The sequence below is a fragment of the Phalacrocorax carbo genome, chromosome 7 (genome assembly GCF_963921805.1).
Source record: "Phalacrocorax carbo chromosome 7, bPhaCar2.1, whole genome shotgun sequence".
NCBI lineage: Eukaryota > Metazoa > Chordata > Aves > Suliformes > Phalacrocoracidae > Phalacrocorax > Phalacrocorax carbo.
This window is the reverse complement of record NC_087519.1, coordinates 38589159-38703867: the sequence shown is the minus strand read 5'-3', so window position 1 is coordinate 38703867 and position 114709 is coordinate 38589159. Positions and strand designations below refer to the sequence as shown.

Genomic DNA, 114709 nt, shown 5'->3' with positions numbered 1-114709 from the left:
TGCTTCTCCCACGAATGCATTTACACAGCGGGCACCCAAACCCAGTGCATAAGGTGCCTTGGTGCCAGCAACAGCACCATCACCCCAGAATCAACGGTGTGCAGCCATGCACGAGGCCAGATCCTGCACTGTGCATGTCCCCCCAGGCACAGCCCTGCCTTCACTTTGGGCTGTCATGGATGAGTGCAATAGATGCCACTGGGAACAGCAGGGGCCGCCAGCATCCTCCCAGCGCGCAGCGTAGCGTGCATGGGACACTTGTTTGTCCCCAGAGCACATACTGCACCAGCAAACTGCTGTCTCCACAGGTCTAGTGGATGCCACAGCCAGCCCAGAATTACTTTTATCTTGTTTTAAACACATGGTGAAAGCTGGCACTGAGTTTGTTTCCTTCTCATTTAGCAAAACTTTGTTATGCAAAAAAAAAAAAAAAAAAAAAAGAAAATCATAAATGTCAACAAGACCCAACCCCTGGCCACCATCCAACTCTGCCAAAAATAAGTCAAGCACATTACAAAAGCTTCATAAAGCAAAAAAAGGCAACTCAGATAGCTCCCTGGCCACCCTCACCTTGTTTCTGGAGCAAGGCAGAGAGCTGGTGAGCCGCAGGGGAGCAGGGTTCAGCCTTGGTCTGGCTGGGCGGCAGCGGGCAGCGTGCGAGGCCATGGCAGGAGAGCACGGCTGCAGGCAACCACAGTGCATGCTGTGGCAGGAGCAGGCATTGCGAGGGCCCTGTGGGCAAACAGAGCCAGGCTGGCGAGTGGACATGCTTGGCAAAGGAGCAAGTCAGCTAATGATCGTTTCCAGGGGTGGTTTGGATAACAAGAATGGCAGTTCAACTAGGTATTTCCTGAGGTTGAGCAGGGCAGGGCAGGGGGAATTAATATGAGCTCAGTTTAGCTTCTACCCCTCCTTTATTTGTAATGAGATTAACAGCAGAGATGGTAGCGGCACCATCAGTCTGCTGCCACGATGGGGTGAGCTGATAAGCAGCTCCTGTGCTGCCTCGCATGCAAGCCCAACGGCTCTGGCACATGGGGAAAAACATCGGAAAAAACACCCCTTTTAACACACATGGTTTTTTGCAATTACCTTAGGGTGGCTTTGCTCCCTATTTTGGGGGAAACATGATGCATTGGACTGGCCTGGCTGCTTCTAGCAGTACCAGCAGTGTGGCTGACCTCCCAGCACAGCCTGGCATCACCATTCCCTCCTTGCAGTGCTTCTGCACCTGACGCTGGCTGAAAGTGCTAAGCTAAAGGCTGGTGCCTGCTTTGCCAGTGAGAAATGAGGCCACCACTTGCCACCAATGTGCTTTGGGCAGCTCCAGTGCAAGAAATGAAACTGGTTGGTTTGACTGCAATGAGACACAAGCTGTAAAGAAGTGTGAATGCCCTGCAAGGCACCCCCCAGCTGCTCACAGTGCTTTAACTGGACGATAGCAAAGGTAGAGAAGAAACTCTCTTATGTTCCCCCTCACAGAGAGCAGAATGTGGACCCCCTGGCAAATTCTGGAAGGATGTGCATTGTGCCTGTGAAAGGCCTTCATGGCAAATCAAGAGCTACCTCTGAGTGTATGTAGCTCTAGCATGGGAGTTTTAGCTGGAAAACCACTGAAAAAAAAAAAAGCCCTGTATTTTAAAAGCCTCATATTAGCCACGGTAACCAGACATGCACAGGCCAAGTGTGACTGTCCAGGGCAGGGGCCCCAGGTGCTGTGGGGCATCTTGGTACCAGGCTCATCTCTGCAGGGCTCTCTGCAGCAGCTGGGCACAGCCGAGGTGATGTCCAAGCTGGACATCCCCTTCATCACATTGTTAGTCACTGGCCACATTGCCCCACGCCAGGATGCCCATGAAAACCATCTGTGGCGACATGCATTTCTGCATGAAGCCCTTCTCATGGAGCCCCATCAACCTGTACCTATGGCCCAGGGATGGCCAAGCACCATGAGGGGAGTTGCCTGGTCCTGGGGCAATTGCAGGGGGCTGGTCTCAACATTGCACAGGAAAAAAACAACCCACCAGCATCTTAAAACCAGTTTGATGCCCCCAGGCACCTAGGGGTTGTTTGTTCATCTCCTTTCATTTCGAAAACCTTGTGTGAGAGGCTCGGAGCTGGCATTCACTGCTCCAGTGCTGCCAGCTCCAAGATTGTTTTATTTGATTTGCTGGCCAAATTGGGTGGATGGGTGGAGACTGATTTTTCTCTTTTATTTTTGTTTTCAAAAAACCCTTCTGGCTCTGGGTGAGGCAGAAGGAGCTGAGTAGATTAATGTCTATCTTCTCTGTGACGCTTACCTGCCTACAGCAGGCTCCTCCGAGCACAGGAGCAGGGTGTGGGGCAACGGGCTCACTGGTTGGGTGGGGAAAGCCCTCAGCCACCTCACACAGCATATTTTTAAATATTCCTCCAGCTCAAACACACTGGAAACAGCTCTAGTGCAAGCCCATCCTTCCTTGCTCTACGCAATGCATCAAAGGAAAATGAAGCCTTTAATATGGGCAGCCTGTGACACTGGGAGAGGATGAGGTGGGTTATGAGCTCCTTGCCAGTCCAGGAATAATCGCTGAAAATCCTGGCCTCGTTGCCCAGCCTCATTTCACACAGCTGCAGGGAAGGGGTTTGTCACTGCAGGTCCCCAGGGAAAGCCCTGAGCTTTGTGCGGTTGACACCCTGCGGCGCTCTGAGCAAACACTTTCAGAATAACTGTCTCCCCACATTGAAACATAACTCCATCAGCAGCTCTTAGAGATGGGATGAAGTACAGCCAGACTTTCTCCCAAGCCTGTCTGTGTCCTGTGCTTCCCCAGGTGAGTCCCCCAGCCCTCACAGCACCTCTGCAAGCAAAGAAGCCCAGGAGGGTTTTTTCCCATCTCACTCATGGCTATGAAGAGAAGGGTGTTCACATGCATCTTCCAAAAGCTGAGCCACCAGCAAATGATGTGCTGCGCTCTCCTGCACCCAGCCAACTGCCAGGTCCACCGTGCCAGACACAAGCCCACAGTACTGCCATCAGGCTCTCCTGGCAGCTTGGGCTTGTCCACCCCTCTGGAGCCACTCGAGACACTGAGAGGAAAGTAAATGTACTTGCACCAAACCCAGGCGCTGCAGGAAGTGGGAAAGCCTGGCTGATGAGCACACACCCTGCCCCGCTCAGCTGGCACCACGCATGTTCCTCCTTGTTTGCTTGAACATCAGCACCAGGAGCTGCAGCACTGACCTGGCAGCCATGACCTGCACCCTGCCAGTACCCTGAAAGCAGCCTGACGGCAGGGTCTGCGCGACTGAGAGCTGCTGGCACACCTGCCTGCCCCTTGGCTGCTGGGACCGATCGTGGTGGCTGAAGCTGCTAGCATTACTGCTTGGGAGGAATCAGGCCAAATCTGCAAATAGTGTTTGCTCTGGGGGTGTGAAGAATCTATGGGGGTTCCCTGTGAGGTGGAAGATGCTACATGCTTTCTCCCCTTTCAGACTAATTATACTGAAACAAACGGTGAGATACCAGGAACATTACCAAGCCTGCAAGTCCTCCACCCAGTGGGATTAAGTGGGAGCTCTGGATGGCATGAATACAGATGCCAACAGCCGGCCTCCAGCTCCTCTTGCTCAACTGCTGGCGCCACGAGACAAAAGATAACAAACATCTTTCCAGCTCTTGTGATGGACCTAGCAGCAAAAGAAAATTTCGAGGTCAGAAGCTCCTGCTGGGTAGCCCATGCTCCAGGCTATGCAGAAGACACGCCATCCCTCAGCACCTCTTTGCCCCAGCAGTGAACACCATATAGCACCGGCACACAGGGGAGACCCAAGGCCTGCACACCCCAGGCACTGCCTTGGGTTATCCCCTGCTGCCTTCAAACTGCATATTACTTCCAGCACTTCCACTCTTTCCAAGGGATGATACAGCTGCTGATAATTTCTCCAAAATACCTTCTAGTTTTCAGGAAAACCCAAGAAGACTCTGCTTTCCACTCCCTCAGCAGCTCTACAGGTCATTAGTCACCATACTGCCAGGCCATGGTAGTCTGAAGGCAGCTCTGCTTTGCAGACACACTCGGTATAAACAGGGATAAATGCACCGGAGGGATCCTCCTGTTCTGCTCTGGGGGCGGGAAAAGGGCAGGGTGCTGCCTGGGAGCATCACCCAGACCTCCTCTCTCCCTGTTATGCCAAGCCACCCTGGTCAGCATTGTTCTCCTCTCATTTGCAACAGGGATGCTCACAATCAGCTAAAGCAGCATGACTGGGAAGAAAATCAGGCTTAGGAAATTTTCCCATATTAGTCTGTCTTGGACACCCTTTTCTGCAGCCTCACTGGGTTTGATTTGGCTGTCTCAACTTGCTGAAAGCCTTCTCAAAGGCATTCCATATGCCCTGGCCTAACCAGGCATGCAAGGGTTAAGCAGTGTGCTCCTTGGGCCCAGCATCACATCACTTCACTTCAAATGGAGCAGAAGGAAGGTTCTACTCTGTTCCTCTTGCAGATGTGAAAAAGAGTCAAGTGCTGCAGTTTGTGCTCCATGTATTCCCAGCCAGACTCTCTGGCTGGGCTTCCTCTCCCGTAAAATGCCACAGTAACTCTGTACTGCTTCCTGGCCATAGTGGCACTACTACGAAAACAACAGAGAAAAAAATTAAAAATCAAATATCAGTCAGCGCGCTCTGCTTCTGAGACCTCTCCAGACAGCAGCTGGTCACGGCCTGGGTGGGACACAGAGTGACTTCGCCTTCACGTCCTCACCTGCCCATCTTCAGCTGGCTGCTGGCACCCCTGGCAGGGCTTTCAGTCATGTCCAATTTCCTCACCTCTGAGACAAGGCTGAAATAATCCGAGACAGCTGCTGCCCATGGCCTGACAGTAATGTACTTGCCTTAATGGTTACTTGCTAATATTTTACCCTTGGGTGAAATGATAAGGTTCAGGGCCAGATGGAACACGTTCAGCCATCTCTTCTTCAGGGCAAGCTGAGTCACTGCTGTTACTGTTGTGCAAATCGAGTTTGTGTGTGGTTTTGGTGCATGTTTTTTACTGTGAGCCCTTAACCTTCAATGCACAGCACAATCCCACCTGCTGATAGCTCCTAAGCGCTACCTTCCTTCTTTCTGTTCAAGTCACTAATTAAGCAGCAATAAAGGCCAGAACATAAACTATAATAGAAGTAACTGTCTTGCTACCCGTATCACTTAAAGCTGGAAGAAAACTTTCCTATCCGGACAGCAAACAGTGGGGTCTCTGCCCTCCAGGTGTCACCCTCAGCGGCAGGCAGGCACAGCCATAGGCTGCCTCTCTAGTAAAAGGGAGCCTTGCTCAGGACTTTCAAAGCTCGTTGTGGGTCTGGGGCTCAGGCCAGAGCCTAAATGCCAGAAAGGAGGGGATTGGCTCACACACTCCGGTGAGCTGGATATTTGCTCACCGCACAGGGCTCTGCATCAGCTGTAGGAGGGCCAAATACTACCCTGGGGGAAGGCTGCTGGACTCTGCTCTGGGGCCAGGCTTCTTACACATAGGCATTGCAGCACCTCCTAGGCACCTTGCCTTGTGCTGGAGGTGACCCGTTACCTCTTGTTTCTGCGAAAAACACCTCCATGAAAACATGCATGTTCACCTTCAGGTTAGCAACTTTCTCCAGGTTCAGCATGGTCCGCTTGACCATGTCCTTGGAATAAGAAAACGCATTTATGTCGCATTTTGCCACGGCACAAGAATAATTTGATGCAATTGTGTAGCTACCCACACCTTTAATTAATCAAAGAGTTCTTCACACAGCACTGTGCAATATTTTGTTACCTAAGATCCCTGCCATAGACTACTAGGATCTGTTGTAACATTTCTTACCTAATTTCAGCACTGAGGGCTACGCAGCCAAGAAGATGGATCACATGTGGAGAAATCTTCAGCATTGCCTCCAGAGGCTATTTCCAAGGAATCAGCAGCTGAATTATTCAGAGGCTCACAGAGGGATTTGGGAAAACAAAACAAAACAAAAAAAAAACCCCGTCAGCAAACAAAAACAACCTCAGGAAGAAAATAGGAAAAAGTCAGCCAATTCCCTGTGGTGTCGTATAGGAAACTCAGGAAAAACTGCAGGAAATCAGCAGCTCTCCTAGAAAAGTAGGAAACACCTTACCAGAGTTCACTGCTCCAGGACAGAGCTGAAAAATCCCTTCCAAGGGACCACGGGGCCACCCTAACATCTTCCCCTTCAGACCTGCTCCTGCCCAGCTTCATGCTGCAGCTACTGGGGGGGGGGGGGGGGGGGGGGGGGGGGGGGGGGAAGGAAAGTGCAGGTAAAGACTGGAGATGGCCAATTAGAAGAGTGCTTGGAAATGCTCAGGCTGACTGCTGAATAACTGAAAAGACACACCTGACAAATGCTTGTCCACATCTGAGAGCCGAGCACTCAGTTCATACCTTTGTGTGCAAATGAACAGTTCGGGCACTCTTCCCTCTGGTGTCCCTGCAGGCCATGGCCAACCCAGCCAGGAAAGCCAGGCTGGGACCTGGAGACCAGAGTAGGGGTGAGCAATGGGGGCACCTGGGTGCTGAGCAGAAAGCCTGTGTACGCAAAGCCCAGAACCCACACCAGTGCTGCCCATGGCTGCCAGCTTGCCATACATCTCACCACCTCCCAGCTAAGGTGAGTGCATCTTCTCCAGCTCCTCAGCCCCTCCTTGGGACCTGCAACCTGTCTCCATGGCACAGCCCTGAACTGCAGCAGGTGCCTGCCCAGTGCTGGGGGCTGCTCTCATGTTTAGCCTCCCCTGGGAGAGGGCTGCATGTGGGCCAAATAAGTGGGGTGAGATTTTACAGCATGCACCACCAAACTGAGCCAGAGCCAGCTCACGGCCTTCGAGCCAAGAGCTCGCGGGGAGCCCCAAGGGACAGCCCCGCTCTGCCTGCAGCACCCTGCAGAGCCATGCAGGTGCACAGCAGGGTTGTGGGTGCTGCAGGCAGGTCGGCCCTGGCTGCGTGCCGGGCTCCCCACCCAGACTGGCTGAGCTGGCTGCTGTGGCAGCGTGGGAGCCCAGAGCCGGCCGCTGGTGCTCCAGCCAGGTGCTGCTGTGGGAGTTCCTGGCTGTGGTGTGTGCACCCTGCAAAATACCTGGTGGTATTTTCTCAGCTGGAAGAGATGCGTATCGCTCTAGCAGGGAGGACTTTTGCAGCCAAGACACTGTGTGTGTGCGTGGAGGGAAGGTGGAGTACCTCTCATGCCCTCAGGCAGGGCATGCATGGCACTGGGGGCCTGAGGTGCTGCTGCATGCTGGCCATGGCTGTGGGGTGTTGCAACACGGCAACCATGCAAGGCTGCTCGCTTCCAAAGCACCTCCAATCAGCTTCCTGGCATGGGTAGGCTCTGGCTCTGGAGATATCTCTGGGCAGAGGTTCACCAACTGAGGGCACAGTTTGAGGCTTTCTGCACCCAAGAGCTGCCTGGGGTGAGGGCAGTTGTCTCTCCTGTTTTGGCAGGTGATGGTCTTTGGTCTTCATCTTCTGAATGTCTCATTTCTGCTGGTGTTTGTTGGCATGGGCACAATGATGGGGATCCCCTGGGTGTACAGCAAAGGGCAGGAGAGGAGCAGCTTTCCCAAGAGGCAGCTACGGTAAAAGTTGCTCGAAGCACCAACAGGTCGCTTGCTTATTCCACTCATGAAAAATAAACAAACAAGAATTGTTGCTGCAGCTCTTGCATGTGGCATACAAGGGACTGTTGAGAAAGGCAGTTTTATAAAACTCATGCCCACACCGTGAGCACAGGAGGCGTTTGGGGGACGGGGGGGGGCGGCACACAGGCTCAGCAATTTGGGTTGCACCTGCCTGTGACGGGAAACACGGGACCACGACGGCGGCAGGAGGAGGGCTGGCACCAGGAGCCTTCGCATGCCCCGGCCAGCCACAGACGCCTGGAGCTGCAGCAGGTCCCTGCACCCCCACCTCGTGCTGCCGGCGGCACCGCAGCCCCCGGCGCTCGGCGCAGGGCCGGGCCGGGAGCGGGTCCCGCTAGAGGGCAGTGGCTGCCCGGGCAGCGCGGCCGCCGCCCGCCCGGCTCCGCCCGGCTCCGCACCACCGCTCCCCTCCTTATGGTTATACTTTTTTTCTTTTTTATGAAGACAGCATTACAAAGCCCCTTGACAGAGGAACCAAGGCGGGTGGGAGATGATATACTCGGAAGCGCCTTGGCTTCAGTGCAGGCAGATCTCCCGTTGTCTCATTTTTTTTCTCAAATGACAGTTTGGATTTTCCCTTCCCCTTCCCCTTCCCTTCCCTTCCCTTTCCCTTTCCCTTTCCCTTCCCCTTCCCCTTTCCTCTGCTAGACACTCATTTCAAGAGTGCTGCCAGTTAAAACAGAAGAGGAAAAGCACCATCTCTTCTCCAGGGCTGCCAGTTTATTTTGTTTCAGTTTTCCCCTTTTTCTTTTCAGACCCTGCACCAGTTTCTTTGCCACACACAGAGCCCTGCAGGCAGGTACTTGCTGTGCCATGAGAGTGCCTCTCGCAGTACAGCCACAAAACTTAGGAACTCATCAAAGCTGATTGCATGGACAGAGCCATCCTTCTTAATATTAACAAACAAGCTTAGTCTTCCCTTGGCCTTGATGCAGGCAATAATGAGACCACATCTTCCTGGGCATGATTCAGAGTGGGAAGCTAATATGCTCTGAATGGCTCCCCAAGGACTTTCTTGCCACTGATGATGCAGGGAGCCAAATCTTCCACCCTAGGCCGTTGGGCGAGACAATGTAAGCACCTCCCTTGCATGCTGTAACGGTTGGTATCAGCCCAGCTACCCGTGAGTAATTGCTGAGCATGCCAGAAGGCACCCACCTCCTGCTGGATCATGTATCCCCATCGTCCAGGGAAGTGGCACAGCCAAAAAAAAGCCACTGGCTGCTGTGCTCACATTATCACAGCATGCAAAGGGCACTGCACTGCAACAGCAGTGAGAAAATCAGCAGAATGGTCTATGGAGACCCTCACCAAACAATCTCAGAGAAAGCCAGTTGCTCATGGGCCTGTGTCTGATACTGCTGTGGGAGCAGAGCGAGGTGTGGTACTGCTGTGACTGCAGCCACCAAAGCAGAAACATGGTGGGCACAAGGAACATCCTCAGGTGTGGTTAGGACCCTCAGCCTTTGGCTTCAGTGCTGAAGGCACACAATCACTACAGTCCCTGGAGATGCCCCTCAGTGCTTGCTTGTGCCCTGAGACTGCAGCTACAGCCCCCACATCTCACCCCAAATCCTGCATCTCCTGCCCACCCCCTCCATCACAGCCTTTCCTTTACTCACCAGTGGTCCCAGGCATCTGGCTCACTTCATGAAGGCAGAGCTGATGTTTCCTAAGAACAAAACATGTGACAGTGTAGGAGTGTTTACAAGTAAGTTTAAACATTTTAACAAAACCAGCTGATACCCTCCCTCCAGCCCAAAAAGGACTCAGACCATCTTGAGCCAAGGAAGCAAACAGCCACACTCACACAGCAGCAGGGCATGGCTGCAATGGGTGGCCCTGCAACATCCACAGACAGATGGAGAGGGCTGAGGTGGGGCTCCGACTCCTCACTGAATGAAAGGCACCTACTGATAGAAATACACACACAAAAAAAACCAAAACCACCTGTTTCCAGGTGAAACGGGTTGATGTTAAGGCCTTATGCTAAAGGATTGGCATATACAGTTGGGAGGGGATAGGCATATAAGGAAAAGGGACCAGTTCATGGGACCCAGATCAGGAGAGCACAGCTGTAGCAAAGGGCTACTGCCATCTACCTCTGAGTAAAATTTTGGCTCCTTAATCTTAGGCAAGCAAGCTAGGAGAAAGCTGCAGCCAGTCCTTGCCAACAGGGCATGAAGTTTAGCTTCCTTCCAGTTTATTCAGCCTTCATGGCCAGCGTATGAAATAAACAATAAGACTCCAGAACTCCAGCCTTTACCCTCTGCAATATGCTCAGGAAGATGACTCACTGCTGTTATGGGTCACAGAGAGCCAAAACATCTCAGGACCCAGAAACCATCAGCTTGAGCCTGGCAGCCAGGCAAGGCTGCTTGGCAAACCTGCCTGGTGAAGGCTCAGCATCAGCACAGCCCGTGCCCAGGTGGCTACACTCCACACCAGGGTAGCAGCTGTGCACTGCTGCCCCACAAGGAAGAGTATGTAGGGAACCTTTCAGGGCTAAAGCACTGGCCTCGTATAGCTCCTCTCACTAACCTTCACACAGCAGTTTGTATGGGCTACACGTTTCATAGCTCAGCAAATCAGAAGGCCAAACAGCCCAAGCTTCCACTTGGTGCTAGGGCTGGGCTGCCCACACAGTTTTCCCACTGAGTAACAACTTGCAAAGAGGCAGAGAGGGAGGTCAGGGCCAGCAGTCTTCCCACTAGAGTGCAGGCAGCCACTTTGCTGTCAGGGAGGCAGGGGCTTCTGCTAAGCCACACAGGACAGGAAGAACATGATGAGCGAGACACCCTTCACAGGCTCCACTCGGGCATTTGCCAAGTTTTGTTGTGTCCGGATAAGTTTCATTCCAGGGGACTGCTAGCTTCAGCACGCTTAGGAAACAGCATAGAAGGGTATGCACGTCTTCAGAGGTCCACCCAGCCTTGCAAAACACAGCTGGAAGCCTGTGATGGATTCCTGCCCTGAAAACTTCATGCCTGCATATGAAGCATCCCAATATTCAAAGACAAAATTCCAATGGGTACGGGTGGAGTGCAAAAGGGAGAGCACCAGCTTGGGATTCCTCAGCACAGAAACCCTTGCTGTAACACAAGCAATGCAGAAGTCCCTACTCCAGCAGTGGATCACAGCAGTCAGCAATTGCAACCATCAGCAAACATATTTCAAACCAACCTGCTTAACAGAAACTGAAATCTTATTTTACCTGATCCAATTTTTGCCTCTAGAGGCAAGGAATCCATCAGCTGAAACAGCAAGTTTGTAGTAGCACTTCTCTCTTTTGAGGGCAACATACTAATTTTTAACACCACATTCAAGCAATCCCTGTCAGAGTGCAACCAGGGGACTGGTGCCTCTGGATATTGATATCCAGAGAACTGCTTTTCTAATCCTTTTTGCAAAAGGGAAAAGAAACAGCGACCAGACCAAAGAAATCAGGTAGGCCTTCCCTACCCTAATGGTAAATATGAAACTAATTCCCAAGGGAAACAAGGGACTTTTCTTCTTTTGAGATCTTTGTGGGGTGGTTTTTTTTTGCCTCTTTCCATTCCCAAGCATCCTCCCTCAACCATAACCCAGGAAAACTGTAAGAGACAGACAGACAGACATGGGGCCCCACACAGAAACCAGTCATGAAGCTGGGCTCTTAATGCTGTAGTCTGTGGACAGACTGAAGCCACCAGCTGATGAAAGCCACTCCAATCACTTTTAGGACAGCCATCCCATTGGCTCTGAGCTGCTCTTCTTTCAAATCCTTGGAAGAGGAATTGGAATAAAAAGGAATAGGAAAAGGCTTTGGTAGGAGACAGGATGCATAGGGTGCTGCACAAAGACTTTGGTGTGAGCTGAATAAGGAGGACAAACCTCCCCAGGCTCCAGGGTGGGTGGTGATGGCAGCTGTGCAAGGCTATTTCACAAGTGTGGAGATAGGAAAGGGCAGCACTAACCCTGCCTGCTTAAAGTGCCACATTCCCTCCCCCCTGACAGGGCACACAGCAGTCACAGCCCCGTCATGTTCAAGTAGGACATTGAACGTAGGCAGGTCCTGGTGCCCTGCTCAGAAACAGGATAAGGACACCTGATGAAAGGGCAAAAGAGAGCCATGCAAACAATGCAAAAGCCAGAAGACTTCACAGTTCAACAAGAGAGTTATGGGGCTGACCCATTTGATCTGCCAGAAAGGCAGCACATGGGTGTGTGATGGCACCTTACAATATACTCTTGTACCATGGATTTTATGTGGATTAGAAAACTGCACACAGGCAAAGGCAACACTGAGCCCTGGCTGCTCAGAAGAGGAAGCAGCAGTCTGCTCATTTCCAAGGTGGCACACAGGCAAGAAAAGAAGCTCCTTGGGAATTCAGTGTCATTTTCAGTCTGGCTTTTATTTTCATTGACTTCAACAACAAGGTGTTCCAAAACACACAGAGGTCTTGGTCCAGGCAACACTGTCATTGCTACAAGCATTGGCAGATTCTCAGCTCAATTAACCCACACGCTTTGATGTATCAAAACAAAACAAAAAATAAATCACAGCTCTACAGGGGAGGGTAAAAGCTACAGCAGTTCAAACTCACTTGAAGATTCCAGTTATACAGAAGTGGGCTCCATAGTGGTATACAGTAGAAAGAAGGTTTTCACAGCATATATTTTAATCATTAGTGATGCAGCAGAAAAGCTCCATCTCACTGCTGAGTTGAAAAGCAGATACTGAAATTCTTGCACCCAGACTCTGGGCACAGCATTAGTTGCAGTAACCTTTATAGTCAGAAGCTTCCTAGTTCCTAAAATGACAGTATTTTTGCATCAATATTTGTACAATACTGAAGCAGCTCAGAAGGATTACACAATGGAGATGCAACATCTTGGAGGCGAGAAGGGCACAACCTAATTCACCTCCAAGAATTTGTAGAGTACCTGCACTAACACTTTCCCCGCACTAACACTGCCCCTCTGAATTAATCCTTGCATCAAGTCAAGAGCAGGATGACTTGCTTCTTTTGTAGCATATAGGGAGGAAAAAAAAAAACATAATAAGTTTTCACACTGAGCACGTTAAATACCTTGAAATCTAGGACGCTGCTCTTTGAAGTGTTACAAAATAAAATGATAAAACAGGCTTTCAGTACCTGCCCCCCAACTGCAAAGTAATATGAATCTCAGTATGAAAAATACAAATATATTTGTTCCGTGACGCATCATTTGTTACAAGGCATACTGTAAGCGCTCTGCATAAAAATAATAATTAAAAAACAGAAAAACAAACAATATTTCATTGTGGTTCTGTCAGACCCGGTAGCCCAAGAAGAAATAAAAATTGGCATGTTATGCTGTAGGAAACAAAAATTACACATATAAAAAAAATTCTATATACACACACTTTACAGGGTAACCATCTTGCATTACTATTTAGAGCTATCCAAAATAGGCTTCCACAGTTACCAAAAGGCAGTCTTTGAATATAACATAGACCTTGCACAACAGACAGATGGAGGAAGATGCTAACAATAATCAGACTTAAATGAAATATGTGGCACACAGCAGGGACCAGAAACAGCCACTGCATTGAAACGAGATTATCTGGTTGTAGCAAGGTAGGATGACAAGTCATTTAAGCGGCATTTTTCATCTTTCCCTAACAAAAGTCAGGCTTACTCTTAAAAAGAGCAAGCCAACTTGAAAGCAGCTGCGCTGAGCCAAGCTCCTCAATTTTTGTTCTGTATATGTTACAGTCTCACTACCTTGGCCAATATAAATGTGAAAACATGTACTCTGTTCAGTTACTTGTCCACAGGATCGCTGGCAGTCAGAGGAAATGCCTCAGAGCACAGCCACTGTAGAACCAATAAAGAAAAAACACCAGAAAAATCAGTTTCTCATGTAAACATGACATTTTGCAGTATTAACACTCATATCACTAGGAGCTGGACCTTGTTCCAAGGCAGTTGGAAATGTCTTTCTTTTTTCACTCTCCACTTCTAGTTGCTCATCACTTAGTCTACAGTCAGTATAGCAACAAACCACAACAGGCTCCAGCCTATTACAGATATGTCTAAAGACGGTTCTACTTTACTTGGCAGGAAACCAATCTAGCATGGTCTAAATAAAAGATTGTCTGTGTTTAGGATAGCTGAAGGCCTACAAATCAGTGTGCAGCTCTCAGCTGGTCCTCTGTTCAACTGGAGGGTAGGCAGGCAAGTCCTTATTCTAAACTAACAAGGCTGCATATGTGGCAAAGCCTAATTCTCTATCTTAAACGTCAGTAGTAGTACAGAATGGCTAAAGGTTGGGTGGGGGACAGAAGTCAGTGACCGATGGATGTATTTGCATTTATATCCTGAAACAAGGAAACCAGAACATACACATGAATGTAAATTCAAACAAGAAGAGACAGCAGGTTTGACTTTTCCCAGAGAAGGTGAGGGAAAAGGAAAAATTGGGTTTCAGGTGGCCATAAGCACTGGCCTGCCCAGCAAAGTGCATGTGCTGTCTCCACTGGAGAATATTACACATGAACAGAACACTCAGCTCCGTGGGAAGAGGCTGTTTAAGTGCGACGTTCAGCAGACTGATTCCCATTTATTTTTTGGATGAACTGCCAGTTCAGGGTTTAGTGGCTTTGGGTTTTTTGCATTTGGTTTTGGGGTTGAGGTTTGGGATTTTTTGGCTTTTTAAAAATTTATTTTAACCTTCCTGCTTTTCAAAGCAGGATCGCTGGATGGGAGAAGACAAGTTTGCAGGTCAGGATGCCCACAAGGTGTGTGAGGATTCAAAGGTCAAGAAAAGAAGCCCTCTCCCCAAAGGAAAACATGAAACAAGAACAACACCTTCTCAAGAAGGTCAACGGCTTTCAAGGAAATACCACCCGCCTTCCCCCTTTGCTCAGCTCTTCCCCTTGTAAGAGCTGGGGCAGAGGTCACAGTCCAGGAGTGCGACCTAGACAGCATCAAGAACATAACTAGCATGAGTGAGCAAGAAGACTCCCTCCGCCCTTCGTCCAGGGTGCAGTACCAAGCAGAAGGAAGACAAATGAACGGCTGAGCAGTTTGTGGCCGAGGCGGGGTGGAGCAGGGTCCGCAGAGCTCACTCCCCTTCCTCCTTGATGCGTTGCTGTTTGTTGCGCCGGGCATCCATGTCAAAGTTGAAGTCATTCCACTCATCTCGGGGTGGGAAGGAAATGGTCTGCCGGAGCGTGAAGCGGACTGCGTCAATGACCCGCTCCCCCCGGGTTTCGCTGGAGCCCACACTGACGGTGGAGGCGCCACTGGGGGTGCGCAGGAGGTGGGGAGGGGAGGAGAAGTCATGGAGCTGCCGGTGGTCCAGGATGCCCTTCCAGATGGCATGGCGGAACTGCTCTGGGATCTTGAGGCTCACCAGATCCTGCAAGGCAAGGTGGAGGGCTTAACAGGGCAATCCCTGGGCAAGCTGGCTCCGGGAGCAGAAGCAGCCTCTGGGCCACCCTGCAGATGCCTATTAACTAAAGCAGCTGCTAAAATCTAGGTATCCATGATGCACTGTAGAAGACAAACCATTAATCCTGAAGGTGGTGGTTCACTTCTGAACAAGCATGCATAGCCACGAGGCCACAAGGACTAATGACACAAGGTCTGTTTTGAAGTTACACAAAACACACATTCATGCATAAGATAAGGTGACCTAAAGCTACATGGACTGCAAAGTCTCCAAGACAACCTCAGGGAGACCTGCTGGTTGTCTATGGTGGGGGATGTTGGGCTGCAGAAGCTTAACTGCTTTGAAAGCTTCCATATTTATTTGAAAGCCTGCAAAGGATTTTAGAATCCAAGTCTGAGCTCCAGTATTTGAAGCTCTGGGCCTGACTCTATAGGAACTGCCTTAATTACTTGAACATAACCACAATTTAAGAACAGACATGTAACCTTAGAACACTTGGACTTTTGAGGCCCTACCATCTCTGTACCTGAGGGTAGCATTACCTAAACTCTGGGATATGTGATATCAGCTTCTGAAAAAATTAGCAACCAGCTTTGGTTAATTTGGGTCAGCTTTTCTAATTAGAGCAGCAGCAGAAGGAAGGCAGCCCACGCTAGGAAGCAAAAGCGCCACAGCCTTGCAAAGTCTTGGGACAAAAAAAAAAAGGGACAGCCAGCTCTGAGGAGAGCAATGGCACAGGAAAGGAAGCAGCAACCGCAAAGCAAAGCCATGCAAGAGAAAAAAAACACAGCTGAGCTGAGATGCCAGCAGCAAGGGAAGATCATTAAGGTAAGGCCAGAAAACAGAAGCAGGAAAGGAAAAATGCAGACCACTTCTGGACAGCCTACTTGTCTGCAGGCAAGTGAGGTGTTTCAGAGCAGTGTAAACTGAAACCAAGCCTTGCAGAATTAACAGGCATGTGGGCTGGGGCCACTTTGGGGGCTAAAGTGCACAGTAGTGGGGAGGGGGAGACACTCTTTCTCTGTGCCAGGCAAGGCAGTTACAATACTGGCCCTGAGTCCAGCCTCTCTTCACCTCACAACATCTATGTGTGCAACAGCCTTAAATCAAACTAATGATATAAAAATAAAAATATACTGAGTCTGGATTTCTGACCCATTCCTACAGCAGGGCCAAGAGTGCAAACAAAGGAAATGGTGAGGAGTTACTTACATCCATGGAGTAATGCTCAATCTGATAGATGGTGGTCAGCCCTTGGGTCGTGAAATAATCCACACAGGATGAGCAGCCCAACCTCGCTAAGAAGCTGCAGAGGAGGAAGGAAGGAAGGAGAGAGAAAAAAGGATCACCCTGGCTGCAACAGCCCAAACCACAGAAAAACCAAACACTCAGCCAACCTGCAGCAACAGGAAACAAAGCTTTCACCCTTGGCTTGACCTTCTCCAAGACATCCCAGGCCAGCAAGCCACATCACTGCCACATCCAACAAATGAGGGAGTCCTTCAGTTTGGCTCCTAGCAGACAGCCCTCGTGGCATCACCTTGCCTTAGTCAAGAACTGGTGCTACACAGCCTGGATCTTGGGGCAGGAAGGCTCACCTGGACTCTCCTGCTGGGTCACTTCACCCAGAAGGTGGCTGAGACCGTGGCAGCCTGCTGCATGGATACAGGGCTTCAGCAAGGCAGTGGGCCCAGGGCTCAGACACATCATGCACACAGGGTACCTCAAATCAGCACATTCTTCCCTAAGCATAAAGGATTCCTCCTTTATGGGTAGCATCTTTCAAGTTGTTCAACCTCACGGAGGGCTGAGGGGCATCTGACCCTAGCCATGGCTTGTCAAGTGGCCAAACGGAAAAAAAAGAAAAAAAAGAAAAAGGAAAAAAGAAATGTTTGCAAGACTGCTTGGTGCCCTCAGCTCCACCAGTCCAACAGATGCTGTATCCCTCAGCTTTCTTGCAGTCTTAACATCCCTGTTTCTCTCAGCTGCTCAGAGGTGAGGGTTTGAGGCTTTGTGCCCCGACGTTGCCAGCCCCAGGACTGCCAAGATCCACTGGGATCCACTGCTCCAGGAGAACGGGGTGAGGGACCCAGTAGGACCCTTCAGGCTCCCAACATGAGGCCTCTGCTCCCTGTGGGTGGGAAATGTGTGCCAGGCAGCCTGCTCCTGCTCACCTGACGATGCTGCAGTCTGTGGGGTACGGAGGAGGGGGGGTGCAGTGGGACGTTGAAGGCATGGAGAGGGGAGGAGGCAGCGCCTGAGTGGGGCTGAGGCCATTCATGTCGCCGGTCATGGCCATGTGGGTGCCCATCATGGGAACTGGAGGAGAGAAGAAGGAGGAGCACATTGTTACCCAGGCATCTCCAGACCCCTGCTTCACCCCCAGCACGGCACCAAGGGACAGCACCTTCAGCCGAAGCAGCCTTAAATCCCCTGCAAATTCCCATACAGAGCAAGCTCACAGGAAATTTCAGGCAGAACCACAACAACCGCACAAGGACCAGGTGACAGACAGTCCTTCAGGAGCTCTCCCCTTGCCAGAGCAACTGTCAGCAGTGCTGCCGCCGCGTTACCCTCCTTACAAACAGGCTCAGTAGAAACCTAAGCAAGCCACAGGCATCTCAGCTTTCCCTCCTGCAGGAGGGGCACGGGACAGAGCCAGTGGAGTAACCCAATACGGAAGCCAAACAGCTTTGTTTTCAGAGACACTGAGAGCACCCAAAGGGAATCAGGAACAGGTGTGGGCAAGAGCCCAGTGCTTTTGAAATAAAAAATAAAAAAAACAACAAAAACAAAACGAAAATAAACAACAAAACCCCCCAAAATAAAAAAAATAATAAACCCTCAGCCCTCAGAACCATGTCTGGCATCCTAGATTTACAGTGCTGCTGGGCACTCCTCAGAAGCCAGGAGGAAGCAGGTTACAGAGCTGTGAGATGCAGGTATTTCCTTTGAAACTAAGAAGTGTCTTAACTGAAGCGAGAGGGAAAAGTTTGCCAATGTTTGTATCGTCTCTTCTGGGAAAGGAAGAAACAAAAAGTCTCGAAAGACAGATGACAGTACAGCCAGCCAGATCTGCAGTAAGAAGTGGCTCCGTTCACCCCTGTGAGGCTCAGAGCAGGATGCTGAAGCTTGGAGAAAGCTGCTGGCACAGCAGCAAGCAATATTTGGCTCTGCAGGTTCCCAGTCCTGCTACCATGAATGACTCCAGGCTCCCCAGACAAACACTAGCCACTTGGAGATGCCAAGACACCTTCCCTAGATTAGTGGGAAGCACACACAGAGCAGGAGAAGAAGGAGCAAGGGTTTCTTACTGTTGGTTCCCATGCCGTCAGGGATGGTGGTTGGGGTCAGGGCATTGCGCTGCTGGGGGTTAATTAGCTGGCTGACTGAGGGCAGCTTGTTCATGCTGTTCATTTTGCTGAGCGGTGGAGAGTTGGAGCCATAGGATGACTGCGACTGCATGGAGGTCCTGCAAACCAAGGAGATGTTAGGACAGGGATCACAACAGTTGGTTGTTAAGAGCACACATCCAAGGTGCCATATTTTTTGTTTGTGGCAGCAGTGAGCTACTGCTGGTGAAATCACTGACTTCACATTGTAGATAAAGATCACTGGAGAGAGAGTCTACAGGAAATAAGAAGTTTCCCAGATATTCTGCGCATTTAAAAAACAAATGGTGAAATACTGACAAAGGGAAGCCTCACTTTCAGTTCAAATTTTTTATTTAAGGAAAAGTTTCTATGTAAGTGTTTCAGTTGAAAAGAACATATGCAAAACCAGCAAACAGCTGCCAAAACTTGAAAATAGTATTTTTTTAAGTTAAGCTCTTCTTGTGGTCAAAGGCTTTTTTTTTTTATTATTTTAAGAACAAGAGCTGAGGAAGCTAATCTCAAACCATCCTAACTACCCTTAAAGCCTCACTGCAGAAACAATTTTCAGACTGGGTCACACTTATTGCCTTGTTCCTCCAAAATTCTTTTTCATTTGTATAATCAGGTTGTTATCAGGTGTATATGTAACAGCCAGAGGCTCTTTGCTCAAGACAGACTCCAAACACCTTAGGGACCACTACTGAGATGGTCAGAGCCACGTGGGACACCAACATGCAGCTTCTGCTGGCGTTAAGGAGACCTCAGTATCCAAACCCTGCAGGCTGCTTGCAAAGAATATCAGCTTCTTATTACCACTCAACAACAGCACTAACCTCCCTCAAGTCCAGACAGCCCCAAACGCCATCCAGCATATCAACAAACCACACTAGAGAAGCTTGCTGGGAAAGCTCCCCTTCCCCAGCACCAAAGGTCCCAGCTACAACCTGCCTCATAAATAATCCAGAGCACGAAGACCAGACCACTTCTGAATGGCAGCCCAGTTCCCAAATCAAGTTACAGTTGCTGCATCTCATCTGGAGTGGGGTCTTACTTGTGATATGCAGAAAATGATCATTAAAGCAGGCTCAACAGTGCAATTGGCAGAGCATTGCCATACCACAAGAGCAGGTTTTTCTTTCTCCAACACCAGGGACATTTGCAAGACTGGGCAAACGTGCTGGGGAAGCAGCCACGTTTCCCAAACACAACATACCCTTGCAAGCCGTCGCCCAAGAGAGCAGAGGTCACCTGGCTCACTGCAGAGCTGGGCACTCGTTCAGCCATATCATGGTGACCCTGTGGTGAATATGCAAGGACACATTCCCATCTTATTTCCCATTGGGAAACTTGTTTGCCTGGGTATAGCTGGTTACACCAATTCCTGGGAACTGGCTTTCCTTCTATGCAAAAGGAATAGTTATTACTTCAAATAAGCGAAGTGTAAAGGAAAGAAAAGGCTTATTCCTAGATAATTTATTAAAACCTTCATTACTCAAGGTCAGGTTTCATACATTTACATTGTCTGCAGCTTCCTGCACTTTTAAGACTTGCAGTGTTGGGTGGAGAAAACATCTATGCTAACAGGCTAGAGTATCTAAGGCCCTGAAGAAACGTTACCTAATTACACAATTACAGCAGGTACAGAAGGGTGTGAACTGTCCTTTGGCAGTGAAGATGCAGGACAAGATCCAGCAAACTTCATAGACTCAAGGAAATGGAAAGCACAAGAAGCTTCACAAATTAATATTAATGATGGCAGCAACTCCCAAGGGGAAGTGAAACCGAGCCATGAAGTTCAGACCCAACTTTTTCAGAGTGAAAGGAATGATTCAGATCTGAGGTTTCAATTCACCAATTATAAAAGTTGAGGCCAGCCATGAAATTCAAGTCAGGTTGACACCACCCTAAACCTAAGAGGCTTCAGGATTTAGGACCAAAATGAATATTTCTACTTTATAGCTTCAGGCACCTATCCTAACTGAGTTTCAGCTGAAATGAATGCAGCCTTGAGTAGTCTCTTAAAGAAAAATCTGCATGATATGCAAAACTGAGGAGGTCACCACATACACTGTGAAATTCCAAATCAAATCAACAAAGATTTCCCAAAAAATATTTAGTTGCATTGTTTAAGCTTGGGACAGATTTTTTTGAGAGCTTATTACTAGGAACTTTTGTTTGTGGGTTTTGTGTTTTTGGGTTTTTTTTGTTGTTGTTTTTTTTTTAAGAATGACTGTTGCTATGAAACAAGATTCTCCAAGGGGATCAGTAGTGGGCCTAACTTTGCCCTTTCCACCACCAAGAGTGATCTCTCAAAAATCTAGTTAGGAGACTACAAAATACTTTAGGGATATAAGAAAAACAAAACCAAGGAAACACAAGTCACCCAAAGCACCCTACACTATATAAAACAAATTAATACTTTAACATATAGCTTAAAGACTCTATTCTTATCTCATCCATACTCATAAGAATCAAGATTAGGACAATCAAGCCCAAGTGAACAAAACAGGAAACAAAAGCATTCTTCTTTGTACCCATACTTGTTTCAGCTAAACTCTTCCATCATGTGAGCAGACATGTAAAAGGTCTAGAGAAATCCATCTAGCCAAAGAAAAGTCCCAAGATAAACCAAGATGCAAAATTTTATTGAAAATTCATGTCACACATCAGTATAGCAACAGCCTCAGAAATACAAGAAAATGTTTTTGGTTTTAAACACACGGACTACACGGTGTTTGAGGATTCATTTAAAATATATTGCCTTTTTCTCCATTGTTTTTAAACAGGTATTATAAGAATGTCATGCACAGTGATTTTCATTAAAATGATACGTACTATGTCTCAAGAAAGATTAGAAGTAGGAGCATTAACATTTCTTTGATATCAATGCCAGTGAAATGCATTTTAATATCAAGGTATAAGGACTTCAATTAAGAGACTATTATACTTCTTGGAACAGTCTGATACGAAAGGCACTGAGTCACATTCTGCAACTGATTTTTCTCTCTTCAAGAGGCTATGTAATTATTTAGCCAATAACACTTGTAGTTATGCAAGCTCATATGAAGGCAATTGCCTCTCATGCTTCAAGGCATATACTGATCGCCTCAAAAGGTCAGGAAGGAACTTCCTTCCCCCACATATGAAGCACAGTTGAGTTCACAGGTTACCTGTATAATTCTGTGCTTTCCCAGCTCACTGGATATCAGCCCTTCATCAGAGGTAGGAAACTGCTTCGATAGACTAGTTACCTGATTCAGTAGACAAGTCCTAGAGTCCTCATTCACATTAGATGAGCACACCACCATGTAAGCAGCCTTGATGCAAATGATATCAAAGGTTCATTAAGTGCAAGAATAGGGCAGCTCAGGCTCAGAGAATTTAAGATTTGACCTGAGCCCCTGTGCCTACAGTTTGCTATCCCTGAAGACCTAGAGCTAGTCATAATGCAGAGAGACCCAAGTGGAATCAAAGCTGTCCAGTTCTGGGACTGGCTTTCCTTACAGTAGTCACAGCAAGTGCAGCAAGGAATACCTCCCAAGTTCACACATGGTCAAAATGACCATTGGCAACACTTTTTCTAGTAAGGTTGCCCACTGCGATGCATAACACTGGGATGTCTCTGATGTAGTCTAGTAATGGCACACGAGTGACACAGATGATGCTCAGTTGCACTCTTCCACTTCGAAGGCCTGTGAAGCAGGACGTTAAAAAGCGGAGAGATGCCCATGCTCGCCATATCTCAAACAACTGCTATTCTAAACCAAGCAATAGTGCACCTTTTCAACCACACAAGTGGTTTGTAGGCTTGGTAGCTAAATGGGAGCGGGGAAAGGAGGAGGCCTCATGGTCACTAGACAGTCAGTGACTACAGCACAGGGACAAGGGTAGCAATAATGACTCCCCTTAGATTTCAAGTATGTAAATTTCCCAAGGAAGGCAGTGGATAGTCTGCTCTCCTTGGGAAGGGAGCTATAATACAGGGAGTGGATATACATCAACTAGTTGACATAGACTGATATGACCTGACTGACCGATAAGGCCCAATTAGTCCACTTGGTTATTCCATGAAAGGAAAAGCCTTACTTTTCTGAAGCCCCAGAGGTGACAAAGAAGAAATCAAAAGACAGCTGGGAAAAAGTTTCTTCTTTTATCTGCAGAGGACAGACTACAAAGCAATTTCAATTGCTTCCAGCTCCAGGTTACCTGATTTAAGAAAAAAAAAAATGCACCTTCTAAGATAACCATCTAGTAGCTGGAGAGCAAATCAAGTCACCATTAAGACCAGTTTCACAATCATCAACCTCTTAGAGGTAAGGAAGACAAATTGGAAAGCCTTTCCAGAGGACAGTAAGCTCCAAATAATTTACAATTTTGTTTGGTGGAAGTCCTGGGTGCTCTATTGCCCATCATGGTACAAGAGACTTCCTAGAGGTCAGACCAGATTATGAGCTGGAATCTCCAAGTGTGGGCTGTGGTTGCCTTGTACCTTCTGGTGGGCTGTCTCCTCAAACTTGCTGGTGGACAGGCCCTAGAGCAGAGGGCCTGCTACCTAGAGAGAGCCTCTAGATACAGTGTTCCTGTTGCAGTATTTCTGTATTGCCATCCACAAGACAACCAAGATCCAGGAATAAATTTTCATTGGAAAAACAGACTGACAGTGCCAAGCATAATCCTGCATCTGGACTGCACTTGCATTTCAGATTCCCACCTCTCACAGGGAAAGGAATAGTATTGCCTTTCTTCTCCCAAATAAAAAGGCACAGAGCAATAGTTATCTGCTTTGTGATCTTGAAGTACTTCCTTGAGCTTCCAGGCAAAGTAAAGAGGCACTTGATTTGGTTTGCTTTACACAAGGAGTGATGGTAGAGCTGTAACTGTATGAAAGTCACTGATAGTATTTAATTAGTTATTATTTATACTTAATCACAATTTCTGAGGCTGTTGTCCACCAGCCCTCTCCCACACTGCTATGGTACAACAGGTCTTGCTAAGACAATGAAGGAGATATCCAGAGATGGGATATGGCTCTCAAAGGAGAGTATGAATCATCACCTGCTCAGATCATAGCTCTGTTGCCTGGAAGAGATGATGTGATGTTCAGAGATAAGAGTCTTCTCCAACTGCATCAGGCTTTTTTCCTTGGTGGGTGGCCAGAAGGCTTGCTTTGCATTTGGGAGGCACCTTCTCTTCAAGCTGTGCCTAACCACAGGTGTGTCAGCTGGGTACACATCTGCCCCAAATAAATCCAGCATGGACTGCACTGCAGGCACACAGGTCCCCAATCAGTATTGATCCAGCCCTCTGTGTTTCTCAAATGCTGCTAATCACTCACATTTGCAACTGAACTCTGCTCCTCAACCACCACTGGTCTGGCAGACACCAGCCTACAGTGAGCACTGTTCCCGGAGTACCTTCAGTACCTTCTTCACACTTCTGTTTCCTGCAGCCACCAACATCAGAGGTTTTATCAGGTGAGATGCCATGGCCTGAGAGTGTGTGTTGAAAGGCACTTCTCTACCAGCATCAGGGGCTGTTCTTCATGTAAGGATGTTTGAACACATCTCTGTGGGGAAAGCCACAGCAGGCATCATGCCCACCCTCAGCCAGTTCCTCCCTCATCACCAGCATCCACACCTAGTGTCATGCTCAGCAATACCAGGTTATTTTCGCGGCGTGTTACTCGCCTGCTGATCATTCCTCCTTTGTGCTGGTCTGGGCTTGGCACTTCGAGATGAAGTTTCCAAAGGGTTCAAATCCACCTTGTCAAGCCCCATAAAAAACAGCCTTCAGAGGTAGTTTGATAGAAGCAGTGTGAGGATTTACAAGTCCTTGCTGAGAAACAGTCTCCTGCACAGGAATTGCTAAGCCAGGATGCACTTCATAGACACAATAAGGAAAAGGCACTGGTTGCAGAATTATGGACGAGGTGGGCATGGCCTGAGGCCACTTGGCTGGGTCAGCTGCAAAATATGCTGACGCTGCTTTCCCTTGGTCTGTGAGGTTTGTAACAATGGGGTAAAACATAGTAGGGTTGGTGATTACTCTAAAGCGACATCTAATAACAACTGAACCTCTGCAAAGAAAAGGGCAAGCTCTGACCCCCTTTCACAGGTAGGGCAATGAGCAGTTTTGGACACTGCCCTTTACACCCTCAGCTGCAAATGGACAGGGACACTGGGCACATGTGGATGTCATTACACAGAAACACTCCAACCTCACATTTACCTTGTGCAGCTCATCCCACCACTTGGATCAAGCCCACAGAGTCAGGAGGGACCTTTCTAAGTTCAGCAAAGTTGGATTAATGCCAACAGTGTTGGTGCAAAGTCAAAGTCACCCACGTTTCCCTACAATTTTGACATCTTTTAGATCAGACCCTTTATGATTAGAAATAAGGGGAAACAATTCATGACACCAAACTAGCAGGCATTTCTACAGGAAAAAAAATTGATTTCTTACCAGTGCCAATTCGTATAGTTACCCCACTCTGTCCAGCAGTACAAATACTACGTCTACTTGCACTATTACTGCATGACCAGCATTAAAACAGGCCAAATTGACTATCACAGACTGTTTAAACACATCTAACTCTTTTCCATCCCCCCAAGTCCATGAACACATTTTTAATTTAAACAAGAGGCATTTTAAAATTGAGACCTGCTCAGAGAAACCCTGCCGAGTTTCACAAATACAGAAGTAACAGGAAAGAATATCAACAGGTTACAAAACCAGGAAGAAAACATTACACCAAGACAGACAACACTGTGGTTCCTGACCTCCCAATGCTATAGGCTACAGCTAAGAGGTCTGTAGAAGTGTCTGCTGTTTTTGCAAAGTTTGAGTCCCTTCAGGAGATTACTCTCACTATTTACTCTGTTGCTATCAGGCTGTGTATTTGCCCCACTGTTCCTAGTCCCACCAGGTCAGTTTATGGATATACTGATGGGTTTGGGGGGCTGGAATGTTTTAGGATGGCATCAGTCTGTTTGGGAGGGTCTCTCCTTGAGTCCATGAGTTCACTCCTGAAGCAGGCCGAAAGGAGACTGTAGAGAAGGAATCAGAGAAAAGAAAAAGATGAATGTACAGGACCCTTCACCAGTCACCATGAAAGAAACAGTCACTTTCCACCTTCATGATCACAGTATGGGTTTTGAAGGAGGGGGAAAGCAGATGTCTTAGCAGCTACAGTGAGGATATGCATCAGGGAGATTTAGAAAGATGGAAAGCCCCAGGTATAAGCGAGTGCTTGGCAATAAAGAAAAACAACTAGTTGATAGGGAAAACCAGTCTGCGTCCCAGTCTCATGGGTGCAAACGTTGCTCTGATGCTGTTCCCAACAACAAATACAAAGGGAAAAGAACACTCAGCCAAGGGGCGGGGGGGGGTGGGTGGGGTGGCGGGGAGAGAAAAGCAGTTTCCATTGAGCCCACTTCAAACTCCAGTTACTTAAAAACCAGAAGCTGGTTCTAGGGAGAGAGGATGGTGCCTACTGTGAAAGGGCCATATTGATTACATCTCAAAGCTGGGTGACACTCTGTACTAAAGCTGAGGGGTCCTTGGGGCCACCAGCTGATGTGGAAGGCATTGCACTCTGGGAGACAGCAAAGCAAGCACAGCACATCCTCATACACCTAAACCCCCACTTTTTATTGCTTACTTTCATCTTGGAAATTCTCTAGTGGGAACACTATCCAAGTGCCTGGAGTTCACAACACGTGCAAGCACAGCACTACAAAACCAAACCAAACCATGCAAAATTCTACTATTAGCTTGCACACCAAAAATGAGAACAACAAAGTAGAGATATGAAGAATACCTTCCCCACCAGTCCCCTCCCCACAACAGTAAGCACCAGGATCCTTGCAGCTCCCATCTCAGCTGAAGCACTCCAGGCACTAGACAGCTTGACCCTGTCCTACCTCACTTGCAAGGTTAATTCCCTCTCATCTGGATAACAAGCTGTGCTGCTCAGATTGAAAGGCAGCCTGTGGGCTGGTAGCTGCAGCCCTGCTGATATGAGAGAAACATTTGCTGGGACATAAGAGCCCTCTTCTTGGTAGCCACTGGGAGACTTTGTGAAATCCCTTCAATCACTTATGGCCAATTCAAATAGAGACTTCTGAAAACAGTGCTCAGCAAGGTGGAACCCACCATGGGAAATTTTGTTGAATACGAATAAGTGTTTTCCAGTGAAACCCTTAGAGACTGCAGACACTCCCTAGGAATATTGATGGTAAATGTATTTCACAGTAGAGTACTGAAGGAACTTTCCTTCCCCAGCAGGGCACAGGCCACCTCTGGTGTCTCTGGCAGCAGGGATCTTCTGGCAAATCCATGTTTTAAACAGTGGCAGACCAAAAAAAAGGAAGTCTTCTAAATAAATGTGTGTGCTGCTGTTCAAATATGGGCCCCAGGATTTGGCAGTGAAAAAGGAAGAACAGAAACTGCAGCTGAAAACAAGCTTCCCACCTATGATCATGAAGGTAGTTGGCATAGCAGTAAATAAGAAAACCATGCACAAAGGAGCAGAGAGAGGAGTTGAGACAGAGAAAGATAGTGATCTGGCACAATGTGGACTATTGTAGTATTTCTGGTCATCTTGTGGGACTCAAAGCTTTCTGCTCATCACCAGATTGTCCTTTTCATTCCAGAACAGTAAGACAGTTGCATCTGCTGGCCTGGCAAATGCAATGCTGGTCTGTATGTGCATGAGAGCAATTAGACAGTTGTTTTCCAAAGTGACAGATTTACTTTTTTAAAGCTACCTTTCACCATGATAATGTCATCCTTGCTTTTCCTACTCTTCAAAAATGATGAAGTTTCTATGTTGTAGGAATTAAAGGGAAACTTCTTCCCAGGCACCTAGATAGCTTTTGTATGTTAACCATTACTCAGAAAAGTAAACTGAAAAAAAACCAAGCAATTCCTCCATCAAGGCTTGACTGTGGAGCACATGTGAATGGAGCTTTGTTTTGAAAATAAAGAGCCAAAGGCAACTCAAAATTCCCAGCTCCACAGAGCCCTGCTAGGACCTACAGCTTTCTACACATTTGAACATGGTTACAGCACATGCACTTTCCCAGCTCCCAGTTTTTACATACACTTAGAATGAAAGTAAGGTGAGACTGAGTTTTTGAAAGCACATCCCTACTTAGAAAGTGAAGGGCATTTTCTTCTAAGGCCAGAACAGACCCAAAAAGGAGCCACTGTGTTGCTGAGTCTGGCCAGCCTGGCAAGGATGCAGGACCTCTCCCAGCAGCATGCAGTTTGTTGAACCTGCTCGCACACAAGGTTGCTCTTATTCAAACCAGTTCCTACAAAGTGTCTTCGCTCCCCATTCTCACATTGAGACCTGAAGCTCTTTTAAGATTCTTTTTTAGGGTGCAATTGCGTCTGAGTCTTTTCAGCCTAAATGCCCCTTAGCCCTGAACACATTCCTTCAGAAATTGAGTCATACCCTGGATTATTGAGGAAAAAAAGCCCCAGAACCCAACTGCACCTTATAAGCTATTGCCTGAACATGCATTTCAGCACAGAGGACCCTGCTCAATGCAGGCTGTCGGCAAAGACAACTGCAGCAGCTCTGGACAAACACTGAAAGTTATTTTTCTCCCCACTCCTAGCATCCTTAAAAGCTCTTAATCTTTCTCCCCACTATTTGAGCACACTCAGCAGCTGAGAAAAATTATTATATAACTGGATAAGTGCCAGAAAACATGCCGAAAGAAGTTTTATTAAATTAAATGGCTGGATTAATACACCCTGGTCTTAAAGGTAATACAAATACCAATCTCAGTTGCCAGGAACCCATCCTATTGATATAGGAAGAATGAAAACAGTAATTACGACAAAACAACTGTCAGCACCAAGTGAAAGCTGTCATCTGCTGCCGTCCATTTCTGCTTGCAAAACCATTTCTCAGATGAAATGGCTGTAGTTCAGGTGGAGCTTTGAAGAAACACAGCTGAGTGCACAAAGGCCACAATGCCTAGCAGCTAGTAAATACAAGCTATAGTACATAGAAACAGTGCAGATGACTGATAAAATTATCATCATCATTAAGTGCTTCAAAAAGAGAGTCCAGAGCCCCTGGATGCTGCAGCCATTTTGGCACAAGGCTTTTTTCACACCTCACAAGACTCCAGCTGACACTAAAAACACACAGGTCAAAATGTGAACACATGCAGAGATCTGGCAGAAAGCCATGGTATTGCAGAAGTTCTGAGACAAGGCCAAGGCACCAAAATAAATCCCTACAGGCTCAAGTGGGACTTATGTGGTGTCTTGGCCTCATGCTAACCTCTGCAGAGGAATGAGTTACACTGCAGCCTCTTGACACGTGAGCTTACCAGCAGGAACGCATAAGATCCTAAGCACTACCGCTGGTGGCTACCTACAGCCTGGGCAGCTATTTTCTGTCACCTAATACAGCAGGTGAAGCAATACCCATGAATGACACCGCGTACGGTCTGTCTGGGAAGTAATTCTGTGACCCAGTCTCAGTAACTGCAAAGCTTTGGGAACAGAGGGGAAAATGGAAACTAGACACTTATTGGCCCTTCTTCTCCCGATCCTGCCACTTACACCACCCAAAGTAATCCTGGTGCAGCCCTGTCAGCCAAGGTCAGATAGGGACTACGTCTGCCCACATAGAAAGTTTCTCATGCACAATATGGAGGATCAGCAAAAAAGTACAGGTTTTAAAAAACACTTTAAAAGTGCACGCTGACAGCCTCTTCTTTGAAATGCCCACTGGTCACAAAGCAATTCTTACATGTTTCTTCCTTGCTCCTGGACTTTCAGCTTCCCTTTTGATACCTGAGGAACCTACAGTGTTTACACCCCACTGAGACACCAGACGTCCAACAGCACCAGAGATGTGTAGCAGTGGGGTCTGAGCACTTGACCAAGCTGGCACTCACAGTCCTGGCTTCATGTGCTCTTGGCAAGATGCTCAAGTGGACTCCCTGGAGGAGGTGTGGAGATGGCTTCACATTCACTGCTGTTCCCCATGGAGCAGATGAGGGAAGCACACCTAACCCTGTGCTCCCCAGCTCAGGCATGCACACAATTGGGTTTCTGTCTGCAGGCTGTGCAATGGCATTGCCTTGCTGTGCCTTGGGCTCCACCTGGAAGTCAGAAATGAGGTGCTAGGCCTGTCCTCATTCACCCTCCAAGGCCAAAAGGTGAATTGTTTGGGATGAGAGACTAGAGGGGGACCTTGCAAGCAATCAGGTTGTGTGCTTGGGGAAGGAGGACTGTTTTGTCCCATTTGCACAGGTCGTGAAATCTGAATCTCAAACTCACAATCTCTCAAGTCGGGTCCAGAAACCTCGTTTTGGCTAGGCTCTTGGCATCAACTTCTACCAGCTCTGAACAGGGGGTTAACAAGCAGCTATGTTGTTGGAAAGGATTTTGCCAACACAATACAAGTACCGGGCTCTCGGTTGAGCACCACATCCCTACCAACAACTGTGCAGAAGCCTTCTGTGTCTCTCTCCTCTCTCCCCTTTTACACTGTCCTCACTGCACAGGTCACTGCAACCACACTCATACTCACTGCTTCTGGAGCAAGTGCTGGTGCTGCTGTTGCTGCTGTTGCCGGTAAGTCTCAATCGTGTGCTGGGGAAGGTACTGCATTAGTTCCAGGGACTCTTTGATCTTTAGTAGCATTTCATATGTCTCCCGTCCCCTCACCTGGATCGTAGGAAAAAGAAAAGAGGAAAAAGAAAAGCCTTGAAGGGCTACATCTATAGTGACAGCTGCCTTAGCCAGTTTTAGATAAAGTCCTGTAAACAACCAGAGCAGTATGCAAATACTCTGTTTATACTCTAAGCATATGCAGTAAAACCACTAAGCCTTGTGCAAGAGGTTCAGCAGATAATGTTGAAGAGCGATAATCTGACACTGCAGGCTAACAAACAGCTTGGGGTTGTCTTCCGTCTCCATGTAAATCTATGCCAACAAAAAGCAATATTCCGATCCAATCTGTTCAACAGAAAGTGTCTTTACCTGCCTCAGATGTAAGCAGATCTGGTGCTGAATCTTATATGCCTTGAGGAAAAAAGAATACTTGAATTTGGGTGTTGGGTTTGGATCTCCCTTCTCCTCTAAGCGCACTGTGGTTTGTGATTTGTCCAACTAAACGTGGCTCATGAGGAAGCGGCTAAATGGCCAATTACAGATACTTCTTGCTCTTCCAGATCCTACACTTAATACAGTGTATTTCACTTCTCTAACACCACAATGATGGTAATACATATGAAAGCCATAGAAACATCCACCTTTGTCAGCAAGAAAACACCCATTAGCTCTAGAGAAGCTTCAATTGCCATGGACCCAGAAATGACAGAGAAGAAAACCCAGTTAGGTCTCCAAAACAATGTTTCCACCAAGACAGACAGATTCTGTGGGATATTCTCATACGCCTTGCACAAATCACTCTCAGTCAGCAGATAACTAGATAACTGGATTTTTTTCTTTTTCTCCACTCCCCCCAACCCACCCCCTGCCCCCGGAATATGTATTTAAAACAGATAGCTCTGGGTATTAAACAAACAAACAAAAAAAATCCACATCCCATCCTCAGTTCTCTCTGAGGTCTAGGTGAGCAGCTGACTTGGCGCAAAGCATTGAGGAAGATACTAAACACAGGATAAATGCAAAGATAGAGAGAACTCACCGGCAAGTATAAGAGCTCATCATCTGGCGAACGTCTTTTTTTGATAGAGGTCATTTGTATGCCGTGAGTTCCTTGTCGAAAAGCTGGAAGAGAAACCCCAAAAACATTCTTTTAAAAAAAAAAAAGAAAAGAAAGAGAAAAGGAGAAACATGAAGTACATGGCCAGTTCAAATCCACAGTGCTCTGAAAGGGTCTCTGCCTGCACCACTCCAGAACTGTGCTCACAGCTCCTGGCTCTATAAGGCAAACAACTTTGCAGATGTTGGGTGGCCATACCGCTTAGGGAAACACACGGTCAAGGAGTGCTGGGTGCAAAACCCCAGCAAGCCACACCGAGAACAAGTACTGACTCTTTGCAGGAAAGTCTGCGAGCTTTGGTATTACAGTGCTCATGAGCTGTCAGTGGATCAGTGATCCACAAAGGTGAGACAACAGGCAGGGAGCATGCCAAATTCAGTGCAAAAATGAAGCTTCCCTCCAATCTTCCTTCTATTAAAACCTGCTGCCTTGCTGTTCAGCCTAGTGCCATCACCGAGCATATGTGGAAAATCAAAGCTGAGTTTCCACATCTTGCATGTCTGATGAGTATATCACAATACTTGAAGCACAGAGAAGCCGCCACTTGCCAGAGCACCTCCGATGCACAGCAAGGTTTACATGCAGTCTTAATCTAGATCACTGTGACTGGAAGACACATGCCACAGCATGAGACACTGGCTAGGAGGAGCAAAGAATGACAGCACAGTCTCAAACAAGCAGTAAAGGTTCAAAAACTGGTTACAGAGTTCCAACCATGTACCTTGAGGCTAGCAAATAAACGCGCCCTCCAGCCACTGCTGAGAGGGCTAATCAGACATAGGCAGAACTGCAAGGGAGCCCACAAACCCAGCTTGTCAAATACTGTTTTGTGAACGCCAGCTCATTTTTCAGGCTGATTCACCAAGGGAGAACAGATGTCTAATGCCCTCCTGCCTCCAAGCCCATGCACAGCACTGCTCCATCCCTGCGGCACAAGCACTGGGGTCACACCTGCACCCAGTGACAGCACAATCTGCAATCTGCTCAGCTCTGCCATCTACTTACGGCGCTTCGTACCATCACCATTCTTTGTGCTGTCGGAGACTTGCTGCTTGCGGATGCTGTCCTCATCTGCTTTGCGATCTCTGCCTGGGCAAGCGCAAATGCGGGCTTCAAAACATCGGCGACCCAAGACTTGCCCACTGGGAAGAGAGGTGAAAGAGGAAATGTCATCTGCTGGCCAGCAACATCCCTCAACTTCACACCAGGCTATGCACAGACAAACCCAAACCTCCCATTTCCCAGCCAGGATGTCCCAGGTGTTGGGCAACTCCCACCTGCAAAGATTTGAAAAGTGTCCTATGGCCCCTTGCATCAAATTGTCCCTAAGGATATGCAACGCTGCCCTGAGCAGAAGAGGAGCCAGAAGGCAATCTCTCAAGCAAAGGGCTATGTTCATGATGCACTACTTACTCTCTGGTTTCCAGTGTCACAATGATGAGGATCGGGCGACGGTTCATCCCTCCCACACAGCTACTGTTACACATGAAGTTGTACAAGACTGTTGTGAACTCTGTACCAACCTGGATGAGACAAAGGGGGTGAGCAGAAGAACACTGGATGGAAAGCTCTGCTTTTTCCAGGCTCTCCTCTTGCACTCCCACAGCTGTGCTACAATCAGACTAGCATGAAAGGGGCCCCCCCACAAGGCTTCTTTAGAAGAAATTAAGAACTCCTTCTCTCAAGGGAATAGAGAGGGTCTTTAAAAGTTCATTTCTGACAATGAGGAAGAAGGGATTCATTGTTATGAAGATAGGGAAAGCATAAGATCCCAACTCCTTTGACTAGGGTTACAAATCCCACTCTTTTGTGTGCTGGGATGCCACCACTCTGAGCTCACAACATACCTGAGGCGGCTCGTAAGGGACCAGCACGCTCTGCCTCCCAGTGATGGGGTCTTCTACATACTGGGCATGGCTGTTGCCTTCTACCCTGATCAGATGGCTGGGAGGTGCAATCTGCCCTGCAAGTGCAAGGAGGCAAAAGACAAGAGACCATTGAGTGAAGCAAGCTCATGTGCAGGGCAGCAAGATCTTCCAGCAAGGGAAACCCCTACACCTGTCCCCAGAGATCTATCAGAGCACATACAAGCCTCCCAGCCCTTAAAGCATCACTTCTGCCCACTACCAGACATGAAAGGCCATGCAGACTTTTCTCAAGCTCATGCTGGACACTTGTGATTAAACTTGAACGTGGGCTTCCTAAGATGCCAGACCAGACAAGCCCAAACACTAGCTGAATGGCAGCTCACAGCGACTTTTCGAGCAGATAACTCTATGTAGACTTTTCACATCAGCTGAAAGCCTTTCTTTCTTCCCGCTAATGCACACAAAGCAAATTCCTTCAAGTCTCAATCCCTATTCTTTTCCCCATCAACTGCTAACCCTCTTCTGTTCCCTCCCATCAGTCTTGATCCTAAGGAGCTAAAAAAGATTCAAGCAGCAGGGGAAAAATGCATTTAATTAACAATCAACTTAAAAAAATTTGTGCTTTCTTACAGCAGAGGCAGAAGGGAATGTGATTTTCTTTGTTTCTAGGCCCCTTTCCAATAATTTTTAAAAATAATTTCCTTCCTGCAAATTTCCTTCAGTGTTTCTACAACATACAACTAAATCCTGAGAGAAGACTGTTACGGGTTCATCCAAAGAATTTGTTTTGTGTTTGAACTGCTAACTTCTTACTTGAAATACGCATGTTTCTAGAGAAATAACTATTTCAAGAATAAGAATTTATAATTTCTTTTTTTTTTTCTTTTTCAAAACTACATCACTGAAACAGGTATCAACCCTCAAAAAATCCACTTTTTCACAAAAGCACTTTCTAACATGAAAAACTATTTCAAAAACTGTCTGACTCACTTTGATTTTACACTCCAAATCCCTGCTTATTTTTGGGCTTGTCTAGCTGGCTGCACTGTAACAAGCAAAAGGGATCCAGGCTCCTGAGACATCCTGCTAACTGACACCAACAGGGTGGTTTTTTTTTTTTTTTACAGTAGGAGATAAATAATGCATGTAGAATAAAACAGATGCTCATGTGAACTTATGTGAACTTAAGCAGTCAGGGCAAAACAGAGCCCAGCCCATGAGTTTGCAGAAAACCCCAAGACATTTTTAAAACAGCTGCTACTTCACTAACATGAGGAGAAGCAAGTAAAAGATTAAAACATTAATACTGAACTGATAGCATTAAAATGTAAAGGAAGGTTGCCTACAGCTGATGCTGGCACTTTGCGTTATCCTGCTAGAGATAAACAGCCCCTCCGTCTTTGAGGCATGGATTAAGGACTAGAGATGATATTGCATCCTGTTACTAGATCCCTGTCCCAGCAACATGGAAGCTCATTCCTGAGCACAAGAACAGCTGCTTCTCATTGTGGGAGCAAAAGTGGAGCAGGGAAAGGCTGCCAGAAGGGCACTGCCTGCCATGGGGACAGACATCCATCCAACCTGGGCAGGCATGAGGTTTATTTCAGTACTTTCTTCCCAAGGACGTGCTTGCACAGGGACAGCTAAAGCATAGTATGAAGTGTCCTGCTAAGCACAGGAAATAAAAAGCTGCACAAGATGTTGCAGGGAGGCCTGCTTCCAGCGGGCTTCCTGTGAAGTTGCCGCCAAATCCCTGCACCAGCCACTCATCAGCCAAGCAGCTTTGGAGAGGGACCGCCAGGAAAGCACTGCCCTCCTTACCCTCGTTGAACTCCCGGCTCAGCTCGTGGTTCGGGCAGCGTTTGACCACTTCGGTGACATGTTCAGCTTTCTTGTAGACTGGCATAGCCCTGATGACAGCTCCCTGTGGTGGCGGGGTCATCACTTTGATCTGGATGGGACATGTCTTTGCGATCTGGCAGTACAGCTTTTTCAGTTCGGTGGAATACTGGGCAGGGGAAAAGAGTAAAAGAGTCAGAACGTTCAGCTAGAGGTAGAGGATGCCAGAAGGATGGAGAAGGGTTTACACATGCAGCTGAATGCACCAGCTACTGCATGTGCATTGCATTTGTTCGCACACAGCCACACTTCCAGACAAGTAGCAAAACACCATGACCTTTACTTTTTTAGAATAGCAGAGTATAAATGTATAGCTTAGTTTTCCCAAAGGCAAAAATCTTCAGATAAAGAACACTGCTTTCACAAAATAAATGCAGTCTTTATTTCTTTTGGGCACATACCCCTTCTTCCAAAGGACACGCGTTACCCACCTAACACTATAATCCTGGAAGCACTGGAAACCATGCACATAAAGGCTTTCACACTGTTTTGTGAGAAGCCCTCCTGCTTTTGCAGATGGGTGAAATAAAGACATGAACCTTGAAGTTGAACAGTACTTGAAAGCAAGACCTTGACCAATTTGGGAGTTGTACCAAATCTGGTATTACACACACCTTTTAAAAGTGTCTCACCCCTCTGCTGACCATCTCTGTAGCCATCTCCACACTTCTAAACTCAAAGCATTATGTCCATGAAAGAGGAAAAAAAATTAAAAGTGGTTTGTTTTTTTGTTGTTTTCTTTTTTTTAAATACTCAAAGCTCAGAAGAATTGAAGAGCCTAAAGACCAGGTCCATGGTGGGGACCAGAGCACAACCCGGGAGCTGGCTCCAAAAGGGAGGTTTTGGCCATCCTGAGTGTGCAATGAATAACTGGAGCAGGACAAGATGTTTTTCTTCACAGTGTGGATCTGGAACATATTAGCTTCTCTCTTTTAAGATGCTCCCCCCTAAAGCAGTAACCCTGGTGCAGCATTTTCCTGAAGTGTGTTCACACCTGGAAACCTTTACTCTGCAAGACATTGAAGCATGGGCTGAATTAATTGGTTTCTGTTTAAAAACCCTCACTGAAATAAGGGCACATGCTTAGCAGGAATGGTTGCAAGGACTCCTATGTCGCTCAGTACAGTGTAACCTAAATCTATATTTCTGGATGTCCCCAATGAGAGAGACTCTCCAGTCTCCTCTGCTGTACAAGGTTCTTTCAGAATTCAGCAGTTTTCATCAGTTCCCCAACTCCAGAGGCATTCAGTTTTTTCCTGGTGCTCAGACATTCATGAGCTCAGAGCTCTCCCAGTAACTCTAACCACGTAACCCATGGGAATTGCTGGCATTTCCCCACTTCCATCTCTTCAGTTCTTGCCAAAAAAGAAAAGTGAAATCCCCAAAGTGGTTGTTTTCTCAAAAAATGTCTCTAGCAGCCATGACCGATACAGCCCTGGTCCCAACTGTTCAAACAGAGCATCAACAGGTTCATACAGGTTGAGGACACAATGCGACCATCTACCCTGCCAGGATGGGAAGAGCTAGCGCATGTATGGGTGGGCAGCAGGTGACGTGGCAACAGAAGGTTTAGCTAGCGATATTCAGGGATTATTTGCATTTTGAAGTGTACACCTTGCTAACATAGGAAAACACAAAGCTAGGAGAGAGACAGCTGGGAGAGAGACACCACGTAGGAGGAGAGTGGGATTAAAAGTAAGCCAAGCCGGTCACTTCCCTCCTCACTCAACACCACCCCGCCACATGGCAGAGAAGATGCTACAGGTATTGAAGCTAAGGGAAAAAAAATTTTTTTTAAATGCAAAGCCCAAATTGTGCAATGTATTTTATGTGCCTGCAGGCTAGAGATTAAGCCCACAAAGGATTTACCCAGCCTGCGGAAATGGGGAACATGCCAAACAATTACAAAAAGTTGCGAAACAGATCTAGATGGTGATTTATATCGTACATCTTTTTAACCTGAAATTCCTTATTGTTTTTTAATTAAAAAGCAATTCTTTACTGAAGGTAAGAGTGAGCTCACTAGGTTGCCTTTTCATCTCAAGTGGCAGGAAAAGAATCACTTCTATTTGAATGAGGAAGAAAATTTAGAAAGCATTGTTTCCCTCAACACATTAGTTTGCTAACAATATTGTGAAGGTTTCAAGGGCAGAAAGTCTCAAAAAAATCTCAAAAAGCCAACTAATCACATGGATGCCTTAACATCATTGAAGCATAAAGAAATTGGGCACCCAAAGGTGGTGGGCCGAAAAAAAAGCATAAATATGGAAGCATTATGGCGCAGGGAGGGCACAGCACACACCAGGAGCCAATGTATCTGGTGTCTGCAGGCAGTTGGAAAATTGAACAAATGGAAGGAGATGCAGACCCCTCTGTCATGGATCAACAGTGTTGGTGCTGACTGTAGTTTTATGTATAATATCTTCAAAGACAGAAAGATGGGTTTACAAGAAGGGGGGGTGGGGGTGGGGAAATTACTACTGCTTTCAGAAGGACAGGAGAGATGCCCATCACCAGCATGAATCCTAAGGCTCCAGGTCAAACACTGTGACCCCTCTGCCAGCAAAGGGAGGGATCTCCTTGTCCATCCTTTGGCACCCCAACTGTCAGACACCTTTGGCTACAAGCAGCAAGGCATGCATTGGGCCTGCAGCTTAAATTCGCAGAAAGCAAATTGCCAAGGGCTAATGGGCTATGATGAACAAGACTGTCCAACGAAGAAATATATGTATGTCCCCAAATAACAGGGCAGACTCAAGCACTCCAGACTTGGGCCAACACCTTGAACAGGAGCCCACCCCTGCTTCAGGACATGGTCAGGGCACAGGGAGGCAAGCAGCAGCACCCAGCAGAGGTGGATGAGACAGCAGGAGGGCTGCACTGCCTTTTTGTTACCCGATTGCAAGAGGAGTTCAAGCCTCATGGGCACTACGCAGGGCTCAGGGCTGTGGCACATTGCCATGATTTCACGTCTACCTCAGGCACAACCGCCTCCGAGTGTGCAATCACTGAGCAGCCAGTCATTTAACACCAGTGTAAATCTGTCCCCGAGGTACCTGCTGTCAGACAGTAAGGGGCTTGAGTTTCCCACCCTGCCAATTTTGCTGCAACCGTCGGTAACCTGATGCCCAGCCATCTATTGGCATAAATAGATGTGAACAACTAGGTCATGGTGACTCGTACAGGATTGTGATAATCTCTATATCCATGGAGCAAGAAAGGATATTGTATATAGATTTCAAAGCAAACAAACATCAGAAAAAAAATGTGAGGCAGGAGCTGTCTGTGCATTCAGAGAGAGCCTGCAAGCAAGGGTTGCCCCTCTTGGCACAGGTGTCTCGCCCCAGCAGCCCTCAAGCTGCCCCACTTTGCAGAAGGTGGGAGCCCCCCTGCCCACTGTTTTGCTATGGGAACTGACAGATGCTCACTCTACAAGGGGTAAGATCACGAGACTAGTAATTCCCAGAAGTCCAGAGCATGGCTATTAATCAATGCACTTCTGTTCCTCACTAGTGTAGGAAAAGTAAATTAATTAGGAGCAAAAATACCAAAAATGAGCCTGACCCAATCAACAAACCTGTCCTTTAGTGAGATGACAGTAGGCATGATCTAGCATCAGGAACAAAAGCTGCACCAACAGCCTGAGGAGCATGAACACCACTTCTACCAGACATACGGACCACAAAGTTATTTAAAACAAAAGAATGGAGCCTAGAGACGTGTTATCCATTCAAGAGGGATGGATTTCCTTTCAAAGGAAAGAGCTTTGGCTCGGACTTTCCGTTGGGGTTCGAGTGCTGCATGTCATGCCCAAATAAGCAGACTTCAAGAGATTGCTACAAACAACAGCAAATTTAGCTTTTTGCTTAATAATATGATTTAAAAGGAAAGAAGAAAACATTCCAGCGCCTGCAGCCCTGCCCTCCCCACCTGCCTGTGCAGACATACTGTATTACCCGCTCTTGGCACCCTGGCTGGTAATTCAGTATGACAATACACACACGCCAGCTACCATCAAGCAACACCTGTCTGATTTCTCAGCAAGCCCCTTCTCCAGAAGGTGTGTCTACAAAGGGTTTAAAGAAGAAAACAAAACACTTTTCACCTCTCAAATGAAGAATTTTCGCTAGAAAGGACAGAAGTCTCCTGGAAGCAAATGCTGAGTGCAATAGAAGCTGCAATGGATTTTCACTGAGCGTTCAATTCCCCTGCAAAACTCTGATGCAGCAAAATCCCCCAAGCACTACTTGGAAATCTACCTCTAATACCGGTCTTACCATCTGATCTAGCCGAGGGATTATGGGCCCTAAATCTTTAAAAGGAGCAGGGTTCAGCCAGCTCTGTGAATGCTGATGGATGTCAACTTGAAGGTGATCCCAGAGGCTTGCTTACGGCATGACAGCTCCCTGAGCTCCTTCTGCTCAGATCAACAGCTCTTTCAAATCTTTTGCAAACTTCTCTCAAGAAGTCACATTTTAGTTCAACTCAGTTAAACACTAGATTCATTTTACTTGACATTTTCAAAGCCATCGGTCAGCTGTGCTTTCTTCCCTATCAAACTAACTCTAAGAAGGGGAAAAAAGAACAGGTTAGAAGAGTGGGAAAGCAACATCTACTTGCACCAAAGAATTTGCAGGTGAGAACAAGGAGTTGCAAAGAAATAGAAAGTCACCTGCATAAGGTTTATTAATTTAGGAGAAAAAAGACAGTGGGAAGAAAGGAAGTTACCTGCTAAGAAGAGATTTATGCATGCATGTTAAATATTCTTACTTTGATGAACAGTGATTTAACTTTTCATTCACAAAAAAAACCCTGTTGGGGGCAGGGGACACACACACCCCAGATAAGACTGTGAAACTGACTTGTACCCAGAGGATGCTCTGTGGGGAAGCCCAAGAGCAGTTCTACCAGGAGTGCTGTGGGTATGGATGTTTCCTGCCAGATTTAACTTTCAGCTCATTAAGACCTTAACCCCACTGCTTACTAGCAGAATTACTGCAGCTCCAGTTTGAGGTCCTCTATCTCATCAGGCTCTAGAGAAAAGGAGACAGTTTGCTGCTAGGAGACGTAGCAGACATTCAAACTATGGCACAACAGATAGGTCCAGTGATCATTGGCCCCGACATGCACACAGATCCACCACATGTGATGACAGCCCCCAGATTCACAGCCCACCTAACAGTGATGTGTGCCTGTGAGCATCACCTGCCGGAAGGGGAACCCACCATGCAGCGGCCAGGGAGGATGGGAGCGGGAGGGGATGCTGACGCAGCCCCACAATTACTTTGCAGACATTTACCAAATTTCTCCACCCTGGGGCAAAGGAAAAACCATGTCACCCTCTTTTCCCCCCTCAGGGAAGGGCAGCAATTCACCCAAAGGCACCCACCTTGGAGGAGAGCTAATTTTTACGTTCCCCTTGAGCCCCTCTGCCCCCTTCCCCATCCCGCACCTTGCCAGACACATACTAACAGTGGTGATGAGCTATTAAAATCCTTCCTCCAAGCGCTTTTCCCCAGGAGCTGCAGCCAAAGGCCGCCTGTTGCCACCCGTCAGTCACAGGGATTAATTACCTGCGCCGGGCTGGGAGCGGCACATTCCTCCCTGGCCTCACCCTCCGACATGTTGACATCAGGCAGGTGGGCCCCGTGTCCCCCCGGCCGGCAGCGCGGAAGGGACGGAGGAGGCGGGGTGGGACACAACCCACGAGCTGCATGGGGATGGGCAGCATCAGCACCATGAAAGCCACAAGAGAAACAGGAGAAGCAGTGAGGAGCGTGTTGTTGCAGCTCCACGCTGCCCCAGGGCAGGCGGCACTCCTAATGCCGGACCTGACGCCGATGGCAGCTGGTGCCTCACACTGGAAACCTTAGCGAAAAAAAATTAATATATACATATGTGTGTGTGTGTTGACCTGCTTAGGTAAATGGGTAAGGGGAGGGGTGGCAGGGAGGAGAATGGAGAAATATAGCCTGCAGACAGGGATTCCGCAGGACGGTGCCTGGTGTGCCAGATCCCCTCCTTGCATACAGCCCCACTGCAGAGCGGCTCAGCTTCTCCCCACCGGCTGTGGCTAACCATGGGGCTCAGCCCATGGGCAATGATCTGGGAGAAGTGGTGCTGCCCACCAAGCCTCTGAAAAGCAACACTTGCGCTCAGCTGAGCTGGCACGGCTCGCACGATGCAAAGGGAGAGAAAAGTGGGTTTTTTTCCCCACCATCTGGCAGATACGGAGCTGCACACACAACCACCTACTTGTCTTGGCAGAGAGTGCCCTCTCTGTGTTCCCCCCTCCCCATACAAACCACTTTGATTTCTTCTGCACTGCACTCCTGTCCAGTCCCCTACCACCACCCCACAAATACCCATCCCCTGCCACACACCCCATCTCAGAGGATGGTGCTGAAGAAGGCTGAGAAGAGTGTGCACGGGGACACGCACAAGTGATCATGCTGTAGAAGACCCCTGAAAGTCCTCAGAATATTGAATTCAGAGCATCTGCTACATTATCCCATTTTTAGGAACTGAGACTGTTCATTCATATGACAATACTTCAGCATCTCACTTGAAGGTCCCCAGGGATTTTCATTCAAAACTACCTCGATCAGGATGTATTATCTGCTTTAGGAATACTCCTACCTAACATTGCCAGCAAAGCCACAATAGTAGCAGAAATAACACTGATATTTTCCCATACTACTTTTGCACTGTGAAACAGTTGTAAATTTGAAAACTTCACGTCTGAGTGCTTTTACATGTCAGTTTCATATCTACAGACTTATTTCATCAACAGATGAAGCCCTCTTGAGGTTCAGCCTGAAAACATTTTTTAAGTGAACAACAACAAAAAAACCCCCACCAAATTAACTGAAAAGTATTCTGTTTCAAGAGAAAGAAAACCCTGATGAAAAACTTCAGAGGCAAGCTGGGAATTCTTTTACGCATGTTTTTTGCTACAAAGTGATGGCTGTAGAGGAAGGCTTTACTGTTTGATTTTGTTACTTAAGTCCTCTTCCTTTCTTAGTCTATTGTTTTTCTTTAAATCTTTTTTAAATTAATTTCTTTAAAAACCAAAAACTCCTGCCGTCAAATGACCTTACCTTGCATACTCACACAAGCAGAGCATGAGCTATCATAGCCAGCTTCTCTACCGGTTTCTAAATTGAAACTAGCAATACCAAGTAAGTTTCAGATGCTAACAATGTCTAGTAATTTGCATTTCTCATAGGCTACTTTGCATAGGAAGTTTGGTGAGGTGAAGATATGAAACAAGAGCGAATGTGCTGACAGCTAAAGTTGAGCCAGTGCTGAACATCTTGCCCTGTGGGTCACAGTAAGTGCTCACTAACAGCAGAACGCCACGTTACAAAATAACATGAGATTTTTCACTAAATGAAACAGCTTCCACAGGGAGCATTTATTTTATGTTCTTACGCAAAGTCTGTGGTATGCTCTCAGATACCTTCTTGCAAGCACAAATTTACACACACAAAACACCCAAGGAATTATCTCGCCCATAGCATGGTTCCATCCAATGTAGTGTTACAGGCCAAAGCACATGCACTTTGCAAGTGTACCAGGCCCTGAATGCTGTGCCGATTTCCATAGGATCAGAGTGTCTCCCAGCTCATGATTCTGCACATCTCTGATGTTATTTTCACAGGCTTTGCTGATTAACTGACACTAACATGGTCAATTTACAGGCCATCAATAGAACACTAACTGTGTGGTGTCTCCTTCCTTGAAGGACTTTTCTTTAGGACAATTTTGCAAAGAAAGCCTCCCATGCACGGCGCCTCATGCTGCAATTGTTATACTTCAAGCATTTGGTTTAGGGGGCAGGGGAGAGCGCTGGACACAGGGTCTTTTTATCCTGTTCAACTCTCACACTCTCCAGTTGACACCCAGGTCTCCAAGTGCCTTCTGTATTACAAATGCACAACAACATAAACAACCTATTTGACTACTGAAGAGTATACCACATTAAGAAACATACACTATGGCAAGCCCACTCGAATGCTACCCAAACTCACCTGAAGGCTATGAAGCATTAATATTTGGCAGAATAGCAAGGAGTAAACAAAGTTACACTAAAATATTAGTTAAAATTGGAATTGAAAAAATCAGTTTCAATTATTGATTGTTAATTAGTGAGTAAAAATTTGACAGCAAATTTTTAATCATTATAGTGAATTCAGAAGCAGCTCCATGGACAATTTCACTGCATTTCTTCCCCTCTTCCACAGCTCCACTATACTCAAAAACACTCAGCTGCTTCACTTCCTCCTAACAGGAGGGGAACCCACTGCAAATGAAGTGCTAGAGTAAAGGTACAAGTATTTGCATCTATATAGAATACATGCACCTGCTTGCAGGCAATGCAAGCAAGTGTACATATGTGACCACGTATGTTTTCATGAAAGTTGATCAGTATCAACTTGATGTGACACCAAGTATCACATCAGCTAGAGACTATGACAGTGACATAACCGACAATAATCCTTCCAGCCAATTCTACTCGTTACACAAGAATGTATTCACTAAAGCTGCAGGTAAAAACCTCCAAGACTTGATTTAGCAAAAAATCCTTCAGCATATGTTTAACTTCTGGCAGCACTGTTAACTGCTACCTGCTTAAGCTGGTATTCCTCTGCATAAAGGCATTTGTGAAGCCAAACTTGGGCTTAAGAAAGGCCTGATTCAATTAATATTTTAAATGAAACCAGAATATTTTCATGAAAGACCCCAGAAATGTGCTGGAAAGAACATATCCAGGCTCCTGCCAGAAAATCCACCCCACCACATACTGCTGCTGACTCACATGGACATCAGCCTCAAACACTGAGCACCAGAACCTGTTCTCCTTATGGACTACTTTAAGTAAGTCCAGGTTAGCCATTTCAAACCCCCTTGTTTCAAGGTGTGGGGGATTAAACCTTACAATTTTATGCCTCAGGATCAGCCAAAGAGGAAGGCTGCTGTTTGATTCCTGTCATCCTCCCAGATCTCACTTGTTTCAAGTCCACGTATTCTAGCATGCTCCATCCTACCAGCCAAACTCCAAAAACCTCTAATCAGCCAGAGGAAATACTGTCTGGAGTAATCAGACACCACCTTTTAGTGCATCTCCTTGTCACTTTTGTCCACTGCTGAAAGGCAAAGGGTGATGAACTTAACCATAAGGAGGGAAGAACCACAAGAGCACATAAAGGCTGTCCCTGATTGCTTTGCCATTTGCTTATCTTAATTGAGCTTGCACAGAGACAAAAATCCTAAAGCTCCCCAGAATAAGCCTGGTCCCACCAAATCCAGCCAGGTTTCATCAACATGAGTCAGCTGTAAGAGTCCCAGGCAAGCGGGTTATGCCTTGCAGCCCTCTACTAGAGGGCATATGTACTTATATGCTTTGGGTCATCAGCAATTTGGGATACAATCACAAGTTCGGTTAGCTCCACACCAACCGAAAATCAAGGGGAAGAAGCAGGATACAAGGAAGTGGCAGATGTAAGACTTAACTCCAAAACTCTTTTTAGTTCCTTCCTTCGCAAATAAGGGGATTTCATTAATATCTCAGAGGAAAGTAAATGAGTTGTTAGGACAGTATCTGTTACGGCAGAGGGAAGCCAAGATGGACAAGAGAATGTGTTAAAAAAAAAATTAACACAATGAAGTTGTCCTGGCAATGTGGTCTTTTCAATCAGCAACATTTCAAGCCTGCAATTTAGGGGCAGAGTCAAACCTGGAGGTATCAGGCATTCTGCCACAGACTGCACCAGCCATTCAACAGACTGGAAAGCAGGACACTTTGCTAGATGGTGACAGAATGACACAGGGTCAGCATATTGCAAGAGTAGGATTATGTGTCAAATGTGGGTCGATTTGCCTAGCTGGGTCACTGACAGGCTCAGAGGAGATGCAAGCTGGTCATCTTTTCACACTCTTTCAGATAGATGACTACAGGAAAGAAGAGCAATTCAAAGCTAACACCATATTTAATGTCTTCTGACATCTCATACTTAACACCTTTGCCTAGAAACCTTTTCTTTCCTGTTGGCTCTTTCTTGACTTAGGGTTTAGATTCAATTGACTCTACTTAGAAGACAAATAAACCCTGAAGAAGTTCACATAGAGATGATTTGTAATTTTTCCTTGCATTACTGAACCACTACTGAAGGCATAGTTGGACTTCTGTTACCTGTTAAGCCTTGTGCACATGGCCATAAGAGATCCCTCTTTCATTCCCCCATAATCCATGCGGAGGATCAGCTTCCCTACTCATTCCAGATGGCCCAGCAACAGCCCTCCTGCTGGTGAGTGCCTTATCCACACAAACTGCAGGACATCTCCGGACAGTGTAGTTCAATGAAAGCAAGGGATACCAGATTTATTTCAAGGGGGGACAGTTTTCAGCAGCCTTCATTCAGAGGGAAAGCTGACAGGTCTGGCTGAGCACTCCTGACTCCTCAAACGGTGCAACACACATCTTCAGATCCTGAATTTGTGCACATGACAGCTCAGGGCTCTCCCATGGTAGCCCTCTGTAGCTCTTTTCTTCATCCAAAGTTTCCATCCAAATTTTCCATCCAAAGCCACAGGTCAGACAGAGCCAGTGTGAGGGCTTTGGGACACCACAGCCCAGCCCAGCTTGGAAAACACAAAAAGACCCGACACCACATGGGTTTTATTACCTATACTAAAATCCACAACCAAAACACATTAAGTCTTTTCTGAGCAGAGAGCAAGATACTCTGCCTCTGTAATGAACTAAGCAGTTTGAGCAGGTTGATGACTGTGTGGGTATTTTCTTGTCTGGGTGTGCCTACTTCAGTGTGCTGTGACCAAGTGCAGGACTTCTTCCTGGCTGGCCCTCGAGTGGGCAACTGGCCACTGCACCTCATGGAGCAGGGCTGGCACCTAAGCAAGAGGCTAAAGCTCTCAGCTGTGGACTTAAACACATGGATAGAATAAGGAGCCACCAGCCAGATCAGTGAATGAGCTCTCTTCTGTATGCGTGATCTCGACAAACACTGAAAGGCTCTGATGGAAAAAGGAGATCCGCTTTCTCTCCTACTCACCCTCCTTTCCCCCCATTTATTCTACCGGAGGGAAAGTACAGATACCTCTCTACTCCATCCTTCTAATAAAGTATTAATCACACCTATGGGAGGTGATGGGAGGCAAGACAAAGTATTAAATCTGACAGGCTCTCAAGGCAGCAGTGCCAGTGAAATGCATCATTAAGGTGAGTAATTTTCCTGTTTACTTCATAGGCTCCGAGCTCCCCCCCTTCCTCCCCGCCTAAGATGTGGGCAGGACCCATCAAGGCAAAGCTTTGGAAGCAAGCAGCAGCGTCCCCAATTTCTACATAAACGCTGCAGGCCAAAGAGCAAAGACAAGTTCCAACTGAGCCCTTGACAGTAATCAAGCACTGCGGCGCCTCTGGTCTTGTCTTGTGCATACCTTGCAAGTAGCATCATGTCTTCCCGCTGAGATTTCACTGGCAGCGCACACAGGCACCTTGTTCCTTGGCTTCTATCTCAGAAAAAGCAAGTCGTGAACACACACACACGCCCCTGCCATTCTGCTCCAAGGAAGACCATTTCCCTCTAAATCTTCAGCGTACTGTGGGCAGCCCTTTCAGAACAGATTTACTAATTTGCAAGAAATCTCTTTTGTTCCCATGCAGAAAGGTTAGTGTGAGTCCCTTGCCGAAAGGGCATTGAGTTTTCTCTATTAACATCCAGGAAACTTTCCTGAGTCAGATCTTATTACATTTGAAACAAAGTGCAGGTACCAGCAAGTCTCTTCCATGATAACAGCCAGGGCCTGTCCCATTTCCTGATCACATTACACTCAATTTCCAGAATTACATCTATGCAAATATTGTTCTCCTGCTTGCAGAGCACTTCATTGATAATTAAAGTGAAAAGCCAGCAAAGCTTTTCTGGCCGGGACAGTAAGTGAGGCAACAAACTAACGTGCAGACACTGCGCAGGGTCAAAATTTCTTCTTCCATATGAAGACCATCCAATAAGGGTCGTCTCTTCCTCCTAGAGGACAGGGAATCCAAACCAAACCATTTCTACATTTGCTGACCCAACAAAGCTATACTCTAGTTCTAAGTCACAGAGAAAACATGAGTTTTAGGAAAGACAAAAAAAAAATTATCACACCTAACTGAGCAAGTCATACTTTTACTGAGAACATAAAGATGCAGTAACTAAGATCTAAACTAGACCAATAAAGCACGACAGCAGCTCTAGCATACTTAGGATGAATGGTGACTAAGTCAAACCTTTAAGCCTTTTATTCATACAATTAAGCTTTTGGATGAATGGCAAGAAAGTCAGACAAGAACACAGTCACTAGCTATTACCAACATTTGCAAGGTTCTGGCATCTGTATTTTACCCAGATCCTCCTCTCTCCCAGCCCTCTCCTTCCAACCTCAATGACCTAGCTAAGCACAGTCCTTGAGTCAACTGATGTGGTTTCTCCTGAGCCTACTTTCAAAGTCAAGACATGATTCAGCAAGGCGTTTAAGCAGATGCCTACCTTTAAGGATGGGAGCAGCCTTGCTGACTCCAACAGAACCCAATAGATTTCACAGGGAATATTCACGTGCTAGAGGTTATGCACTCACTCTAGTGCCTTACTGAACCGGGACTTTGATTTTCCTACATACTGTGGGAAACAGTTTGTCAAGAACATGTTCGGGAACATAGCAATGTCACTACTGCAGCCATCAGCCCATGGAGATGTCCCCAGCTCCAGAGCGCAGCACCTCACTCCCAGGCAGCTAGTGAGGTCAATGCTGCAACGACATCTCTGCTAGAAAAAGTAACAAGCCCACCCCAGGCTTGAAGTATTCCTCCATTTTTACTCATGCTTGCCAGAAACCCTGAAGCTATGCAACTGCAACAGCTAAGGAAGAGAGCCATTCTGCAGAGCAACATTTAGAAAGGGAGGAAGGTTTGCAATTACTTTGGGAAATGTTACCAGCAGTCCTTCTATCCCTCTTACAGAAATCAAAATCTTCAGTTTTGCATCTCCTACCCCTCAAGATAAGAATGGAAAATCACACATCTCAGTTGATATGCAAGCCAAAGGAAGATGTGCAACAACGTGTTGTATGAGAAATGGAAGGCTTGAACACAGCATAGTCCAAGCTGGTTTAGCCGATACTTAAGTTGCTTTAATTTCAGCAAGAATTCACAAGCACATAAAGCAAGCTTGCATGGACCTGGATGAACTTTACAGGCAAATCTACAAGCTTGCTAGGTATATTCATCAGGAAGAGTTGCCCAAATGCTCCATGACGTAGTTGCAGATTTATAAAGTGTTGGGTACAGATTACAGCAAGTCTCTCAATACCTAGCAATTTATTTATTTCACTTGGTAACTGAAAGATAGTCATGTCATCTGCATGACCTAACTGGAAATACAACAAGAATAAAAGTGGATTTAGATGCAAGTCCTCAGGACCACAATCTGAAGATGGCTTTCCAAGAAAATCACTAAACAGCTCTTTGTCCCTGCAGACCTTGCTACCTCTGTGCTGCTTCATCTTCAAACTGCAAGTTCTGAAGACCCCAATCCATGGATGCTTTGTGAGAAGACTTATGTTGTTCAAAGCAAGACTGCTTTCCCAAACAAAAAGCCAGTCTTTGCTACTGGATAACAATGAGAACAGGAATAGTTCCCTGGGAAACATAATTTTAAAGCCAGATTTCCCAACTAACCACACCCAATTAGTAAGTAATGCCATGTTTTTGAGCGATTATGGAATCCCAGCAGATTTTTCACTAGTTTCAATTTTGTGATTTCCTCCATCTTCCCAACAAAAAAAAAACCCAAACCAAACCAACAAAAAACCTTCATAATCTTATACGTATTGAAGGTAACTCAAGGCAAGTCACTTCCTCCCTGAAAAGAAATAGAACAAAATAGAGCAAAACAAGACCGGGTTGCAACAGCTGAACAAGTTATTGGCTCACACTGGCTGGCACTCCCATTTTCCTTACAGCTCATACATGATACATCAGAGAAAGGTGCAAAACCTCCATAGACAGAACGTGCTGTCCTCTGCACGACGCTGTGCAGATTAATTCCTGCCCTTGCAGAAAGCAAACCCTGTCCTGAGGTAGCTACCGTGAATCTCATGAGCTTGCACCACTTCAAGTGCTATCAAGGGTAAGACTTTAAAACATCGCTTAGCAACTCTGAATTTAATCATATGCAAACGAGAAGGCAGGAACAGGGTTGGGACCAACACTGCCAAGCCATTTGCAGGTATAGCCTATTGAAGACAATCAACTGGCAAAGAAAGAAAAGGACTTTGAACATGCAGAATCAATCTACCCCTCCAGAATTTTATCAGCCACTGCTATGTAGGGGAAGACACTGTTAAACTATCAGCATAACCCAAGAGACTCTCTTCGTCCACCAGCTTCACAACTGAACAAAAGAGTCCACAGGGAAACAAGTATTTAGCTCTCCAGTTGCAGACAGCAAAGTACCAGAATGCAAAAAGAAAAACAAAACAAAAAAAAAAAACAACAAAAAAACAAACCCCAAAACCAACACACAAAATCTGCACCCCACCCCCCCCAAAAAAAAAAAGAAACGAAAACCCACAAAACCCTAGGTAGGATCAGAGGATGGGATCATGCTACTGCTATGATGGGCAGCAGGAGCGTTGTCGTGTAAGGCAGCATACCAGGTTCCACCGCACAAAGCACTAGGTGAGAAGTAAGCCCAGTTTTACAAAGCATGGAGACAACAACAGAAACAATCCAGAGGGAGATGCTTGGGAAGAAGCAAGCTGATGAGGAAGGAGAAGCCCTAGTCACAGCACACCAGCTACCTGACCCTGGAGGACAGCAAATGACAGGGGTCCAGCTAGGCTGTAACAGTTGCCACATATTTCTTATTTAAATGCAATTTGTTTAATCTCCAATTGGATTCAACCATCAAAGGCTCTCTCCTGTAGCACACTGACAGTTCACTTTAAATCTCTGCACCTTTAATCCTTTAATTAGCCAAGAAAAATGTGATCTCAACTCTTCCACCAACCTAAGCTAATTTTCTGCATGGAGCTTCCAACTCCTGTAGGTTACAGGCTTTAGCTGCTCATGCAGCCAAGGGGAAAACATACAAAATAAAACAACTTCCCCACCCCTTTCCCACACAGGCTTCTCCATGTGCTGCCTCCCTGAAGAGCAAGCTCCTTGAAAAGTCCTTGCAAGAGCAACAGGGACCCATTTTCACATCGCAGTAGTGGTCTGGGAGGCATAATTACATTGTGCATGCAATTCAGAGAGAGAGCGAGCACAGGTTTTGATGTGTGGTACAGGGGTGGCTAGAGGATTCTGGGGACAAGGCAATGTTTGCATAGGAGAGGGATAAAAATCAAAGAGTTAAGTCAATGCTTGAGTAAGACAGTGTCATTCCCACCATGTAGCTTTGGCTACCTTCCTCATTGATTTTGAGATCGGAGCTCCAAAACAAGGAAACACAACTCTGACTAGCCAACCATTTTGGAAACTCTCTCCAAAATAAGATTTCTCCACAGATGAGCTCTGCTGTTGCTCAAGAGTGTCATGGCAACACAGCTCTGAAGGCAGAAAAGGAAGACTGCATGAGTCATCAGTGCTTCAGGACAGAGACCCATTCAGGCAAATTAAATGACACATCAGGCTTTTCATGCAGTCTAGCGCACAAACTCATGGAAGGAAGTGAGGGCCACCTAAAGCCCTTGTCTGAAGCCCTAAGTACGGAGAGTGAGATACAATCTGCACCTGAACACAGCCCTGACTGATTCTTTAAGTCAGGATGCTCCTTGCAGGGCAAGGGAAAAAGCAACCAGCTCTCTTGCTCAAGGCCTGCTGAAAGCATGCCCATAATGCAACTGCAGGGACTGCTGGCTTGCTGCATGCTAACCCAGTGCGTGACATACAAGAGAAAGGAGTTCAGACACAGCCAAGCCACCTCTGCACAGCCCCTAGACTGTCACATTCGAGCTGCAACGTGCCAGAGCTAGTGGTGAACCTGACCCATTGCTGCACCACCACACAGTCACAGCAGTTCTCTTTCTAGGCACAGCCTGGCAAGTCCATGCAGCGTGGCATGGAGCCTAAGGCTATCCCTAGCATAGGTGTCCACCTGCTGAGCATGGACAAGCCATAGGACGCCTTCCTGGTAGCCAGCCAGGGAATACAGGTGAACAAGAGCACTGAGATTCACTAGGGACTTGACAAATGCATGCAACCACAGGAGTAAGAGTAACCTCACTCTGATGAGCAAATGCACAGTGGAAGAGCCCCATCTACATCAAAGGCAGAAGACAGGCATTTCTGCATCTTGCAGTTCCTTAATTTGCTTGTGTGTTGAGGCCTTGAAGAACATTAGCACATGACCAGGGCTGCCTTGCTTAAGCAAGCACTTTTGGCAAAGTCACAGCAGAATTTGATGTGAGGCAAGGGGTGGGGGGGAAAACCGTAGCCTGTTGGTATTAGGCACTGGCAAAGTACTACCCAGGTTGTATTACAACCCCATCCACATAGAACTGAGCATTTTGAATGCATGCCCATTTCCTCTGGTAGGATTTTAGAGGCACTGTGTTCGCATTCCCCACCTTATTCAGCCCAAATCTGTTCCCCCCAGCTCAGACTCCAGCCCATAAGACAAGGAAAAAGATCTGAGTGACAGCTGCTACAGTCCACTGACAACAGATCCCAGTTACTCACAGTCTGCACATTCAGAACTCATTGTTTATATGTGCAAACCAGAAATACAGCTGCATATGCACCTTGGGGGTCGACCTAAAAAAAATAAAACCACTGAGCTCAGTATGATGATGAGAACCATCAGTATGACGATATGAGAACCTCAATATGAGAACCAACCTCACCACTTCAGCTGCTCCTGAGTCACATAACTGTTCTATGCTGCCACAGGCTTTGAGAAAGAGACATTTCAAGTGCACAATTAAAGGCAGGCAAAGTGCTCTGCAAACTGCAGTTGCTGGATGTTCATTCTACATTCAGCTCTTACAGAACAAAGAAGATGGGAGTAGGTGGCAAGAAGCATTTGACTGGAAAGCTGCATTCTGGTGTCCAGGCAGCCAGCCTGGTAACTGAATCTCTGCACGCTTTGATCAATGTATTACAGAACATCCTTCCACCGACAGACCTCAGGGTGCATACACAAAGGTAGTGAACAGTTACCAGGTTCACTCCAGGCAAGAAAGCATTTTGCAGCACCAAGATGAGTAGGGTCTTTTCTCTTTTCTTTTAAGAAAAAAAGGGGGGAAAAAAGGATTCTACAGTGCTCTGAAAGCAGCTAATCAAATTATTAAAGTGCTTAAAAGTTTAATGAAGAAATCAAAGCTATTAAGCAAACATTCAGCTTGATGTCTCTTCCCTTCATACCCACCCTTCCTCAATGCATTCAAAACCTCTTTTTGCTGTGCTACAACATGTTTGAACAGGTACTGAGATACAAACAAGTCTTGGCCCCATCTCATACAGAATGGATTGGTTGCAGATGTTCTCCTGCAAGCTACATCTTGCCTCCTGCAAGAGCATTCATCTCCAAAACACATCATTTCACCTACTTTGCCTGAAGCCAAAACTCAAAGGTTATTTAATTTTTAATTTTTTTTTATTAACTCTAACATACCTACAGCTGTGCAAGCAAAACCCCATCTGGTTTTGCAAGGCACAAAGAGGCAAATGAATAAGTTTAGATAAATGTAACCAAGCTGGGGCAGTCATCTTTCTGTTCACCCCTGCAGCAGCCAACAGCAATGTCAGGGGTGCAGTAAAACAAAAACCTGCTATATTTCAGAGGATCCCGACATATTTCACTGTCTTCCTAGGACAAGTCAGACATGAGCTCATACAGTGGCAGGTGAGTCAGTGACGAGTCAGACAAGAGCTCCTTAATTAAGTTTTAGGGGTAGATGATCCCTCGAAGGTGTAATCAGATTGGTATGGCCAGTGGAAAAAGAAAAAATATGAAAAATAAAGCTGAGTGAACTGTTACACCCTTGCTGAGCCATGCCAGGCAGGCTGAAGGCAGCACACAGCACATAGCTGGGGAGCCCCCAGTACACAGGAATACCTGACCATCCTGCACTACTCCCTGGCAGTCAGCACCTGCCTGCATGCTCAGCCCTGCCTCTCCCAGGAGCAGAGAAAGGCCGAGTTCCCCGGCAAGCAGGTTATGCTGAGGTCACACTGCAGATATGGCATGATCCAGGGGGTCCAGGGTGAGGTGCACCCCAGGAGTTTGACTTTCAGAGGGAACAGGGTGGTTGGCAACAGCTCAGACCTGTGTGGCAGAGAGAGAAGTGGTCATAAGTTAGTCATTCCCAATCACTAACCAACAGAGTCAAACTTGGCCACGTGCTTTGTCAACCCTTAAAATGCTACGAAGCTACCCTGGTTAAGAGAAAGACCCCACGAGTTCTGTGTTTAGGAAGCTTCCCTGAAATAAGTTGCACAACATGAAACAGAATATCAGTGTATTAAAACAAAATAGCCCCATTGAACTGATTGCAATCAGCAGGGTGGCCAACAGCAACAGAGCTTTTTTGCACTCGTGACATCAGACATACAGCATGAAAATAGTTGTCTTCCAGCTTGTGTCTCTGCAAATTCAATCTGGAATGCAGCTCACCTGTGGAGCTGCTCTTCCCATCAGCCATGGACTCTGCTGCAGTGCTCCCTCTGAACACCAGCAGCATCAGAGCAACCCAGTTCTCCCCATTTGTATTTTGCACAGATCAGTCTGCTGAAAAACAAACCCAGAAAGACAGTCTCCATCTTCTGTACCCCTTTTGAGACTCATGGCAAAGGAAATTGGCAAAAATGACTCCTCGGAGAAGTTGGCATACAAAAGGGATGCCAAATAAAGGTCAAATTTATTAATTCCTTATAGAAACTGTATTGCAAACTGATCAGTCCACATGCTTTGTCTTTGCCAAACCTTACAGAACTAACAATGACTCTTCTGAAGGTTTTCCTAGGGGCCTCACAATGTCCTTTATGGGTGCCAGTACTGTAAAAGATTTTAGTAGGACAACTAGAAATGCAGAGACTGTTTTTTGTTGGAGTCCCCCTTGCTCATATGCCTACTAGAACCCACCAATGGTGGATAAAAAAAAAAGAGTAAGTACAAATAAATGTGATCAGGTTGCAGCAGAAGAAACAGGAGACAAGGGACTCATCGCAAAACTAGCCACCACCTTGCTGATTAATGAACAGGTGTCATTCAGTGCTCAGCCACCCGACAAACATCTCCCAGAAAGGCTTTTTCTCTCCCACCCATGGTGATGCTAACACTCAAATGCAAACAAGAGCGGGTGTGCTGCCTGCCCCGTGAACACCCTCCAGGCTGGGCACTGAGCCCGGTGGCACAGCTCCCGACCCTTCCTCATAGGAATCCCTTCCAGCTCCACATTTTAAGTGGGGTCCAAGGAGCTCTGGGTGCAGGTTTGATAGCAGACCTGGGCTGATTCTTATCCCCTTGCAAGGCCAGGAGGAAGTCAGCTCCCAGCCACAGCTCATGCAGTTGAGCTAATAAGCCCCGACAAGTGGCAGGGTGAGTTTGCTGAGGCTTGGCACCACAGCTAATGTAGCAGTGCTGGTACAGCGGCATGCTCTGGCTACATAACAGGAAAAGGCTTTCCTTCATGCCATAGCCCTCAAACAGCCTCTGCATCAGTAGTTTTCACACCTGTTAGGCCTGACACTGGTAAAGCTCAAGATCTCAAGCGGGGGAAGCAATAATCCAGCCAGCACTCTGGCAGTTTCAAGCTTTAGCCTGGAGATACACTTTGGTTCCTTCAAAAGTTAGTTTTTAAAGACTTTAGTGTCCTGTAAATAATTCAAAAGAAGAGGCCTGAAAGCTAAGGCTAGTGATACAGGATGCACAGCAAGCAGCAGTCCCCAGCTGTCCCCCGGGCATTTCACATCAGGGGTCTAAGTGCTTTACAACACGAGGCCATGGTGACACAGTGCCAAACCTAAGGGTGGGTATTTGGAAAGGGGGAAGAGGGGGAACATAGTCACAGGGAATGACTTGCACAACATTACCCAGATTACATCTAAATCACAGGGCAGGAGCAACTCTGAGGCTGGGCTCAGAGCCAAATCCGCTGCTCATCAATGCCGCTCTCTAGCAGGGCATCTCCAGGCAGCAGGGCTTCTTTCCCCAGGAGGGAAACGTGGTACACCCCAGGACACACAATAGCCGGAAGGAAAGCCCCAAGTGGCAGCCCTTGCAGGGGTGCTCTCCTCTTCTTTCAGGGGAGGGTATAGCCCTCCCCAGCACTATGAAGCAGCATAACCATCACGGCTAACAGGGAAAACAGCAGAGCCAGAAAATTTAGACCCACATCCTGTCTCATTCATTCAGGAAAGACAGGTCAGCCTTCAAGTGCTGCTTTCTTGAGTTTCCTCTAGCACATTTTTCAGCTTTCTACAAAGCTGAATTTAGATTAATTTCAGCAGCTGACATGTATCAGCAGATCCTAAAACACTCCTTTTTATCAGACAAATAATATTTTGCTCTCCTTAAGAACCACACTCATAGAATACATCTGAAAAAATGCAAGAGAAGTAGCGCTCTCCTCCTATACCTCCACTGAGTTTTGCTCCAATGTTTAAGTGTTATCTTTAACAACTGGAAACGATAACATTTGTACTAATACTCAGGTCTATTTACAAGAGGATCTAAGCTCTTATTTGGGTAGCTCTCCTATTGTGTGTACAATACAAATCTGACATGCCTGCACATAGCAAAACCTCATGAAAAGATTTCCATTGCATAATAAAGTTCATGCTCTTTCCATATAGAAGCCATCCTTACCCAGGACACTTCTTTTTTGAACAAAGTAGGCCATTTCTTCATAGCGTATGGTCTGTCATGCACTGGAGCTGAACCCTCAGCGTACAGAGCACCACCAATGCAACACACACACACAAAACACCTTATCCTTGCTTCAGCACACCACTGAACTGCTACTTGTTCTGAATCAAGTTGGCAGGGAAATAATGTCTATCACAACTGCAATATTTCAGCTAACTTAAGGAAAAGAATAATCGCCTCCAAGGGTGGTTTTTGTCTGCAAGGTGAGCAATACCTATTGCACCAGCCTACCTGAAAACTTAAACAGTCACACAAATTTTTTTTTTGCACAAAGCTTTTTGCGGGGTTGAAATATCTTCTATCAGTGCTCAGTTGTGGCAGATTAAGTTATACAGCTCAATAGTATGGGGGAAACTGGCAACTTTTTAGGACCACCCCCCCCACCTCAGAGTGGGCTACCTCCCTTATGCCCCAGCTTGCCATGACCTCTAGAAAAGTGAGGAGGCAACTCTGCCAATGCCTCGCTTAAGCTCTGCTGGGCTGCTTATCCCTTATGAAATTGAGGAGAGCTCAGCAGCTTTCACAAACCAGCTTAGAGGCAGTCCTCATGCTGAACAGTGTTAAAAAAACCCAAAACAAAATAAATAAATAAAAAAAGACACACCACAAAAAAAACCAAAACAAACCAACACTTGAAAAAAGGCAAAACACCCCACTCCAAAAAAACTACTGGTTTGGAAATCGTGGCACTTTTGGCGCCTTGGTTTCCCTTGTCTAAAATGGCGACTATGCTCCTGATTTGCCTACCAAGCAAAGGTGTTTGCTGATTAGGGAAGTAATGTTTGTGCAGCACTTTAAAGACTTAAAGTACTACATTAATCCTACATGTTGTTCTTAGTAGAAGCCAATTTTTAACTAAGAGGAGGAAAAAAAGAAAGGTGATTTAAATAGTGACCCTCCCCTACTTCAAGATGTTCACTCATCTCCCAACATCAGCTATTCTTATCTGTAAATGTTTTTTTAACCCTTCCTTCTCATAGTTCTATGAAACCACAAGTCTCATTCAGCTTTTATTTGAAAAATGGCTTCTTTCCAGGCTGTGGCTGTTTCTTGTAAAGTTAATTCCTTTGGTAATACTGCTGGAGGCACATTGGTATGGTTGGTGTATGTGTATATACATATATATTTTCCCCCTTTTCACACGGTGTTGTTTTTATATATGTGTAGTGAAAGATACCTAATCCAGGATTATGATTCTCTTTATTCCTTTCTCATGAAAGCAGGTGGGGCTTTTTTGTGCAAGTTGCACTGATGAAAATTATGTTTAATTAACACTTTTTCCTCTCCACATAGACAAAAAAATTCTCATTAAGAACCAAAAAAAGTTTCTTGCACTTAATTCTGTCTCTCTGAATTTTTCTTAAAAAATAATTAAAACCTTAAAACAAACTTTCTGAAGGGGGAAAAAAAAAAGTCTGATGTCAGTACAACTAGAAATTGCATGTGCAAAACAGCAGAGGGATCTTTTGCCCCCATGGAGGACACAGCCATGGCTACTTTCTCCATCCTCATATGTCTGACCCTAATGTCTCAGTGTTTTTCACACGCAGATCCTGCGAGACCTGTAGCAATCTCTAACTGGTCTCCTGTTACACTGGGAGAGAATCAGCCACAAACGTAGCAACCAAGAGGCTAAATCCTAGTTGAAAGAGGAGGACATTCATGCTGCTTGAAGCCTGCTTTCTCTCAGCAGGTCAGGTGTGCTGCTGCCCAACACTAACTGTGCTGTTTGAAGAGCAGAGCACACACCATTACAAGTCAGGACACCCAAATTTTCTGTTCCCCGTGCTGACAGATACCACTTCCTGATTATACGAAGTAAAGAACTTCCCTTCTTATCCTTCCTGGGCATCGCTAGCTGTGGCGAGTACAGACTGCCCCTTACAGCATGCTCACACCACAGCACAGTGCCGTCATCACGGAGAGCACTGGTCTAATAAAGCGCATATAGCAAAACTCCTCACAACGATGACAGCCATTCATATAGGGAGGCTATATTGCCTTGGCAGGCTTTAGAAGACAATTAAGGGTACAAAAAAGGAAACAAAAAAACAAGACAGCTCACATCACAAGACATTTTCTGGAATCTATTACACAGATCTGTAGAGCTACTTGTAAGGTGTAACTGAAGATAACTGCTAATAAAAACAAAATATACATGACAAAGAGATTGGGGGAAAAAGAACAATTACATTCTAATGGGAACCTAATGCACTCAGATCTTCTTCTACTCAAGCATAAAAACCCAAACAGAAGCCAGGAGGCGCCTCCTGGCTGGTTCTCACAGGTGAACTGGTTCTTCCCAGCTTTGCTAGCTTGAAAACATCTCCCTGCTGTGAGAAAGGCACCTCCTTCAAAGACAACAAGCCCAGCTCCTCTCTTTCCAGGTAGGTGACCTAGGACAAGTTACATATGCCTCAACAGCCTTAGTGTTAAGCCCTGTAATATCATACAGGGGGAAACACACTTGACAAGCTCTTCAAGCAGGAAAGTGTGATCACAACCTCTCCGCACAAGAACAATGGTGGCTATCAACGCCTGCCCTGCCTGCACCATGCCAAGAGGCAGTGTGTGCTGGAAAGAGCCTCTTCAGGCAGGCATGGCTGCAGAAAGCTTGAGGAAGCCAAATCTTAACCACTTCTCACCTGAGACAAATGCCCAAATATGGAAGTGCTCCAACTTCGCCAAGATCAGTGGGGAGCCAAGCCCTTAGCTCACACCATTGCATCAGCTCTCACAGCCTACAGCATGTGCATCTGAAAGCTGCAATCCCATCTCCTCCTCCTCTGCCTTCTCCTTCCAGATCGTTCCTCTCCCTTTGGATTACAGGCATCACTTCCCTTCCTCACTCCTGCTGTAACAAGTGGGGTTATCACAAGCAAAATTAACTTTGCTGGGTGACCAGCTGGGCTGAAGAGAAAGCCTACATTTAGAGGCATGAAAGAATTAGCAGAGTGTCTAGGAGGTGACCAGTGCTTGGCAAGGTCTGCAGATCTGCTGCACAGATGAGTTTCTCTTTTACAAGAGCCCTTCTCAGCTGTCCCATGCAAAGAGCTAAAGCCTACATCATTGCTGACTACAAGCCTCAACAGCAGGAAAATTAAAAATCCTTTAACAAGACCACTTCCCACTCCCCTTCTCCTGGCAGCTTTAAAAATAATATTAAAAGGTAAAACTGGTCAGTGCAATCTGAGCTTTCCAACATACCACCAAGGAGTAACAAAGCTCAGATTTCACACGAACACTTAGCACAGCCCCGTGTGTATGCTCACTGGGAGACTCACCAGCCTTTAGAAAAAAATTTCACGGATGATGCAGAGGGATAATCAGCAGCAGGACAATACTAGACATTACCACTGTTACTGAAATAATGCGTATTTTGAATAGATTATTTGAGAGAACACTAAACACATACTTAAGAACTGTTAAGTCAAGGTGCATATCTAAGCGCCCTCTCACTGCTTCACTGTGCTTGTGCAGAGTCCTCTAATTCATTTTATAGAGATTAGGGAAAAAAAAAATCCCAATTTTACCAGGTGTGTCAGCACCAGGACACAGAATATATTTAAAATGAAAATGGAATGAAACAATCTGAACTAAAGAGACTGAGATAGCCCCACCAAGGAATCTGTAATCTTAACCACAGTAACCTGTTATTGCTCGTGTGGACTAAATTAAGTGCATTCCTTTCACCTTCCTTAAAATGCCGCTTTTCCAAATCCACTAACCCCAGAGAGCACAATCGATTTATTTGCTTTCATGCATGTTGCACAGGCTGTTATCTAGTTTTGCTAGCAAGGAAAGTCCAAAATCTGAGCATTTTCTTATAGCCGTAGGTACAGCTGAGTTTACTGAGAACAGGAGAACCAGTGAGCCCAACTGGAACAAACTGCAGCTTTGCAGAGCTCCATGTTTCATAATAGAGCCCTGCAAGGACCAACCCAGCTCAGCTCCAACCTACTGCAGGACATGAGAACTAACTGCTAAACTCAGGTATTGCCAACATTTGAATTATGCAAGTCTTGCAGGGCTGGGTGTCTGTCTTCAGCAAAATAAAAAATTTGCAAATAAATTTAAGTTTTGAAATGAAAACTGAAAGCTATTTCTGCTTTCTTTTTCCTTAACCCTCATGACTACTAAAAAAAGTTTTAAAAGAGTTAGTAGGTGCACCCTAAAGGCTCAAAAACCTGGGGGAGAATAAGAATATGTCATCTTAAAAAAAAAAAGTCTCATGACTTATAAGGTGGTATCTTGCTTACGGGGATGGGTGGATCCGATTAATTTTTTGATAGCTTGCATTTGGCAGTAATGTTAACTTTTACTTACCTTGACATACAACTTTTTTTTACTTTCCTACTGCAGTCTTGTTCTTCCCCATGTAACAGGTTCTACTAGTGACAGGTGATTGCCAAATCATTTTTAAGAGGGAAAAGCCAGTGCAGCTGTTTATTTATTTATTTGCAGTCAGAGTGGGTGGGGAAGATCGGCACAGAACTTACTTCCACAAAGAAGAAAAACCTCTGAGGTGGCACACTTTTGAAATGCCTTGTTTTCTTCTGCTGCAAAAATGGGAGGAGATATCACAAGGCATGGGAATATGGGAATTCTCACTAAGGAAATATCCCACAATAAATGACAGTTCTGGATAAGTTCTTGCTTTACCCGATTCATAGGGCTTCTCACTCAACCTCAACCTACTCAATATCTCAGAATTACAAAACGATAACTGCTTGTTCCTTCACAGTGTGGTTATCAACGAGGTTTTATTGTACCATGGGTATGCATGTGAGAAACTTTGTTCAATTCAGACTATTAAGGCTTTCGTTTTTAAACATTTCAGTACAGTCTCAATTGTTAAAGATTTTTCCTTCTGAAAAGACTGACTAACCGTCTTATATTCTTACTTGTGTTCTCAGGTCATTAATTAAAAAAAATATCAAGGATGCTTATAAAGTCCTCTGCAATCCAATCTCAATTTGTCATCATTAATTAGTTCAACACTGCATACAAATGAAGAGCTAACCTGATTAGACAGCATGTTTTACTGGAATTCCTACTTAAGGTCATGAAAGACTTCTGAGAGAAAATTCTTAATATTTCAAAGTGAACTGCTCATACATATGAAATCACTCTCTCACCTAGCAGCAGGTAGTGTTTCTCAGCAATTTTTGGCCATTCCCCCCCACCTTTAATTAGGAACCCATCAGAAACCTGATCAGGGAAGCAATCCTGATATTACACTCATTTCCCTCCCAGCCTATCCTATACAAATACTGCTGATTTGGCAGAGGGTGCCCACTGTCATGGGAGAACAAACCTGCCTCAGAGAAAGAGTCTGCAGAACTTAGAGGGGGAAGAAGAGTAAAAAAAAATTTTAAGGAAATATGTGATTCCAGGGCTGTTTTCAGAGACATAACATTTAGGTATTCAGCAAGTACCGTCTCTCCTTTTCCCCACCTCCAAAAGAAGTAACCTCAGGATCTACACACATTTCCACATTACTGCCTCCAAAGCATGCAGACTGGGAGCTAAATGCACAAACTGGATGAGATGTCTGAAGCATCTTCACAGGTATCTAATCCTCCTATGAAAGCAGCTGTTGCTTTTTAGAGAAATAACCCAGTCCTGTTACCAAGCCCACAACCTTCGCTCCCATGACCTAATCTAACATGACTCAGCCCAGAAGCTCGGAGAAGTTCCAGTGAAGAGCACTGTCAGCCAGGACAGCAGATCCCCTGCCAGTCACCACCAAGCCTTCCCAGCAGGGCAAGGTGGGCCAGCCTAGCTCATCCTCTCCCAAACAGGGGAAAGTGCGATACAATGGATTTCCTTACTTAATACTGTTGCCCTGGGGAACAGCAAGAGGGGGGGAAAGAAATAAGAAACAAGGCTTTCCAGTTTTGGACTCTTAATAAGGGTGGGTCCATTGAGTAATTAAAGTTTTAATAGGTCACTGCAGTGGAAGAAACTCTTCCAGTTGGGTAAGTTCCTAATCCATCATTAAAAAAGACGACACGCATTAATCAAAGCACATGAAGTCACATGGGGGGGAATGAGCAACTCCAAGAACTTGCTCTTGCTGAGAGGATGGGGCAATCACTCCACCTTTCATCAACATTTCACGCGTGTTTCTACATTTCTCAGGACGGCAGCAGGAAGGTGAACCTTCACGTCCTTCCCCACCCACCCCACTAGTAAAGCTGTCGAACACATATTACCAACCACTCCAGAGCCCATGTGAAACGAGTTGGTGGATTAATTAGCAGAAGGGCAGAGCTCCGAAGATGGAAAGATGCTCTACTGTGAAACACGTATTGATTGAAGGTCCCCAGCCACCACCACAAGACTGTCATCATCCACTGCGAACATACAGCACACAGCTGGCTCCTGCACAAACAGCTAAATCTAGGTCACTTGGCTCAGTGCAGGGGCACCTGGACCACCTTGCTTGTCCCTGATCAGAGAGCTGTTTGGGACACCATTCCTTTAGTAAAATACATGGACTTATCCCTAAACAGACTTCAACAGGTACAGGGAACATATCATCATCTGTTGGTAGCGTGGTCCACATCAGTGCAAAAGAAAAGAAGGGGGAAGCTAAACATGCCTGCCCCCAGGCTGCACACATTTGGTGACAGTAGTCACCAAGGAGCAATTTATTTTGTTAAAGCCAGCATGCAATCTGATTTTTGACTACTACCCAGATCTACATTAAAACTCAGCCTCCACTTCTACCCCAGAAAGCCGCTCTCACTACAGTGAAACATCTCAAGTGCTTGCTTAACTTTAAGTTCACAAGTAGCTTGCTCGTCTTCAGCTCTGCTGGAACACCTTACTACATACATTCAAGCCTCATTTCAAAAGACCGCTTTTCATAGTTGAAAGAACAGCATCAAACACTCTGGTTCCCTGCAGCTGCGTTAGATAATTCTTTGTACCATACGTATCAAAAGAGAACGTCTTTTCATATCTCCTTCAAAGGACCCTCTACAGAGCAGTCTGAAAAAAAAAAATCCAAGGGCAGCATTTTCTTGCCCTGAGAAATGGAAAGTAGAATTAACTGATTATTTCCTTACTTAAAGGAAAGTGAAAATAAATACCGCCTCTAATGTAAGTGGAGAAACCTGGACATGAAAACAAGCATGAACTACAGCAGAGCATCACTCCCAATGCAGATAAGGAAAAGGTGCAATTTCAACCTCACTTAAAAATCCTTCATTATTTTATGCATAAACAAATGAAAAGATTTGGTCTTAAGCACATTTTAACCCCAAGAAACACAATTTCCTGAACAAAGTTATTTCCAGTTTTAGACAAATTTTACTGGAAAAAGCTTTTAAAGTGTTAAAGATGCAAACTTACAGTGATTTATTGTTATCTAGCCTCCGTTTCCAGAGTGGAGCACATGGGCTCCGCTGCTTTGCCAGCAACACTGGCTGGGAATTTTTGTTAGTTGTGACTACTGCTAGATTGTATTTAAATTTGAGATTGAAGTAGTTCCTCAGATTAAAAAAGGAAAACCAACCCAAACCCAATGCTATTTTAATGCTCTCAGCTTTTGGTAAAAAGTGTATCTTTTTTCTTTAAAAAAAAAATATAATTGACTCCTTGTTTTTATTCATGTAGTGTGAGGTAAGGCATTATTCACTGCTCCTACTCCAAGTGCCCGAAGGAGAGGAAGGCAAATATTGAATATCTTTAAGACAGGAATATTCTCCACTGCAAAAATCTCTACTCTAGAGCCCTAAACCACAACACGATGTGCAACTCCAGCAGCACTGTGTCCTGGGCTACAAGGTTTCTAGACCTCAATCAAGCCAGCTCCACCAAAACCAAAAGTTGGTCTTCAAGTTTCAAGCTCATATATACACACACATAAAATATAAAGTATTTATATATGTATATGAAAGGGACTATTCTGACAGCAAAAGCAGACTGCTAAGTTAAAAAAAAAATATATATACACACAAATATAACCCAAATACTGCAGGCCTGACACGGACTAGTGACACTGGGGTTCCCACACCAGCTGTGAGAGGGAAAGGACATGGAAGAAGTGAAAATCCTGCACTCCATGGGTTGGAGCAGGGGGCACCACTTCCATCCTGTTGGCACAGCCCTGAATGCCAAACCTTACACAAATCTATGGAAGCTGAAAAAAAGTGAGGGGAAGTGCTGAAGCCACGCTTATACCCACTTCATGTTTTACTCCAACACACCTGCTAGACCGAAATGGAGAGCCACTGTTTCATCACATACAGTCTTTAGCTGACTGTCTTTTCGCAAGGCATTTTATTCACTGGGATTTAGTGATATTACTGGGGGTTAAGTTCCCACCACACCCTCCCAGAGCAGCCAAGATAAATCTCCCCCTTCAGTGTGACATGTCATGCACTGAAGAGGACATGGGTCACTCCATTCTTGCACAAGCTGGATATGTATCATATAAATAATGTCACTAGTAGCATCAGGACTGAAGCCAGAGAAGGGGCAAAGCGATGCTGCATCCTTACCGTCCATGTTGCCGACTTCGCTGTGCTGGACTGCTGAAATGATACGTCGAAGCTGTGAGGTCCTGGATAGTCTGTGTTGGAAGGGATGGCTGGGGAGGGTGAGAGGGCATCAAAAGTTGAGCTGGGCTGGGCGTAAGGCGAGGGGGCCGTGACACTGTTCTGCGCATGCTCCGTGTTGTAGGGGCTGGTGGAGGAAGAGCCATTCTGGATCTGCTGGTCCATGCTGTTCAGGAGCCCCAGGTTCGTGTACTGTGGCTAGAGGCAAAGAGATACACAGGAGTGTTACAGAAGCAACATTAGCATAGGCTGGCTAGCCATGGCACGGCCTTCATAATGGAGGATACACAGCATGACCTCAGCACCATCAAACGTGTCACATCAAGAGGAGGAAGATTTGCAAAGGATATACCCCATTTTACATCAGTGACTGAAACAAAAAGTAGTAAAGCTTATCACAGCCACAGAGTAGATCAATAACTGAGCTGGGAAAAGAGCTTGCATGAGGAGGTGATTCTCAGGACAGCCAGCTGTCATGAGGAGACAGGTTCCCTATGTCTAGCAACACCCAGGCCAAGACCTGTTTGAAGGGACTGCTATAACCTGATAAAAAGCACCAGGTTTGTTACAGCGCACCTAGCTGTAGCTTATACAAGGCTACATTGTCTCTTGGTGGTCTTGCACTGTACACAAATTGCTCCTCTTCTTCTGGATCCAGTCCTGCTATGCACAGCGACATTCAGGAACTCTAACTCTGGTAATAACTGCACTAAACTGTGGCTGGAAAAAAGATTCGTAGCACTTAACCAGGTTGCACCATGTACTCAATTTCCAGTGACTGGTCCATACAGTAGTAAAGAGGAATTAAAGGTCTCATCAAGCAGCATGGTAGCTCACAGCATGGAAGGCTTCTCCACAGACCTAAGCAGCAGCAGTTGCACAGTGTGTAACACTTAAATGAACAGATGTGATTGTGCCCCAGAAGTAGCCTCCAGGTACAAATGACATATAAAACAATTGAAGACTAAAGAAAAAAAAAAAGGATAGAGAATGGAGTACAGAAAGGCAAAAGTTAGATCAGGGAGAGGTTAGCAGAAAAACCACATGCCTAATGCCCTAAATTTTATGTGCAGCCCTAGTCTCCCATCTCACAGACTTGAGAGGGGAACAAACTTCAGAGAAAGGTGACAAGAATGAGCAAACTCTTTCAATGCCTTCCTGTAATGCGGCATAGATAACAACTTTCAGCCTGGAAAAGAGACAATGAGGAGAGAGGTGGAACATGGTATGACAGAAGTGGGAAAATTCCTGAACAACATGGAAGAAAAGCAAATAGGAAATGAATTTTTGTGCTCTCTTAATAGAGGTATTGGGGGACAAGAAAACATTGTGAACAGGATTTTGATTTAAACATACACAGAGTGGTTCTTCACAAAGCCCACAAATAAACATGGATTTTCTGCCACAAAATGCTGTGGATACTATAAGTCTACGTATGTTCAAAAAGGCATCAGACAATTTCTGCTGGAGAAAAATCCATCAAGGCAGCATATCTGATTTTAAAATTCTGAACCACAAACAGCTGGAATCTGAGAAAGTGCTCTGGGGAGAGAGTGTTATACAACTACACCAATCTTATTCCTGCAGAAGACACAGCTTTGGCCACAGAGACAGGGCAGCAGGGGAGTTGCACATGGGCTTCAGCCAGGTACACATAGTCTCATCTTTATGAGTGTCTAAAGGGTGTTGTTTGTGCTCAGCTTAGGGAGAGAAGCATCCAAAAGTTTTGTGGTACCCATCCCCAAAACCCTCTGGGATCACCTAGGAATACACAGCTATACACACCTGGTTCCATGGTTAGCAGCTGACATGGCAGAAGAGACTCAGGCTCTTCCCCTTGTTCATGGGTCCAAGCACCTCAAGCCCCTCCAACATCTTATGTCTTCAATCCCAACCAGAGCCATCAAGCTTACATGTCACTACTTCAGCCAGTCTGCTCCTGACTTCCCCCTTCTTTCCAACAGTTGCTCCTTTCCTAGAGACAACTCTAGTATCAGCCAAGCAACAAAGGCTCCCTAAGAGCGAGCACCAACAGCAAGACCCATAACAAAAAGCTTTCCTGTTACTCTGAATCCCACCAGCCCTAATGAAGCTTCAAGCACATCATCACTCTTCCAAGAGCCTGAAAGGGAATGGCACAGCCTACCTGCCAAGATTCCCAGAGACCTTGGACAAGCTGTTTAATACCCGGTTTCTCCAGGCACTTCAGCCATGGAGGAAAACAGGCTGGTCCCTTTGCAAGAATGGAGTGCCCTCCCTGCACCCAAACACTTCGTGCTCTCAGCTGTACTTGCAAAAAGAGGAGGAAGTAGAAGAATTTGAGCCACCAAATAGAGCTCTTCCTTAGGATTCTGTCTCTGTTTCACTGGAAGAGGCTGATATTTTGTGGGGTTTTAATTAAAACCCCAAGGTGCTATTGGGTCTTTAGCAAGGCACATCAGACTTTCCAGATATGGATCAGCTTGCTAATGTGAGCTGTGGTGGGAAGGAGAAGGTCTAGTGTGGAACAGCACAAAGGACTTCATTTTGGGAGCTGGGATGGTCTTCAGAGAGAAAGAACAGCTGGTTCCCTCTCTTGCTCTGCCAGTGACACGCTGTGTCCTTGAGAAAGCCTCCCCCCCCACACCCTCAGCCTACTTCAGGCAGCAAGGTCTGCAGGGCAAGGTTTGCTCTTCGCTGTGTAAAAAGTGCTCTGCTTACTGGGCCTCTGTTTTGTCTGAGGCCTTCAGGCAGCAGAGTAATAAAAGCAATTACATATTGAGTCCTAATCCTGGGTGAACCAGTGACTCTGTTGCCTCAGGTTAGTCATTTGCCCTCAGTTCCCCCAACTATAACAACGGGGATGTTGTAGATGCCCAGTACCCGTTAGATGGGCAAGGGAGTATCTGCGATTGGACTCAAAGCATGCTAAAAAGTTGACAGAGGAGAAAGTGATCCAGACTGGTTCTTCTTCTCCAAAAGGAGATTGCAGCTTTGGCAATGCAGATGACAGTTATGTCTCATCTCCTGCAGGCTATTCAGCCAACCAAGACCTATTTAACGGGCATTTAGTACATGTTTTTCCCTGAGGCTAATTCTGTATGGAAGGAACCTGAACACTGCTATACTGCACCAGGAACAACACACTTTTTTCTGCTCAATAATGTTTTATTTAATCAAAAAACTCCAAACGTCCCTGCCCTCCTGCCCCAGAATATCCTAGTAAGACCTGAGGACTTCTCAAAAATGTAGAAGTATCACTCAGTTGTTTCATTTCTCATGAAGATTAGCATCAGACACACTCCCTAACCAGCAGAATGTCGAAGAGACGGCAGTGATGAAAACAGTCTCCTAAACTGACTCAGGCATACAGACAGCAACACAGTCGTGTTTCAGCTTTCACTTAAAAACGATTCCCTCTAATCCCAACTACATAAGATGATGGAGAAAGATGACCAACAGGCAACGTTAACAAGACAGCACAGTCTGGAAACGCTAAAGGTGCTGCCTGGAAGTCAATTTAAAAAGAGCCCCATTAAAATTTAAGATATCCTTAAGAGAATCAAAGATCCTTTTCATTCCTTTCAGTCCAGGGACCATCTGTCTAAATGTTACCAGTGGAGCAGCCATTCCACCGCATTTATATACTCACATGCCACAGCCAAATGCCATGTCCCTATTTGCTCTTTAAATAACTATTAATCTCCTTGCACTTATCCCCGTGCTGACACAAGCAGCTGTCAGACTCCCCTTCTTCCCCTCCGAGTCCCACCAGCCTTTTACCTTTCCTGGCCCCCTGCTCCCCTCCCTGGGCAGGTGCTCCATCCCCAGTGACAAGGCCAGCCATGGGTTCGCACGCCTGCGCGCTCGGGCACGCACACACGCACTAAACCTCCTCTCGGAGCCATGCCCCAAGGCAGGCGGGGAGCTGTTTGCGCTCAAGGGGTCAACATCTGAATTGCTTGCAAGGCTTTTGGAGGAATCAGATAAGGCTTTCGGAGGCACACGCCTTCTGACAACACAACAATTAGAGGGGCAGCAGGCCCGGGGAAGGCGCACGCAGGAATTCACCCGCTGCCGCCACAATAAAACCCAGTCGCCCCAGCCTCGCTGCGCATGGCAAGAACAAAGAGAGTAAGGGGCTGTGGGCATGTCTGCAAGGCATCGCCCTCCAGGAGAGGTCTGCAGGGTGTGTGTTTGCACACACACACACACACACTTAAACAACTGCAGGATCTAATACCACCATCAATTCCTGGCAGAAGGAGAATGCTGTTTGGTGGAAAGAAGAGAAATGCATGCAAAGCTGAAAGAACACATTATCTAATTTCCAGTGCTTTTGTTCTTTATTTTGTTCCCTCTATCAAGTTTCTGAAACTATTAATATCACTGAGGCATTACTAAAAACCTTCAGGCGAGTTTAACTGCAAATCATTGAAGAGTTACAATTAGATCTTAGGCTGTGTATTTTAGAACACCTTCTCAAATATCTTTTGTCTTTTTCAATAATGTATCTTGAACTATTGGTTTTGCTTCCTACATCCCATCAGTTTCACTTTCAGGTTTTCACTCTAAAACAATTCTAGATTAGGAGAGCCATGGTTTCACTGGAGAGGCTGCTGAATTAAAAACCAGACTGAAAACTGCAGAATTGTTTAATCATGGTTCTACTGTCAGAGGACAGATCTTTCTGGGGAACGCCATGGACAACGTAAGGCAGAGAGCCTCCTGACCCCAGCAGCTCTGGGGCACTTGCCACAAGAGGGCAACGCAAATGCTCCACCACGTACAGCAGAGCTGATGTGCAGGGGAAGATTCCCCAACCCACCCAAACTGGGGCCCTTCTCACCCTGCCCTGAAGCAAGAACCCACCCCCGATTCTTTGGCCACAGCCCACTTTTAAGTCCATCATATTAATCGATAAGGTTATGAGATAGATCTTCAAAGAGACCCCCCAGTATGAAGGCATGAGGGAAGTAACACAAGTGAAGAAAAGTTCTCAAGGGAACTTCCACACCAAAAATCCCCTAAAATACACAGCTCCAGCTATTAGCTACGCAGTCATCAACCTTTCAGAGAAAGTTTTGAGAGTTTCTCCACTTAAGAAATTAAAGGAAAAGTCTTCAGGTGTAGAACACCCAGATGCCTCCACCCCTATCAAAACCCTTCTCTGCGTCTCCAAAAGAACATGGATCTGCATCGTGCACACATAATGACAAAATCCTAAGTTTTCAGTGCTGGATCTATGCACCTAAAGACCATTGTCCAGCTACTGAAAAAGCTTTGCTAAACACCACCGCTGGTGCTTATTCTCCAAAGATATGAGATGATGAAACCAATACAGTAAACTACCATGGCTGTTAGCAATAAGATTTTGCAAGGCACTTTGCTAATTCTGTGCTTTGGTTCCTGCAACTGTCAGCCCTGGTGCATTGGTTGTAGTGCAGTTAAGGACAGTTTGCAGCGATATTTCAGTGCCGGACCAGGTAAAGAATCAGATTCCTGTTGGAGAACAGCTCTCTTAAAGGCAGCAGGAAAAATATTTTCCAGAGTGCTCAATGCCTATCCAAATTGGAAGACAGACACCTCAAATATATCAAGAAAGATTTAAATCAACCTAGTTTTCCAAACCTTGCTAGCAAAGGATTTTAGTAGGTAGAAATAAAGCACTTTAAGCTCAACAGAGGTGCTTCTATCATAATTATTAATTATAAATATCATATATCATAATTATCAGATATTGCTGACTGCAAGACTGTGCAGCTTTGCCAGTTGCTCAGAAGGGAGCTGATACAACACCAGATGTAGGCGCATTACTTGTGCCATTACAAAGAAGTGCCAAGAAATAAAGGGCTCCACCCATGCCCCTCAGCTAAGATCGGGCTGAAGCCGAAAGAGATATCTAACTCACTCATCGCAATGAAAGGTATGATTTGGTTTGCATCTCTAGCTCCTCTTCTCATCAAAAGAAGAGAGACTGAAAAACTTCTTTATGCGTCAGACTTTCCACCCAGCTCATGTACATCTGGACTGCACTCCTTTCAGGAGGAACAAGCTCAGTTTGGACATCGCTCTGGTCCCCTCCCAAGCCATAAGGGGAAGATGTATACAGTCATTTCATCACCAGCCCAGGCCCAGATCCCTGCAGAGAGCCGGGGTGCCAGCAGCAGGTCTTGCAGCCTTTGCACTCCCCCCAGCCCCATTTCTAAAATGGAAACAAATCCCGTAGGTCTATTTTGAAAAGGTTTTTCCCCAGAGCTACTGTGCAGCTAAATACATCAAACACTCGGAAGCCCACAGATAAAATGATAACATGAACCATATGTTCAATCTGAAGAGTGAGGGAGCAAATTATCTTTGGTTGAACCAAAGTTATCGACAATTACCAAGATAGGTTCCCAGACACTATAACTCCTAAGCTCTAATTACAATGTGTCATGGCTTTTAGCACTATAACAAATCAATCTGCTCTGAGTAATCTTACTGTTGGGTCATTGTTTTTTGCAGGAAAAGAGAAGACTATTTCACATCCCAGTAGCATTACAAGTCCCCAGCGTGATTGAGTGCACTGGACTAGAAGAGGCCTTGAGTCAGTAACGGCTTCCCTAGCCGTTAGACCCACTGCAGCATAACCAAATGTTTAACAACTCCTCAGCTCAATCCTACCTGTAAGCAGGGAGTACAAGTATTTCTGCATACTGTCTCTTGTATTATTTAGAAAGGGATCTATCTACGATCTATCGGGCTATGCAATAAGCATGACAATGGCAATTTTAAGAAACTAAATTCAAGAATAGTAAAAGAAAAAAAAATTCTTCTTCCAAAGGGGGCAAGCCTTCTGTTAAAGTGTGTTTATATATACATCTAGTCCAATATTGTAGTATCTAGTCCTGCACAGGCATTTCATATGCAGTGTTAAGATAACCCCAGCAGGTCACCTGGACAGCTTCCAACACCACCTAAACACGAAAAACATGACCTAAAGAAAAACTGAGTCCTTCATTGCGCCCAGCTGAAGCAGAAAGAAGAGGGAGGAAAAAAAAAATAACACACACAAACCCAAAACAAACCAAAACACTCAAAAAACCACAAATGACCAACTGAAATTATGCCACTATGTTTAAAGTTCAGATATGCAAGCTTGAAAAATTGCCCATTCTGCCAACTTAACACAGCATCCCTTCCCTTCAGCAGTTGCTGGTCTTTGGCCACGGCCAGCTCAGGTGACGACACACTACCTATACTAAACAGGAGAAATCAATGCCTGCTGGTATTTTGCAAACACACTCCATCACGCTTGAAAAACACTATAGTTTGTATTCTGCGGGGAAGGAGGAAAGTCTGGGTAATTTTCACTGGGATTAGCTATTCCAGTCTGCAATGTCATGCCACATCTACACCCTTTAGATTAACACAAGCAGCTCAATTTTAAGAGTCCTACTCAGTAAGGCCGCAGCCCACATGTTTCCACTCAGATGCAGTTCTGTTGAACTCAGCAGAACTCCTTGTCCGAGTAAAAGTCCATGTATGCAGGTGTTTGTAGGCAAAACTATGAAAAGCAACTTGAGGACATGTTTCTGTTCACTCAAACGCTGTAATCTTTGGAGTCGTGTTGTTACCCCCAGCTCTAATTGTTTTCCTTTTTAGCTAAACTTTTGAGTCTTGCCCCTTGGTTAATTCATTTACTTTAACTCAGCAAGAAGTATTTTTCAGCCAGAAGCCGAGTGCCTTTTAAAACAAGCACAGCCCAAAGCAGGAATGCCTGTAATTCCTGACTGCTACCACCTGCCACAGGTTCATGTAGAAGAGCTTGTCTAATTCAAGGATTATCAGAATGACAGTACATCCCACTTCACACAGATATTAAGTCTGGACATCCTACATTATGTAAGTATTTCTAAAGTACTTTCCACTGACTTCCCTAGAGCTGTATTTTAGACTTTTAATGAAGAAAAAAATTCTGAATTGGACTGTTGGAAAAAATTTCTCCTTGTGTAGAAAACAACTTCATTTCTGAAAATCAGATCATTTTTTGCAGGCTTTCATTAGAGTATCCAGGCTATGCTTAGTTATTTTGAAAATTCAGAGAGTTTAAAACAGGAAAAAGACCAAGATCCACCCCCCTGCACACAGATAGTCATTTCTTTACTCTGAGCTTGTGCACAGCGATTTGACATGTAATTGGAAAACACAATGGGGGGGAGGGGGGGAGAAAATACAATATCATCTCTGTGAGATGCCAGTAGTCATGAGACATCAGAACTCCATGATCTTAAAGTAAATTGATTAATAACCCAAACACTCAGCTTCCTAAAACTAAAACGGAGGCCAAGAGCTTCCTACGTTCTCCTATTACCAGCTGGACAGCACAATGTCAACAAAGATCTGAAGAGCCATAAAGTACAGCCGATTTGGAAAGGCACCCCCTCACGCTCCCAAGAGATGTAAACATATCGAAGACAAAAAGACCTACATCAGGAAAAGAGAACAAGACTGCAAGGATTCAAGAGGCATTTTTGCCTGATTTGAGTGGCTGAAAAGAGCTGTAGGATCACAGCCTGGCAGCATGTCCAGAAATCCTATGTGATGAGTTTGTACAGCAATGTTGAAAACTTGGATTAAAAAAATAAAAATAAATCTTTAAATATAAGAGGAACTAATTAATATACAAAGGGGGAGGTGGGGTGGAGAAGCATGGACTTCAGAGGAAAACTCCAGTAGCTGATTAAAGCTGCCGTGTTTCTTGAACTCTTTACTGGACAGTAACCGTCGATGATTATCAGTCATTTCAGACATGCAGCATTTTATTGTGTTGAGAGGGCAGCATTAGGCTGGACAGGATATCTGTCTGTCATCCACAGTGAAAGGCTGCAGACACCATAACCACCAAAGTATGTCCATAGGGCACAAAGACAATAAATAATCAGGGTCAGAATAGCACCAGAAATAGAATAATCAGAAATTAGCTCCCAAATTCATCATTATGCTCAATAAAACCAGAATACCCAGGCTTTCAGATACCAAGGTAAAATACTCCAGTTAGGTAGCATTTTAGTTAGAATAAGAAATTCAGATAATCTGCAAGTTAAATAAATCAAGCGGTTAACACACACAAAAAAAGAAAAAAGCCACACACATAAACCCCCCACACCCACTCTTTGAAGCATGGTGCAACTATGGAATATAAGAATTCATAAAAAGAGTTATAGGAGGGCAAAGGGCAAATTAAAACAAGTTAGAGCAAGCAAAGGAAAAGGGTTACACTGCAGTACAAGAGTTCCTATAGATTAAAAGGAAGATCTACTGGATTTTCTATTGTATTTGGCATTTTCAGCAGTCCAAATCAGGCAAGACAGCCCCTGGGTGATGTTCTCAAAAGCCTGAGACACCAAACAGCAGACCCAAGCAGCACCATCAACTGAGAAGTTTTCAGGATTGAGTGGGGAGTCAAGAGGACTGGCTGCCAAATCTTCTGCCCCAACTGCAGAGAACAAAAGGAGGCAGCACTTTGCCTCCCACCACTTTATTTTGTATATTAAAGCAGCTCCTGACCTGCACCAAGCTAGCATCGCCTGAACCCAAGGATCTGGTGGAGTTCTGTACCGCAGCACACACAAACCTAGGAGACCACCCTAATCACCCTCCCTCTGCCTCTCATCGGTGAACCACAGCTCCTCATCACTGCTGCTACCTGCTCTTAAGATGAGCAGTTTTGACGCTGTTTTCCAAAGATGCCAGGCTGTGAATACACCAAACCCAAATGCTGATCTTTTGGTGGGGGTGTGTGGGGGTGTGTGTGTGGGGGGGTGTGTGTGTGTGAGGTGCGCATGTACAGCCACAATGTGAATGCAAACGCAGTGCTTTTACCACAGCAACTTCAATCCATCAGTCCTACAACCACGAAAAATATTTCTGCAAAAATTTAGATCACGTTATCACATATTCTGCACACCCAGGATTTTCACGGGGCTCCCTAGTGTGGGCCCTCCAATGTCTAACACCACAACCAAATCCACTTTTCGGTACTTCCCTTCCTGCCCAATACTGCTGACTTCAGCAACCATTAAGACACATTGTGCCATGATAATTTAATGCAAGGCACAGCTTTGGAGATCTGTATTTGATGCATTCAAACCAGACAGGCTTTTCACTATTCAAACTGAGAGGTCAATAGATCTGTTGTTCGGTACGGAATCACTCACATGAGCAAAAAATCTTCCAGTCTTTCTGCTAAAACAGAGCTTCCATAATTGTAGTGGTTGCTTCTAGCAATAAGTAAGTTAGCTAAGCTAACTGCAAGGCATTTCCAGTCATTTGCCTCCATGATTACCCTGACTGCATATGATTTTGGTAGCCAAAGATAGAAAGGCATTCTTCCAGATTTTAGAGTAACAAAATACCTACTAATTTCCATCCAATACCACATTTAACTCCCTACCCCTCCAACTTGAACATTCTCCTTTCAGACATGCAGCACTGTGGACTGACAAAGGCTGATCTCAGTTTTCCCAACTTGAATATTCAAGTAGTAGCTTCCTGTTTGCAAAATATTAGATCACACCTAGCCAGTGTATGTTCTAGTTTCCTTTTTAAAAGCTTCTTGCACACTTTGCTGCTGCTGAAAGAGGGTGGAGGGAAATTCACTCATCTACTTATCTCTAGTCAATCTCCACCAGCACTCCTCAGGGAGTCAATTCTTATGCTATGGATAAAACGCAGAGTAAAGCAGCTGTAGCAGTGAGAAGTCATGGTAAAAGCTTGCAAAGGCTATTGAGGACCTCAGACACACACTTAAAAATTTGCAGAATCCAAAATTTTACAGAGCAGTCAGAGTTTTATTCTTTGCTTTGAGCAATCACACCCCCGAAGAGTATTTTGTGACACATAACCAAGATGTCATGACCTTACCTAAAAAAAAATTAAAATCAAGCAAAATTGTTAAATACTTTAAGTAATTTCCCATACAGCAGAGAGATCCACTTGCTGACTTGACACTTTTTTTGGCAGCATACTTAAGTCTTATAAAGCTACAGGCTGAGAGAGTATGTCCACCTATTCCTATTGTTCTCTTCACCTTTGCTCCTGAGGCATTACACACCAGCCCTGTGCATCAGATCCCTGACGTAGCTGGACTGCAGCTCTGCAGCACAGGGATTTCTCCCTCAGCAGGATAGCTGAAAAGCCCAGCGCTGCACCTCCTGCCTCCCCATTCCCAGAAGTCAGCAAGGTTCTTTGTATTTACTTCCTAGATGTGGATTAAAACTGAAAGATTCATATCTGCCAAGACACAATCCATCTCTTTCATTCCCAGACACTACCCCACCATAAAATGTTTCCCCTTCCCTCCCTAAACTGGGCGTTTCCTCCCACTTTCTTGCCCTTGGTAAAAACATTCATCTTCTTGCCATCTTGAGGAAGTTGGACTCATCTCAAATTTCACCAGGTCCCCTTGTATACCACTTCCCAAAGTCCTTGGGGGGAAGTTTAATCCGGATCCAAACTCTGGAATCAGTCCCAAGAGGCTGCTGGGCTCCGATCAATACATTAATTTTTCAAGCGTGCTCAGCCTTGCCACTTGGGTCCACTTCCAAACACAGCGGATGACAGAGCACAAGCCCAGAAATACATCACACCTCGAGCCATCTAGTCTAGATACTAACACACACATCCTGGTTAAAACACTGCTCCTTTAGTTGTGCCATTAAGGCTCCAGGTGAAACAGCAGTGGCAGGGAATGTGCAAAAAATACAAGATATTATTGAATGTTCTTGGATCAACTCCCAGATAACTCAAACCTTGTACAAATTAAAAAAAAATCCAACCCAAAGACCGCCAAACAACAGAAAACCACCACACAACACTAAATACACATATCCTATATTTTTATTACTTGCTTGTGCATGGAGGTCATAACAATGGTCAGTTATTTCAAACAAAATCATCAAGTTTAGATTCAAGTTCCCAGGGAGGATTCAAGCTTACTTTGCCAACGTCAAGGAACTAAAGCTTTCACATGTCTCATCTGAGACTTCCTGAACAGTTATTTCTTACTGATTTTGCTCCTTATATTAGAAGCTTTACAGAAATAAAACCCTAATTGTCTTAAATCTCATCCTGCTCTATTTACTCCTTGCACAAGGTAACTGCAAGCAGCTAAGCTAAAATTGGAAAGCCTCCCATAGGCTTTTCCTTAGAGGAGAGTTGACTCTCCCCCAGAAGCCAGTCTGTTTATAAGGTTGACCCCTACATTTCACTGCACTTCCTCCTCAGTACCTCACGGCCAAATCACATCCTGCAAACTCTGTCTGTCCTGGGCTGCTCTACTAAGGCTTTATCCCATGGTGTGCCCTGACTGGAAAGCAGCTCTCTAATCCTTCTGACAGGTACAGCATCTTCTCTCAGCACAGCAAAGCTCTGGTGGGAAATTCCGTTTGGGAGACTAAAGATTGGAAGATTTTTCAAAAATCATTTAATACTGTAACTGAAAGAACTAAAATAAAACAGGAAGTTTAAGAACAGCAAGTTTATTCACTTGGAGAGACCCACCCATATGCCTAACCATGGCTAAGCTCACGTATCACTCTAAGATCATGGCCTCAGTTGTCAAGGGCTTGCAAGGCAATCATGGCACTGACACAGCAGAGAATCTAGAAAACACACGCAAGTGAAAAAAACATTGAATCTCAACACCCTTGGAGAGAAGTTATTTTCCTCTTAATTCTACTTGATACCAAAAGTGACTTGAACCTAATCCAGGCCAAGTGGCACTAATAAAGAGCTTGAGCTCACTTCTATGCTGGAGAGGATGGAGTGGAGTGTTGTTGTTGGTATATGAGAAGAGCTTCTCCTTTCTGATGATTTGTACAACCTTGCTTTAAAAGGTTTGCATTCACTTTATTGCCTACTCTGCACATTCTCAAGAGGCGTTGGAGGCAGTGCCAGAAAAATAACAGGGCTTAACAATGTCTAGTGCAAATCCATCGGTGCAAGAGCTCCTTTCTGAAGCGTTTCCAGATTTTTTTTTTCCAGTGGGAACATTTTGCAAATAGAATTTAAAATTTGCCTTGAGCCAGGCAACACCCGCTTTTATTCAGCCCTTCACGATAATGAAATAAGTAGTTTCTCCGCTAGTTATAGCCAACATCTTCCAGAAGAAAGCAAACTCAAAGTGCATGGTTTACACCCTCTCCTCTCCTGTTGCAGATACCATGTCTTCCTCATGGAACTAGTGAAGCTTCTGTCTCACAGAAAAGAGCCGCGATTGGAAATAAACCTTTCCACTAGGCATAACTTGGCAGACGCAAAACAAAAGCTCACCACCAGATGGGTTGAAACACACACAAGGCAGACAAATCTTCCATCTGTTGTTTCTCTATACTTGGGGACAGGGAGAAAAGAAAAGCAATTTCATTTGACTTAAAACTGTTACTTTGTCATTAAAAAAAAAGTAAAAAGAAATACAGGTCCCGAAGGAAGCTAGACAATAACATAACTGGGCTTATGTCAGAAGAAATCAGAGAATTCAGGTGTTGGTGACATTGTGGAAGATCCAAGCTAGACTAGTAAAAATAACCAGTCCAAACAGCTGGTTTTGTGTTCCCTAAGGAGTAATACTGAACAGAAAGTATATGGATAATTTTGTCCGGTCTCAACCGAAGCCAGCTTACGGTAGAGAAGAATAGGTCATCAGTTACAACCGCCAGTTCAAGATGTAAGATGCCCTCACTGTACTGCAATGAATGGCAGCTCTTTTCTATCTCTCATAGTGAAAACCTTTTCATTCCAGAAAATACCTGGTACTTGTTGCTCACCAAATAAAGCAAGATAACAATTTGCCAGCAACCGAGAAGATCCCCTGCCCCGAATTTCATAGTGCTATTAACCCTCATTTTGAGCACAGAAAATTAAAATGGAATGCAATTTCCAACCTGATATTCTATGTAATTGCATTACTGTGCAAACCACAAAACGCGTGTAACTGAGCAGCAATGACGCTTCACACACAGCCAAACTATCCTGATTTCTGCAGAAGAATTGCATGCTGCACACTGAGAAGTTAAAGCTGTGCAGATGGACAGAATGTCATCAGGTTTCATTTTTGTCTATTAAAGGACACATTCATTCTTTCCACCCACACGCAGGTTACAATCACTTATTTCTGGGCTACACCCGCAGCCTTAGTCTAGCGAGGTCCAGTTCTTCCATCTAAAGCAAGGATAGGATTTCTCCAGCTAACACATTTGATTCACTACTCAACATGGGGTCTTATTACCTCTACTATCAAGACTGATATCACCAAAGCTTTTTGGTACCCTATTACAAAACAGCAGAAAACCATCCATAGCATGACAAACCTGCTCCAGTAAAGAGTGATTGGACCCCTGGTTGAAACACACTCAACTCTTGCCCTTCCCTGTGTTTCTCCCCCAGAGTGGTCTTCTTGCTTCAGCTGGGAGGGAGACGGGAGCACGTGGCAAGAGGCAGGCCTTAGCTTCCCACTGCCCATCTCTTTAGACTACTTCAATGTCTTCATTGGCAGACCCAAACCGAGCAGTAGCGTCCACAAGATACAGGCATATACGCGTCTACCTTAGCTTTTCTATCTCAGGGTAAATATTTGCAACTGGATTGCAGTTTTAAAACCTCAGATGAAAAGTTACCTGGTTACGCAGGGCCTCTACATCCTTGCAGAAGACCTTTGCAGGCCAAGGATAAGACAGACCTCACAAGCCTACACAGATGATGTCACCTGGTAAAAACTTTAGTACCTTAAATGCAATTATAGCAAAACCAAAAGATGGATACACAAGTGTAGCTGAAATTGCAGCTAGACATCATCAAGGAACACAATGCCCAGTACATCCCTATTTCTTGCTCCTAATGAGAGACTGTGTCCAAACATGTGGGGAATTGATACCATTTCAACAAACAGAGGCCACCAAAAGACATGACTCCTATACCTGAACCCTGCACAGCTCAGGGAGAGGTTTTCTCCCAGAGATCAGGAGTTGTCTGCCTACTCAGAGCCAGCAGAACCCTGAGACATCATCACAAATAGGAGGAGGGACCAGGAAAGAGGGTCAGGTTTAACCAAAACCTTCCTTCAGAGACCTATTAGGCTTCATATAGCATCTATCCAAGTGCTTTCATCTTGGGGTAGGACAAGATGTGGAGTGCAGAGGGTACTGCACAGATGAGCCTTTCTCCCTCATACCTCCAGACTGGAGAAAGGGAGCAGGTGGGTTGCTCTTCAGGGCTGTGACCAGGCGGTGTCCCTCAGAGACGGATTCCTTCACCACAGGTTTGCCCAAGGGACACAGGGAAGGGGTGGAAGAAGAGGAAGAGCTTTCCCTCAATACAGTCAGGGTGACCACTGCCATGTGGCAAAACCAGCCAAGGAAAGCAACACCAGAGGGGCCATGGCTTTGTCCTCTTTAATGGTTGGTAGCCAAATCCAGGCTGACAGCAAGGATAAACCCCAGTCACACTTTTACTGCACACCAGTGAAGCTGATTCTTAAAAGTGAGCTACAGCTCAAACCCCAGATTCCTTAACCTTAACCTAATGCTTGCTGAACTAATGTCCCAGATAGTTGCAAGAAATGTTCCTCTCACTGTGGAGGTCCAGCTCCTTCCAGGCTACCCCAGAGTCCTACATGTCTGCAACTGCAAAGAACTACTCACATCAAGGGCACTACAGATCAAATGCATGCATCTCAATTATTATTTGAAAAGCTAAGGGGAAAAAGAAAAACAAAACCAAAAATGCACCCTTCTGAACAGGGTATCCTAACCCCAAGGATATTTGCAGCAATCCATATGCAGGTTTTCTTAATTTCCAGTTTGAAGGAATGCTGCCAAAAAGCCATAAAGCAGAGCACAAGACGGTTTAGTATAAAACTAGTTTCCCCCACTCCCCTCCCAAAACTATGATAAAAATCTTAACGGAAAGAGATTCTTTAGTTTGTCTATCTCCCACAAAGAGCAGGAAGATCTTCAGGAAGGCTGAAGGATATAATCAAAAGTCACAGCACGTATTTCTTATCAGTGTTTGAACAAGATGTGTTTATTCTTTTGGCAATGCTTTAATTTGATTTTAGCAAACACTAAGCTCTGCATCATCATCTCAGCCAAACTAAAGAAGAATTCAGTGTCCCCAAAGGGAATCTCCTATCACTGTCATCCTCCACTCTCAGCACCCAAGAAACTTGGACAAGACTGGACAAACTTGCAGACACCATCTTCACACCCAATTCTGTGCATGCTCCCCCGCAAACACTGGTGCACAACACCTAAAATTCCAGATGTGGAGATGAGGTAGAAAGACACAATGAAATCCAAAGGTTTCCTGTTCATCAGTACCTCATCACCCCATTACAACCTCCCCAACATCTCTCCTTTTCCCCATCTCCTACTCATAAACACACAGGAATGGATCTCTAGGGTCATCAAGTCTAGTGCTTTGCCAACAAAGAGCTTAATCGTTCTTATAGTCAACCCAGATCAAATGCTGGGTTAGATTAAGCTGGAAAAGTGGTTGGGGCAGGTTCCACCTCCAGCCTTTCAGGGCTGTGATTCACTTCAATGTCGTTCTCCCCTCTCTCAGCTTTTCTCAACCAGATTTTGCCCATTTGGGAGGAACTCCTCATCTCACCGCAGCAGTCAGCTCCACGCTTGCAGGCATGGGCACTGTAGGGCTGTGGGCGATGGTGCGAGCTTGCCACCCTGACCACGCAGCCTGTGCCGGGGCTTGTGCAAGGGCTGGTTCCCAGGCTGCAGGGTGGAGCACGCCACACCACTGGCGGGTGCGGAGGCCAGAGCTCAGCATCTGCAAGCAGGCAGCGAGCATCCTGTGGTGGCAGGGCAAAGCACCCCAAGAGATGGGTGTCAGGTAGGAGAGGACTCCCTGCTCTCCATTTTAAAATTTAATTTCAATGGCGGTAAAAAAAATTTTTACTTCCTTCCCTTTTGTCTGTTTTTAACACAAAACTAACACTCTATACCAAGTTTTTCATGAGTTGGTATGGCTGCCTTCTGCCCCATCCAGCAACAGCTCTGAAATCTAAACTCCAGCAAGAACCAGTTACAACAAACTGCCACTTCTATTTCCACATGGAGAGGGTTTGGTTTTGGTGTTTTTTTTCTTCCCTTTTCTTCTTTTTTGAGGAAACCATGCCAAAGCCCACATCTTGTTTCCAAGCTTAGGGCGGGCAAGGTTCATCATCACCAATATATTTTAATTGAGCATTAACAAGTCTCCATCTCTCAAGACAAGTCATTAGAAAGTCTGCTCTTTCTCAGAAGTAAAGCCAAGTCAATGCTAATCAGGTTTTCTTTCTCCAGCTTACAATGCTTCGCTGGATGAACAAAGTCAGTGCACCATGTTCAAATCCAAGAAGAGGAAAGGGTGGCATGTGTGAAATCAGAGCTAAAGCCTTTTAAAAAAACCCTCCCCTGACAGCAACAGTGATGAGCAGCATTTAAGCGGAGCAAGAGCACTCCTGAGCACATGGCTTCTGACAGATGAGCCCAGCAAGTCATCCATAGGGACTCCACAGCCCCACCGCTGCTATTCAGCGAAAGTTGATCAGATAGCAGCAGACAAATAACGCCAAGCAAACACTCCAAGAAGCACTCTCTCTACATTTAAGAGTTTATAATTAACCTAGGGGGAAAAAAAAAAGTCACCAATTTGGGTCTTCTGCACGGCAGCAGCAGGTAGAAGCCAAGCGCACACTGGGTGTTCACACACCCTGCAGACGGGGGAACGGGGAAAGCACACCGGTTTCAGCTTACCCCTCACTCTCCCTGAGTCGCAAACCTGCCATCCCAGGTGTGCGAGCCCCAAGTGTACTTTTAACAGACTTTTCCTTGCCAGCTATCACATCTCCTATCTGCACTCTCGGCCTTGCAATTCCTATTTCGTTTTTATTTCCAAGTGGCTGAGCTTCTGTCTGCTTCATGTCTCTTACTCCGTACTCTCCACTTGAAGCATTTTCACCAAGAATATACACGTGCACACACACTCACACACACACATATGCACACACAGAGGAGCTTTTGCTGTATTGCCATTCTGACAAGTGTCAACACAGCTGCTGTCTCTGCTGGAATGTAAGCCAATATTGTTGTTAGATCTCCCACAAGCCTAGGTAACTTCCTCAAAAATTTGCACAGCATGTGGCAATTCTCTCCACTTCTACCTTACAAAGCATCGACCCAGTTGTTTAAAAACAATTAAATAAAAAACTTTTAAAAAAAGAACAACCAAAGTTGCAGCTGAAGTTTGAGTTCCACTCGCGTTCATGCCGTGCAAAGGACTTAAGAAAGCAAAATGCATCCATCGTACGTGCATTCATCCTCAAATATATTATGTTTAGACAAACACCATATATAAAATACCTTGCTGCTGCTGCAAGTCACAAGGCAAGATATTAACAGCACTGAGTAAAAGAATTATTGGCGTGGACACTAATGCAACATTTGCAGAGAATCTTTGTTTGGCTATTTTACTTAAAGAGGTAACCTAAGAAGGGGTTTTATAATGCTTTTTTTTTTGTTATTTCCTAGATAATTTCCTAGATAATTTGCCCACCTTTAACAGTGAGCAGCAATTTTGGCAATAAAAGACTAGTAAATGAGTTACAATGCAGTCAACACATACTGTTCAGACTGCTACAGGAGCACAATCCGTATGCTTTGCCCACAGTAAGCAACTGCTTTGCCTTGCTTCTCCAGTGAAAGAAAATTATGTTTGGCTGATCAAGGTTCCCAAAACAAATTTGCCCAAATGTCGCAAATGATTCAAAGTTCACTCTCATTCCAGTATCTGCCCAGCAAGCTCTGCTTCCCATCATAAAGTGAAAAAGTTTCAAAAAACAAATGTATATTTCACACCTAACTTCAGGACTACAGGGATGAAGAAATTGCATGCGTTCACTAAAAAAAAAAATATTAAAGATATGATAGCTCAAACCTAGAATCCTTACCTCGCTATACTGGGACTGGGCATTGTTTTCCAGGTACAACATGTTAGCAGTCAAATTGATCAATGCTGCTGTTCTTTCTTCTGGCTCCAGGATTTTGACAAACACCTCCCACCCCCTAGAAGACCCTAAAAATATGTGATGCTACTTGGAAGATAACAGGACTCGGAGTGTGCCTCTCTGCATAATTGAAGTTTCCCTTATATACTTAAGTATAGGCAAGGAGGAGGAGGTGGGGCTCTCCTGCCTTACCTGTCCAATCTGTCAAAGTGCCACCTGGAGTCCTCCACTCCAATGGAGAGAGGCCTCTCCCAGCTCATTAAGTAGTTAGAATTCCTTATCACCAATCTCTAAAAAGCAAAGGGAAGGGAAGGGGGGGAAACGACCAAAAAAAAAAAAAACCACACACAAAAAAGAAAGAAGGGAAACTATAACTTTCCCCTGTCACTTTTCTACAAAATTTGGGAACTCAAAGGACAGCCATGGCATTGCTCCAAAGGAGTCACTCCAAGAAACTTCTCCTATTTATTTTCTGAGAAGACTCTAGGGTTTTCTTCAGGCACAGGTTTTGCTGTTACCAAAGCCCAAAATGTTAAGGAAGGGATCAAGATGCAACGTTCAAGACTGGTGGTGCAGTAACACAGCCAAGCCTCTGGCTGCTGCAGCATGCCGGTTTTGGACAAAACCCACAAGGAGCTTTCTGAAAAAGAATCACTGTTTCATGCACCGTAATCAAGCTACATGCGCCGTCATATGTGCGCTCCCATCCACACTCACGGCCAACAGGTCCTGCGTTTGCAGGACATCACTCCAGCTACCTTACCGCCCCCCCTTTGCCATTGCTTCTAATTCATGACACAGTAATAAGTCTTAAAATAATCTCTCTTACAAATAGGAGATGTTAAAAAATTTAAAGAGGGACTCATAATTTTGAATTGATATATGGGAGAAGCTGTTGGGCACCGCTCAGTAAAAACCACGCGGACATTGCCCACAGCAAAACGACGATTTTGAACAGAGGGATAGGAGAGGCACTGGCTGCTCAGCCCGCTCAGGCTCGATCTGCGGGAGAGCAGAGCGAGCAGACAGGCAGGTCAGGAAGGGCCCGCCGTGATTTTACGCTGGAGGAGCGGACAGAACCCCCCGCCCCGCCCCGGTGCCCGAGCGCAGAGCCCCGGCAGCGTGCCGGCCCGGCGAGCGGCGAGCTCCGGCGGCACCGGCCGCCCCCCGGCAGCGGGGCCGCCCCCCCGAGCCGCTCCGAAACGCCCCGCTGCAAAGGGGCCGCCGCCGCCGCCGCGCCGGGCGAGCGGGAGGCACGGCGAGGACAAAAGGCGGCTCGTTTCGCCGGCTCCCCAGCAGCAGGGTGAGCGCCGTCGAGCACTGGGAAACAAAACACCTTTTGAAAGGGGTGGGGGGGGGGAGAGAGGAAACCAAACATCCAGATCAGAGCGCGGCCGCCCGGCCTAATGACAGCGCTCCAGACTCGCCTCTGCGGCCCCGCGGCGGGGCAGAGCGCTGCCTCATCGCGGAGCACCGCGCGGGCTGCCGGCGCTCGCAGCGAGCCTCCCGCCGCGGGTGCCCACGGAGAGACCCACCCGCGGGGCGCGTCGCAAGGGGGAGGGAGCTCCCCCGCAGGGCTGAAACCCACCCGCCACCCCAACACGGCCGCGCAGGTGAGCCTTTGCCCAGGAGCTGCCGCTGCTCCCCGCCACGCCAACTCCCTCGCCTTTGGGCATCATTCAACCCCAACTTCTGAGCACACGGGGAGGGAACTCCAGGTTCACAGGGAGATGAAAGCGTGCAGGCTGTGCTGCTCAGGGTGCTAACGGCTGTCCCGGCTGTCTTCTCCAGCACAAGGCAGCAGAAGGAGCCACTGCTGACGTCCTGCCAAGGACGCACCAAGCTCGCACCAGCCTCTCGTCGGGCTGTGAAGCAGCAGAGCATTCACAAAACTGCCACTAATAAAATGGTGCAAAAAGCCACCTTCATGCAAGAACCAGGGCAAACACAGAGCCGAGGATCGCAGTGCCCGCCCTGCCCTGCAGCAGTTCCTTGCCACGAGAAGCAGGGTAGGTATCCTATTTAGCTCTAGCCCTGCGAGTACAGCTGGGCACAAGAGCAAAAGGTTGCAAGCATTTCCAGGGCACCTTCCCAATTCCTTCTTGCAGAACATGATGTGAGGAGGTGCTTCCAGGAATGGGCTGCAGAGAGGAGTGCAGAGCTCTCCCCAGCCAAGGGAGAGCCCTACCTACCACCAACAGCAGCATCCCAGCTCAGGCTGGGGTCACACATACCTCCAGCACTCTGAACTACCAGCAAGAGCCTGCTGAGCACACAGCAGGTTTCCTACATCACAGGAACAACTTGACAGACCACTGCCATGGCCCCTTCCCCTCCTCTCCATCTTCCCCAGCACCACCAAACACCAAGGGCTGTGCCTGGTGTGCTTACCTGATCTCACCCAAGATGGGTACAGGCCAAAAAGCCACACAAGTACTAATCTGGAGATACATGCAAGGTTTGCAGGGAGCAGCCACAGCACCGCTAGCCAAACAGGTCACTTCACAGCTCCACTGCAAAACTTGCACTGAGCTGGACACCACCTGTGGATTTTCTGCTAATAGGGAGGAAAAGCTATTCTGTGCTTGGAGGACCATTTTGACCCCTGAATACTGTCAGGTTTTTGATACTGGCCCATGAGTTCAAAAACTACGGAGGGGAAAAAAAAAAAGAGGAGGTGGTGGTACATACATAGGTCTCCCAGTCTCAGCAAGCCATTGCAAAAACCTTTTACTAGCTGCGTTATGAAGCTCAGAAGATCATCCGTTTCCAAGTCTTTAATGCAGCACTGTTGTGTTGGGTATCTGCTATCTTCCGTCCCACAGGTGGCTGGAGGTGGTTGTGGGTAAAGCAACACCCAGATGTACTACACAGAGATATGTGGAAGTTTATCCAAAGAGATCTGCATGTCAAACATGAGAAGTGTATATAGCATGAATAAATTGACATGTCAGCACAAATCCCTGCCCTCTGTACACACAGCCCCAACCTGGCTCAGTGTTTCAGTGTCATTAGCCTGTGTGGTCACCTTGACATGGGTGCTGGACAAGTGGCTTTTTGCAAGTCATCCATCCACAAGTGATACAAAAGGCCACCACCACCCTGACATGGGTGGTAGGAGGTAACAGAGCATGCACCAGACACTGTGCCCACCAACGCTGATGTGGCCCAGGCACAGGGCTACCCCTCTCATCACCCCAGGGCTCCAAACTTTGTTTCACTGGCTTCATCCTTAAACACACCCAGCTCACAAAATGCTTCCCCATGTCCCATGGGCTGGTGTCATGCCTTAAATATTCATACAGGCACCAGTGGCATGGGGGAAGAGTAAAGGCTTGATCACTCACCTTTCTACTTCACCATGAGAAAGAAAATCTCCTGGAGTGTCATTTGATTTTCTCCTTTTGCAGATGCAAAAATTTCAGAGATGAGTTTCCAATAACCTAATAGCAGCAGGGCTCTCTTAGAGGGAAACTTGGCTCCCTGAAATACTGTATGCTTAAATGGCTGAGTCACAAAACCAAAGGGACTCCCCCCCACCTCCTCAAACTGCACACTTGCTTCTCTGCAATGGGACAGTGAGAGTTATTTATCTGAGCCTTCTGGACAGGTCTCCAAGTGAAACACCAGTATCAGTTCTGTTGCAGCTGTGAAGGCTGAAAGTAATGGCAAGACAGTCTTCATAGATATAAATTATACCTTATTATAACAATTAGTCTAGTTGGGAAAAGCAGATTCAGGCAAAGGCCTTCCTTTCACGTGTTAAAAAGAATTACTTCACACTGAGGCCAGATGAACAAGGTTTAACTCTATTCTCCTAGGCCAACAAACTCTCTCCCACCCTGAACACAAGAAGAACAAACTAGGAAATTAAGAAATCAACCCAAAGCATCAGGAGTTGTGCAAAGCCTGGCACTTCACACGTTGGATGCTCAGTTGAACTGAACTTAAAATCAAAACAGCTCAGTCTCAGGAAAGGAAATCTCTTTAAAGCAAGTTACCTCCAATACTTTAGGAAACTAAAAATAATAATTACTAGCTAGATTTGAAAGTTTCAGCTGCGACCCTCCTAAATCTGACTCAGATATTCTAGAAAGCTTCTGGCAATGCTTTATGGCTCCTGCTGGTATCCAGAAAAACAAAATAATATGCAAACAAGACCCCTAAGTTTCCAAAACAAGGCATTAGCAAAGTCAAACTGCTGGTTCCAGGTTTTTTGTTGGACTACATTTTCCCTGTGCTGTTGTATGGTTTGTCCCAGACTTCCTCACTAGTACCACTCAAGTTCTCAATTACCTTTCCTGGACACAAGGCAAGTGTGCTAAATCACGACGATTAAAAATGTCATTGCCACAATTGTAGTGTTAATTGGAGATTGTGCAATTTCTTGTAGAAGGTGGGGGTGTGTGTGCACCTGCCTGCATGTTAGGTAGTTCAAGTAGAATTTCCTGCAGATCAAAGTAAAAAAAAAATCTGCTCAGACCTCTCCACTCTTATAAAAATAGCATCTGGATCAACCACGTCACCACAGACTGTGACATTCACCCAGCTCAGAAAATGTTTACAAATTAAGACTGAGATAACAGAAGGAGGAGGAAAAAAATAGAATGTGGGGTTTGGTCGGGTTTTTTTTTTGTTTTGTTTTGTTTGTTTTGTTACATCCGAATAACTGCTGAATGCTCAAAAAACCAAACCACTGCCAACTGGCTTTGGGTGTCTTTCCAGTGAAGACTTTACAGGGACAGAAGTGATAGACTGCAATAGCAGACAGCTGGGTTAAAAAGCAAAAAGAAAATACTTTAAAAAACCAAACCCAAAACAAAACCACCTTCTCTTCATGAAAACTCATGCAGAGCTGGTCTTCATTGCTCAAACCACAAGGAAGAAGGGGAAAAAGAACCCAGCACATACTGAAACAGGGGTTTTCCCCTTTCAAAAGAAAAAAAAAATTCATCTATGGCAAGAAAAAACAAATAGGAAAAAAAAAGAGATGCTGCTGAAAGGCAGCATCCTGCCCACTGCTGAGTGGATATAGCCTCATGGGCATCCTGGGCAGGATGCTCTGGAGCACAGCATGGGAGGTGTGGCTCATCTGTATGAAGGCAAACGACGGGCACCCCCAGCTTTTGCAGGGTTATCTACTTTGCTGTACCCACAAGCAAAAAATTCAATGCCTTCCTGGCTTCCCCACCACTGACCCAGGGATGGGTCTGATGCCCAGAACTTCCTTTGGAAAGCTCTCAAGTGTATGAGCCTTCAAGCTAGAAACACACCCTGCATGCAAGTGCTTAGTACCGAGGATCAAACCTTTCTTCCAAGCACTTCAAACTGCATTTTTCTCCATTTTAAAAGTGTGGGGCAAAGACAGGGACACAGTGCAGGTCAGCTTCTCCTTCCCCCAAGGAGCATGCCCTCCCCAAGGCAATCGGCTGTCACAACAGCCCTGCCCTCCGACCTCGGGTAAACATCTGCACACGCTGCTTATTTGAGCTCCTATAGCCTCGTTATCTCCCCCAGAACACCCCTAGGGCTAATTAGAGAGTTAATGGCACCATATCAGGAGATAACGCTATGCTGGGGGAGCAGGGAGATGGAAGGTGGAAAGGAGTTGTGAAACAAAACCAGTTCCCTTCACAACCGCTGTGCAATATTGGTTTAGGAAGGGTGCACACAGCCCCCAGGGGCTCTGCCCTCTGGCTGCCGGGCTCCATTTAATAAGAGAACAAGATACTCCTCTGGAGAGATTCAGTTCTCCAGCCAAGATGATGCAAGGTCTCCACACCTTCCCTACCGTCTGCACAACCAAAACCCCTCCAACCCCATCAAGGGAGGTCATTCCCACCAAAGTGCCAGCAGGGACTCCCTTCCCACAGCTGGGGTGAGATGCAGGGTGGACACCGAGGATACAGATGTTTTATCATTAAAAATATTGTCTGTTTATCCCTGGTCCTCCTTTTATCAAATTTTTCCACTTTTTTGGTGCTCTATTAACTCTCTTTTAAGAGTTGCTTTCGCTAAAAATGCTTGGAGATAAAAGGAAACAACCATTTGGACACATAGATCTTTGCAAGGCAGCTGATCAGCCTGCAAAACCACTGGCCAGCAGACACTTGAGCAGGCACTTTTGCACTGATGAGTGCAAAAGCATGGGTCAGCAGATAGTCGAGCATGGAGCATAACCAGGGGACTTTGGAGGTTCAAGCCTCAGCTGTCAGCAGCTCTCTTGGTGGAGTAACAACCCTCAATATTCAAACTGCATTTTTGCCTGATGAGAACCTTCAGATGCTAAACACTGCATGCTTGACCTTCCCCCAACACATTTGTAAAATATTTTGCAAAAGTAAAAGAAAATTACACAAGAAAATTAATGAGAATTGTTCCTGAGCAGCATGAACAGCCCTATCCCTCTACTGGGACAGGGGATGGCACAAACCTGCATCCCTGCACGAGAGACAGAGAACTCTGGCCAGGAAAAGGGAAAAGCAGGAGATAGTGACAGATTAGAGAGTCTTTGTTTTTAATTACAAGAGAGGAGCAACTGTTGACAGACCAGGTTTGTTCTTGCACAAGCAACCGAAAGGAAAGTGTTGTTCTTCCCTTATCTTGTATAAACTACAGATTGCTCTTGGGAAACACACAACTGTTCATAAATGCACTATCTCAGCAACTCTTTCCAGCCAGCCTCTGCTACGCTGCCAACTCCCTCCCACCCAAGCCCTTGTACAATAATGCAATATTTAAAAAGTTATCAATTTAAAAAAATTCGACAACAGTCTCCCAAACCTCTGTTTAAACCCTGACCTTGCAGCCGATGGCCATTCAAGCTTCTCATGCGAGTCCATCGCCATTATCCTATATTGCCCTGGTGTGTTGGGCCACAACATACACCCTGAGGCAGATGGGGAGCCTATTTGTTCCTTGTTTCCTGTGCAGAAATATTGCATTTCTCAGTGCTGGTCTTTGTCTGGGTGCCCTCTGCCTGCTCTCACGTGCCACATCCAGCACTGGTATGGCAACAGCCACAATGTTCAGTTATTTGCCCAGAGACCTTTCCCAGAAGATTGTCACTTAGGTTTCCAACTTGTCCAATTTTAATCCAGTCTGGACATCATCATGAGGTCCACCATGCCCATCCATGTCCTCAAAGAGAAAGAAGAGTGCTTCAGGGTACTTTTTCCTTGTGTTTAAGCAGGCTGGAGATAAAAATATCCATGTTTTTAGAGCCAACATAGTTACACTTGTTACTGAAAACTCCTTTGATCATTCATTAATCTCTGCAAATTCAGACGCTGATTAGCAAAGAGTTTGTTCAGTAGTGAGTGAACTAACCCAGGCCACAAGCCACTCCTTAATCTACGGTTCACAGAGATTGATTTAATTTTCTGTGACTGCCTGACCATTCACTCTCTCATTAATTTAAATGCTATCAAATCAGCAACAGTGAGGTGGAAAGCAGATGGTAGGGACATTCAGAGGAAAGCATTAGCTAGTCCAAAACTCTTCTTGTAAAATATTGGAGGAAAAAGTAATAGTTATTTACAGGACTGTGGGCAGGATCTGCAGAACCACAAAACAACATATACATAGTGAGACTTTGGATGCATTACTTTCTTCAAAGCAAGAATCCAAATTAATGCAAGAGAAGACTTTAAAAACAAAAGCTACACCCCACAGCTCACTGTGGTACAGACACTGGCCGTGTTGGACAATGAAGGGGAGCGGGATGCTCCCAGGTCTGTGCTGTAGGTTTGTCTTAGCCTGAAAGGAGCATCCTGTGAGCCTGGCCACACCTCCAAGGCACAGCCAGTGCTGCAGCTTGCAACAGGCTGTGAGGTGCTCTCTACCCACCCCACAAAGAGGGGTGCCACAAAGCTCAGCAAGGTTTTCATTTGGCTGGATATGGACAGCTCAATTCACACCTCATTTCCAGCTAACTAGACAGAAGGGCCTCATTTCCCCCATGACACCAATTTGGTTTAAAGTTAAAAAATAAGAAGTCCAGAGGAACGTGAACTTTGGGGATGGCCACTCCACTTCAGTTAGTGTTCAAACCATGCTTCGTGGTTTGCTGAAATGCCAGCTGCCCAAGGGATTTACCACTTAGGAGCTCTAACCCAACAGATAATATGCGAAGCATGTTTACAGCTTAGGAAAGAAAGAAAGAAAGAAAAAAAAAACCACAAGAAAAAGAAGTGTATCCTATCAACTAAAGATATACAGTGAAGTTCCCAGCAAGATACTATAAACCTTAAACTTGTACTGGAGGCAAAAGTGCCTGCAGTCTGTTACTCCAAGATCAAAAGCATTTGTGCAGACCTTTTAAAGATATGAAATAAGCGCTAATGCATTATTGCTCCACTCCATACTTAAGCAAGGAGCACGTGCAACACCATGGAAACCTTTGGAGGCAGGCCTAGCTGCTTGGGGAAGAAGTTTTCTGAAGCAGCTGCTTCTTTTGTTAAGAGGTATTTGCATATAGGCAGATGACAGGATTTACAATTGCAACACTCTTCCACCTCAAGTGCTCATAGCAATATGAGCCAGGGTTTTAAAGCCAGCCCTCCAGAAGAATCAGGCAAAAAAAAAACCCCACACCAAACAAACAAAAAACCCAAAACAAAAAAAACATGCAAAAACCCACCAAAACAGAACCTAAAACAACAACAACAAAAAAATGCACACACCCCACGGGGTTCTTTTCCAGTAGATTTGTGCTTCTCATCTTAAAATTAGTTTTTTCCTTCCTAAAATAAATGTAAACTAAGCTACTAAAAGGGCAGAAATATTTAAAGGAATTTTAAATATGCTTCCAAAATTACCTATAGCACAGTGGACAGATTGCCCATTGGTTTTTTTCAATACCATTAAGAATTCAGGTAAGTGGCATTCAAGAAAAAAAATAAAACACACTTGGTGTAACAATACCCATCAACTGGCTGCATTCCCACAAAAAGAAATGCAGTCAGCCCTGGTCTGCAGCCAGAACTAGGGCAAAACAGCACAGGAAAGGGAGCTAGTGAAAATGAGTTTGAAGAGACCTAAATGTGTCTTTAGAGCCCTACTACACATAGCAGGAGAGAAGCCTTCAGGCTTTGGCCAAACAGTGTACAAATGCATGCTCTATGTGCATCCTTTATCTGAAAGAATTGACCGTTTCTGGAGTTGGATCTGCAGCCCTAGATGAGATGATTAGATAATTTGGAGGGACCTACACTGCAGAAGATTAAACATTCAGCAGGATTACAAAGCCAAGCCTAAATTAGCAGGGTTTATGAGTTCAACTTTAAACAAGAGAGGTGCTGGAGGGAAGCTTCCAACAGAATAATGCATTTGCTCATTATGGAACTGCCTTTGCATAATCTCAACTTTCTTTGCACAGCTATGGAACGAACAAATACCCACAAAGAAGAGAAACTTGGCAAGCCTCAAACTCTCTCAAGCACAAACCAGACAGTAATAAGAGCTTTGATCACATCCCTGTGCTGCACAAAGTCCTTCCTTCCTTTCTATGGTCAATCTGGGAATACTTACGCATGGAAAGATGGCCACACAACCCACTTTGCTGCATCTACTTATCAAATTGGTCTTATTCTTCAGGTGTAAAACCATTTCCTAAGAAAATGCAGGGCTGTGGCACCTGCCAGAGCCCTGGGAAGCACACACCATACGTTAGTCAGCCCCTGCGCCGAGACACTCCTCCTGCACTGCTCAGCCAGACGGCATGTGCCATGCCAGCTCCCTGCCCTGCTGCTGGTACACAGGGATGTCCTCCCTATCCTGAAGTTCCACCACCCCTTAACCCAGCTTTCACCTGCTTCCTCAGCAATTACCTCACAGCAAGTAGAGGTCTCTCCTCCTGACCCAACAAAACACTTTTAAGCAAGCAATTAAAAGTTTACAGAGATCAGAGCCTGCACTTAATATTAAGTGTTGGATAGGATGCAACAGACGGCCTTCTGGACAGTGGGTTGGGGTTTTTATGTCTGTCCATCATATTCTTGCTTACTTGATCCTGGCCATAGCCCCCAGCTTGCACAGGTGATGAGTTTCTAAGGACCCAGGAATTCAGTGCATGGCCACCACATATGAATTACTGAGCTGATTTACATAGTGCTAAGGCTGAGAGCATACAGAAGAGATCTCTGCAGGGCCCTCAGCCCCTCTCCTCTCCAACTTGCTGAGCTGCAACATGGGAAAGTACCTCACACAAGGTGGCTGCTATGGCTCCTCCATGAACCTACAGCAGGTTAAACCTGGGAAAGGTTTCTTGTTACCATTTGGAAGCATCAAATGCCAACTCTGAGATGTGTCATTGGCACACAGGATGAGGCCGAGTGCCTCAACACCTCCATGTCCTACATGGGCTGCACCCGGTCTCTCCCACAGCCTAGTTTTTCCTCCATCTCTGTGTATAAAGGAGGACAGCAAAGTTTCAGAACCAAAGTTGTCACTTTTAAAACTATGAAATGCATGTTGTACTTCCAAAATTTCTGCAGCCGCTAGGTTTGGGACACCCACAGCCCATGAAGCTGAGGACCCAAACGCAAAAGGACACAGACCTATCTGAACCATCCCCAGGGCAGGAACCCACCCCACAGGGAGCTCAGTGGTGCCTAACCAAGCCACACACAGCAAATCCTCACGATGACTTGTGGAAGATGAGGAAGGAAAAAAGAAAAAAAAAAGAGAAAACCAAGGAATTTTCTCTCCCTTTTGTGGGGAGGGACAGATCCAGGTTAAGAAAACTCTGACCACGGAGACTACCTGGGGAAAGGCATTCCACTGAACTGGTTAGGCAAGGGGCTGCTGGAGGACGGCCGCTCAGGGCATGAAAGGAAGGTATGTACAGGGGGAGGGGGACGAGCTGCTCCATCACTCAGGACAGCACTCCTGCTCCATCTGTGAGGTTCCTGGAGCCCTGGACACACTGCTGGGATGGTGACAGGAGACTTCCAAGCTCTGCAAGGTCCTCAAACACATATCAGGGTGCTAACTGCTGAAGTCCTTAGCCCAAAGAAGTTTCATTTGGGTCCAGACTAGTATCTCTTAACATTGTTGAGCAGTTTAAAGGACTTCTGAGGGATGGTAAAGGAAAGCAATATTGCACCCAGTATGGCAGGCTCACAGTGCACCACAGGGTCTCCAGGGCAATGCAGGGGTTATTGCACTGCCACACACTTGTTCCTAGAAAGGAGTCCCCAGACTCCTCCTCCCCATAGCTCCATGGCATTTAATCAGTTAAAAAAAAAATTAACCTTATAACATCACTTGGTTTCTAGCACTGCAGGAAACATCCTTTGAGACCAGTGTTCCTCTTGAATGCAGGGAGCTGGCCACCACCCCACCAAAGACCCCATGGTTGCTGGCTAGGTCCTCGGTCAGGGAAGAGGCTGGGGGCCACCTTCCTTAGTGAAGCCTAGCAAATGGGAGGTGGCCCACAAGACGACACATTCAGCTTACCTCCCTCGCCATCTGCAGCTCCTTCCCAAGCCAGGGCCATGGCAGAGACTAAATGTTTTCCACGCCCACAGGGACCACCAGCCCCTCACTCTGGCTACACAGAAAAGCAGATCTCTGATGGGATTTCCCAGCCTGTCTGTGGTTAATGCCATGGGAGAGGAAGGGGCACAGCCAGCAGCCTCACAGATGGGCCACCCAGGACATTGTGAAAGAGCTGGTCACAAGGCACACAGCAAGGGAAGGATGCTGACTGTATATGTTACACCAGACCCACAAACCCTCTTCCTGTCTCCTCCAGCTCTTTTCATCCCAAGGTAGTGCAGATCACTAGTTTCTCTTACCCCTTTCTTACATTGGACACAGGAAGACTATTTCTTCCTTAAAAACAAGAGCATGAGAACAGCAAAGTTTTGGCCTAGCAGGAGAGAGCTGTAGCTCAGGTGAGAAGGGTTTGTCACCCAACCTTCTCCTCCAGCTCTTTCCCCAGATAGTTGCATTTTTTTTCCACGGCAAACACACACAACTGATGGGTGTTCGGCAGTGCAGCACTCATGCTCATTTTCCAGCCCACTGGTGGGACAGTTTTCTCTGGCACTGCTCTGACCACTGTAGCTCATTCCCCACTGCCAGCTCTGTTGTATACAAGCAACCGTACCCCTAAAAAACTAATTATTTAAATAAAAGCTTTCACTGACACAACTCTTAGGATCAAGGGTGGGCATCTTCTAAGGCTGAAAGTTTCACTTTTCAACTTTAAGTTGCATGAAGGTGCAGAGCTTATTTTAAATGCTGATTGGGATTGCCTTAAAGTCCACAGAAGGATAACTGCTTTAAATAAACCAGGCTTAATTGCTTTGCACCTATTTAAATCTCACATGGTGGCACATTTTGGAGAAAAGCTGGCCTTGCTCTTTTCCTAATACAAATCTAATAATAAAGAGCGCTCTGCCTTGATCTCACTGTTCATCTTCCAGGGCCCCTCTGTTACTGCTGCATTCCTTTGTGTTTATCTGCCCTCTTCAACTCTGTGCTGCAATCAGCTGCGTGCGGCACCTCGTGTCTAGAAGTGACATGGCTGAGGTTACAGGAGAGACAGGTGCAAGGGGAGCTCTCGCCCCGAAGCTATCCAAAGGAAAAGAGAAGCTGGAGGGGAAGAGGGTTGTAAGGTATTTCAGATTAAAGCCGACAAACAGCAAACACCTTGCCCCAGGCTACACATTCTCTGTCAATGCAAGCTGCTGCAGCAGCGAGCCCCAGAAACAGCAAAGCAAACATGGACTTCTCTGCAAGGGGGAGTTGTCACCTGTCAGGGATGTTTGCAAATTTATAGGGAGGTGGTGGTGGTGGTAAGGGGAGTAAAAAGAACTTTCCTCCTTTTAAAAAGATAGGCTGTTTGCACAGGTTTTTGATGCATATTTTGCTTTGTAAAGGCTTTTGTGCAGCACTCAACTGAGCGAAGGTGCCGTCTTCCACCGAAGACAAACTGGAACATTTATTAATGTACATACATTAATGTACTCTGAGCTCCTGCCTTACAGCAAGGGTGAGCATGGGATGGAATTTCCCTGCTCCGCCTTTGGGCTATCATATCTGTGAAAAACGCTTGTTAAAGAAGTCACCATGCAGCTCAGCCTCTTTAGAAATGCCTCCTGCAAGGCTGGGATCAAACCCATCATAAGCAAGAAGTAACTGCACACCAAAAGCTGCCTGCCCTCCTATCCTAGCCCCAGTGCTCACTTCAGCAGTGCTGAGAAAGGACAAGGGGAAGGGATTTTCCACTGATGTTTCACTGCACCACAGACAGGAGAGGGAGACTCTGAACAATGGCCTCAGGTGAGCCTGTCAGTTGTCACAGTGCTCTGCAGACAGCCCAGAGGAACTGGAGGTGGGGAGGCTTTGCTAGCACTCAGGGCAGCAAGTCCAGGTTTGTGCATGGAAGGAGCAAAGTTTCTGCTGATGGCCTTTAAACTGTTGGGAACTGTTTTTTTAAGAGGATATAACAGAACAGTACCAACTATTTGGAAGAGTAGGAGCCCCTCTAAACACGGAAAATCTTTTGGACTACCTATCAAAGAAGCATCATTTTATTAGGTCTGTGCTACAGAGTTAGAAAAATCTGAGTAGCTGCCTCTCAGTTCCAGATGCTGACTGAAGGCTTGCATGGCACCCTGCTGCACCCAACCTGAACACAGAATCAAGAGATAACCAGACCTGATATCTGTCACCTCTCCTTGTGAATTCAGATTAGCTTCACCACATTAGCTGAGCAGATACCCAACCTCAAATTGGCCTTTTTACCCTTTGCAATCTCGCAAGGAAAGAGGACAGCACTGCAGTCTCCCCAGCAGTCAGACCAGAGAAGCAGTAACAGGTCAAACCTTCTGGCACCAGGGACTGCAATCAGCATCACCTGGGAGCTCTCTCCTTGCAGATGCTATCCTCCAGGTTACAAACACTGCCAGGATACAGACCGCCAACACGCCTTGGTTGAGTCCATTCAAAATGGTGATTAGCCAGGGAATTAACTGACACAGCTTCTCAGGATGGAAACACAGAGAACAAGAAAATTTACAGACACCAACATAAGTTTCAAACCACACGTGTAGTACACACAAAGTGTACAAAACCTGGGAAGAACAGAAACAGGACACGAAGAGCTCAAACTCCTGAAATACCTCCTGCTACCTGGCTTCTTCACCAGAGCTATTGCTGAGAAAGAGCTGGTCAGTTTGTGCCAAAGTCAATAAACCAGCAACCATCAGTGCCTCATCCGCATTCCAGTCTCAAGCCATACTGATGAGATACCCACGACCAAGACTTTTTACAAACACTCTCTGGCTTTGTTGCCTACCTAGAGACCCAGGGGCAGGGGGAACCAAGCCAACCAACCATGGTCTGAAACCAAGATTTCATTCATACCTGATATTCAAGAAAAGAAAAACCAGTTAAGAACATCCTCAAGCCCCAGCCCTTGGTCATAAATATTGCATTTGTAGCCAGAATATCAACTATTTTTAACACTGAGGCCACACAGACTAGCTCCAAGCAGGGAGAGAGCAGAGACAGTTGAGCAGCCAGGCAAGTGCAAGAGACTTCGCAGCTCTTCTGCCTGTTTAGCTGCTTCATCCCTCTCTCCTGCCATTGCTGCAGCAGAAGAGGAGGTGCAGGTAAGGAGTCAGCCTGCTCACCCTCGCAGCCCTGGGGAGGCACAAAGGAATGATGCCTTTGCACAGGTCACACGCCACCCAGTTTAACCACATACAGGCACTGCTCTCCACCACCACCAAAGTCACTTGGCAGAGTCATGCTCCCAACCAGCTTCTGTGGGTGGGACACAACAGGCAAAGCGAGAAGAAACTTCCTTGGTCAGAGGCAGCAGCCACAGCTCCTCCACCAGGAGGGGGGAGATGGCCCCAGGGCAATGCAGCAAGAATAGCTCCTGCAAAAACTCTTCATCTGTCCCCAAAGGTTAAGGAAGCTCTTCTCGCTACTCACCCACATTGGGTCGTTCAGTTCCGTGTCCTGCACCCGGACGCAGTCCATGCTAATCTCTATTTTGTTTGTAGGGCCATTTTCAGATGGGCCATCGATAAAGTTCAGATCGATTGGCTGAACCGAGCATATTGGCCTGAAAAGAAGAGTGTAACACAGTTAAATTGGCCAAATTTTGTTTCCCCCTCACCCCCCTCTGCTAGGGTGTCACCCAGGACTTAGGCATGACCAGAAACCAGTCTCAGGACAAAGTAAGTAATTACTAGTGAACAACTACTTCATCACCTGCTATGCTAGCAGCAGCCCCTGAACAGGACAGGGCCTGGAGGGACATTTCACTTGCCTGACCAGAAAAATGAGGTAAGAGTGCAGGAGTTAAATCACAAAGACAGAATTCATGGAGGATTTATAGCAGTAACTGTCCCAGCATCAGTCATGGCAAGTCAGGAATGGGAACAGAGTCAGTTTTATTTCCTTCAATGGACATGACAGTTAACTCTGTGCACCATCTCCACCTCCTCTGCCTCCCTGGCATCAGCAAGGGAGAAAAATGTGCACCCTGGACATAAAGACCCCATTTCCTTAGGGGGAAAATGTCAGCCCTGCACCTTAGTGACTATGTGGTGGAAAGCAGTCAGCTCAGCAACCAGAAGTCTTGAATCAGTGTCACTGGTCATCCCTACATGTGTTCCCCATAGCCTGGATGAAGAACCTCTTGAGAGCTCAAGAGCTGTCAGTAGTCACAGACCCACACCCATATCTTCTAATCAACAGGGACAAAAGACTCCAAAACCCCCAGTATCTGTCCCCTGAACAAACTAATTACAGAGGTGTCCTGTCCTATAACGCCTTCTTCCACAGGCTCTGCATAAGGACTACTTACTGTTCCAGGAAGTCCCAGATATGCTGGAGCACCTCTGGGCTGAGGAATTCCCTGGGCTGTGAGCCGTGGGACATGGCTGATCGGTAGTAACTCTCCTTCCAGGAGAAGTGGCTCGGAGTTTCTACAAACCTTAAACAACAAAAGCAAAAAAAAAAAAAAAAAAAAAAGAAAAAAGGAAGAAAGAAAACACACACAAAGATATGTTGAATGCATGAGCCCAGCTTGATGAAAATCCATAAATAGAAGCTATTGTGTGAAAAAGGAGACATGCTGAATGCCTGGAACATTTACAGCTGTACAACACACATTCCACACTCCTGCAGATGCTGTATTTAGATGGAAGAGAATTTAGCCACCCTTCTGAATAAGTTAAACACCCCCCAGAGTCTACTGGGGTGCTGCATTGTAAGAATCCCAGTGGAAAAAAGTCACCTTCCATTTTACCCTGAATAATCAACTTTCCATATAAAGCAGGTAGTCTTTGCAGCAGGTGAAACACCTAAGTGGTGTGTGATTCCAGTCTCCATGGCTGGTTGCCTGTCTAGATTGTATGCCCTTGGGTGATTTAGGTGAATTCTACACCCAGCCACTGCAGCTGAGGTCTTGGACTAAAATAGTCCTTTTAAAAAAAATTTTAACACCACCAAATTTTTTTTTATTTTTCTATGGAAATAAGTTCCATCACAACAGATTATATCTGTTTGTCTACTGCCTTCTCACCTCCAACAATTTCTGTGCCTGACCGGCTGATTTCCACCAGATCTGCTAATTACCTTGGCCATTTTTATCCCCCTAAGCTCCCACAAGCCTCACAGAAATAGGTGGGCCCAAGAGGAGTAGTGACAAAGCTGGAGCACTCGCGCCTTCCACAGCTGCACATTCTCATCCCACTGGCAAATTTCTAAATTCAAACACAGCAGCTTTTACACCCATGTCAAAATACTCAAAGGCTGCAAGGATGGGGGGGGTGAGGGGGTGGCAGGAGGAATTTCTCAAGTGTATTTGCAGTTGACAACAACTCCTGGTTCAACTTCGAGTACAAGGCAGGTGACCGCCTTTCTTGCTACAAGGATGGGGGCACCCTGCAAAATTTTCATACAATAGAGTTGTTTCAGCACAGTGCAAGTGAGCAGCCATGCTCCCTGCCAGGGGAACGGCTGTGGCAGGAGCCAAGGCCATAAATGGATTCCAAAAATAATTGGACTAACATTTGGTTTTGCACATTTTTATGCTGTTTAACACAATGGTCTAAACAAACTGCATGGAAGACCCTAATTTGTTAAGCTGCCAAAATTAAGAAAGAGTCATTTCAGAGTAAGCACCACACTACAGTTTTTTTCCTCTACTTTTTCCTGAAGCATCTGTTTCTGCCTGCTGTCAGAGAGGGATCTAGTTCTACTGGATTTATATGGCTTCTTATGTTTTGAGGATGACTCTGGTCTGCAAAAAGCAGAGCTTTCCTCACCTTTGCCCACAGAACTGCATGCTCTCTGAAAAGAGCAGTCAGTTTTCCTAAGCTAACAGAAATCAAAGCAGTTTCAGCCCCCAGAGTCACGCCTCAAAACAGGCGAGAGTATCACTTCAGTTGCTCATCCTTTTTGTGATTAACAAAAAAACCCAACGTCCTTTAAAAGTTCATGAACAAGAGACAAAAATAAAATTCAGAAGTGTCATAGCTAATAGCTCTGTGTTACAGACGTGAACACGCACCGACACTACATGTGAATAAATAATCACAAATCCTCTGAGAACAGCAGTTATCCCACAAAGTACCAGAAATTACTCCTTTCAAGCTTTCAGTCTGGTAAGGCACTTTCAAGAGTACCATACTGAAACCCAGAAGAACAGATCTGGCCTAACGCCTGCTATATAAGCTGGGAACCAATGCTATGACAGACTTTAGAGGAGACCAAAGGGGAGTGCATGCCCCCCAACCCACTCTGCCACTAAACCCACATACTCCAGGCACTGCTCGATATCCTGCACCTGGTCCTGACCTCCCAGGAGGAGGCAGGAAAACCCCACAGTGGGTTCTCCCAAACCACTGAAGCACTCACTTTTAACAGTTATTTGCCTGCCCTTGACTTGAACACTAAAAACCACTTTTTAGGAGTTCAGTGCAAAGGTAACATCAACCATCTACACCAGCTCATTACAACATATACAGGAACCAACTTCACCAAAGAGAGTTTTTACAAAACAGACCTTCTTCAGAGACGTTCTTTCCTTCAGAAAGTCTCAGTGCAATGAGGTTTCTGCATGCCATGACATGCCCCAGCTTTGGTTCACAGCTGCACAAAGTCCTAGGTCTCAAGAAGGCAAAGCAACCCGTTCAGCTCTGCTTGCTCTGGCATTTGCAGTTCCATTCAGCAGCAAAGTAGTAGTTGCTTATCATAAATCTACCCCATCTAAGTTCTCTTCAGTGCCCACAGCACAAGAGATATAGTTGCACAGACTGATAAAGCCAGGTTTGTTATTCTGTGCCTCTGAAGCTGACAGAGCTGTTGGAAAGAGTCACATCAGTTAAGGACACAATCAGTGCATCCTTGTACTAAACGTAACTCCAAATTTTTCCAGAGGGAGGTGTTTTCCAGCTGTGTCATTGTTATCCCTGTACCCAACCAATCTTCTGGCTTACTGTTTCTAAGAAAAGCTTTATCAGACTTTACCAGATAGTAAAAAAAACCAATCACATTTCCCTATACCAAGCAAAAGAAGTTCCCTGGTTAATGCTTTCACAGAAGCAAAATTTGAGAAACTCCTTCAACGCTCTCTGCAACACCTTTATGTCCTGCACAGCTCTATTTCCCAAGGAGGCTGCACAATTAGGTGGCCAACCTTGGCAAGACACCTGTGAGAAGGCTACAGTATTACAGAGGTTGTGAGCATTGCTTTTTGCTTAGTTTGGTGCATTCTGCTCTCAGGTGGAAAAGAGCTGTCAAGCCGCAAGAAACAAACTCTAATTCAGCACAGAGCCGCACGCAAGCTAAGCCGTCTCCTCCCTGTGATCTTAATAAAAATCTAAACCTAGTGCCATTTTCCTTAACAGCCTACAAAATAGAGGAGCAGCCTCACTCTACAGAGCAGCATACTTAAGTGCCCAAATTTGCTCTTCCACAAGAAAATAACAGCTAAAGCCTACAGAAGTTCTATACATAAATTTCACTACTCTAGTTAATTGTCTTTACCCACATCAGCAAACTCTCTAGCTTCAGTAAACTAATCCTTGAATGCCTAAAGTTAATCACAAGATAACAGGAGTTTACATTGTTCAAATTGCTCCTACCAGCTGTTTTTTTTATTAGCAGACATTTAGACAGCATCCCTTTTACCCACAACCACTCGTCCCAAAGTGCATTGTAGGAGATAGCACAGCCTGTTATACCAAACTACTGACTATGACAGGACAAAGCATGGTAGTAAGCCTTGTCTGGCTTGCCCTCTGCTTTAAGTCTACAAGCTAATACCCTGTATTAACTACTAAAATAGTTGGCAGGCAGCTTGCCACAAGTAGAGAGCACTAACTGTACCAGGTTGGAACTACAGAGGGATTTACAGCCCCCATCATACTACAAGCTGAAAAGGACATTGCACCCACAAGCTCTTCCTTTAAAAACTACCAGGGGATTACTAACTAACAGAAACAGCAGGTTAAATCTCTGAGAAGCAGCACCTCACCAAAAGCACAGGTTTCTCCTGGCACACTGCTGGGACACTGCTCCTGAACCACTGAACCCCAGGACAGTTTTCAGCCAGCAATGCACTCACACTGAGGTCTAGCTCAGCTCCATCGTATTTATTTTACTGAAGCAAGAGCAGCCCAGACTCCAGGTGAAATCACTTTTCCAGATTCACTCTGTGGGCTGAAGCCTTGTGCACACTGATTGCTCTGCCTCCTGATCATTTCCCCAGAAGCGTTGTGTTACAGCCCACTGGGGTGGGACTGCATCCCAGCTGATTCAGTTTGCCATCACACTAACGAGTGAGATCTCTGAAAAATATGGCAATGAGAGCAACATGCTCCTCCAGCTGTACCCATACAGCACTCAATTTCAGAGTCTCCCTGAAAGCTGTGAACATTAAACTTCACAAAAAGCCCCCCAAAACCAAAACCCACCCCACCAAAAACCAACAACCAAACAAAAAGCCCTGGCAAGCACAGCTTTTGCCTTCATAAGCCTTAACCCACCCACACTACTATTGCCTTTCCCTGGAGCTGAGGGTCCCAACTCAGGTGGAAACAAAGCCCTGACTGCTTGGCCCAGCAAGACATAAACTGGTGGCAAACAAGAGAGAAGGCAAGATGTTTCTGCTCTCACTACCTCACTCTAAACACTTGCTTCCACTCTTCACCACATTTTCCCCCTTCCTACCTTCACATCAAAGACATTAAAGAAAAGCAACCAAGCAAAAAAAACCAAACCACTTTCCACGCCAGAAAACAATGACAGACACTATTAAACTCAACTGTTGCAATGCAGCAATGCTTCTCACCTGAAAAGCTACCTTCACTGCAAACAACCTTTCTTAGAAAGGGCAAAACCCAAACACCAAGGCTTGACTTACCACTAGGAAAAGGACATAAGCTCCTAAGAAAAGCAGGGCCTAGGTTTAATACAGAGCATGCACAGCCCCTCCTCTGTAGCTTTAACCTTAAAGGCAGATGCCACCTGCTTTCACTGATATAAGGTCAGATCTAGTGCAGGGTGCAGCTTAAGCATGACTGGGGTTTGTGTGTGAGTCCAGCAGCTTCCTTCCAAAGGTAAGAAAGACTATTGCAACTAAGAGGCAGCATGGTTTTCTTTGGTTTTTAATCCAAAACAGGCTTGGAGCTTCAACACTTTGAACTGCTCCTGAGTTAATAGTAGAGTTTATGGGGAAGCTAGAAATGAATAAAGTGTTTCAGTAAAGCTACTGCATTGGGTTTCAAGAGGTCCCAGCACCTCCAGTTCTCCTTAGCTTCCCTTGGAAGCTGGAGCTCTGGGGTGGTTTGTGTTTCTCCTGCACAGTGTGCAAACTCTTAGAAACTATCAGTGTGGTTTGTAGATGCCGAACTTCATGGCTTGATATTGGTGTAAAGCCACAGTGTACAATCTTGTGAGAAGAAATCTTTCACAATAGGGACAAGCAAAATGATTTGGAGCTTTTATTTTTGCTTGTTGCCAAAGTTATAGGATGTTGCTTTCTGCCTCACCTGACCAAATGTCTGTCAATGCTATGCAATTTTCTATCGTGGGGTCTGTGGTACTCAGTCAGTGGACAAGCAGATGGAACCAGAGAAGTCTTCCTTTGTAAGCTACAGATTTTGCTGGTTTTTCATGAAATATATTCCTCTAAAGGACCTGTTAGCAGAGTACTTATGAAATTTTGATACAAAGAGAACATCTACTCCTATAAGGAAAGCAATTCCACATTATATAAATGAACCCAAAGAATAATTAATAATGTCTAAATAATGATATCTAATATGGCTCATTTTATTCATAGCTCTCAAAGTGCTCTACAAAGGAAGATGGTGTTATTAGTCCTGTTTTACCTGTGGGAAAACTAAGGCACCAGGAGGTCACAGGATTACTCATCATTACTCAACAAGCCAGTCGTACAGCCAGAAATACAACCTTGGTCACCTAAGTCCCAGTCTAGTGCTGCTGAGAAAGGAACCAGTGATTTTTGGGTGTCTAGATAGAAAAATTCAAAAAGGCCTTAATTTCTTCAGGCAGAGTAGGCACTGCACTTCCTAGAGCAAGAAACCCTGAAACTTCTTTTATCTTTGGGCAGCAAAATGCTGATGCCCAGGAATGAAAATCAAGGCTGCAGAAATGCTATGGCCGGCTTTAAGGCACATTCAGAATTCAGGGTGGAAGTAGAATTCAAACCCAGATGCCCATGCTGAAAACAAGTCTTTCTTCCTGAATGCTTACAACAGTTAACCATTTAACTGTCCTTAATTCATGCAAAGATTAATATATTAGCCCTCAGCCCTCATGGGTGTGGACCGGATAGAGAAGTAAATCACAGAGCAGGGAAGTTGGCAGCCTCAGCTCCAGCAATCCCAATCCATATGCTGGTCCCTGCCTTCCCTGGTTACTCCTTCAAGTGCATCAAAAGCAATGGTAAACAAATTATTAAAGTTCATGAGCATTATGCTTAATTGCCTGAATTTTATTGTTAGTTGTATTTTTAGTTCTTTAGTGGGGATGGGGCTTCTTTTCGGACCACACTGGTAACTCAAGGAAATTGGCAGCCCTCCTCCTGGTGGAATTTCCCCCGCTCTGCATTTTAACACTGCAGTGATTTGTAGACATCCCTACCTAATGAAGCTCACAGCTGTGCAAGAAGAGAAGGAAGCCTGGGACAAGCCGCTCCTGGCAGACAGTGTCATCTGGAATTCCCCAAAGCATGGAGCACGCTTGTCCCCCCCAGCCACATCAGCCACCCTCAGCCAGCAAAGCACACCCTGGTAGCACCTGTTAGAGACCTTCGAGAACCCAACAGACTCATTGATGTAAACGGGGCGGGGGGGGGGGGGGGGGGGGAGCAAAATGATAGCCTGTGGGTAGACAGGCAGGCTCTCGCTCCCTTTAAAAAGGAGCCTGCTGTTGAATTTCAGGTATCTGTTTTGCACCTCTATCTATACCTCTTTCTGTGTTTACTTCATCAACAAGCAGCCCCCCTCCCCAGTATGAACTGCACTGTACTATGTATTTCCCCATTTCTTTCTCTGCCTTATGGCATATTCCAAGGTGTTGGCTCACGATCACCCAAGAGAGACTGACTCTGATCCTGGCAGAGGTGAGTCTTGCTGAACTGAACCCCTAAGTATTTATTATCCTTTAGATTTCCAGCCCAGCTTTCATATTTAGCTTTTTAAAATCTAGACTTCCAGCCACTACTTTAAATCCTTCACGTTTTCCTCCCATATAACACTGCTCCTATGTGTTAGTCCTGTAAAACATCTCTGGAAGAAGAGTGTTGGATGCATGGGTTTGGAAGGGTGAATATAAGGAATAACAAACACTGACACACAAGAATTTTGAGACAGAATATAACTTTCAGCCATGGTTCAACTGTCCATTCTTTTTTCCTAGATCCTGCATGTTTCAGAAGTTTCCCAGCTCTGATCTGCAATCTCGCTGAAAAACATGTGGACAGCAGTATGGATTATGGGGAGGGGCAGCTGAAAGAAAAGTAGTCCTGTGGCAGAGACGTGCGTTAGAAAATGAAAGAAGCTAATCGCCTGAAGGGTGAACCCTGATCTCGAAGTAGCTACCAACCAAGGACATATGGGAACACAAGAAGGAACTGAGAGTGACAGTGGTGAAGGGTTCTGTGACACTGCTGGTGTCCTACAGCATCCATTCAGGACAGCCTAGGGAGGACTATTAGCTTCTTCCTATTCTATAGGCAAATGACACTTGTATTGTGCACTCCCTATTTCATCTGTGACACATACGATTTTTTGGGGAATTAAAGCAATTTTGTCTCAGAAGAATGCTGATTGCATGGGTTATAAAAACCCTGTGTTCTGCTAGAATCTACTGTAACAGTGCACCCAAATCTCCCTGTGATTAAAATTTCTCTTTTGGAAGCATATGTGTGTGAGCAGAATGGAAAGGAGTAGGAAGGGATGGTTCAGCATTCTGGTTGCTTTTCACTCGAGCCTTCAGTATGCGGGCAACACTGACCTATATCAAAGAAAGTGAAACTGGCTGCACAGAATGATCCTCCTAATTCACTATGCTGAAAAACACAAGGGGGATTTTTTTCCATTCATCATCATCTTTCAGTTAGAGTCATCTTGAGTAAGACTATGCCCAGAGTGGATGCAACATTTGCAACTTTGCAGTGGCCCCTCAAAGCACGTTATAGCACTGCAGCCCTGAGCCCCACCCCAGTCCCTGCTCCAGCACTGGCAGCAGACCTCCTTTGGGAGAAAAAGGCTCCCTCTGCATTCCCAGTGCTACCATGCTGTGGGGTTCCCAGACTGTGTGCTGCATGGCCTACTCCCTGCAGACTGCTGGGAACTGCTTCTGGAGGCAGGATTGGTTCAGAGTGCTATCAGCAACCCCCACAACCCGGAACCCACTGCATCGCCTATCTACATCTCATCATATCTGCTATCTACATGTCATTGTTATCAGCCCAACAGTGACTGCTTCTACCTAATAGAGGCATTTCTTTGTCCTCAGGGCTTCAGGCAGCTAATCTCTCCACCAGCACTAGAGGAACTGTCCCCTAATTGTTGGAGCAAAGTCACCCCTAATTTTTTTTTCCCTCCAAGGATTCCTTCAGCATCCTGTGAACTCTCCCAGACCTCTCTCTTATCTCCCACTCAACCTTGGACACCCCCTTCTCCACCCTCCCCTTCTCACCCATCCTCGGAAACTACCTGCTCACCCAGGCGCGGACATCCCCTCCCCTTCTACTCAGCCCTGACACCCACTCCCTTTCTCAGTAGGGGCTGAGAGAGATGAAGCTCTGGTCAAGGTGAAAGCACTGCCACAGCAATTCCTCCACCTGTCCGCTGCAGTTGATACTTTCTAGTCTGGGGTACAGACCCCTGGTAACTGCCAGAAAACCACCTAGGAGCCTGAGCAACATGCATTAGGAAGCCCAGAGTTAGAGTGCAAGCCTGGGGCTCAGAACACCCAGCTCAACCCCTGGCTCCTGGGTGGCCTGCCCATCTTTGCCCGTCCATTCCTCCGGTACAGCAGTGCTACCAAATTTATAAAGGTCAACAGAGACCTGTTGACCATCAGTATACCTCCAGGGAAACATGGTCCTGAGACTTCTCAAATTTAAGTAATAAAAGAAAATTAAAATCTCCATCCATTAAAAAAAAAAAAACCAAAACCAATTAAAAAGCCATTGCAATTGTATTATTTTGTAACTCACTTTTCCAGTCAATCCCTTCCTCAAACCTATTTGCAGCGATGGCTAAAAGCAGTGCCCATCTGGAGAGGGAGGAGTCAGAGCTGCGGAGCAGAGATGAGAGCTTTTACTACAGTAAGTGAGAAAGTCTTCTCAAAAGCAACACGGGTGGAAAATCCAGGCCCAGCCCTCAAAATTCTGAGGTATTTTTAAGCCAAGTCCAAAAATAAGTATTGTAAGATAAAATTTATAGGCAAACTGTTCAGAGCTACAAAACATTTTCAAGTCTATTTGGTCTAAACAACAGACATGATCTGCTCAGTTTCAGATACCCACCTGAACATGCATTTGGGTCTACCTTTCAAAGTTTACTGCAACGCAAGACTTTTTGCAGTTAGTTAGCCAGCCCTGATAGTTTTACAGCAGGACAAATGGAGTGATGCCTCCTCCCCTCAGTGCTGGAAAGGAGGAGCACAGATCTCTGCTGAGAGGTCTGCTGGGTCAGTGCTGCTTCCAGCCCCACTGCCACACTCTAACCTCTGCTGCCCAGCTGCAGCTACAGTTAAAGACAACAGGGACCATCTCTCCTGTCTCCGGGGGGACTGCCTCACCCAAAATCACCCCATGACCCACTCATCCAGCACCAGTAAGGGTTTGCAGCAGGTGCCTGGGGGCACATCTGCAAGCTGCCAGGAAATAAGAAGCCTCGGAGATCTCTGTTGTTGCATTCTGCTGCACAGCATGGGGAGACCCCTCATCTTTTCTGGAGGAGGAGGGGGGAAGAGGAAAAGGCAGGTGTTAAATGCCCAAAGCAGCCTAAAACAGATAAATATGTCCTTTCCTGTTATCCAGATCTGTACAGCATCAGGGAATATTAAAAGAAAAGAAAGCAACAGCCACAGAAATGAGAGTAGGTGAGGTAATTTTGAAGAGATGACAGTCATGAGAAAATACCGCTATTACAGGCCTTCACTACCGTTCTGGAGTGATTTTAGGTACCTATAAGGAAAATTGAACAGTTCTGAAAAGACGATGGCCAGAAATCTGACCTTCCTGAGACTTGCTGAATTAAATTCCCCCTTTTAAGCTTTGCTCATCAGTATTTTTCCTGTGAGCACAGCATTTACCCAGTAACAATATCGAGAGCAGTTCATTGCTGTTCATTTTTTACAAGGAGTTTGCTTTCAGTATTTCCCACAGGAAACGAGGAGGCCTGGATTTTCCTTCTTTTAACTATTGTCTGCTGAAATTTTGCAGTGTTGAGTGCAACCAGCATCTTTCACGTTTAACTAGCCTACCTCTATCACACCAATACAGAGACCACAACACAGAATGAGAAATTACTTTTTTTATTACAGATGGTAAAATAATTCAGCCAAGCACATCAGAGCTTCAGAAAGGCAGTGGGGGTGTCAGGAACTGGCTCTCATTAGGTACTATGAGGCTCTGAAAGAGGCCAGAGCTGGGGGCGGGACAGGGGCAGGGGGAAGGCACCAACAGAAAAGTTCCACTTGCAGCCAGGGTGTAGCAGCAAGGAAAGACTTCGGCTACATCCACACCGCTGGTCTGGCTCAGGTTCAAGGTCTGGTTTGCATATCATCCTTTATCTACATGCAAGCACGTTTTTCAGACATGGCCCTGGCCTGAGCTCTGCGCTGTCTGGAGAGGAAATGACTATGAGCTCTGTTAAGCCCAGCCTCTGTTTTTATGTAGCATGGACAAGTTAGGCATGGTCTAGGCTAAGCTTCCTACAGCCCAGTCCACCACCAAATGCCCTGAGCTCATCTCTTCCTAAGGACTGTGCGCCATCGGAGCAAGTGCCAGCTGCAGGCAGCACATCACCAAGCAAAACTGAGAGAAACCCCCAGATCAAGGGCTCACCATGATCACGGCCAGTCCCCCAAACCAGGGACATGCACTGTGCTGGGTAGCTGCCAGAGACACCTCTTTAGGTTCCTGACTGGCTTGGTTGTAAATGCAATAAAAATGAGATTATGTAGTGCAAAGAGCAACTGTTACAGTCTAGGCAACAAAGCCAGAACAGTATTTCTCCCAAAGAGTAACAAGGTTAAACCATAAAAAACCCACCCACATTAGTTTGTACCTATTCTAAAAAGCACAGTAAGAACCCAACAATGTCTCCTATGCAAGGCTCATGCCTGCAGAGATGAAATCAGGCTCAGAGCTTCCCACAGGGAGCGCAGGGATGAAGCACGATCTGAGGAACTCGTACACTGCCGATACCGTACTCTAGACCATGGTATATAGATAGCACCCAGCTGAGCAGATAACAGGTCATTTCAAGCACAATATTATATATTTAGTGGCAAATACACAGAGGTATAGTGTATGGGAACTGATGGAGTGACTCTACTATTAGATATCGTGCATTTATGTGGAGTCCTTCCGAGGCAGCTCCGCAGAGGCTGTGAACGCTTGTTGCAGCATACAGCCACTCTTGACCACGAGATGTGTGCACCTCATTCAGCCTGTTTCTCTGAGGCTTGGTGGAGAAAGATGAGTCTTTTGCAGCATGTGACTGTGGACTTCAGAAAACTAGGTAAGCCCAGCTTAGATCTCCAGGTGTCTGAGTGCCCTCCCTGTCCCTGGGGTGAAGATGCCGGGTGTAGATTTACAAGTCAGGACCGAGGTGGTCAGGGGGCTGTGCTCTCAGATCTGGTCCTAGCAATGGGCTAAACTGAGCTCCTGTCCTCACCCTTCTGCACCAAACACCATTTCTGGGGTGTTTCCAGCCAGCAGGACAGCAAGGGGGTTCTGCGTCTCTTCTCCCTGCTATGAAAGTTTCAATCCCCTCCAAACCTTTCCCAAGCACTGACACCCTCCAAAACCCTCCATAAGCAAACAAAATGAGAAATGCAGGTTTCGGCTCCCTCCCACCTCTGCTACAACTGCATCCACTGAACTGAGTGTGCTTTTCTGGACCAAACCAATGGGAAAACCCAGGCTCCATGACATGGCAGAGGCACACACAGTGTGGGATCTTCTGTCTGTGTTTGCGACCCCAATTGCTCGTGCTGGGATTACAGCCTGGCACAGGTTTCCTGCAAGCAGCCTTTTCCCTGCTTGTGCCACATCACCATCAGCAGCGTTAAGAGCAGGGGAAGCGCTGGGTGCCCCTGCTCACCAAGCAGCAGGTGCTGAGTTGCTGCTGTCCCAGTTTATACAGGACAGGCATTCCCCAAATCTGGCTGCTGTGAGAGGCTGGTGAGGGGACATCCCACACGGGTCTCAATATGGCTCCCCACCAGGAGAAGGCAAAGCGAGAGAAATCATGCAGCTCACAATGATTTTCAGCCCTGGGATACTATGCATGGCAGGGCATTTAGTCTTATAAATATAGTCAGAGAGGAGAGGGACAGCTTCTCCAGACAGAGAATGTGAAAGACACAATTCTTTTTTAGGACAGGAAGGTCTCAAACTGTCTACTGCAAAAGACTCATGACATTTTGAGTTGAGCCAGGTAAGACTCTTGGCTCCCTAAGGCACCTACTCTTATGAAAGCTGCTTGAGTCTCTTGTTACACAAATTCCTTTCTCTATGAACTGCTCTGGGGATTACAATGTCCCTCTCTCAAACTCTCTCAAGCAGGTTGAATTTTACAAAAATATAAAATAAATCATCATGATAATACAGAAAGTCCCCAGAACTCTTTAGAAGCAGGAAACTGTAAACAGCAACATCCTGTGTTTCAGTAAATAATTAAAATGCAAAACAGAAATGCCAGAAAAGCAGATGTTAGGTGCAGATTCCTGTAATATGAATTTCGTTGAAGCTCACACTTGTTACCCCCACAGCCAGCCTACTAAATCTGATGTGTTTTGGATGATAAACAATAATTTCCATTCCCCACCTCTGCCACCAGTGATAGTCCTATGGGAAAATGGAGTCTTCTGCTAAATACCACACCGGCTGCATTTTTCAGTACCTAGTAACTCTGTGGCAGGCCAGCTATTGCTAAGCCCAAGGACAGAGAATCCTTCTCTCAAAAAAATAAGAGCACTTGCAAAAACCGTTCTCTGTGTCACAAAATAGCTGCAAGACAGGGCAGACGAAGAACAAAGAATTAAGAGCAGATTATAGTCCTGGAAGACAGGAACGAGTGAAATGTTTATTGGAAACACTGCTGGTGAGTAAGGGAATGCTACCTGGAGTGCTCACAGGATCTTCTCTTTTGCAGATATGCCAGTTGCTAAGAATTACAGGGTTGGCTGCCTGTGATTTTATCAATACATTGCCACACCTAATGTGATTTATGATTTTTGCTTGTGATTATCTTAAAGCAGTAGCTCCTGGAGTGCCATGGATACATCAGTGTCTCCTGTTCCATCAAAAATAGGAATGATGTTTCCAGCCTGTATATTTTAAGAGGAAAATTCACAAATATGAATTCACAAACATTAAGATTTTTAATCCTGCAATATTTGACCACCTAATGCCCATTTTAACCCTCAGAGCCAGCTGAACTACAATTTCACAGCTGTTACAGCCACTTCAGAGAGCCCATTGACAGCAAGTGCAGCAATCCCACCGTTTTGCCCCACCAGCTCTGGCTTCTAGTTCTGAGTTTAGAGGCAGGCACTGCTGGCAATACACAGCTGAGCAGCTGCTGCTTGCACTGTCCAGCTCACCAGCACACTGCAAGCTTCTTTCCATGCATTTTTTTCAGTATGTGTTGACTTAGGCACACCTCAACATTACAAAACTAGACAGGCATTGAACCTCCCAGGGTAAGTTTTTGTAAGTAGACTTATTTTTATATTGCAAAGAGCCTATTGATACCCCAGTCACTTACTGCAGGGTTTCTGCCTTCTCACTCTTGGAGGTAGCTGTTCTCTTTATAGCTCCATACACTAACTGAACTCCCCTTGCTTACGTGCATCAGTATTTATCACATCAGGCCACCTGTGGCATTCAAACACCTGACTGGAGATGACTCAGCAGCAAAATCCTGTGGGGAGATAGTCTATTACACAGTAGTAAGTGATTACCAACAGGCACCAAAAACTTCCAAGTAAACCCTAAGAACAGATACAGGTGTTTTCATAAAGCTATCTCAGCAGATGGAAAGTTAGTATCTGTCTACTATCCGCAGACCTAGTCAAACAGACCTCAGAAATCTATTATAGTGAAATATTTTCCTTCTGATTATTTCAGTTTTGATCATGGGCTACAAGATTTTAAATTAAATTGAAATCAAAACTTGAATGGCAGTGTAACCATTGGCTCCCACCACAACTACCAAATTCCCATGAAGGTTTTCACATAAGTGAAACTTATGTGAACTAGCTCAGAGCCAGGTACCAAATTAAGCACCAAGTTTCCTTGATTTCTTCCTCAGGTAATACCCTCCTTCCTCCCCCAAGCTTTGTGACACCTATGGACTTTTTTTTTAAATAAAGGTTCAATACTCTCTTAGCCGCTTGTTGGACATCAAAGGGTTTTATTTTTCCCAAAATGGAAGCTGAGCCCTTCTGCTCCTTGTGTTTGTTGAGAGGAGCCATTGCAAGTTAGCTCGTAGCAGAAAGTACCATGTAAATCAGCAGGGGATTATACTTATTAACATGTACAATGAACACCCTAAACATCTCTGAACAGATGAGCTGTTGAAAGCTTGCTTCTTTAATTTCTTCAGGGCTTTTGAACACTGAAGTTGAGCAAGATCCTATGAATTCAGTATTCTCTCCTCATAGTAAAAAGGTCCACATGAAAAACTTCATATATTCTCCTTCCAGTCCTTTGAGATCTAGGAAAAACAGCACATGGTCTATTTGGTCCCACTTTAATCCTTTAAGCAGCACTAAAAGGACCTTTAAGCAGAAAAGTATCTTCTTATGACACTCTGAGGGGCCTATACCATTTTGAAGAGGAAAAGAGAAAAGTGCTGTCTTTGGCAATGACTGTGAAGAGGTCGTGACATCCTCAGCACCAAAACCTCTCTGGTATAGAGCAGAGAGGTCCAGCAGGGACAAAACAGAGGAGGGAAGTGAGGATGAACAGATTGCAGGGCTCTACCAGGAAGAAAGAACTGAAGAGTTTAATGTGCTGCTCTTGTACAGTGTTTTGCAAGGATCCTATCTTCTAATCCCATCTTCCAATGAGACTGCAGTATAAGAACAGGAGAGCACCCAAGAGCAGACCTCAAAGACGATAAATATCCTCCCCTCCTCACCACCACAGTGTGTGTCCTTAGTGAAGTGCCTGGGGGGCAGCCAAGAGATCCCGTGCTGGCAGCAGTCCTCCCTGCAGAGCTGCTCTGCAAAGGCCTCCTGCTCATGAGGCCGCCCTGTGATAGCAATGCCTCAGCACACTGCGCACTGTCCCTGTGTGATATCTGGCTCCAGCTGGGGACCCTCCCCTGTGGGATTTCTAGCAGGGGTGACAGCACAGCCATGAAGGTTACCAGCACCTCACAGGAGAGCTTACTGAGGCCAATAACAAATGCACCTCCCCGGCTCCCT

General features: G+C 45.9%; 1 protein-coding gene across 1 annotated transcript; it reads right to left on the bottom strand.

Moving 5' to 3' along the window:
- Positions 1-12048: 12048 nt before the first annotated feature.
- On the bottom strand, positions 12049-95102 carry TP63 (tumor protein p63). Its single transcript, XM_064457584.1, has 12 exons — positions 94985-95102; positions 64444-64698; positions 34917-35103; positions 33075-33190; positions 32641-32750; positions 32233-32369; positions 31150-31232; positions 30028-30164; positions 18405-18562; positions 17265-17409; positions 16303-16396; positions 12049-15057 (listed from the first exon to the last, which is right to left on the bottom strand). The coding sequence occupies exons 1-12, from the start codon at positions 94994-94996 to the stop codon at positions 14761-14763; spliced, it is 1731 nt and encodes a 576-aa protein (XP_064313654.1). The 5' UTR covers positions 94997-95102; the 3' UTR covers positions 12049-14760.
- Positions 95103-114709: the final 19607 nt, after the last annotated feature.

Excerpts from the sequence above, each read along its gene's own strand:
- TP63 (XM_064457584.1), bottom strand. Across the intron at positions 33,191-34,916 it reads GAGCCGGGAGTTCAACGAGG|GGCAGATTGCACCTCCCAGC; the intron begins GTAAGGAGGGCA and ends TTGCACTTGCAG. Across the intron at positions 32,751-33,074 it reads TCCCTTACGAGCCGCCTCAG|GTTGGTACAGAGTTCACAAC; the intron begins GTATGTTGTGAG and ends TGTCTCATCCAG.